The sequence below is a fragment of the Delphinapterus leucas genome, chromosome 20 (assembly GCF_059928025.1).
Source record: "Delphinapterus leucas isolate spDelLeu-1000000601 "Yukka" chromosome 20, BTC_Dleu_Yukka2, whole genome shotgun sequence".
NCBI classification, from domain to species: Eukaryota; Metazoa; Chordata; class Mammalia; order Artiodactyla; family Monodontidae; genus Delphinapterus; species Delphinapterus leucas.
The window spans coordinates 53,585,935-53,710,450 of NC_143148.1; the positions used below are offsets into that span (position 1 = coordinate 53,585,935).

The 124,516-nt window shown below is 43.2% G+C and overlaps 3 protein-coding genes across 12 annotated transcripts; 2 read left to right on the top strand and 1 right to left on the bottom strand.

Annotated features, from left to right (window-relative positions):
• Positions 1 to 57,973: 57,973 nt before the first annotated feature.
• Positions 57,974 to 104,997, bottom strand: CMC2 (C-X9-C motif containing 2). Of its 6 annotated transcripts, none has more exons than XM_022583115.3 (6): positions 103,807 to 104,138; positions 103,196 to 103,328; positions 102,483 to 102,572; positions 74,052 to 74,167; positions 69,937 to 70,008; positions 57,974 to 66,409 (listed from the first exon to the last, which is right to left on the bottom strand). In XM_022583115.3, exons 2-6 carry the CDS (start codon positions 103,200 to 103,202, stop codon positions 66,323 to 66,325), a joined length of 372 nt encoding a protein of 123 aa, XP_022438823.1. In that variant the 5' UTR covers positions 103,203 to 103,328; positions 103,807 to 104,138; the 3' UTR covers positions 57,974 to 66,322. The 6 variants fall into 6 exon arrangements, 3 of the variants coding, with proteins under 3 accessions (XP_022438823.1, XP_022438827.1, XP_022438826.1); XR_016391034.1 differs by having other exon boundaries at positions 66,363 to 66,409; positions 69,937 to 70,003; positions 103,807 to 104,997; XR_016391033.1 differs by lacking the exon at positions 69,937 to 70,008 and having other exon boundaries at positions 103,807 to 104,997.
• Positions 80,739 to 101,189, top strand: CENPN (centromere protein N). Of its 4 annotated transcripts, none has more exons than XM_022583108.3 (11): positions 80,739 to 80,821; positions 83,363 to 83,543; positions 84,799 to 84,844; positions 86,691 to 86,750; positions 87,051 to 87,127; positions 93,101 to 93,277; positions 95,069 to 95,170; positions 96,453 to 96,516; positions 98,042 to 98,154; positions 100,183 to 100,309; positions 100,572 to 101,189. In XM_022583108.3, the coding sequence occupies exons 1-11, from the start codon at positions 80,790 to 80,792 to the stop codon at positions 100,652 to 100,654; spliced, it is 1,062 nt and encodes a 353-aa protein (XP_022438816.1). In that variant the 5' UTR covers positions 80,739 to 80,789; the 3' UTR covers positions 100,655 to 101,189. The 4 variants fall into 4 exon arrangements, with proteins under 4 accessions (XP_022438816.1, XP_022438820.1, XP_022438818.1 ...); XM_022583110.3 differs by having other exon boundaries at positions 80,790 to 80,991; positions 100,572 to 101,188; XM_089903336.1 differs by having other exon boundaries at positions 80,797 to 80,816.
• ATMIN (ATM interactor) lies at positions 104,292 to 120,027 on the top strand. Of its 2 annotated transcripts, XM_089903335.1 has the most exons (5): positions 104,293 to 104,611; positions 114,659 to 114,784; positions 115,366 to 115,565; positions 116,263 to 116,466; positions 116,998 to 120,027. In XM_089903335.1, exons 1-5 carry the CDS (start codon positions 104,582 to 104,584, stop codon positions 118,076 to 118,078), a joined length of 1,641 nt encoding a protein of 546 aa, XP_089759461.1. In that variant the 5' UTR covers positions 104,293 to 104,581; the 3' UTR covers positions 118,079 to 120,027. The 2 variants fall into 2 exon arrangements, with proteins under 2 accessions (XP_022438799.2, XP_089759461.1); XM_022583091.3 differs by having other exon boundaries at positions 104,292 to 104,611; positions 116,263 to 120,027.
• The last annotated feature ends 4,489 nt before the right edge of the window (positions 120,028 to 124,516 follow it).

Below are 124,516 nucleotides of genomic sequence, written 5' to 3' on the forward strand. Positions count from 1 at the left end.
CAAGTAGGGACAATGAAGATATGCAGAAGGAATGGCTTGGATAAAGGGGTGAGGACTGGCGTATACAAGGTACCCCCTTCCAATATGCCCACTTCCACCCAAAATATTTCAGTCTCTTGAACTAAAAATGTTTTGGGGAATTGTAACATGTAAAATGTGTTTCAATGCTTCTGTGAGCACCAGCTAACCTAAAGCATTGAGAAAGGGACAAACTGAAATCACAGCTTCCTGTGCTAAAACCGTTATCAGTGATATATTCTTCTCTCCCTACAGGTCATGAGTTGGGAGGAGGGTATCTTATTTCCTACCACAAGTTATTTCTGGGTGCAAGTTCAACTGTATGAAATATGCTCCCAAGTATACAATGCAAGAAATAATTCTCTTGAGATAGTTTCTAGGTATACAAATTCATTCCCTTGAGATATGTTTTGTTTTCCTAATTCTTTTTTTTTTGCATCACACGGGCCTCTCACTGTTGTGGCCTCTCCCGTTAAGGAGCACAGGCTCCGGACGCGCAGGCCCAGCGGCCATGGCTCACGGGCCCAGCCGCTCCGCGGCATGTGGGATCCTCCCGGACCGGGGCACGAACCCGTGTCCCCTGCATCGGCAGGCAGACTCTCAACCACTGCGCCACCAGGGAAGCCCTGTTTTCCTAATTCTTTACATACCATCAAGTCAAGTTGTTGTTTATTTTCAAACACAAGAGATCCCTTTATGATCATAAATTAGTCCCATTTCAGAGAGTGGTGGTTTTTTTTCAGGTTACACATTTTCATTAGATTTGCTTCAATACCAGCTATTAAGAGAAAATTCTATCCAGTCTGGTAATATTTCCAAGAAAGAAGGCAAATTGTCAAGTTTTAAGGAATAGTAATTTCCTCTCCTGATCGATTTCCAACTTCAGATAGCAAAGTCATTAAGAGACCACGTTCTGAAGTCAAAGCCTCTGGGCCCAAACCCCTCGTCTTCCACTTAACAAGCTCTCTGACCTTGACAAATTACTTTTTTCTCAGAGCCTCGGTTTCCCTAACAGTAAAATGGGAAAAAGTAATTGCAGCCACCTCTGGTTATGTAAGTGTTTGCACAGTACAGAAAAAGGGACTCAGATAGTTTTAACCGTCATTATTATTTCCCAGTGATCCCTTTCCTCCAAAGCTAAACAAGTCTACCTCTCTTTTTTTGAGCTAAAATATTCCCTTCATTCGACCTTTTGATGTGGCCACAAGTTCAAGACAGGACCTGCCGAGTAAGATCTTCCATGGCCCCTTCTCCCTCCTTCCTCCATCACTTGGACCCTGGAGGGATGAGAAACTCATCCAAGCTGGGGGAAGCAAAGGCATAAAGACCTGAAGCTTCACTGCCTATTAACCTCGCTGAAGTGCCATTTCCTTCCTTCCTTCCTTCCCTCCTCCCTTCCTTCCCTGTGCAGCATGCGGCATCTTAATTCCCCGACCAGGGATCAAACCGCACCCCCTGCCGTGGAAGCGCAGAGTCTTACCACTGGACCGCCAGGGCAGTCCACTGGGGACAAGGATGAGTGGGGACTAAATGAGATGAGGGGCTGCAGAGTTCTTTGCACAGCACCTGCCACCCTGCAAACCAAACAAACGACAGTTCTGCGTGTCCTGATCATTAGGACCCGTGTTCTCACACCCACTCGATGGTCACCTGCAAAGTCGCGTGCGTATTCACTAACAGCGGCACCAATTTGCAGTCAGTGCTTTCATCTGTCCGATTACCATCCAGCAGAATCTGCTGCTGTGGGCTTTCCCCACACACACGCACCCCCACCCCCCACCCAAGTAACACTGACATTGACATTCCTTTACTCATTACCATTCTCCTCTCCTGACTCATTGGTCAGGAACCACAAGTTCCCAGGCTGGTATGAATAAGGAACGGGCTTGGTGGGAGGATGGAGAGCTTGCCATCCCCCACCCCTTCTGGTTCACCTTCCTCCTCCCTGCTCTGCCACACCTGGTACTTCTTTCTTCACACAAATCACACTTTGTTGCAATTATCTCTTGAATTAAACACTTTCTCCACACTCTGTGAACTCCGTCAGAACATAGACTGGATCTTTCATCCCTGGATTTGCACTGTCTAGCTCCTAGGTTTCTTAAATGATTTAATGATATTATTTATTAAGGTCTGAGAATAAGCACCTCATTCAAAAGTACACCAGCACTGCGCGGGTTCAATCCCTGGTCGGGAAACTAAGATCCCACAAGCCACGCAGTGTGGCCAAAAAACCCCCACAAACAAACAAAAAACACCAGCACACATGCTATATAAATCTATATTTGTACTTATAAGCTTTTCCACAGACCATTACTCTAACCGGGTTTTTTCTCACTGAATCATTTCATTTGCCCAGCAGGATTCCCCCAAATCCTCTCTTTCCCAAAGTACAATGTGGCTGCTAGCATTCCATTATGTAAAACAAATATAGGGTGCTCCCTAGGATGCTTTAAGTCGTGTCCCCCAGTGGCCTGAAAGGGGCAACACCTCGCCCCATAACTGCTTCCTCTGGAAGAGACCTCACGGAAGGGAGGAATTGGTGCCATTCTCCAGGGAGCAGAAAACGAGGATCCAGGAGCATGTCTACACAGCCCGTTGGCTTTCTTTCCCAGATTTGCCTCCAAATGAGCATTTCTTAACTTCCTTAAGTGAGACCTCCCTACACCTTGTTATCCCATGTGGCCCACGTGTATTCAGACTAAAGAGAGGCACCAAGTGCCCGAGATCCTCCACATCCCTGAGGGAATCAAAGCCACAGGGCCATGTCACAGCCTGCCACACCCCCTTGCCCCCAGCTGTGCAGGGCAAGAATGCTGTTTCCAAAGCAACTGCAACATTGTGCTTTATCGATGCTGCAGGCAAACAGCTCCACGTGCACACATGCAAACACACAGTCACACACCAGTATGGGCACACTTAGGCAGGCACAACTAATGACATATGCACACACCCGGACACGGATCCCCTGTATTGTGGAAGCATATGTATCTTTTAATAAGAGACAGATATTTTATTTCTTACTCTGGCCAGAGAAGTTAGCTTTCCAAGGATATACTTAGTTGATTTCATATCTGTCCTTTAATATTTCTTACAAGTAGCCTGCAGGAAATTGAAACTCGATGCTTTGTACCTATTTGTAAGTGTCTGCTGATCCCATTAGTCCAACCTATCTCCCCTGTTAGCTGGGAAGGGCTGAGAAGGTAGGGATTATACCTGGCTGGAGATGTGGGCCCCTTTCTCCTAAGGCTTCAGTTTGTGCCCTCAAATGAGCAATCCATCACCCATGCTATTTCTTCCTCTTCTTCTCTTTCTGTCTTCTTCCCTAATGCTCTGCTCTTGTTGGAATTCCCCTCCCAGGAAAGTCGGAAAGCCGAATCCATCTCCACGTGTGAGATCCTGGCGGCTGAGTGTGAGTCTGGGGCAGAGCAAGGAGAACGATGTTGGACCTACAAAGTCTCAAATCTACATGGGGCAGGCCCAGGGGCCAAAAATGGGCTCTGAAGAGCTGGGTCTGCACCTGAGGTCAGGCAAGACAGAGCAGCGTGTCTGGGAGGAAGAGGTGGGCAACGGCCCAGCGCTGATGTGCAAGGCAACAGGCACCTTTGCAGAACTGGAAAAGGGCGCCCCCTTTGGGCTTGACATGGGAAGCTGTGCTGGATTTCAGCTCCCACCTACCCACCCACCCACTCCTGGTGGCCCTGGGCGAGGGTCAAACCTGTAAGAGTGGGGTCCACAGCCTCGCCCAAGGGCCAAGGCAGCCATGGTTCACACACACTCTCTCTCCACGATCTCTTTTCCACACACTCCACAATCAGATTCCTGAGACCAAACGTCCTCTCCACCTGAAGCATCAAAATTCTTTTTTTTTTTGCGTTATGCGGGCCTCTCACTGTTGTGGCCTCTCCCATTGCGGAGCACAGGCTCCAGACGCGCAGGCTCTGGACGCGCAGGCTCAGCGGCCCAGCCGCTCCACATGTGGGATCCTCCCGGACCGGGGCACGAACCCGCGTCCCCTGCATCGGCAGGCGGACTCCCAACCACTGCGCCACCAGGGAAGCCCCCAAAATTCTTAAAGAGAGCTCTGTTCTGTGCATGAAAAACCAACGAGCAAGTAGTACTTTTTTTTTTTTTTGCAGTACGCGGGCCTCTCACTGCTGTGGCCTCTCCCATTGCGGAGCACAGGCTCCAGATGCGCAGGCTCAGCGGCCATGGCTCACGGGACCAGCCGCTCCGCGGCATGTGGGATCTTCCCGGACCGGGGCGAACCCGTGTCCCCTGCATCGGCAGGCGGACTCTCAACCACTGCGCCACTAGGGAAGCCCAAGCAAGTAGTACTTTTGAGAGTCAGTGTGGTCAGGAGCCCAGGTTCCAAAGCAAGGAGCCCTGAGTTCTCACCCTGCCTGGCCATTGACCGTGAGACATGAGGCAAATTACTCAACCCGGCTGTGCGTTTTCCTCATCTCTACCCTGGGGAGCTAATAGTTCCTACTTCCCTGGGTGGTTATGAGGATGAAATGAGGGCACACATATCAAGCTCTTAGCACCTAACACGTAGTAAGCATTCAACAAATATCACGTACTATTACTTACCTGAATTAACTCCAAATTTAAATTTTCCAAAGTTACTGGTGGATTTGGTTACATATATATATAAAGTAATAGGCACTCTTTCCCTGTCTGCCCACCTTCAGCATATATGTTTTTTAAAATGTTTATTGGAGTATAGTTGCTTTACAATGTTGTGTTAGTTTCTACCGTACAGCAAAGTGAATCAGTTATATGTATACATATATCCCCTCTTTTTTGAATTTCCTTCCCATTTAGGTCACCACAGAGCATTGAGTAGAGTTCCCTGTGCTATGCAATAGGTTCTCATTAGTTATCTATTTTATACATAGTATCAACAGTGTATATATCAGCACATATTTTTTTAACATCTTTACTGGAGTATAATTGCTTTACACTGTTGTGTTAGTTTCTGCTGTATAACAAAGTGAATCAGCTACACGTATACATGTATCCCTATATCTCTTCCCTCTTGCATCTCCCTCCCACCCTCCCTATCCCACCCATCAGCACATATTTTTAAGGCACTCATTCTATGAGAAGTTTATGGTCAATATCCAGAAAGCGGGGCTTAGAGATGAGGCTGACCTTGAGCAGGGGCAGACGGGGGGCGGGGGGGGGATCAGTCCAGTTGGAGCTTTAACATAGGGTAATAAGTTTATCTATTAGAATGATGAACAAGTCTTGACTCTACAAAGATAAAAGTCTTGACTCTACAAAGTACAGATTCTACAAGTGAAAAGGTGACAAGCAATAAACTACAATTCCACTTTTAGAGGCTGCCAATGAAAACATTTTGAACCAAGAAATGGAAAAACCACTGAGTCAATGTTTTTCCCTGTTTCCTTATGTCTGGTGCTATTATGGAATTTGCTTATATGATACATGCACAGCATGCCTTAAGGCCACCATTAATGTCAACATCAACCATGCATATGGCATTTCTTCCTAAAACTGTCCCTGAATTTCCAAGTCTGGCTTAGGTGTTCCCATCTTTTCCTCTTACATCAGTAGATTAAATTGTTTGCTTATTTATATCCTCCACTAGACTCCAAGCTCCAGGATGGCAGGGCCATTGTTTTGTTTTGGCACTGTGCCCTTAACGCCTAGCACAGCCCCTGGCACCCAGTAGGCTTCAATATTCTTGTAAGTGAATGAATGATGCTGATAGAGGGGATGCGTCAGTGTTTTTGAGAGGACTGTGGATGCGTGTGGGCACTGAGTGGTGTGTATAAGAGGGGATTCTTGGCCCAGCTCCCAGCCAGATCCGGGCAACCAAACAAGTAATCATTTCCATTCAAAGACAAGGAAAAGAGGACTCTAGAATGTCATAAAGTGGAGGGGTGCATTCATTAATGGATCAAACAAACCAACGTGCAAAAGAAAAATTAACTTACAGACATTTCTGGAGTACATATCCACAAAGCTCAGAATGCATGTAGTGACACAAATCCCAGCTGTGAGTGTATGATTTGGACCAAGAAACTCTGCACACGCGCCTTGGCCAGAGCAGAGAGAGAAGTTAGCACAGGAAGACCAGACTGGACCCGCTGCAGGCAGGAGGGACGCCAGTGTGGATTTAAGCCCGGTGCCAACATTCATGGCTGCCCTTGGCTGCAGTCCAGCTGCGGGCCTGCATCTGATAGGGTGAGGGTTCCGAGCAGGGACGTGGCTGGAGGAGGGGTGCGGGAAAGGCCTGCAAAGGCTGCTGGGAAGCCCAAGTGCCCAGTGGAGGTGGGGGGAGGGGAGGCCAGGAAATAGGAGGAAGTTTAGACAGCATCGTTCCCTGGGGCACTGGCCGCTTCTAGGTCACAAGCAAGAACTGCTAGCAGAACAGAAACTTGGCTGAAAAAAAAAAATGTTTTTGAAGCTGCTGAGTGAACCTTGCCTCTTTAAGTGCAGCCAGTTCCCTTACTGTGATCTCAAAGTGGCAGTGGGCAACCTCTGCACTATCTTTGGAGCAGCATTCTCTAGGCCAGGCTACTGGACAGAACTGGGAGGTGGGTCACTGGGAGACTTCTTATGGGAGAACCTTTTGGAGGCAATCAGTCAGTCAACAAATGCCTGCCAGGCACCTCTGGTGTGTGGTGGGACCTAGGAATCTAAAGGGAGGTTTCAGATCCAGCTGGTGAGTTCAGACCTGAGGCAGATAACAAACAGTATAAGTGAAACCCAGCTGCCAACTGAGGCCACCCAGGGCATGCATCCTATCACATCCTAGATGCTCTTGCTTTTCTGAAAATATCCACACTCAGACCCTTCCTCGATTTCCTTTTAAAAGCAAAACCAAAGAAGTCTGTGTGCTTAGGGGAAATGGAAAGTTTAGGTGGGTGGAGCAAAGCAAAGAACTTAAAATTAAACACTGGATATCTTGTGCTTTAGATTCCTTTGCCTTCAGCAGTCACTTGACTCCACAAGGGAGCACCAGGCTGAGACAGGCCTCTGGTTCTCCTTCCTCCTTCCTCTTTCCATCTTTCTCTCTCACCTCCTCACTTCTTGATTACCCTTGGGAACTTCAAATGCCCTTCCTTCTATCTTGCAAAATGATGGACTCTTTCCAGTTTCCACTCCCCAACACATCTCCGGGTCCACTTTTTTTTTTTAGTAAATATTTTATTTGAACTAAATTAAACTTTAACTTTGTAGCCACCTGTATTCATTATCACTGAAATCTAGCAAACTCCCATTGAAACTTAAGTTGCCCGTAGAGAAGTTGTAACTGGAATGTTCAAGACAGTCTAAAGTTTTGAAAAAAAAATCATGCATCCCGTGGATGCCCCAAAACACGGCTCATCCACAACCCTCCTCTTTGTTGCCTCTTTCCATGCTGGGACTGTGGATTAGTCTAACCCCATATTCTCCTTCCTCTTTTCACTTGATCTCTCACCTATATATATGTCCATGAAGAACTTAACTGCAATGGAACTTTCAGGGTGGTTTTGTAGGAATTCTTTGGTTTGTCCATCAGCCTCCAAATGTCCCCAAAGAGTCATGCCCTCTGGTCCAAGCAAAGCCCACAGAAGTCGATTTAATGGAAATGGTTGCCCCTCTGTCATTTTGTGAAATTCCAATCAAAGCCAGAGCCAGGGTTGAGCTGACTCCAGGTAGTAAGTTAGGGAAGGTGTGACTTGCTTGGTGACGGCAGCAAACAGCCTCCGGGTCCACTTTTGAAAAAACATGTTTAGCTGAACCCGGCACTTGCCACGATCCTTTAGGCAGAAGTGGTTGGTTAATAACATCATTTCTCTTCTCACATCAGGATCAAGTATTATCTCTTCCCTGGTCTCCCAACCTCCAGACTCTCATCAATTCTAAATGAGACTTCCTAAAACATCACTTTTATCAGCTCACTTCTTAGCTGTTGAAAGCCAAAGTTCATCACCTTCTCCCAAATTTTCTTTTCTGTCCATGTTCCCAGTCTCATAAGCATCCATCCAAATGCCCAAGCCAGAGTACTGATATTTTCTACTCTCTCTCCCCATATCCAGTTGGCCACCAAAACCATTAGATTCTCAGGACTTCCCTGGTGGCACAGTGGTTAAGGCTCCATGCTCCCAATGCAGGGGGCCCGGGTTCAATCCCTGGTCAGGGAACTAGATCCCACATGCATGCCGCAACTAAGAGTTTGCATGCCACAACTAAGAAGCCAGCAAGCCTCAACTAAGACCCAGTGCAACCAAAAAAAAAAAAGATAAAACCATTAGATTCTCCCTCTGAAATGTTTCTTGATCAAGAATAATGGTCCAGATGGGTAGTTCAGTGGAAGGAAGGCAGATGCTATGACTAAGCCCTACTAGAAACACATGGGATGGGAAAAAGGAGGTTTCCCAAAAGAGGTATGATGGGCAAGTAAAACTCATGACAGCATCTCAGCAAGCAATCCAGGGGCTGTGATGCTCATGAGTCTTGAGAACTGGCTTCATAAAAGTGTATACAGAGAATCAAGCCACGATCAACAGAACCAGCCCCTCGGAGAGGGATTGGAAAGATCAGATTGGGGCGGGCGTTGGGGGAAGGAGGTATGTCCTAGAGAAAGAGATTGAGGCACAAGTCCATTATCAGAACTAGGGCAGCCATAACAAAGTACCAGACTGGGTGGCTTAAACAACAGAAATTTATCTTCTCACAGCTCTGGAGGCTGGAAGTCCAAAATCAAGGTGTAAGCAGGGTTGGCTTCTTTTGCAGTCTCTCTCCTTAGCTTGTAGATGGCCATCTTCTCCCCTAGTCTTCACATGGTCTTCCCTCTGTATGTGTTTGAGTCGTAATCTCCTTGTCTTATAAGGACACTAGTCATATTGGATTAGGATCCACCCTAATGGCCTCATCTTAACTTAATTACCTCTTTAAAGACCTATCTCCAAATACAGTCACATTCTGAAGTGCTGGGGGTTAGGACTTCAACATATAAATTTGGGGGTAGGGGGAACACAGTCAGCCCATAACAAGGGGCCACAGTCAGAACCAAACTGTCAACAGCAGGATGACTTGGTGATGAATCTGAGAGAAGTAGCCAGAGGCACTCAGGAGCCTCCTGTGGCCTCCAGCCAACTATGCTCCCCAGGCCCTTCTCATTTATGACACTTTTATTTTTTATTGACTGACTTCTGAGCTGGAGTTGGTTAGGGGCTTTGAAGCATCATCAATGATCAAAGCAGAATTAACTCAGTCACTGCAAAATGTATTCCATTCACAACTGAAGACTAAAAAAATCTTCCCTCGTCATCTAGAAAGCAGAAGGGCAGGTTTCTTTGGCCATGGTAGTGAGTTACCTGGAACTGAAGTCTTGGTTTTTATATCACAAAACTCCAAACACGGCCATGCTCTCATTGAAGGCTCTGAGAAAGAATCTGTTCCAGGCCTCTAGTCATCTTCAACCTGACATTTATACATGAACTGCATTTCCTATGGGATGTGGGTACATTTTATTGTGATTGATGGGATGCAAGAAGGTGCTTCACAAAGTGAGAGTGCCTAGGGCCTCTTGTGCACATGGAGATCTTAAAACGGCCAGCCTTTGCAGCCTGCGGCCCCCATGTCAAGAGAATTCTAGCCACAACTCCCTAGTTGTGGAGTTTTGCATTCGGTGGACTTCAAGGTCTCTATAAAACTCCCTGCCTGCAGACAGGGAGCCCCAATTCACCTTGCCCTTGAAGGCCTTTCACATGGATTTCCTGCCAAAATGCACCCCACTGGAGCAACCTCAAGATGGCCCTGACCTCCAGGGTGGCAGCCAGCAGCCCCGTAGGGGCAGAGGAAAGTGGGCAGTAACCGGGGTAAATGCCTCTGTCGGGAGCAGCCTGTGGCACCTAAAGTCACAGCTCCCATCCAGCCTCCTGGAAGGAGAGAAGGAGGGAGCCTGAGATACTGCATTCCCTTGTCACTCTCAGGGAAGCAATTCTTTAGGTCATCAGTCAAAAGCCTCCTTGGAAATAAGAAACGGGCCTGAACACCAGGTCGTTTAAAAAGATATTTACTGTGAAATGTAGAGGCAGTAGTGCCTTTCCAGAGTCGAGACAGACGCTCAGCATGAATTATGTCGGCTAAGTCTGGTGAAGCAGGCGGCAAGTACCTGGGTAGAAATGACATACGACCTCGAAACCATCACTACAAACAAAGGCCTGGGAGGAAAGAGCACACGTGTGGGGGGCAAGGACATTGGTCCCCAGGACTGTGGAAAGGGACCACAGGGAGCCCATGGCCCAGGGCAGATGCTAGTCCTGGTGGCACTCCCCAGAGGGTCTTCAGCCCTGGGTGAAGAGTGAGGCTAAACTCATTACAAGGCAAATGGAAGATGACAGCTGAAATGACTTGTTGTCTGAAATCTGCTTTGAAACACCCCCCCCAAAAAAAAAAAAAATATATATATATATATATATATATATATCAGGGGATGGATAGATAAAACAAGATATTGAGGGAATTCCCTGCCAGTCCAGTGGATAAGACTCCACGCTCCCAATGCAGGGGGCACAGATTTGATCCCTAGTCGGAGAACTAAGATCCTGCATGCCGCACAGTGCAGCCAAAAAAAAAAAAAAAAAGATATTGATAATGGCTGAAGCTGGGTGATGGATACTTGGGGGTTCATTATATTATTTTTTCTACTTTTGTATAGACTTGAAAATGTAAATATTGAAAACAATTTTTTGAAGAAAATAGGCCTTATCCTGCATTCATGAATCTATATTCATGGATATATATATCATACATGTATATTGTATGCGTGGACACACACACACCAGTATTGTGATTGTTACGTGTAAACTATACAGCATGCCAGGCACAAAGCATACCGTTCTATGTGCATTTTATCATTTAATTGTCATGCCAATCACATGAGGCAAGGGACTGAGTAAGTCATCCAAGGGCAAAGAACTAATAAATGCCAACTCCAGGTTTCAGGTCCAACTCTGTCTGACTCTAAAGCCTGGAACATCACCCGCCCTGCTATCCTTACCCAGCTAACCTATGCTCAACTGAGGGTAGGAAAAGCCTCACTGTACAATCACAAGGCCAACAGAAGCAAATGGCTTGTGCCAATGAGGAAAGGTCAAAGGAAGCCCAGCTGGCCTGACTGCTTCTAACTCCCCTTCCACGTCTCGCTTCAACATCACCCCACCGCTCACGTCCCTTTAGGCAAATCTGCGTGCACCTGACAGCACCCAAAGAGGGCCACCCACTGGCAGCTTCTGCACGAACTGCTGCTCAGCATTACGTGGCCACCCGCCCTCGGGCATCTGCAGTTGGCTGTGCAGCAGGACCCCGGAACTGAGTTCAGGGGCCAGAAATGGGGAGAAGGGGAATGGAGTTTCCAAGTGTAAACCCACTGTTATCTTTAAATGAAACTGGCCATGTTTGATTTTCTAAAGATAATTGGGTTCCACCAGAAGCAAACCTTGAGTTAACTTGAGTGCAAGTAGTTTCGGGGTAGTGTCAGTAGGGGAGGGGGGGACGAGTCAGGGAACGGAAGGCAGCCACTGAAGGGCTGTGTTACTAAGCAGGCAACCACCATGGGCAACGCGGGAGCTCATTTCCACTGGGAAAGTCTGGGAGACAACGTAGAACATGCATTGGAGTTTCCCACCTAACAGGCAAAGAAGCTGGGATAGTTGTTGCCCTCCAACTCCACCCACCACTGGCTGAATGCTGCTCCTGGCATCAGTAACTCCACCCACCAATGGCTGAATGCCGCTTCTGACATCAGTAAATGCGGCACACTTCTAGCACCTCTCTTGCGCCTGGGGCACCACTGACATTTTAGACTGGATGATTCTTTGTGAAGGAAGCTGCCCTGGGGCACTGTAAGATGTTCAGCAGCATTCTTGGTCTCTACCCACTAGAAAGACAGCAGCAGCTCCCCCACCCTAGCTGTGTCCACCAAACATGTCACCAGACGTTGCCAAGTGTTCCTGAGTGGGAGGATAGCAAAATCACCCCACTGTTGAGAACCACTGAATTATGGCAGCCAACCATCCAAGTTTGCCCAGGACTCTGACTTTAGCACTAAAAGGCCCATATTCTGGGACAGCCCTCAAGTCAGCTGCCCACCCAAAATACATTCCCTTTGAGGGCTAAGAGTAGCTCATGTGCCACTGAAAAGCCCTAAGTTTTTCCAGACACCCCAGTCCAGATCCAGAGTGTGCAGGGGACCTTGGGATGAAGCTACAGATAAGAAGCCCTTTGAGACATCCCACCCAAGGGGCCCAGGAGGTCTGAGCACCCACCCCACTAGACTGAGAGGTCCATGAGGGCAGAAGACCAAGTGTCTCCTTCCCCAGTGATACCCCAGTACCCAGCAGCACATGAAACATGATCAGTAAGTATTGTTGACCAAGCGGTGGATGGATGGTTGGATGGATGGATGGACGGCTGGAAGGATGGATGGATGGATGGATGGATGGACAGGTGGATGGATGGGTAGATGGATGGGTGGATGGATGGGTGGATGGATGGATGGATGGATGGGTGGGTGGATGGATGGGTAGATGGTTGGATGGATGGATGGATGAATGGATGGGTGGATGGATGATGGTTAGATGGGTGGATGATGGATAGATGGATGAACAGATGGCTAGATGAATAGGTGGATGGATGGGCAGATGGACAGACAGATGTATAACTGTAACTAAGGGACTACAATTAGGTTGTTCAATCTTTCAAAACTTCAGCATACTCCTACCCATCAAATGTGGATAGTAACACCGTCTGTGTAGAGCTGCTTGGAAAATTAAATGAGAAACTGAACTGCTGTGTGAGGCTTCCAGGATAATGCAGGCTTAATGCAGTGCCTAGCACATAGTAAATGCTGTCTCCCTTCTTCCTTTTCTGGGGTCCAGAGAACTAGTTAAATTTAATTAAATGATCTGAAACATGAGGAAAGGTAGGAGAGGCCTCCACAATGCCCACAACACAAGCAGGAGCAAGGAAGATTGCAAACACTCTTATCTTTGATTTTTATCTCGTGATCATAATTTCAAATTGTTCCTAATTCAGATAATGGATCCAGTAAATAAGATCTCACAGTGTCCTAACAAGTGCATTCTGTCTTGCCTGTCCTGGGGTCGGGGAACCCTTTATAACCAGCCCTCTATGCATTAGGATGACCCTGCTTCTGAGTCATTTGGTCCCTCTCATCACTCGGAGCACAAGGAGTTAATCCTCCCACCCACACTGCAGTGCAGAGAAAAAGAGAGCAGAAGGCAACAGCCCAGGCTTTACTCAGCATTTTGAACCTGGGGACTTTTGCCTTGGCTCAGCTAGGGGCCCCTGACCCTATGTCCTTCTCAAGTTCAGAAGCTGACCTTGGGCTGGAGACCTCTTTGAAGCCTATGTGGGGGGAAAAAAAAGGAAGGGGGTGGAGGAGAGAGGAGAGAGAAGAAAGAAGAAAGAGAGAGAGAGACAGAGACAGAGACAGAGAGAGACAGAGAGACAAAGAGAGAGGGATTTGTATGAATTGATCCCATGGCCATCACTAGGCTGCCAGCCACCCTCGAGCCTTCTCTGGTTCGTGGAACCCGCCCAGCTCCTTCCCGCCTCAGGCTTTCATGTCTGCTATTGCTCTGCCTGAAACTTACCTTCCGTGCCCAGCACAGAGCACATGAAACATGTCACCTCCTCAGGGGAGCCCTTTCTGACCTCCACTTGACCCCAGACTAGGGATGCCAAGTACTTTTCCATTGTAGCTTTTATTGTATTATAGTTTTAAATGTTTGTGGAATTATATGTTTGATGCCTGCCCTGAAAATTCCTATGTCGAAGCCCTAGCCCCCCGTGTGATAGTATCTGGAGATGGGGCCCTTGGGAGGTAATTGGGTTTAGATGAGGTCATGAGGATGGGATCCCCATGATGAGATTAGTGTCCTTATAACAAAAGGAAGAGACACCAGAGCTGGTTTTCTCGTGCACGCACTCTGCCACACGAAGACACAGTGAGAAGGCGGCTGTCTGCAAACCAGAAAGAGAGCTCTCGCCAGGAAATGAATCTTGATCTTGGACTTTCAGCCTCCAGAAATGTGAGAAATAAATGTCTGTTGTTTAAGTGCCCCAGTCTATGGTATTTTGTTAGGGCAGCCAGAGCTGATTTAGGACAATGTCTGTTGACCCCGACCAGACCAAATCTGTCTTATTGTTCCCTTCACTCCCAGGCCTCGCGGGAGACTTGATGGCACACCTGAACTGGATAAGCAGAGGAGGGTTTATTTATATAAAGGGGTGGGGGCTGTAACCCAGAACTTACCACCCCAGGCTTAAAGGGAGGAAAGGAGGGGACATTAGGGAAGCCACGGAAGGGAGAGCTGTGACCAGACAGGAAGCCAGAGGAGGAAGTGCCTGACCCCACCCTCCCTCTTTCTCACAATCTCCTGCCAGGACCCCCTGTTGGTCAAGCCCAACCAGAGGCCAGAGGGCAATGGAGCCCAATGCTGCCCATGTAGGTCAGCCTTCTGGGCCAGAGCAAGGTGGGGACAGGTGGAGAGTAGGTCTGAAGGGGCAAGTGGAGGCTACCTGGAGCATTCCCCTAGCACGCGGCACAGTTCTGAGCACAAGTGTGAAATCAATATTGTTGAATGAGTGACCATTCTGACCCTGAACCTTCTCTCCTGTGCCTGGAGTCTGCCTGTAAAGGCAGGTCTTAAGGATTTGGGGTACCTTCCTCCTTTGCTTTGAAGGGAAAAGCGCAGAGGTGATTCCCATACTCCAGTCTTGCGACCATGTGCCCTTTGACAATCAACACCATTTTGGTGAAAAACCACAAGAACTGCCACCTGCTCCAAAGCCATCTGGTTACTGTTCCCGATTTAGACAAAGACAGACATGTATACTTGGGTACCTGTCTCTGAGTCAAGGTATTCCATATGTCTGCTCCACATGAACGTCTTCTAAAAAGGCCAAACTCTCTCCTTGGAGAGATCTGATTTCTTCCCCTCCCCAACCACCCATTCAACTCAGCACATATTTATTTAAATACATTTCTCTATTCAGGGCATAGTGGGTGAGGGCCAATCTGCGATTAAGAGTATGGCAGCCATAGAAAATGCATTGCTCAGATCTCCAGCTGTAGGAACACAGTTGACTGACAGACCCAGCTGCCACCCATTGGGATGTACCATGTTCACGACGAGGCTACGCTTCTCTCAGGCTACACCACCCAGTGACTGAGCACAGCATGGTACAGTGCCAGCCCTTTTCCACAGGACATGGGACTCCTCTCAAGGGTGACTTTAGCTGGAGGACCCCTTATCAGCCTGGCCAAAATGTTCTTAGACCTGTACTGTGGTCTGAGGCTCTTCCTGCCTAATCCTCCCTCCTTCCCACTCTCCTTTCAAAGGTGTCAGATTTGGATCTAATCTGAAGGCTCGTCCTACCTCTTCCTGCTTCCTCTCCTTGTCACAACTTCACAGGCAAGCCCCCCAGTGAATCCTTTGCTTGTCTAATCCCATCTTAGCGTCTGCTTCTTGCAGACGCAATCCATCACATAAAGCCTGGCAGTTTGCCAAACTGAATAGACTGTTGATGCCTACAGGCAGGTGTTTGCTTGGGTTTGCGTGCCTGTCCATGCAAAGATGCTTTCATTTATTTTATTTATTTTTATGAAAGAGGATGATGTGGGCTGGGGACTAGGGAGAGCAGGCTGATAGAGGGAATGACATGAGTACTGTCTCTTTACCAAGTTTTAGCAGCTGGTTTGAGCCTGCATGGAAGAAGGGGAAATGGCCAAAAGTCGAAGGAGCTTCATTCAAGAAAGGCTGTTTGAGAAGCTGAGCATAAGTATGACCAAACGTGGGGAAAAGGACAGTCACACACACACAGTTGGCCACTGACCACCAGGCACTGGCAGAAATGGCTATATGCAGTGGGGTAGTGTTTTCATAGAAGATCGTATCAGTTAGCTATCGCTAACCTCAACATGCCCAAACATTATTTATTATCTTAAGATGACAGTAATTTCTTATCTCTCATGTGTCTACAAGTCAGGTTGAGTTTGGCTGATTTAGGCTAGGCTCCACTGAGGTTCCTTGGAAGCTGGGAAACATCCAGTGTGGCCGGAGCTCAGAGATCAGGGGAAGAAGCAAGTTAAAGGGCTAGACCATGCATGGCCCCAAAGGCCCCTGTAAGATGTTTGAGTTTTATCCCAAGAGGAGATGGAATCATTGAAAGGTCTTCAGTAGAGACATGACATAACCTGATCTGTGTTTTCTTCATTCTCAAGCACTTTGGAGAATGGGTTGGAGCTGTTAAGAGTAGAAACAAGAGGCCTATGAGGAGGCAATATCCGTGGTCCAGACAAACAAAATGGGGGCCTGGAGATGAAGTGAAAGGGACAGATCTCAGGGATGGCTTTTTATTTATTTTTATTTTTTGGCTGTGTTGGGTCTTCATTGCCGCGTGTGGGCTCTCTCTAGTTGCTGTGAGCAGGGATTACTGTTCGTTGTGGTGCGCAGGCTTGTCATTGTGGTGGCTTCTCTTGTTGCGGAGCACGGGCTCTAGGCACGTGGGCTTCAGTAGTTGTGGCATGCAGGTTCAGTAGTTGTGGCTCATGGGCTCTAGAGCGCAGACTCAGTAGTTGTGGTGCACGGGCTTAGTTGGTCTGCGGCATGTGGGATCTTCCTGGACCAGGGCTCGAACCCATGTCCCCTGCATTGGCAGGCAGATTCTTAACCACTGCACCACCAGGGAAGCCCCTGAGGGATGTTTGAGAAGTAAAACCAATAGAACTTGGTGGAAGATGAGGGAAGAAGATCAGGTTGGTGACCTCTTAACTCTGGACACTGCTTTCCATTGAGGACACTCTGATTTTTTTTTAATGACCCTTATCCAATAGCCCAAGGAAGTCATGGAAGATTGTCTTGGCAGCAAAGAGTGTAAAATAGACTCCAAGCTAAAATCCACCCAACACTGCCACAAACTTTCTCGTTCTACCAGCACAGTATGGGGTGAACTACATAGGACTGTGAAACAGAGACCTGGGTTCCGATTCCACCTCTGACCCTCATTACCTAGAGAACTTGCGTAACCTATTTTAACTTTGTTGAGCTTCAATTTCTACATCCATAAAATGGGAATTAAAATACCCACCTCTTGTGGTGGCTTTAACATGGGTTGATTCGATCAGATGATAGAACGAAAATCTTTACAAAGCCCTATATACAATGCTAGTTAATTTGGCACAATTATAAGGAAAATCATTCTCTTATGAGAGTACATTTATCTAGCACACTGGTTCCTGGCAATGGCTAGTTCTATATTTACTCATCCCCAAAAAGGGAAAATGCTCTTTGGGTCTTTGTTGTAATGTTACATACTTAAAATGTAGGGGACAAAACCTCCCTCTGTGACTTGACGATGAAGCCATTTCAAATGGAAGAGCACAAAGTATCCTATTTTGAGGACAGTTTTCTCCACTCAGAAAACCTGTCACCGATGACCTGTTGTCTTGTCTACAGTCCTCTTTGATAAATTACACAGGTGTTGAAGCCACAGGAGAGCAAATGTTCAATGCAAAATGGGATCAAAAGAGGCCAAGCGAGGAGCAGGGCTGGTCCCGAGCATAAGCCTGGTTTCAGGAGGGGGGCACTTCACTTACAGATGACTCAGAACGGTTAAGTAAAAAAGGGAAATTCATGGACATAAAACAGAAAAGACTGAGGCAGGGCTGGATATTGGGACTTGAACAACGTCAGCAGCTTCTCTCTGTCTTTTACTTCCGCCATGTTGGCTACAGCTTAGATAGACTTTGCCCTCATATCCTCCCAGTGGCAAGTCCAGCAGAAAAGAGAGAAATTCTCTTCTGAGTGACTCCTGGGCAAGTCCTGGGCTTCACTCTGATTGGGCCAACGTGAGTGTGACTCATAAGTTGGTGAGGCTCGAAGATGCCTCAAGCTATGATGGCCCGCTTCCCCACGCAAGTGCAGGAGACCTCAGTTTGAGGTGGCCCAGTGGATCTCCCTTTTATCACACTCCTAGGCAAGGACCTGCCTTCAGACTCCCAAACCTAGTGCCACGGCTCGTGTGCCATGCCGTGTGCCATGCCGTGTGCCGCTCTCTGCTTCCTGAGACTGCCACTTGCCAGGTATCTCAAATTATTCTAGAGTTAGAGGGACTAGTGTATTTGTGGTTTTCTTTTCCCAGCACCCATTCGCCCTTCTCATGATAATGACAACCTCAATTTTCCTTCAGAAAGACACATCTTTCTGATTCTCAATCCAGTGGCTTGGGAGAGGGGGACCTCTGCCACCTCCACCCCACTGCCCATTTCCTGGAATGAGCCCATGACACTGGTCTGACCAGTCATTGTAATATCTGCCCCAAGACTCAGTGATTAAGTCAAGGATGGGTATGAACTGAGTCAACCACGGGAGAGTCAGCCCAAGATCTCTCTTGGGATTATGGGACAAGAGTCTCCTTCTTTTCGCTGAGCCTGTTATGGGGTATTAGAGGACTGTCCTCAGCTCTTCACTCCCGCCTGTCATGTGACTTTGTAGTGTATGAATGGCTGGAGCTTGATTCTTCACCCTCCCCAGGTGACTGGTTTTGATCAAAGGGCCGTGGTCAGGAGCGCCCGTGTGCTTGTTCTAAGCCAAAGCCTTGAGAGGCATCAATATTTCCACTTGCACTCTTGGGCTCCCACCCTTGGCCATGAGGAGAATATTTCATGGATAGATGTGGATCCAGAGACAATATGGAGACATATGGAGTAGACCTGAGCCCAGGCAATCCCCAACCAGGAGCAGAGCTGTCTCAGCCAACCAGCAGAAAACTGTGAGCCAGAAAAATAGATGTATGTTGTAGAAAAGCCACTGAGTCTTTGGGTGTCTTTTTATGCAGCATTATTGTGGCAATAGCTGACTAAGATTCCTGTCAAGCTGGTAAGGTATAAACCTAGGGTTGTTAGTGGTCATTGCCCCCAGATAAGAGAAGAACCTACCTAAAAATGAAGCCAACAGAAAGAAAATGTCAAAAGATAGAAATGAACGGTGTTTGTATTTAAATTTAAATAACAAGTTCAAAAGTCAAATTAGTCCACTCCCAGACAATTCAGTTCATTAATTCAAAAACATTTCAAAGAAAGTTTTATTGAGCACCTATTATGTACCAGGCACGTTTTTGGGTGCTGGGAATAGAACAGTGCACAAAACAGACAAAAAAAACCCTGCCTTCTTGGAGCTTACATTCTACTGTAGCATATGTAGATAACAAACAAAGAAAATAATTAAAATAGGGACTTCCCTGGTGGCACAGTGCTTAAGAATCCACCTGCCAATGCAGGAGACACAGGTTCAATCCCTGGTCCGGGAAAGATCCCACATGCCACGGAACAACTAAGCCCGTGTGCCACAACTACTGCGCCTTCGCCCTAGAGCCCACGAGCCACAACTACTGAAGCCTACGCGCCTAGAGCCTGTGCTCCGCAACAAGAGAAGCCACCAGGATGAGAAGCCCGCGCACCACAATAAAGAGCAGCCCCCGCTCACCGCAACTAGAGAAAGCCCGCGCGCAGCAACGAAGACCCAATGCAGCCAAAAATAAATTAATCAATTAATTAAAAAATTAAAATATATATAGTATGTTAGAAAGTGATAAATGCTAAAGAGGAAAATATAAAGCTGAAAGGGGGAATATGAAATCTGATGGGAGGTGTCAGGATTTTAGAGAAGGTGACCAAGGAAGGTCTCACTGAGAAGGTAACATTTTAGAAAAGACCTGAGTGAGTCAGCCGTTCAGGCAAAGGGAAGAGAAAAGTCTCTGCTCCGAGGTGAGACTAAGCCTGGCATGATCAAGGAGCGTAAGGAGGACATTGAGGATGAAGCTGAAAGGAGGGCAGAGTAGCAGGGTATAAGGTTAGAGAGAGGATTGGGGTGAATAGTGCCTCCCCCTAAAATTCACATCCACCCAGAACCCCAGAATGTGACCATATTTGGAAATGTAGTCAGTTAAGATAGGCCATACTGGATTACGGTGGGCCCTAAATCCAATGACTGAGGTCCTTATGAGAAGAGAAGGGACACACAGGGAGATACACAGAGGGGAAGGCCACGTGAGGATGGAGGCAGAGATTAGAATAATGCAGCCACCAGCCAAGCAACACCAAGGATTGCTGGAACCACCAGAAGCTAGGAGAGATGCATGGGACCGTTCCTCCCTCAGAGCTTTCGGAGGGAGCTTGGCCCTGCTGACACCTTGATTTTGGACATCTGGCCTCCAGAACAGTGAGAGGATAAAATTCTATTGTTTTAAGCTACCCTGTTTGCGGCACTTTATCATAGCAGCTCTAGGACACTAATACAGAGAGTCAATGGAAGACACGTGTACTGGAAGATTTGGAACATGGGAGTTACATAGCCTGATTTACATGTGAACAGGGTTTCTCTGAGTGGAAATTACCTGCAGGGGAAACAAGGGCATAAGCATTTAGGAGGCCACTGCAAAAATCCAAGCAACAGACAGATAACGGTGACCCACAGAGAGTGCTGAGAATTTGACTCTGGACAGATCCAGAAAGTAAGCCAACAGGACTTGCTGCCAGTTGGATGTGGGATACAAGAGAAGGAGAGACATCAAGAACGTAGCCAGAGGGCTTCCCTGGTGGCGCAGTGGTTGAGAGTCCGCCTGCCGATGCAGGGGACACAGGTTCGTGCCCCGGTCCGGGAGGATCCCATGTGCCGCGGAGCGGCTGGGCCTGTGGGCCGTGGCCGCTGGGCCTGCGAGTCCGGAGCCTGTGCTCCGCAACGGGAGAGGCCACAACAGTGAGAGGCCCACGTACCGCAAAAAAAAAAAAAAAAAAAAGAACGAAGCCAGAGAAATAGAGACACAGATGTAGAGAACAAACATATGGACACCAAGGGGGGAAAGCGGGGGATGGCAAGGGGTGGGATGAATTGGGAGATTGAGATTGGGATCGACATATATACATTAATATGTATAAAACAGATAACTAATAAGAACCTGCTGTATAGCACAGGGAACCCCACTTCACTGTACAGTAGAAACTAACACACATTGCAAAACAACTATACCCCAATAAAAAATAAATTAATCAATTACTTTTTTAAAAAAAAGAATGAAGCCAGGGTTTTTGGCCTGAGTTATAGGAATGATGGCACTGCCATTAATCAAGGTGGGAAAATTATGTCAAAGCCAGAGTTGGTGTGTATGGGGGATACTGCGGCTCTGCTGGGACTTGTTACGTTTGAGAAACCTATTCGACGTCTACGTAGAGACAGTGTGAAGGCAGGTGGACATTCCAGAGTGGAGTTCAGGGGAGAGGTCCAGGCTGGGGATATAAATTTGGAAGTTATCAGCAGCACATGGATGGGCTTAGAACTGTGAAGCTGGATGAGATCACCTAGGAAGAGAGTATGGATAGAAAAGAGGCCCAAGGCCTGAGCTCTGGGGAACTTCAACCTTTAGAGAGCGAATGAGTGATGCACACTCAGCAAAGAAGACCGGCATCCAGAAATGGGAGGAGGATCTCAGGAGAGGAGCTTGCCCCAGAAACATGTCAAGGACAAGGGGATCAACCGTGTCAAATGTTAGTGATAGGGCACATCAGATAAGGGCCCAGAAAGTACAGGGTTTAGCCTCAAGGAGGTCACTGCAAACCTGCAGAAGGGCAGATTCCGTGAGTTGAGGTACAGAAACCTGACGAGGTGCGTTCAAGAATGAGTGGAACTGGGGACGGCAAGTATGGACAAGTCTTCACAGAATTCTTGAACCCATCAAGATTTTCTTTTGCCTTAAGCTTGTCAATTGCCTTCTGTTGCTCATAACCAAAAAAAAAAAAAAAAAAGAGTCCACTAAGGAAGGAGGAAAGCAGAAGGCAAAAGAAGGTATTGAATACCTCCTATGTGCCGGGAACTTCATACACATTATCTCATTTATTTTTAATTTTATATAATAACCTATAAAGTAGGTATTCTTTATCCCCATTTTACAGATAAGGAAACTGAGGCTCAGAGAAATTACCCACCCTTGCGTTCAAACTTGCATTCAAACCCAGATCTGACTCTCCTACAGCACAGCCACGGGGGGAAAATATTATTGAAGGGACCAGAGGGTGGTCACTGAGGCTCTACTTTTGCATTAATATATATGCCAGTGGCTCTCGAACTTCAGAACCACATGGAGGGCTTGTTAAAACACGGGTTGCCAGGCCTAGTTCAGCACTGGGCAAGAGAGAGGGGATAATTTGCATTTCTAACAAGTTCCAGTTGGTGCTAATGCTGCTCCAGGGACCACACTTTGAGAACCACCAATCTATACCATCACACTCCGTTGCTCAGGCTCAGGGTGCCCGAAGAGCCCCATTCAGAACTTAGATCTCTCAGTCCCACATATTTTCAGGCTACTAGAGGGGACCTCACAGCATTAGACTGTAATCCTTTGGCCCCTTCTTTTGAATCCCTCCTGAGACCTAGCAGTGGGCAGTCATAGGCACTTCATTTAAAATGTCTTGTGTTTAAAAAAAAGTCTTGTATTTAAAAAGACTCCCTGTATTTATCATCACATAGCCCATAATCATTTATAATCATGATTGTCAAATGAGACATGGAATTCCTTGAATTCCACTACTTCAGAAACAGTTTCTTTGGGAAATTTGATAGGTATATAATCTAGGGGGATTTCTTCCCAGTTCCTGCAGGCCAGGCTGCTACAGATAGGACTATCCTGAAATTCATGGACATTTCTTGAGATTTACAGCCTCTGTGAGATAATGCGGAGAACAATCCATTGGTGCCTTGCCCAAACCTTGCATGGGCCCCTTTGGGCTGAACAGCCCATCTCCCTGATGCTTTCTGCCCAGACCATAGTTCCCAGCCCTAGAATTTCGTGTCTGCTCCTCTTTGACCCTGCCTATCCTTGCCCAGCCACGGCATGGGGCTGGGTCCCTTTTGGGTGTCTGCATCAACAGGAGAGAATGCAGGGCTGAACAGCACATTGATCTCAGCGTCAGACACACTTGAATTCTATTCCACATTCAGCCAGGCAGTAGCTATGTTCCCCCAGGCAAATTACTTGACCTCCCTGAGCCTCAGTTTCTTCTTCTGCAAAAAAGAGACAAAAAGAGGGAAGTCCCTGGCAGTCCAACGGTTAGGACTTGGCACTTTCACGGCCGTGGCCAGGGGTTCAATCCCACAAGCTGTGCAGCGCTGCCAGAAGACAGAGAGAGAGACAAAAAGAAATATCTCACAGACTACTGCTGTTGATTATCAAAACTATTTAATAAATGCCCATAATAAAGGATGGTTATTAACAGTTATTTGTCTATTCATTTAGCAAGTATTTATTGAGCACATACTATGTCCCAAGCACTGCACTAGGAGCTGGGGATACAGCAGTGAAGAAAGCAAACAAAAATTTCTGCCCTCCTAGAGCTTAAAGTCTGGTGGGAGAAGTCAGACAATTAGTGAAAAATAATTAAAATTAAAATTATTATTATTATTATTACATGACATTAAAAGGAGCTAAGTTTGTTGGACGGCGGCCAGGGCCTGCTTTGGCAGGGAGTTTGCAATTTTCAAGAGGATGGTCCGGGAAAGGCCTCATGGAGACAATGCTCTTTGGGCAAAGACTTGAAGAAGATGAGGCCCTGAGATTGGGGCATTCTACATGGGTTTGAAGACTAGCCAAGAGGACACTGGGCCAGGGCAGAGTGCATGAAAGGAAAAGGATTAGCAATGGGGTCAGGGCGTAATTATGTGGTTTTTATTAATGGAAGTTACAAGCCAAAGGTAACTCACAGCTGCTCTGTCAGCTCACCTAGTGGCAGCTACCTAAATGACACTTTTTAAATAATTGCAGTATATTACACATGACACAACAACCCTTTGTAAGCACATTTGAGTAATCAGGTCTTTCCCTTTATTGCCAACTGTTATCAAAAGCGACTTCCACTAATACCAATAAAACCCCAATTCCCCAAAGGTGTAACTGGACCACGTGGGAAGGAGCAGCTGGATCTCTTGACTTGTTCCCAGAGGCCAGTCTTCCTTTCGGGATCTGTCCCAGCCACCGCCCTGCTGGCCGCTAGGGGGCGTTGCTCCCCACTTAACGCCCTCCTGGTCTTAACGAGGAATCATCGCGCTCCTTTAATGCCCCTGAGCACAGGAGTCAAGGCGTTTGCAAATACGAGGACAGAGAGCAAAGGGGAATGAAACACTGAGGACCTGTTGGAAATGTGATCACCTGGGGCCCTAGGCCAGCCCCAGAATCCAGCTCTCAGCCAGCCTCCCTGAGGTAGGCAGCTTGCAGGGTGTATGTGTTCATTGAACACATCTCTGTTAGGTGAATACCATGTGCCAGGCACTGTGCTAGGCAATGGGGATATATTTTTAATAAAAGAGGCATAGATCTTACATTTGACAAAGAAATCAATACATAATCCCAAAGTGGAATAAGCCATTGAAGGGAATGGAGAGGTGTGGTGATAGAGAACATCAGAGCTGGTGTAAGGTGGCCAGGGAAGACCTCTCTGAAGGGGTACCCTTTAATCTGAGACTTGAGGAGGAACGGCCTGCCTTGCAAAGATGGAACCAGGCAGGCGGAGAGGCTGTGTAAAGCCCTTGATGTGTTAGAAAACCAGAAAGAAGGCCAGAGGGGCTTCTCATTGGGCAAGGGCAGGGGACCAGGCTCTCTGACACAGCGTTTGGACTTCACCCAGGCTCGAAATGGAATCCTACTGAAGGCCTTTAAGCAGGGGGGTTCCTAAATGACCGCACCAAGATCTCCATCCCACACGCCCTTCAGTGCGGCTTGGACACGCCCCCTCTGAGAGGTGGGGTCCACCTTCCCACCACCACCCCTCCCCCCGGTCCGGGCAGGGGCTGGGACTGCTCTCCCTAACGCAGGGGGTGAGGCGGCGGGCTGTGTGATTCTGGAGGGCATGGGGTCCAAAGGATACAGCTCCTGCCTGCCTCCACCATTCTGGACGCCTGCTCTGGGGAAGCCAGCCATCAGGCTGTGAAGCCAACCCGAGGAGCCCAGGTTGAAAGCCCACGTGGACAGAACCACGTGGAGGGGAACTGAGGCCCCCAGACAATAGCCGACAACAACAGCTAGACAGATGAGTCAAGACGCCTTCAGAGGACTCCAGCTGCCAGCCCTGGAAAGCCGTTTGAATTCCTCCCCCACAGAATCCATCAATTCAAAAAATGCCTGTTTGACACCACTAAGTTGTGGAGAATGTATTACGCAGCATTAGGTAACCAAAACAAAGGTCTGTTAGAGCGTGAACTGGCTGGAGGCGTAAACACTTTACTAGACATTTCAATTCCTTTAAGTCTAGATGCAGAGAACAAGACCCTGAGATAAAGCAAAATGCGCTTTCTCCCCTGCCTGGGATAAAACTTTCTGGTCTGACGACGCCCCCTCACACTCAGTTGACTGACCTGCGGAAGAACCATTTCCTGTAGGTAGGAGCCACCTACCCACACGTGGGATGGGCGGGGCCTCGCGGTGAAGGACCACGTACAACAAACAACAGGATCACCCTGGTGGCCCTTCATGGCGCACGTGCCGCCTGGAATCATTTCCCGGCTTTAACTCGTGAGCATTTTCAGCTTATTCGTCCAAGGACATGTCCACCTTAATTTCATATTTGTAGCAAAGCATTTGTCAAAAGTAATTCTTTTTTCCATGATATGTAACTTTCCGTCCCTTCAGTGTTTTTGCTTCCTTTTAAATGTCTTTTGCTATTTTGCCTGCTTTTAGCATTTTAAAGACTTTTTTTTTTTAGCCATTTCATCCGAGTACCTCTATCTTAATTGGCTGAAAATCCTTGAAATGTTGAAATGTAGCTAGGCAAGAAAAATACAGCCAGGATAGAAGGCTGCCGCTGGCCTTCAAGGAGCAGCACCCAGGGTTCAATGTCTTGTCTTTGGGACATAAAATTCAAAACCCAGAATGCAAAATTCATTACTTGTGGTGATAAAACAAATGAGTCATTTTTTTCTTATATTATTACAAAATAAATACATGTTGATTGTAGAAATTTTAGAAAATACATAAGCCAAAAAACAAAGGAGGAGGAGAAGGGGAAGCAAAAGTGGGGGGGGGTGTTAGAAATAACCACTATCATTACCCAGAAAGTTATAATTTCTCATTAATACATCTTGGTAACCTATCAGGTCTTAATATGTTCATTTGGTGCCAAGCCAATCTCTTTCTTGTTTTTGTTCATTCAACTTCTGTACAAACATTTCTTAAGCACCTACTAGGCACCAGGCTCTGTATTAGGCAATGAAGCTACCGCAATGAACAGGCAATTATGATACAGTCTGATACCTGACACTGTGGGGAAAACAGAGGGCACAACAGGGATGCAGGGGAAGGCCCCCGACCCTGCCAGGTTGGGGGGCTCAAAGAGAGACATCTAACTGGACTTCAGAGATGGGTAGGAATTAGCTAGCAATGGGAATGCCAAAGGCATGGGGGCCAGGTTGGAGGGGAACTGCAGAGAGTGGCCCCCATACTGCAGGAACTGAAAGAGGATCTTATGGCCGGAGCCTGGATTGCAAGGAAGGGAAATCCGGACATACGACCGGGATAACGCACAAAGGTGAGATCATGAGGCCCTTTATCCTAAGAGAATGCAGACCATCTGTGGCCTGTGGTATGACTGGATTTGAAGAAGGGCAGTAGTGAAGGCAGGGAGACTAGTTAGGAGGACTCTTCACTTACCAGCCCTGGCTGGAGATGCTAGGTGTCCATGGAGAGAAGGGGAGAAGGGACAGATTGGAGAGACATTTAGGAGGCAGAATCATCAGGAATTGGTGAGTGACTGGATATGGGGGGTGAGGGGAAGAAGGATGTTGAAGGTGACACGTGGGTTTCCACATGGACACGTAGATATATTCGTGGTCTTAGTCACTAAGAGAGCAGATACCCGGCTTCCCTGGTGGCGCAGTGGTTGAGAATCTGCCTGCCAATACAGGGGACATGGGTTCGAGCCCTGGAGAATCTGCCTGCCAATACAGGGGACATGGGTTTGAGCCCTGGTCTGGGAGGATCCCACATGCCACGGAGCAACTGGGCCTGTGAGCCACAGCTACTGAGCCTGCGTGTCTGGAGCCTGTGCTCCGCAACAAGAGAGGCCGCAATAGTGAAAGGCCCGCGCACCGCGATGAAGGGTGGCCCCCGCTTGCCACAACTAGAGAAAGCCCTCGCACAGAAATGAAGACCCAACACAGCCATAAACAAATAAATTAATTAATTAAAAATAAAAAAAAAAGAGAGAGCAGATACCAAGAAATGGGATGAGGGAGATTTTGGACACATGGAGCTCCAGGTCTCTGTGGGATTCCAGCTGGAACTCAACAGTGGGGAGGTGAATGTAGTTTGTGTTTTTGTCATTCATGGCTGGTTTTCAGGTCCCCTGCATAGCATCTGTCCCTATCAAACTTTTCCATGTTGGTAATTAGCTGTTTCTCTGCTTGGATACTGGGTTTTGGACTCTTACCTAATTCTGAACCAAATGGTTACAGAGAAAAAGCTAAACAACTTATTGTTTTGTCCACAAAGTATCAACATTCAAAACAGACAAAAACTAAGAAGTGGATTCACGTAGGTGTTTGCACTTGTAGACCCTCCACCCACAGCATCTACCAACCCAAGGACATGTCCCTCTCCCCTTATTCAAGGGACCCATGGACCAAGGGACCCACATCACCAGGTCTGCAACCTGTTGGGGCTCAGAAAGTCACACTGCTTAGTGTCATTTAGGTTAGGCTGAGAATATCAGTCCATGAGGACAATCTCCGTATTCCACAGATGGCTGAAGACTCAGCTCCTGGTGGCTACAAGGCACCTTACAAAGAAGAAAGGAAGACTAAGGCAGTGAAAAGAGGCTGTCAGGACTCAGGAAATAGGCTCAGATGATTTGAGTGTTTACCGTCAGGGTAGTGGCACCTTCTTGTGCCAAAAAGCCGTCTTATGTCTGCTCCTTTGAATCTCCCCTCCACCCGTGTCTAGGAGAGATCCCCCATCAGGCTGAGCCCCACCTTTCTAGCCTTGACTGTCAAAGTGAACCAGAGGCAGACCCTCCATAACTCCTCGTGGGGTATCTGGACATTGCTGAACCGCCACAGCATGGGTTCAGGGTCACTTTACATCCACATCTTTGGCGTCTTGAATGCTACAGCCAAAAGCCTTTTAGGTGGCTCCTTTGCCCCATTTCAAGGTCTGCCTTCCTACCTCATTTCCCACTGCACCAGGAAGGGGGCATGGTCAGCTTCCTGAATGGATTTACATGATGCATGCCTTTGTGGCTTCAGGAAATGGACCAAAAAGCTTTCAGTCCATTAGTTTGTCCATTCATCCATCCACTTAATCCTACGTTCTGAGGATATGAGAGTAAGAGAAACAGACATGGCCCTTGCCCTCATGGAGGTTATGGTCTAGTGGTGGCAACAGCATTAATCCTGAGGCTCAAGGAGGCTGTTCCTATTCAGCAAGGCATCTGCCAAGGGAAACACAGAGAGTGTCTCCTGTATCTCTGGCCGTGTCCAGAGATCTGGAAAAAACCCAGATTCTTTGTCTCATGCTCCCCTCCCCGCAGGGCACAAGAGTCCCTATGTAAATCAGGCCCCATGATCATGCTACAGGATGCTCACATATCTCCAAGGAAGCTATGCAAGCTCAATCCTAATAACGACCTGGATAAGGAATTGGAAATAATCTCTCAGCTGCTTTAAGAAGTTGCCAAGGAGAATGTTTGATTACTTGAATATTCAACTAGTATAAAAACAAACCACTCCCTTGAATTTAAAGTCACATTTGCTCTCAGTGTGCCAAGGTATCCTAACCAGGTGAGATGCCACCTCACTTCATCTTTCTCAGTGTTGCTGCATCCCTGCTCTCCCAGGCAGTTACCCTTGCCTCCAGGAGAATGTGTTTAATTTTCAGCATTTTCATTTCTGCCACTAACTATTAAAATTCCACTAAAATTGAGAGCTCACAGCAAGAGAGCTCTCAGGATTGTGCCTCTTTATCCAAGACGCCCAGAACTGGGCCCATCGTGGTGGAAGATGAGGTGTTGACAAATGACAGCCACTCTCTGAAAGGAGAATGGACAGATGTATGGGTTATACTTCTTAGGGTTCTCCTATTTGCAAAAGAAATTGCTGAAGTAAAATCTTCTCATCAGAAGGGATTACAAAGGAAAAGACTGGCTGATAGACTTAAATATTTAAAAGTCCAAAATTTTAGAGAGATGTCACAGAATTAAAAAGAGAAGGGTTCAAGCAGAAAGAGAGATAACAAACTGCTATGGTCATACGATGGAATATGACTCAGCAATGAGAAGGCACACAACATGATTAATGGCAAACGTGGTATGCTAAGGGGGAGCTGTCAGGCTCAAAAGGCTACGTAGTGCATGTTTCCATTTATATGACGCTCTGGAAAAGGCAAAACTATACGTCAGAAAAATAGATGGGTGATCACCAGGGTCTGGGGCTGGGGAAAGAGGTTCACTACAAAGGCTCAGGAGGGGATATGGGAGGTTATGGAATTGTTGATTGTAGTGGCGATGACACCGCTGCGTGCATTTGTCAAACCCCTAGAAAGGGTGGATTTTCGCTATATACAAGTTGTAACTCAATTTCTAAAACTTTAACTATGAAAAAAACCAGACAGAGGAAAGTACTTAAGTTAAATATGTCAAACCCTGAAGTAATTCAGGTTTTTAGGGACACTTCAAGACCTAACAGATAGATAAAGAATATAAATAGATAACTTACATGGGCAAATACAACTGGTAAAAAAGCATATGGAAAAAATCCATACTATTACATTTTAATGCAGGCGAAAGCAACCTTGACATATCATTTTAAACCTGCCCAAGTTGGCAAAATTTCACAATATAAACAATATGTAATTCAGGCCAAGTTGGAGCGAAAGTAGGACCTCATTCATTAAGGGTGCCATTGTAAACCAAAATGGCCTCTTTGGAAAGCACTATTATAAAACGTTTCCAATCATTTCATTCCTGGAAACTTATACTAAAGAAATGATTCAGCAAAAGCAAAAAGCTATATGTCACAAATATGTTGATTACTTTCTCAGCTATTACAGAAAAATAACAACTAGAATCTATCTAAATGTCCGACACTAGAGAACTGCACTGTAAATTATGAACTATCCACTAAAAATGATATCTGGAATACTGAGAAGAACTTTAAAATGCTAATAATGTATAGCCTTGAGTAAAAAAAAAATAAGACACAAAACTGTATGTACAATGGTTTCTCACCGTAAGCAAGAACTAGATTTTATTCCCTGTAAACAAAACTATCCCATGTATTTCAAGATAGCAGGAGCCAAAAATATTTGGAAAACAAGTATACGGATTGTGTTGATTTCCATTTCTCTGCTTCTTTTTCTCCCTTACCAGCCGTGTAGGAAAGTCACAACTTTTAAACCTTGGTTCCTTCATTTTTTAAAATTATTTATTTATTTTTGGCTGCATTGCGTCTTCGTTGCTGTGTGCAGGCTTTCTCTAGTTGCGGCGAGCAGGGGCTACTCTTCACTGTGGTGTGCGTGTCTCTCATTGCAGTGGATTCTCCTGTTGCAGAGAAGCAGCCACTGTGCCACCAGGGAAGTACCCCTTCATTTTTTTTTTTTTTTTTTTTTTTTTGCTGTACGCGGGCCTATCACTGTTGTGGCCTCTCCCGTTGTGGAGCACAGGCTCCGGATGCACAGGCTCAGCGGCCATGGCTCATGGGCCCAGCCGCTCCGCGGCATGTGGGATCTTCCCAGACCAGGGCATGAACCCGTGTCCCCTGCATCAGCAGGCGGACTCCCAACCACTGCACCACCAGGGAAGCCCCCCCTTCATTTTTAAATCGAGGTAAAAAATGAGTGTAAAGCATTGGGTTGGCCAAAAAATTCTTTCAGGGGTTTTCTATAAAATGTTACGGAAAAACCCAAATGAACTTTTTGGCTAACCCAATTAAAAAAAAGAAAGAAAAGGAAAGAAAGAAAGGGGAAAAGAAAGAAGAGAAAAAGTAAGGGAAAACACTTTCTAAACTATAATGTACTATATACACAAAACATTGCAATTACTAGGAAATAGCAAAAAGTTAAGGGATGGTTCAACAGGAATTTGGAACACTAGTAAATAGCAGGGCTGATGACATAAGATTTTAAACGTCAGGGACTTTGTGTGTGTGTGTGTGTTGTGTGTGTGTGTGTGTTTATGAGCTGATTCTAAAGTGAACTTTTCTGGCAGAGTTTTTAAAATTGAAAGACAAGGGACTTCTCTGGTGGCGCAATGGTTAAGAACCTGCCTGCCAATAGAGGGGACGCAGGTTCGAGCCCTGGTCCGGGAAAGATCCCACATGCCATGGAGCAACTAAGCCCATATGCCACAACTACTGAGCCCACGTGCCTAGAGCCCATACTCTGCAACAAGAGAAGCCACCGCAATAAGAAGCCCGCGCCCCGCAACGAAGTGTAGACCCTGCTCACCGCGACTAGAGAAAGCCTGCTTGCAGCAACAAAGACCAAACGCAGCCAAAAACAAAACAAAGACAATATTTACAACCTAATTTATTCCCCAAGCTAACTTTCAGCAACTTGAAAAAAGTTTCTTTACTTTTCCATGTTTTGGGTAGTTCTTACACAATGGGACAATGCTCTCGATCAGTTAAACTGTCTGGATAAATCTGATTTAAGGATGTGTAGTACGTGAAGTCTGGAAGCAACAGTGAAGAAAAAATATAATTATCACAATGTCTTAAACACACATGTTATTGAACAAGTGAGTGAATGAATGATCGAATGAATAAATATGGACAAGGTCCAGGGAGGATTTTTTTAATCACAGTGGCAGGCTTGTGGATAACTGGGTGTCATGGACAGAACACAACTTCAGAAATTCCAGGTTAAGAGGTTAAGACAGTAATTGAAATTGCATCTCAAAATTTCCCAGTCCTGACATCTAACACAATGAGTAAAATAGTTAAACAAGCAAAGAACCAAAAAGTCATCAGTACTATTCAAAGAAGACAAAAGGGGTAAACCAGTGAAAGATCAATTATGGAAAGAAACAAAAAATTATGGAGCAAAGCAAAAAGTACAACACGGCATGGCTCTCAAGCCACCCTCATCGCCCAGAAGTTCTACCTGTAAATCAACAAAATCCAGGGAAGTTTTACTTAATCCCCCAATTCTTATCTCTTTCTCTTCTGATATAGAAATAGGGGAAAGGGCTACTGGGAAGAAATAGGGAGAGATCAGGAAACAACAGAGAAAAGTGAACAGATAGAAAGGAAGGCTCCAAACCTATATGCTGAATTTGAAAACAAAACACAGGATATCCCAGCCCCTGGAGAAATGGGTGTACACCCCCGCAACCCCGCCAGCTGAGTGTAGTGAACCTTGATCCAGGATGTTTGGCATAATTTAGAAGAGAGAATAGAGTCCAGGCAACAGACAGCATTTTTGCTTGGAGAGGAAACAATCTGGTTTCAGATAGGGTATGGAAAGAGTCAAGAAGTCATCCACGCTATATAATTGCAAATAGAAGGTCCAATCAGAGCTGCCCGAGCATAAGTAAAATGAAAAGAAATGTGATAGAAACTGTGCAGACTTACAGCAAAAAAGACAAGAAGAAAGGAAGAAAGGAAGGAAGGAAGGAGGAGAGAAGGAGGGAGGGGGGAGAGGGAAGGAGCGGGGGAGAGAGGGAGGAGGAGGGAGAAAGGGGGGAGAAGCAAAGGGGGGGAGAGGAAGGGACAGCAAATATAAAACAAAGAACTCAACCAAGAAGAAAGCACAACTCCAAAAAAAGAAGGAAATCCCTTACAACTACTTCGTACTATACAGCAACAAATAAGAACATGAATGTCAATAAAACAAGAGCTCCAGACAAGAAAATAAAACAACAGAGTGAGATGCTCTAAATAGAGACTGAAGAACTAAGGAAACAAATTGAGGACCAAAACAACAGCAATATTATGGAACTAAGAATAATTCAGGACAGCAAAGAAAGAATGGATCTTGTGCTAAAAACTGAATTACTGAAATAAAAAGCTGGCATTACAATTAAAATGACAAACATTTTTAAACTGTTAGAGAGAAACTAATAGATATGGAAGACAAAAAATATCCAACATATGGATATTTGATTCCTTAAATTAATAATCCAACAAAGATTAGAGAAGATGTACTTAAAGACCATACAGTGCAAATCATTTTCCTGAAATAAAGAGAGGAATGATTTTTTAGCTCTAAGAGCACAGTTATCCATTGCAGGAAAATTTTATTCAGAATGCTCAAATATATCCCGGTTAAACTGGAATTATATAGAACCAGAAAGAATCATTCCAACACCCAGGAACAAAAATAAATTACCTACAAGGAAGGAAAAAAATTCTAGCTATCCTCAAACAATTCCACAGGGACTTCCCTGGTGGTGCACTGGCTAAGAATCCGCCTGCCAATGCAGGGGACATGGGTTCGATCCCTGGTCCGGGAAGATTCCACACACCGTGGAGCAACAAAGCCCGTGCACCACAACTACTGAGCCTGCGCTCTAGAGCTCACATGCCACAAACTACAGAGCCCGTGCACCACAACTACTGAAGCCCACATACCCCAGAGCCCGCATGCCACAACTACTGAAGCCCGTGCTCCCTAGAGCCCGTGCTCCGCAACAAGAGAAGCTACCGCAGTGAGAAGCCCACACACCGCAACGAAGAGTAGACCCTACTTGCTGCAACCAGAGAAAGCCGGCGCAGCAACGAAGACCCAACACAGCCAAAAAAAAAAAAAAAAAGGATTAAAAAATCAATTCCACACCAGCACTCAATGCCAGACGACAATGGAATCATGTCTACAAAGTTCTAAATGAAAACCAGTGTATCTTGAGAAGGTTACACCCAGCCCATGTTGTTGTTCAAGCCATACAGGACCCATAAGTCATTTGTGAAACAATGACTTAAATAAATAATTGAGGAATGCAAAAGAAAAGAGCTGGTGATGAGCACTGAATCTATTTAAATATAGAATCAACAGTAAATATGTTTTACTATGGTTTCTATGGGAAATAAATTTAGATAACTGAATATGTAATATGTAAATACATATACTTACTGAATGTGAATGTTATAAGCCTGTAAAATTAAAAATAATCATAGTGTAACTTTTTAAAAAATCAGGAAACAAAAGAAGTGATAGGAAGAAATGCATAAATCTCAAGGCCCCCATCTTTCTTGGCAAGGATTACGTATACTAGCTAAAAACTAAAGCATGTAGCTTTCACAAATCTCCAACCACTTAATTCACGTTCCTTTTCCCTCTCTCTCTCTCTCTTCCTCCTTTCCTCCCTTCTTAAAGGAATATTTTATTCTATCTCTTGTGATAGACACATTTATTTAAAATTCAACAATTCTTTCCATTTCACTATAATTTCTTTTCTTGTATTGAATTTCAATAAAAGTAAATTATCAAATTGAATACTTTTTAATAAAATAGCATTTCATTTTAATAAAATACTTATATCTATCCTCTACTATATACATAATACGTAAAAATATGTGCATGTATACATTAAAATCTATCTGGAGCAGGATTCACTCTGTGTTCACCAAGGTTAATTCCAAGCGGTGGGATTTTGCCTTTTTTCATGTGTGAACTTTTCTGCACCCTTGATCTCTTTAAAATAAGCATGTTATCTGTTTAAAAAGACAACAGATTGGTTGTATTATTAAGTACCGATACCAGAAGTGTTAGAGGCAGAGAGGAAGGAGGGGGGATGTCGGGTGGACAGGGAGAGAACAGAGGAGAGAAAGTAGCGAGGGGGACCAGAAAGAGGAGAGGGCAGGAAGGAGGGATGAGAGAACGGGAACCGCAGGGGGCGCAGAGCGAGGAAGAGCAGAGAGTGCGGAGAAGTGGGGAAGGGAGGGGAGGGCGCAGAGGGGGGCGCTGGGGGCCAGCAGGAAGTGCTGCCTGGCCGCAAGCTGACCTACTTTTCTTGGGCCGATTTGTCTGCAGCCAAAGCTACTGTTGAGAGAGCCCGGTGCTCGGTGAGACTCGCAGGAAGCCAAGCCGGATGCCCACCACGGCCTCCTCCTCCCTATCCACAGAGGGCTGTCAGTTTCATCAACTCCAGCTTCCCCAGAAAAGCCGGAATCCCTTCGCAGACAGCGGGGCCAGGCTTCTTGGAGAGATCAGGGGGTTTCGTCTATAAACCCGAGTCCCCGCCATGGGATTTCCGGCCAGGAAGCAAATTTCCTTTTCCCTGGGGCAGGACTAGACCCCTGTGCTCTGGGACCCTCACCTGATGCTCCCTCTAGGGCCCACGCTTACACACACCACACACACACACACACACACACACACACACACTCCCTCCTGGTCCGGGCATCTGCTGGGACTTACTGACTGACAGGTTCAGGTTGTCAGCTCAGCTCTGCCACTTTCCGCCCAGTGTCCTTGGGCAAGTCACTTGCTGCCTTGGAGTTTCATCTTACTTGTTTTTTAGATGGAGAAAATGCCATGTACATCTCATGGTCGGGGTGAGGATTAAACAAAAATAATGTGTGTGATACTGCCCAGAGTGGCAGCAGGCACATGGTGGGTGCTCAATATAAATGCTGGTTTTATCCACTCGTGAGGAGGCTGCTTCCTAGGGGACACAGGTGATGGCTCCAGACGCTGGCCGATGCTGCTTTATCCACAGGTGGTCAGGAGTGATTTACGTCATCATAGTTACCTAAGCCCTGAGACATGAAGTAACGAACTGCTTGGGAAAATGCCTTCGTTCTAAAATATCTCATATGAAGTAGTTTGGCCCCATGCCCACCACCTAAAGAACGATCTTTTGGATTATTGGTACAAAAAAGTAATAAACACAAAGCAATCGCTGGGATACGATGGAGGGTGCCAGAGCTTTAGGTGAAATACCTCTCTTAGCCTCTCAGCAGCAACCACCAGGAGGAAAACTGATACTGAAATAAGCAGCGGAGCTGTGATTGGACATTTGTCATTTTGGGGTCATGGGGGGGTCCATGACCCCTTTTTATGGTTAATATTATCTTGATTTCTTCTAGGGAAATTACTTCGTCTGCACTGTACCATCTCGGGTGACTGAAAACCAAAGTCTCCTGCCGTCCCCAAGCCAAGGAGTGGGCCCACGACCCCACTGGCCAATTGGACTCTCCCTCCCCCAGGACTTGGAATCATGAAGGGAATGTGCAAGGACAGGAGAAAACAATCACACCAATAATAACAATAAAAATAACAACAGTGTTTTTTTTTCTTTCTAGTGGTGGTGCCCTATCTAGGTTATCATTGCTTCCACCGCCAGCACCACCCACAACCCATGAGCCTCATGTCTGTCCCTGTAAGCCCACCTCTCTCCAGAGCTCCAGACACAGCAACCCAGCTGACAGCTGGACAGCCACAACCTGATGTCCCAAGGGCACTGACATGCTTAAGGCTGAACACCTTGCCCTCCCCTCACCCCTAAACCTGCTCGTCTCCCGTGTTCCCTGTCTCAGTGCAGGCCACCACTGTTCACCCAGTTTCCCAATGGAGAAACCTGGAAATTATCCTAAGTCCTTCCTTTTTCAGCCCCCATCCATCCGGTCTCCAGGTATGCCAATTCTGCCTGCTAAAGAGCTTCTAAACCCATTCCTCTTTCATGGGCCTCAGTTCTTCTGGAAGATGGCAACAGCTTCTCTAGGAAGAGGCCTCCTGCCTCTGGGCCTTTCTCCTCCAACCCATCTTCCATGTTGTAGTGAGGGCGATCTTTCCGAAATCTTCCATCTGGTTATGTCAGGGGCTTGAAACGCTTCAATACTGGGCCCCTTGCTCCTCAGTAAAGCCCAGACTCCTTATCATGATAAACAAGGTCTTGTATCTCTTGGCACTCTGTGCCATGCTTGTCATCTCTCAACACTCCTACCCAAGCACTCTTCTCTAGCTTTACGAAATTCATCACAGATTCCAGGACATTCTTTGCTTTTTTGAGCCTCCAAGCTTTTGCATGTGTTATATTCCTCTGCTTAGAATGCCCTTCACCCTCTTCTCTACCTAGGAAACTCTTCCTTGTGCTTTGCGATGAGGCTCAAACATCCCCTATTGAGGGAAGCCTTCTCTGAGCCTCACAGGCAGAATCTATCACTCCTTCTTCTGAGTTCCCATTATTACACCTATACCCCAATTCTACTCTAGCACCTACTTTACCATATTGGATTTATCCTGCAAGTCACGTGTTCATCTGTCCCCTCCGACCAAGACACCACTTCAAAGAGTGGGATGAGTGAATGAGTACATTCTGAGTGGAGATGGGGAAAAGAGATAGTCTTAGGTTTGCTTTATTTCCCAGGCAGAACATGGGAAGCTGGTTTGAAATGGGCCTCTTTACATTTCTGAGAGCGAATAAGACCTAAGCCTGGACCTGCACGCAGCCATTCTGCCACTATGAGGTAAACACTGCCTGGGAATGGAACCCAAACAAAGAAGGAGTTAGTACCTGGAGTGAGACCAAGTTCCCATGGTGACATTTGAGCCCCTAGATGCAGCTGTGCCTGATGTCAGACATAACTCTTGAACTTTTCAGTTGTGTAAGCCATTCCCTCTGTTTGCCTAAGACATTTTGAACGTGGATTTTCCATCTATTGCAAGCAAAAGAATCCTGATATCATTAAAAGATGTTGAAATAATAATACTCCTTGAGAGAAAACCTTTGAAATCCACAGGTCATGCATCAAAATAGAAGTATGGGATCAACTTAAAGAGACAGAATGGCCCTGAAGCTGCAATACTTGACTGTAACCTAATTGAACAGACTTAGAGGGCATACCTTGTGCATAGACTCTTAAGTTACTGGACACAGAAAGTGTCCATGAGAAGGAGGGTTGGTCAGACACAGGTGCCTGGACAAAGGAGGGCTGTGGAGCAAGAGTTGGCAGTGGCCATCCAAGCACCATCTGGGTTAATAGGTATCAGGGTTTCCTTAGCAAGATTCCCTATCTAGCGCAGAGGCTCTGAACCTGGGGTCCCCGGGCTGGGCTTCCTGGAACTTAGTGACCCTCCTGAAATTGTATGTGCAGTTGTACATCTTTCAGAGAAGAGTGTCCATTGTTTCAGTCAGACTCTCAGAGGGGTTGATTATGTCAAGTAGGTTAAGATTTGCTAATGTAGCGAGTGAAAGGGTTTCAGGTATCCTAGTAGAGAAACTCTTCTTTAAAACCACCCAAATGCTTTTGTATACTTCAGTCTCATTCTCAGGACACTGCCCTGTGATAATCAGCTTTCCTGTGTGGCTTGCCTCCAGGAAGAGAATGCAGTGAGCAACTGAGGGGGGCACCTGGCTCCACCTGAGAGCTGTGTTACTAACTGCAAAGTAAGAAATGCGGACATTGGGAAAGGAGGGAATGCATTCTCCTAGGCAGCCCCAGGTGCAAGGGTAACAGAACCTGGGGATTAATAACTAGTATTTGCTGAGCCTATGTTCCAGATGCTTTCATATGTTACCTTATTTAATCATAGCAAACCAGGGAGAGGGAAATTATTATCCTCATTTTTATATGAGGACACCAAGGTTTATAGAAGTTTAAAATTTTCCTAAGGGTCACACAGCTGCCTTACTTCCAAGACCATGTGTTTTCATGCTGCCAACAATGACCACAAACCACATCCAAGGAACAGTAATCACGTGTTGGTCTGTGTGGTAACTTTGGTGATGGTGCTACTGTCTTGATTCCCCCTTCCACATGTTTCTAGCAGTGGACCCCACCTCCACCGCTGGCCACAGGTCTGTGAACCCAGGCACAGCTGACTGGGATATGTCCCTGGACAGAGAGATTGAGGGATGAAAACATGACCCACCTCAGGACCATCAGAGTTATTCCCTGGATTGTGTAAATGGGGAAAGCCCTTTGCCTCTTGGGTCTTGGAAAAAGAAAAAACTAATCTTCAAGAGGACAGAGTAAAGTCAATCAGAAACCAGAAGAGATGAGAGATGGACAGCAGGACTCCAGCAGTTCTAGGCCTCCAGGTCCAGCTCTAGAAGTTCTCCTTTGCATTCTGTAAACATCTCTCCTAAAAGCCTGGACAGATGGAGTCAGTCACTGGAAAGGCAATAACCATAAACTCCATAGCAACCTTTCACCACATTTATTCTTTGCGTCCAAACTCTACGGTCGGTGCTATTCTTTTTACCAAAAGGAGAGAAACAAGGAACAAAGTGGTTAAGCAAATTGCCCAGGGTCACACAGAGGCGAGTGGCAGGGCTCCAACTCAGTCTCCATGTCACACTGCTTTCCTTTAACATGATGGAAGTACGTGCCAATATCTGAGTCCTACCAGTGAAGAAGAGGAAGGTCATGCCTCAGTTTGGGCAGGGAGCTGGAAGTAGCTGAGATACCTGCAATGAGGAAGGTTTGCCCCAGAAGATTGACTCTTCCTCGCTTACCTAGAGAACCAATGTATTAGTCAGTAATGTATTCTGCTGTAACAAACTACTCCAAAAATCTCAGGGGCTTACAAAAACAAGGGATACTTCTTACACTCAAGTTCGCAGCTCTGCTCAGCTCTGACCCACATCTTCTCACTCCAGGACCCAGGCTGAAGGAACAGCCTGAATTTGGGATGTGATGATCTGATGGCAGAACACAGGAAGGCAAGAGGCCAAGCCAAACTATGCAAGATCGATGAAGGCTTCTGCTTGGACACTGCCTAGATCATGTCCACTCACATTCCACTGGCCAAAGCAAGTCACACGGCCAAGCCTATCGATACAGTCCACCCACTGGAATAACTCCAGGAAAAAATACATTCCACTCATTGGTATCATTCCTGGAAGTCACGTGGCAAAGGGTGTGGATGTATAATACCCTCACCAGGAGGAAGAAGATGGTTGCAAACAATAACGCAATCAGTTATACCAAGAAATGAGCGTGTGCGAGAGTAGTAGAAGACCTAACAAATCTACCTTTCATCACAGGGAGCCTTCCAGCAGGGCTGATGGGAGGAGACTCAAAGCTCCCAGACTTCTGGGAGTTGAGCAAAGACAGTCTCAGCTGCAGACAGTCCAGATTTCAGTGGCAGAAACAAAGAGTCTTGAGAGCTAAGCTTTTTTTTTTTCTTTAACATCTTTATTCGAGTATAACTGCTTTACAATGGTGTGTTAGTTTCTGCTTTATAAAAAAGTGAATCAGTTATACATATACATATGTTCCCATATCGCTTTCGACATCTGGAACCCAAACAGAGGGCTCACAAAAGGCCAGAACACAATGGTCCAAGGGATGCCTCATGAATGTGTCATAAGAATAATCATTGTCTCAAGGCATTGGGTTATGAGTAATTTCCCCTTCTGTTTTCTATTGCGTTATTATGCTACTTTCTTAATTGCTCATTTTTATACCCTTGCTGAAATCGAAAACAGCATGGGCAGCAGACGCAACTGCTTTTCAATGTCAAACCTCACGATGTTGAGGAAGGTTTGCACGTCAGATGACGCACCGGGGCTGAGTAATTTCAATCCTGTGGGACAAATGGTCCTGCCACCGACTGGAATGACTGACAAACAGAAAGGTGGCGATCAGGATAATCTTCTTCCTTGGGTTCTATATGTGTACAAACTAGGCTTCACTTCCAAAACCTACGTTCCAGGAATTTTCGACTTAGATGCCATCTAAGGTTGAAGAAAGAGAATGGCCACCTGTTCTGTATAAGTTGGAGATCATGGATTTCTTTCTGGTCCAAGAAGGGAGATTAGGCAATATGGGCTTACAAATGTCTTACCCAGCACTGAATCAGCCCTGTGATTTTATAAAAGTTAAATATGAGTTTGAGGGACTTCCGCGGCGGCACAGTGGTGAAGAATCCGCCTGCCAGCACAGGGGACATGGGTTTGATCCCTGGTCCGGGAAGATCCCCCATGCCACTGAGCAACAAAGCCCATGGGCCACAACTACTGAGCCTGCGCTCTAGAGCCCGTGAGCCACAACTACTGAAGCCCGAGCGCCCAGAGCCCATGCTCCGCGAGAAGAGAAGCCACTGCAATGAGAAGCCGGTGCACCGCAACGAAGAGTAGCCCCCGCTCGCCACAACTAGAGAAAGCCCGCGTGCAGCAACGAAGACCCGACGCAGCCAAAAATAAAAAAAAAATTTTTTTAATTATAAAAAAATTGAGTTTGAACCAATGTCAGCCCAATTTGATGTAACTTGCATGGCAACTTCAGCCATGTTCTTCTGAGTTATACAGACCTTTAAACCTTGCCCCTGCTGCTTGACAGTTCTGTGATTGTGGATAACTAATTTAATTTCTCTGTGCCTCAATTTTCTTCTTGAAAAATAGGATAATAATAGCATCTACCTCATTGGAATGTGTTTTTAGGATTAAACACACACACCTAAAGCTCCTAGCACTGTACCCGACATATATCAAGCAAATAACAAACTTTGGTTATAAGTACTAATATAACAGGGACAAAAATAATTGATATATGTGTGTTCATAGCTTTCCCCTTTCTTCTCCTATTGAAGACAGGCTGGCATTACTTGGTCAACATTTCCTCCTTCTGCCCCTTCTCCACACTCTCCTCTAAGACTCTTGGGTCTTATGCGGGAAATCTGGCTCATCAGTGGGAGAAGAACCAGAGAAATGGGGATGAGAATTTGTAATGGAAAAAAGCTAAACAGAACAAAACCAAAATCAAGCAAACAATTATGAAGAGAGGGACTTCCCTGGTGGTGCAGTGGTTAAGACTCCGTGCTCCCAATGCAGGGGGCCCGGGTTCAATTCCTGGTCAGGGAACTAGATCCCACGTGCATGCCACAACTAAGAGTTTGCATGCCACAACTAAGGAGCCCACATGCCACAACTAAGGAGCTGGCAAGCTGCAACTAAGACCTGGTGCAACCAAATAAAAATAAGTAAATAAATAAATATTTTTTTAGAAAGAAGAAGAAAGAGAGACAGAAAAACAGACAGAGGGAGAGAGGGAGGGACAGAGAGAGAGAGAAGGGAAGAATTGGTCCTGAACAATTAAGTGTATTTGTTAAAATTTTGAAAAGAGTGAAAAATAAGAAATAGGATGAGAGATTTTGGAGCTGTGAGAGAGGTGGTAACTGAGATCCACCAAGGAAAGGGACTGAATTAGTTACCTATTGCTGCATAATTAATTATCCCAAAATTTAGCCACTCAAAACAATAAAGATTTATCATCTCACCGTTACTATGGGTCAGGAATTTGGGAGAGGCTTAGCTGGGCTCTTCTAGCTCAAGGTCTCTAGTGAGGGTCCTGTTAAGATATCAGCCAGGGCTAAAGTCCTCTGAAGCCTTGATGGACTGGAAGGCCCTCTTTCGAGATAGCTCACTCATATGGCTGTGGGCGGGAGGCCTCAGTTCCTCGCCTAAAGGGCTCTCCCCAGGGCTGCCTGTGTGTCTTCACAACATGGCAGCTGGCTTCCCCAGAATGAGTGATCAGGGAGAGAGAGCAAGGAGGAAGCCACAAGGCCTTTTATGACCCAGCCTTGGAAATCACTCACCAGCACTCCCACCATAATCCAATCAACAGAAGTCAGTCACTAAGTCCAGCTCACACTGTTCCGCTGTTCAGTTACTGGCAAGCCACCTTGAACTAGTGCAGGTTTAGTTTTACGATATTAGTGTGGATCTGCGGGAAGCCCAGCCTCTGCAACTTGGTAGGACTCAACTTCCAAACTCTGCCTCAACTGCAAATCTTGTCACGATACCATTTTGGGTTTGTTAGGGAAGGTACAAATTAGGTCTTACCCTAGGGTATTGTTCTCAACTAGGGTGATTCTGCCCCTAGGGGACACTTGGTAATGTCTGGAGACATATTTGGTTGTCTCAAGGTGGTGGAGCATTCCTGGCATCTAGTGGGTGGAGTCTAGGGATGCCGCTCAGTATCCTACAATGCCCAGGACAGCTCCCAAAACAAAGAACTCTCTGGTCCGAAATGTCAGTAATACCAAGGTTGGGAACCCTGCGCTAAGACAGACTTTCCTCCTAAGGTGTGGCCTTTCTAGCATCTCAGCTGGATGCCAGTGTATTCACAAGCCATTAATGATATCTCTCCACTGTGGCAGGACCAAAAATCCAATGATCCCCAGCACTGCTCATCCTCTAGGACCTATATTCTTCTCTCAACCCTATGGCTGCCCTTCTCTGTGAGCCTCAGGTGGTCTTGTTTGCACATGTGTCTCTAGGCCACTAGAGACTCAAAGGGGACCCGCAGAGAGGGGGTCCTCCTGTACAGAGAGCCCTCTTCTGTAACATCCTGCCCCATGGATTCTACTTCTTCACTTGCCCTGAACTCTGCCTCCTTCAGTCAGTGGGACAGCTGTGCTCTGCTCAAATTCTAATTCTTTATGCCACAGCCAGAATATTGTCCCCAGACTGGGTGCTGGATGATTACAGGACTCAACTCTTGAGTTTCCCATCTCTCAGGGATCACGTTATTGCTCTACTTGTCGCCCACTGTCTGACAAAAGTTGCCCCGTGTATTTATAGTTGTTTGTGCGGGGAGGGTTAATCCACACCAGTTACTCCATCATGGCTAGAAACTCAAGTCCAGTGTGTTTACCTCGGCCTTTCTATTTCTACTTGAAGCCTTGTAGAAATTGATGAATCTGAAGAACTATGGTAACACGCCCACGCTGTAGGTGTTCCCAACCTGCCACTCACTGAAGATGTTTCTAGTTCAGATTCTCATTCAACAGACATGTCGTGAGTCCTCACTAAGGGCAAGGTTCTCTTGCAGAGGACAAATCAGTTTATCCTCGTAACAACCCTCAGAGGTATGCATCATTATCCCCATTATTTCACAAAATAAACTTGTGTTGGGAAGTGCAATTTTCTTAAGTTTTATGGGAGATAAAACAGATCCAGGGAGAGCACATTACTTCCCCAAGATCATATGGAAACATGTCAGCAACATGAATCAGGTCTATCTGATTCCAAGTCCAAAAGTCCTTTCCTTCCTTTCCAACTTCCACAGCTGTCTCTCTGGGATCTATCTACCACCTCTCAGAGGAGATCAAATGGCCTCAAAACGTGTTTTGAGTTTTTCTCTTCTCATACTCATCTGCTCTCTGACGATTTTATTCATACTTTTCCTTTCTGGCTAACCTGGATGTGATGCTGGGCCTCTTTGTCTAATTTGTCCTGGGACGTATCTGAGGCTGAACACCATCTGTCTCCCAGGGAGCCAGGAACTTACACTGTCAAGAACATGCTGTCCAACATTTACATCACACAACTTCATTTCCTCTGTTAAAATCTAGAAGAAGAAAAAAAAAACCAAAACTCTCAAATGTTAACTATGCAGTTATCCAACTTGGATAAGACAAAATTTAATGCTTTCTGTGGAGCACAAGTAAGTACTGACCTATGTATTCCTATTTTTATGAATCAGGAACCACTTTTTAGGTTGAAAATTAAAATCGTGTTATCTGTTTGCACTGTAAAATCACAACAAAGAGCAACCACATTGTAGTGGGTCAAATGTTGGCACCAAAAAAAAAAAGCTATATCTATGCCCTAACTCCCCAAACCTGCAAGTATGACCTTATTTGGGAAATTTGTCTTTGCAGATGTAATTCACCTAAAGATCTTGAGATAAGACCATCCTGAGTATCCAGGTGGCCCTAAATCCAGTGGCAAGTGTCCTTATAAGAAACAGAAGTGGAGAGACACAGAGACACAAGGAGGAGACTATGTGAAGGTGGAGGTAGGTATTGGAATGATGCCAACAGCCACCAGAAGCTGGAAGAGTCAAGGAACAGAATCCCCCCCCAGAGCCTTTGGAGGAAGCGCAGCCCTGCCAACATTTTTATTTCAGATTTCTGGACCCCAAATCTGTGAGAGAATAAATTCTGTTGTTTTAAGACACCTACTTTGCAGTAATTTGTTACAGCAGACATGGGAAACTAACACACGTTCTCAGAAAAGGACAACCACACTAAAGTCTTCAAGATCTTTTCCATTAATATTTTCTTTTCTTCTTGTTCATGGGTTTCCTCAATGGTTACGTTAACCCTTGTTACTACTACAAATGTTTATAGTACAAATAGGGGAAAAGCTTAAAATTGAGTAAATTAAGAAACAATTGCTATGTGCTTCCACAACCTATGTGGTACAGAGAGAATGCTTTTGGCGGCAAGACAAGTGGGAAGCCCAGACCAAAGTAGCTCAAACCTCAAGAACATTTACTGGCTCCCCTTCTGGAAAAGCAAAAGTGGGGCGGGCTTCAGAGCCAGCGTGATACCATCAACAGATTTAATCATCTCTCCACTCTGCCATATACAGTGCTGCTTACTTTTTAAGGCTGTTCCCCTCACTGTTGGCAAGCAGAGCTACATGCTTCCTCTTTGGGGTCCAGGAAGAGAGTCCAGAGACAGAGAGAGGCTTGCTGTAGCTCTCTCCTTAGAAAAGGTGCTTCCCTGAACACTTCAGCAGACCTTGCCAATTTTAATTGAACACAATTGGACCACATGCCCTTTTCTGAACCAACTGCTCGTAAGAGTGATGGGTCCTTAAACTAATGAGTCCATGCAACCCAAACCTAAGGGTGGGTCAGCTTCCCCGAGGCCCCAGTAGGATGCATGAAGGGAGGGTGGAGCCCTAAAGAAAATGGAGGTTCTGTCAGGAAGAACAGAGGGGAACACATGATGGGTGGGCACTGAATATAAATGATAATGCAACAATACTAATGTGCCCACTATCCCACCCACCTTACAATATAAAATACAGCCATGGCTGAAGATTCCTGCAGTCCCGTGAACAATTACACTCCCTTCTTCCTCCTTCAAGTTGCCTGCTAATTTAAATTTAGGGCTTATCATTCCCGTGTATTTCATTCTATTTTTATTATATACGCTTGTACGCCTAACCAATATGTTGCATTCTTTTGTGTGTTTTTAAACTTAATACAAATGGGATCATACTGTACACGCTATTCTGCAACTTGCTTTCATTGTTCATGATCCGATTAGCGAGACATGTCCACAGGCATATGTGAAGTTTCAGTTCACACATTTTCACAGATGCATTCCAACGTACGAACGTATTCATTCGTTCTCCTGCTCACCACTTAGGATGATGCTTTTTTTTTCTTTAACTGCTGCAAAGAAAGCTGCTGTGAACATGCTCATCAGCACAGGACTGTATATTCCTAGGGGAGTTTCCTTTGGGTATATGAGTAAGATTGGTATCATTGAGTCATAAAGTATGTTCATCTTTAGCTTTCTTTGTTCTCGGTAGAGGCTGTACCAAGTTATATCTCCACCAGCTGTGCGTGAAGATTCTGCCCCTCCACACTCTTGCCAACGACATGCCGAGTCCCACTTTGAAATGGGTTGGTCTTGTAAATCATCTTTAAATGGTCTGTCGCTCTTGCTAATCTCCAAACTCCCCATAGGCCAAGAATGTGTTTACTTCATTCACTCCCAGACACCAGACGACGCTCAGCACTTGTTAAGTTTCACGAGGGAGAGCTGGGCCAGATGCTGAGCTTTTTGAGTGCGGGGTCCTGGCCTCATTCTTCTTCTCTGTGTAAATCCTTTGCTGTGCTGTTAACAGTAAGGAGGGAAGGTGGGAGGGTACAGTCTGGTGAGTGGGAGAACCTTGCTGTGGCTCAACCAGCATGCACACGGGATCTGGAGGATGGGGAAAGGATGCCTTTACCTGTGCCCTCAGGTTGCCAATAAGTTTTATCAGGAGTCCTCCCCCCCCGCACCCCCACAGTGCTCAGGGTCACTTAGCCCCTCATTATGCCTCCTGGCCAGGGTCTCCCTCTGCCTCTGGCTCAGGCTCAGCCATTCAGGTCCATCGGGTTTACCCTTTGGTGGAGATGGGAGCAGGGAGGTGGGTGGGAGCACGTGGAGACGGGGATGAAGGAAGAGGAGGAAGGCAACCATCCTGGCAAAGACAAGTGTGCACCACACCCAAGACGTGCAACCAAATTTTTCTGTTCGTTCCAAATCCGTCTCCCCTGCCGTGGTTCTCAACCGGGGCAGCGGCGCCCTCTGGAGGCATATGGAAATGTGTGGTGGCATTTTTAGCTGTCTCCCTACTTGGGAATTTAGTGGGTCAGGGCCAGGGATGCTAAACGGCCTGCAATGAGCAGCACAGACCCACAGTGAGGAACTATCTGGCCTAAAATGCCCATAGCGATCTCGTTGCAAACTCTGCAGGCTCTGGGAGGCTGAGGACAAGTGTGTCCCCAACACCTGGCCCAGGGCCTGGCATAGCGGGAGCCCCATAAATACCTGCTAAGTGAAAGAAGGCATGTGTGAATGCAGTATTCTATGGCACCAGCCCACAGAACTCCAGTGCTTGCTACGAGTACACTTTGAAAACCAGGGTGTTAACTCATCAGTCAGAAACAGACAGGAATCTGAAGGGAAAATATCCTCCCTGTCAGGAAGTCAGTGAGATTTTCTTTCGATGTGGGGAAAAGATTTTGTTCTCTGTCCCTGGAAGCTATTGAATCCTGTCTCCTCTCCCATTTAGAAATGTGTTGGTTGGTAGGGGGGTGGGCGCAGGTGAAGAGATAGAGTCACAGAAAAAAAAAAAAAAGAATAAATGCTCAGACTTTACAAAGCAGCTAAAACCTTATGCATAGTAATCCACACCCCCGAACGCCACGCCAACTACAGTGACCACGAATGAACAGCGCAGGGCAAAATTTGCCAGGTTAGTTCCATGGGCTTTTGAGAGAAAGTTAAGGGAATTCCCAAGCCCATCTCATCAGAGAGAAGAGGGCAAGTGACTAAGAGCTGGGCTCAGACCTCAGCTGTGATGCCTAATAGCTGAGAATTACCAAACTTCTCCAAGCCTTATTATCCTCATCTATGAAATGGGGATAAGGATACTTATCCTATAGGGCAACATGAGGATTAAATGAGATCATGCAAGTAAAGCACAGTGTCTGGCACTTAAGAAACACATTGTTATTATTATTACCATCATCAACATCACCATCGTTATTAAGTATTTGAAAAGCAACCTCAGATGAATGGCCAGTAACAAAGCCACCGATCACCTGGGGGAACAGAAGAGATACTTCTCCGCTTATTTAACCCAAGCACTTAAGCAGACCAACAGAACTCTGTGCTCTTAAGAGACACAGACGAAGTAGTTTTATTCCGCCTCTAAGTCATTTCATCTCCTGCTGAACAACACAAGGTTGTGACTCATGTTAAATGATAATTGTGTTTCTCTATCTCTGTGATGATAAATATTTCACCTTTAGGTCTCTTTTGCCAAAAAAAATTAAGCCAACTTATTCTTCATTCAAACTTTACAAATTCATTGTTCTTCCCCCACCTTTTCCCCACCCCAGGCAACTGCCGGCATTTTGCTGTTCCAAGGAGTATATCTGTGGTTGATTCCAATAACTTCGAACATCGATAATAATGAAAACACTTGGCATCTGTTCTCTGTCGAAATGTGAAAGCTTCAGAGCAATATTTACAGAACCCACTTCCCCAACCACTGCTCTCAGATTTGATTAAGTAACAGTAAAACATGACATTCCAAATCAGTTACAAGCTGTTCTCGGGCTGTGTCGGGGCCAATCCTTTATATTTTCAAATTTATGAGTATGCCACTAGAGAAACATCACTTACCCAGCTGATCCAACAAATGCTCTCTCCTTTCACTCCCATGCAATACAGTTTGGTTTCTTGACTCAAATCCCAGTCAAAGCCCCCTTCCACACATATTGGAGACTGCTGGTGATATGGGGAATATTTCAATATTGGAAGTATATGAATTGGGGCATATTCATGAGTTAATCAATCTTTTGGTAAAGATGCTCTGGCATAAACAAATCAAGGTAGGAGCAGGAAACGATATTTTATATCAAACTCAAGTCCCTATTCAGAAAGCTGAGACAATTCTCCCCAGGAGAGCATGTGGGCAGGCGGCAACTTTCACACATCCAGTTACACAGCCACGGTATTTGATTTGAAGCGAACCCACATCATTAAATATTACTGTGTGTAGGAGGCTGAATAATGGCCCCCAAAGACATCGGGTCCTAATACCTGGAACCTATAAATGTGACCTTATATGGCAAAGGGGTCTTTGAGACGTGATTAAAGATCTTGAGATGGGGAGATTAGCCTGGATTATCTGGTGGGCCCTAAATGCCATCACAAGTATCCTTATAAGGAGGCAGAGGGAGATCAAACAAAGAAGATAAGAACCTGTGGCCACGGAGGTAGAGATTGGAGTGATGCAGCCACCAGCCAAGGAATGCCAGCAGCCACCAGAAGCTGATTTTCCCCTGGAGCCTTCAGTGGGAACACAGTCCTGCCGACACCATGACTTGGACACAATGAAACCGATTTTGGAATTCTGGCCTCCAAAACTAAGAAAATAAACTTCTGTTGTTTTAGACCACAGTGTCCATGGCATTTTGTGACAGAGGCCATAGCACGCTAATACACCATGCAAATAAAAGGCCAATAGTAAGAGAGTCAAGAATGTGGCACTGGAAAGAATTTAATCCAATCCCTCTGTTCCTGTTTTACAGATCAGGAGGCTCAACAGAGAGGGGGCCAAGTACCATGACAAAAACCACACATAGTGGGAGGCAGAGCTAAAACCAGGTCTTCTGAGTCTCACAGCTCTTTCTTACGAAGGGAGGTCAAGCCTTCGGCCTGCATGGGTACCCTCCTAATTTTCTCAGAATGTTTCCAGCGCTGTACAATACTGTCCAATATGGTAGCCACTGGCTACATGTGGCTGTTTAAGTTTAAATTAATTAAAAGTAAATGAAATTTAAAATTCAGTCCCTCAATCACACAAGCCACACTTCAACGGTCCTACACTCACACGTGGCTACAGGCTACTGAGTTGCACAGCACAGATATTACATAAATATTTCCATTATTATAGGAAATTCTACTGGACAATGCTGGGCCGACACACGGAACACCCAGTGGACTACTCACTGAACTTATAAGCACCATGTCTGTTGGTTCATGCTATGTTCCCGACACCTTGTACACTGGCCTGCATGCCCTGGGGATCCCATAAGGATTTGAATGAAGGTGCAGAGTGACCCTAGGGGCTGTGACTGCTCATACCTTCTCCTTGCTGAGTAGGGCTTTCCTGCATGCTCTGAGGGACACTGCAATATGGGCCAAGGACCACATCCTGGGAAACTCCCTTGTCTGGGCCCAGGAGCAGCACAGGGAGGCCGAGTATAAGACAGTGGGGGCTAGACTCTCCTTCAGATTATCCCTAGACCCAGCTCATGCTCCAGGAGAGTCTACAGAGCATTCAGGGGCCACTCCCCGCTTGTTCTGATGCCTGTTGGGATGCCAAGAGATGTCTGACATACTCTCTCTAGAAAATATCAACGAATATTTGCATGGCCCTGCATAGTTCAAAAGCAATGCCAGAGTCTCCTTTGATCCACCCAACAACTGGTGAAGCAGAGAACTCCATTTTATAACTGAGAAAATTGGGGTTCTATGGCATAAGGAGAGATAACCTGCCAAAGATATGCAAGGAAGCCAAGATCCCAGTGAAAAATTCTGACTCTGAAACTTGCCTTTCACACCACCACCTCCTTCTTCCTTCTTCCCTGAACACACAGAGATATGTCCCAGGCCTTCTTGAGGATACAGGTGGGGTCTTGCTAACCTCTGTAGCCCGGGTGATATCTAGCAGTGCTCTCCTCAGTTAATCAAATGGTCCTCAAGCCTGTTTTTCACATATCACTCTCTTCCGCTGGGGAAAGTTGAGAAGACAAATCAAGTCCAAAGGAAAATGAGACAAATATATGGAACTGCACTTCTGAGTGGTCAACTCCAAAAACAACAGTACAAATTCACTTCAGAGGAGTGAATTCCTTACACTGACACAGGAAGTTATGTATCACAATTGAGATGGGGTTATAAAGACAGACAAGAGGCATCTGTCTCCATAAGGCCGTGTGCTTGAGTTTCTAGTTTTCTAACACATACATACAAGCTAGGATTCTATGGATACTCACAGTATTCCAAGATCACCACGTGTGAAATGTGATCATTTGATCCTCACCACAATTCTGTGAGGTAGGTGCTATAACAGTCTCATTTCACAGTTGAAGAAACCGAGGTTCAGAGAATTTAAATTTGCACTCCATCACTGCAGCTCAGAGGCGACAGAGCTGGGATTTGAATATAGGTCTGTCTGGTTCCAAACTCCTGATCGTGGCAGTGTTCTGGCTCTCAACAAAGTCTGAAATAGACATTTTGGGTTTATGGGAATTTGTCATGGAAAATAAGGCCCTGGGGGGGGGAAAAAGCCTTCAAAATAGTTATGAGTAGGTTTCTGTGTGGGCACATATATATCATATTTTGAACACATTTCTATTCCACTCCTAGCATTTCCACAGTCAACATCTTTTTTGAAAGGCTGCCCTTTGTCTTCAGCAGAAAAACCCAGAACCCTTCAGAGTCAAAAAATTCAAAATAAATCTTAAGTATTTAGGAAAAAAAGAACCAACAGTACTGACTCCCTTCCTCAGAAAAATATGTATTTATGACAAATCATATTTCTAGATGAAATTGCTTCTTGACTCTAAACATCTAGGGCTCTTAAAAAATTTTTTTTATTACGGAAATTTTCAAGCATTCATTAAAGAAGAGAGAAAAGTATAATACACCCTTATGAATCTACCATTCAATTTCAACAGTTATACATTCATGGCCAGTCCTGTTTCATCTAATAACCCCACACTCACTTTGTTTGCTGGTATTTTAAAGTAAATCCCAAACATCTTATCACTCCCCCTATGAATAAAACCATAATGCATATTTAACTGACAAAGACACCTTTTTAAACGTAATCACAATGTCACTATCACACTTAACAAAATTAGAGCAATCTCTTAACATCATCTGAAACCCAATCATACTCAAATTTCTCCAACTGTCCCCCAAAATGTCTGTTTTTCAGTTGGCTTGTTCCCATCAGAAGCCAAACATGATTCATACATTTGGTTCTTATGTTTCTTAAGTTTCTTAATCTTACACCACTCCCAAAAGTGCACTCAAAATGGATTAAAACCTTAAACATAAGACCTGAAACTGTAAAGCTCCTAGGGAAAAAAAAAATAAGAAAAAACCTTGGCACTGGTCTTGGCAACAGTTTTTTGCATATGGCACCGAAAGGATAAGCAGCAAAAGCAAAAATAAACAAGTGGGACTACATCGAACTACAAATCTCTGCACAGCAAAAGAAACAATCAACAAAATGAAAAGGCAATCAGAATGGAAAAAAACATTTGCAAACCATATATCTGATAAGAAGTTAATATCCACAATACATAAGAAACTCCTACAACTCAAGAGCTAAAAAAACAACCAACTTAAAAATGGGCAAAGGAAATGAATAGGCATTTTTCCAAAGAAGACATATGGATGGCCAACAAGTACCTGAAAAGATGCTCAACATTAGTAATCACCAGAGAAATGCAAATCAAAAAAACCACAGTATGATAACACCTCACATCTGTAAGAATGGCATCAAAAAGACAGGAGATAATAAGTGTTGGTGAGGATGTGGAGAAAAGGGAGCCCTTGTGCACTGTTGGGATATTGGCAAATATGAATCCTCCATGTACAGGGCAAACATTCCAGAGAAAAATAGCCAGGTCTAAAGCTCTCTATACAGAATGTTCCACTTTCTCAGTCCTCTACCCTACAGTGTTGAGTACAAAGCAAATACTCTGAGAATTTCATAATGGCTTTGCTCCAGAGTTAAGTAAGATTTTGCTGTCATATTCAATATGACAATCTCTCACGTTAACACTTCCTCAATATAATATATCACCAATAGGAATGTTCTCAAAAACCTCAATACAAAAGCCATTTCAGGAAAGTGCTTAAAAATGCTTAAAAATTAACTGCAGAAAAAGGACAAAGCCAGAGAAGTAGTGACAAGAGTGGAGGAAAGGGAGTTCCCTGGTGGCACAGTGGTTAAGAATCCACCTGCTAATGCAGGGGACACAGGTTCGAGCCCTGGTCTGGGAAGATCCCACATGCTGCAAAGCAACTAAGCCCGTGCGCCACAACTACCGAGCCTGTGCTCTAGAACCCGCAAACCAGAACCACAGAGCCCGCATTGCCACAACTACTGAAGCCCACAGGCCTAGAGCCCGTGCTCTGCAACAAAGAGAAGCCACCGCAATGAGAAGCCCACGCACCGCAACGAAGAGTAGCCCCCATTCCCTAGTGGCTCAGTGGTTGAGAGTCTGCCAGCCGATGCAGGGGACATGGGTTCGTGCCCCGGTCCGGGAAGATCCCACATGCCACGTAGCAGCTAGACCCGTGAGCCATGGCCGCTGAGCCTGCGCATCTGGAGCCTGTGCTCCGCAATGGGAGAGGCCACAACAGTGAGAGGCCCGCGTACCGCAAAAAAGAAAAAAAGAACACTTGCTCCCTAACAACTCCTCTCTTTGCCATGCTCTTCTCATCTCCCCTTTCCTTCCAACCCCTTTCACTCTCCACTCACCCCCTAGGAATGAGAAATTATTCCTTTAACTGTTTAAAATACAACCATTCCCAGTGAGCAAGTTAAATTTTATGATCATCTGAACACCTTCCTACTAAAATGCTATTTTGATATACTAGAGCACATATTTCAAATGAGTTTTTTAAGGTACAGTTGAGCTCACAATAAAGTAAAGAAAATCCTTGAGGGTTGAAAGCACTGTTAAACCAGAAAGGTACGAGCATCAGGAGGTGCTGTGCATCCTGGACCAGTTCCAGTAACCTAGAAATACGTTTTCATTCACACACTGAAAAAAAATGGAAGACACTGGGTCTGTATGAGGAGTGGTGTAGGAAGTAAGAATACCACATAGTGCCAGGACCACCAAAGGGTACCCCCTCTAAGAAAAGGAAACTAGAAAACATCCACTCACCAGCATAGGGAGACAAGAGTAAAGCCAAGGCTCATCTTGGGCTCTGAGCAGAAAAAAAATTTTCACCTACAATTCATAACCTTGAGCCTTCCCTCACCAAAACGTGAGCAATTTTCATTACTCAAGTGATCCAGGAATTCCCAACCAGCAAAATTAGCATAAAAGGTGGCTCTGAGTCAGTAATACCTCTGTGGTGCCTAGTAGAGGCAAATATAGTAGAGATATACCCTCAAGTTACACTGTACGAAGTCCAATTAAATAAACCCTGCTAAAGATATGCTAACAATAAAGGAATTAAAAACACACAAGGAAACAATCAACCATGAGGAAGAGACAGCAAACAAACAGAAGTATTAGATAGATATCAAAAACTTCAAATAATAGAACTATTGGATAAAAACTATTAAAAAGGAAACTATCTTTAAAAAAATAAAGAATTGAAAACATATGAAATAGCTTTGTGAAAAAAGAATGGGTAAGTTTTGAAAATGTACCAAATAGAACTTCTACAAAGGGAAAATCAGTCATTGAAATAAAAAACTTGATGGGTTGTTTAAATAAGCGAAGGAGGGCTTCCCTGGTGGCTCAGTGGTTAAGAATCCTCCTGCCAATGCAGGGGACATGGGTTTGAGCCCTGGTCCAGGAAGATCCCACTTACTGCAAAGCAACGAAGCCCGTGCGCCACAACTACTGAGCCTGCGCTCTGGAGTCCGCGAGCCACAACTACTGAAGCCCACAAGCCACAACTAGTGAAGCCCATGCACCTAGAGCCCATGCTCCACAACAAGAGAAGCCACTGCAATGAGAAGCCCGCACACTGCAAGGAAGAGTAGCCCCCGCTTGTCGCAACTAGAGAAAGCCTGCATGCAGCAATGAAGACCCAACGCAGCCAAAAATAATAAATAAATAAATTTAATAGATAAATAAGCGAAGGAGACAAAGCAGAAGAGCTAACTAATAAACTGGAAAATAGATTTGAGAAAATTACCAAGAAGGCAGCACAGAGGTAAAGTGATAGAAAATGTGAAAAAGTTCAAGAGAAATAGAAAAGGGAATAAAAAGGCCATATATATATATATATATATATATATATACACACATACATACATACATAGATATACATATGTAATAGGGGCTCTAGAAGTAGAAAATAATGAGAATGGAGGAAACAAAGAAATGGCTGCTGAGAATTTTCAAATAAAGGCAAGAATCCTCATATTCAGGAATCAGACAAATTCTCAAGCAAGATTTTAAAAATCTACATTAAGACAAATCATAACGAAATTGCAGAGCACTGAAGACAAAGGGACCTTAAAACTAAAGAAGGACTTTCCTGGTGGCACAGTGGATGAGAATCCACCTTCCAATGCAGGGGACACGGGTTGGATCCCTAGTCCAGGAAGATCCCACATGCCATGGAGAAACTAAGCCCGTGCTCCTGAGCCTGCACTCTAGAGCCCGTGAGCCACAACTACTGAAGCCCGCGTGCCTAGAGCCTGTGCTCCGCAACAAGAGAAGCCACCACAATGAGAAGCCCTCACACTGCAACAAAAAAGTAGCCCCCACTCACCACAACTAGAGAAAGCCCACGCAGAGCAACAAATACCCAACGCAGCCCAAAAATAAAAATAAAAAAATAATGATGCCTTCTGGTATTTGGGGGAAAAAAAAAGAAAAACTAAAGAAAAAAGAAGAGTTGCTTCAAAGAAGCAACAATTAGACTGAGTACGCAACAATAAGCCAGAAGACAATAAGAAAATTTCTTCAAAATGATGAGAGAAAATGATAACCTAGAACTCTATACCCAGCCAAAAGATAATACAAGTTGAGGACAAAATTAAGCCATTCTCAGACAAACCCCGAAAAAGTTTATAACTAGTAGACCTTGACTAAAAGAACTTCTAAGGTTTGTTTTTTAGGAATAAAGTAATTAAACCTAGAAGGAGTGGGATACAGGATGGAATGATGAGCAACCTATGGCAAACCTAAACACATACTGAAGTTGAAAAACAAAACAATCACTACTCTAAGGGATAAAAAATAGAGACGTCTCCAAATAGAAAAACAATAAGGTGTAAATAGGAGTTTAAATTAAGTACACTCTACTCAGGAGATACTGATTAACTCTAGCCTTTATGAATCAAGTGTGCATGATGGGAGATTCTGGAAAGATGGTTGTAGCTGTGGAAGCAAATTTTTGGATCTCTCCAAATCCCCCCCACACACACAGACACACACACATAGACACACACAGAGACACACACACACACACATACACACACACAGAGGAACCAGATAAGTAAACCAAGACAAAGGCCATGGACAACACTTACAACAAAACTAGATTAAAAAGCCAACCTGCAAAGCACAAGCGAGGACAAATCCTCAGGAACCACAAGCGCTGTGATGCATGAACATCTACTATGTGCAAAGAGGCACACAGGAGCAACTGGGCATTTGAAGCACGCAACACAGTCAACAGACCTTCACGGCGAAGACTGGCAAGCCAATCTGAGACCAGGGCTTCCCTGGTGGTACCGTGGTTGAGAACCCTCCTGCCAGTGCAGGGGACACGGGTTCAAGCCCTGGTCCAAGAAGATCCCACAGGCCGTGGAGCAACTAAGATGGAGTTTTGCCTACTTCAACAGTGGGTGAGTTAAAAGAGGCCCGTGGGCGGTGTGAAAAGGGCTGGAGCGGTTTAGCCCTTGTGAACTCTCAAAACCCACCCTCCAGGGTTCCCTTCTAGGACAAGATCCCACCCTGGGGAGAAAACACAGGAAGCAGAATAAACGCTGAGCAGGATACGACAACAGAGGTAAGGAAAAGTGAATGCCCAGAAAAAAATGGAAGAGTAAAAGCCAAGGAATCTCAGAAAACATAGTATTTGTTTAATACTATGCAAAACCAATAAGACTTCACACTGTCAGAAAAATCATCCGAATCAAGACTCCTTCTACAAGTTCAGAAACTATAAGGGTGCAAACTGTTATCATCATGCAAAAACCCAGGGAATATTGTTCTCATGAGACCTTCCTGAGGAATCTGCTGGAGAACAAGCTTCAGACAACCAAAATGACTACAGACATATTAACATAAGACTAGCAGTGAGCATTAAATATATACTTATATATAATAAAGTACATTAAAAAGGAAAGAGTGTAGTATGTAATGGCAGAAAAGTATTTACTACAAGGTATTAAAATAACCCTACTTAACTACTGAGGGGGATGAAGAAACTTCAGGAACAAATCCCAAAGCCACTCTGCAGAGCTGGGTATATGTTCCTGACACAATTAGGAAGCTGCCTAGCCAAAAAAAAAAGGGTGGGCGGGGGGAACCGCAGCAACAATGGCTGGCCCTCTGACTGCTCCCTGTGTGCTAGAATCCATACCAGCTAAATGGACACCTGATGTGCTGCTTCTCCCGCACCTTAAGTCAACTTTAAACTCAAGTCTCACTGGTGAATGGATACTAATTCGTATCTGAAAGCCTGACTGTAAGAGAATCCGAGAAAATGCAGCACTGAGCTTTCCCTTCTCAGTAGTTTGGGGAGGCATGTGGAACTGAGGTGGAGAAAGTCCGTCCACAACATGTACCACAGGAAGAACTTCCTTAACAACAGACAGGTGTTTTCCAAAAACCTACTACAAACACGTTCTCCGTGAAATGTTAGGATTTAGTGTCAGTAACAAGAGAAACCTGGTGTTTCTATTAAACATTGTACTAGATGCCCTAAGTGCAATTAAAAATAAAAAGTCTGAGCACTGAAAGGAAGAAGCAATACTGTAAACATTCACAAGTGACATGATTGTCTATATGGAAATATCTAAGATAAACTATAAACTACAGCAAGCTTTCTAGATATAAGATCACTATAAAGAAATCAATTCCATACCTATATACCTCTAACAATAAGATCAAATATGTAATTTTTAAAGTACCACTTAGGAACAAATTTAGCAAAAGATTCATGAGATGGTTATTTAAAAATCATAAAAATTTATTTAAAAACATAAAAGAACTGAGTAAATTGAGAAATATACTATGTTCATAGACAGAAAAACTTAATATCATTAAGATGTATTAATTATATGTCTATAACCATTTGAGGTGTAATTTAGAAACTCCTAGTAAAGTTGAAGATGCATACCTTACAGCTCAACAATCGAAATCCCAGGTTATACCCAAGAGATTCTCTCACAGATTGCACAAGAAGACATGTAAGAATGCCAATTAAAGCATTGTTTATAGTAGCAAAAACTTGGTGTCTCAATGATCATCAACAGGAAAATGCATAAACAAACAGTGGTACAGTTATACAATGGAATACTATATAACAATTAAAATGAGTAAAGAGCTTCATTTATCAACATAATATTTTGTGAAAAAAGCCAGCTTCAGGGGGGCTTCCCTGGTGGCGCAGTTGTTGAGAGTCCGCCTGCCGATGCAGGGGACATGGGTTTGATCCCTGGTCTGGGAAGATACCACATGCCATGGAGCAGCTAAGCCCATGTGCCACAACTACTCAGCCTATGCTCTAGAGCTTGTGAGCCACAACTACTGAAGCCCGCAGGCCTGGAGCACGCGCTCTGCAACAAGAGAAGCCACCGCAATGAGAAGCCCACGCACAGCAACGCTCGCCACAACTACAGAAAACCTGTGTGCAGCAATGAAGACCCAACACAGCCAAAAATAAATAAATAAATAAAATATATTTATTTTTTTAAAAAGCCAGCTACAGAAGGCTACATACATCATGATGACTTCTAATTAAAATGTTTAGACATGCAAAATAATATAGTTTATGGATACTTAACCTATAAATGAGAAGTATAAAATCATACATGGGAATGAAATATAGCAAAGTCAAAATAGTTACCTCTGATAGAGAAAGGGAATGGGATCGAGGTGAGACACATACCCAGGCAGCTTCACCCACATTTGTAATGTACTATTTCTTAAAAAAAAAAAAAGAAAACAGAAAAAACATCACAACCCTGAAACATATATGGCAAAATATTAAAATTAATAAAGCTAGATGGTGGGTACCTGGGTGTTCATACAGCGTCTGTATTTTTCAGTAAATCTGAAATATTTACTTTACAAAAAGAATGGCAACATTCACGCAGGGATGTGGCACTCTCCTCTGGCTCTTGTGTCAGAGGGGGTCCACACGGAGCCAACTTCTTTGATGAGTGAGAGCAGCTCAGCCATATCGCTCTCACTCCCTGTCTACCATCAGTCTCGTTTTCAGCCTCCTGTCTGCCCATGTGACCAGCTGCCAGTGAGGTCAGACTTGAGCTTAGAGGAAGGAAACTACCAGCCTCCAGCCTAGGCCACCAGCCTCCAGTCTACGCCACCTGCTCCATCTCTAATACCACAGAGGAGGCAGGAGACTGGTAATAATAAAGCATCCCTCTGCTTTCCCTTTCACTCACATGTGTCTTTCAGTGACCTCACTGGGGGAAGCAGGCATGCCTGTGGATGAAGGCAGGATTTGGCCTATCTGAACCCCTGGACCTCATTTAAAGGGCACCAATTTCCATCTCAGGGCAGGGTGGAAAAGGCAGCTCACTTGGGACTTGGGGACTTGTTCTTTTGCTAAGACTGAATAATCTCAGGTGTGTCCACCTGGCAGTCCAATGACATCACTGGGGTTCGCCCAAACTCTTTCTCAGGAAACTAAGTCTGTGCTTTGAGCTAAAAACCCCATGGAGATTAACCTGATTTTAAACTCCATTTATGAAGGGCCAGTAGAAGCTCAACTTTCTCTCCTCAGTCTTAAGTAGAACTGTGTAGTGCTCCTTGCAATAAAGCATTAATAAATTTGTTGTGACCAGAACATTAGGGCTGACAGTGTTCTGCAAAATTAGATTTCCCTGGAAAACACCGGCTTGAGCTCTTCAAGAGATGGTCCTTTATGACCCATAGGCACTGGACACTAGGTAAACCTGTCACTTCACTCTGCAGCCCACAGAAACCCGACAGTGTCTTCCAGCGCCCTTGAAAGGAAAGCCAACTCTGTACCAGGACTTAGGTGGTCTTTCATAACACAAGCCCTCACCTGGACTATGTTCAGCTTGTTCATCACTGCATCACCAGCACCCAGCACAGTGCCAGGTGTTTGAAAACGGCAACAGAACATAGGACCTCTGACCCTCCCTACCCCTCTCTCCCTCCAGCCTCTTAGGCTTCTACTACAAGTGGCAACTGAAAAACAAATTTAAAAGCCAGAAATCCCTAGGAGGAAAGTGCTCTTTCTCTAGCAGCCTGGTCCCCTCTTCTGCCACATACCAAGCATTTCACCGTGACCCGCCCCACCCCTCTGCCATGGCCCTGCCCAAATGGGACCACCCCAAGTGATCTGGTACATTCTACCAAGGTGCAGGGGAAATGTTTCTATTACTCCAGTTTGAATGCACTTATAAAGAATAACAATATTGAGTGAGCCCTACTTTGTACCAGCTAATTTGCTAAGACCTTTACATACATTATCTCAACTAATCCCCACAGTAACCCTATGTGATAAGTAATGATATTATTCCTCAATTACAGATCTGGAATGTGAGGCTTAAAAATTTTTAAGTAACTAAACTTGGGTTCAATTAGTTTAACCATAACCATTCTTCACCCAACCACCAGACAGATCTTTGTAAGATCCCAATTCCTTGCTGTGGCTCCCCAGGCCCTGCCCACCTTCCTCTTCTTACCTCTGTCCCCTCTCTCCCTCACCCACTGTGCACCAGCTCCACAGCCTTTTCTCCTTCACAAACTCCCTTCCTAGAAGGAGCTAGAAAAGTAGAAAGGGCTGATATGGCCAAGGCCTTGAGTGTGCACATTACTGTACTGGGATTAGGACAAGCTGGAATATTCAGAGTAGGACATGAAAAGCAGAGTGTAGGGTTTCCCTGGCAGTACAGTAAGTCCCCTCCATACCAACCTTCAAGTTGCAAACTTTCAAAGATGTGAACGTGCGTTTGCATGTCCAATCACGTAAGTTAGTTCACGTGTCTGGCATACATTATCACGTGTGTGCATCCTCTACAAGCGGTTGTGCTTTTGTGTACTTTCCTGTACAGTACTGTATAGAGTACAGTAGCACAGTGTCTTTATTTCTTGCCTCTTCCCTCGATGCCAGCCCCTGGATGCCAGCTGTTGTACTCGACTACTGTACTTTTCAAGGTACTGCACTGTAAGATTAAACATGTTGTTTATTTTTAGTGTTTGTTTGTTTTCTATGTATTATTTGTGGAAAGTATTATAAACCTATTACAGTACAGTACCATATAGCCGACTGTGTTAGCTGGGTACCTAGGCTAACTCTGCTGGGCTTAACAAACAAATTGGACTTACTAACATGCTCTCGGAACAGAACTCATTCATATGTAGGGGACTTATTGTACTGGGAGAGTTAGTTGTCTAGAGGAGGCCAGACCAGAGCAGGGAAAGGAGTTCTGAGCGGTACTTTGTAACCCCCAATTTAGCCTCCATCCTCCAGGGATACGATATAGTCCTGTTAGTAAAGGTGGCGTCTTACAGCAGTCAGAAAGAGATGCAAAGGTAGGAAGCTAAGACCTAGATGGGATGGAACTTTAAAGGGAAAATGACACAAAACAACAAAAACATCCGGGCCAAATTTCCCTGACAGTCATAGCTTTTTTTATTGCAAAACAAAATTATCTCCTACTGATTACTTAGTGCTTAGTAGGCCTGAGGTAAGCAACGCAGTAAACTAGTCCGACAACCTCATTTTAAAAGTAAGAGTTGGGGCTTCCCTGGTGGCGCAGTGGTTTAGAGTCCGCCTGCCGATGCAGGGGACACGGGTTTGTGCCCCAGTCTGGGAGGATCCCACAGGCCGCGGAGCGGCTAGGCCCGTGAGCCGTGGCCGCTGAGCCTGCGCATCTGGAGCCTGTGCTCCGCAATGGGAGAGGCCACAACAGTGAGAGGCCCGTGTACCGCAAAAAAAAAAAAAATTAAAAAAATAAGAGTTGAAATCCAGACTGAACAACCTGTGAGAAGTCACACAGCCAGGTGACAACTCAGAAACAGCCTGCGCCCATTTTTGAAGGTCCCCAAAGTCCTTGAGATGGCTACCAAGGTAATGTGATTATGGAGAGGAGGGTTGAGGACAGGAGGCATCTCAGCTCCTGAATTCTGCTGCTGGGGCCCTCAGGGCAGAGGCAGGTCTCATTTCCTTCCTAAACCACCTGGCATATGGTTATTCGCTCCTCTACAAAATGACACGCCCTGGAGACTCTCTGAACTCCAGGAGTCCTGGACCACAGCTGCCCTGTCACAAAAGTCACATCACAACACTCTCGCTTTAGCGTTCACCTCAGTTACAGGAACTGTCAACTGACCAAACGCTGGAAGTGAGAAAGGTGACAATCAGGGGGCAATCAAATGACTTGCAGTCCCTTCTGTGCATCAGTGGAGTGCCCTACGGGGCGGGTGCCAGCTGATACCAGCTCAGGAGAGACCCCTGTGCGCACCTCTTCCCAACACCACCTTCAGTGAGGTCAGCTTGGTACCTTAAAATCTGCCATGGCAGGAGTATTTACACTATGGGAAACGGAAAAAGCTGCAAAGGAGTTGTTCCATTCTGTTTTTTGTTTTTTTTTCTGAGAGCCAGTTATTAAACATTTACCAGCTTATCATTGGTAACTGGTGACCATGTTAGTGTGTCTGAGCTTTTGGTGCTCAGAAAGCAGAAACAGAACCTCCTAATTCTTTGGAGAAGAAACAGCACTGCGTCCTGCACAAATAGGTATTTATTGCTCTCTGAAAGGAATACTTAACATTTCCTACAATGCTTCAAGTTTTCAGAGTTTCTAATTTGCCTTCTGGAAAAAAAACATATCACTGTCAGCATGAACCCTGAATCTCATCCAATTTTGCATCCTCAAAGACTTGACTCCATAAATGTATCCCTCTCTCTTTTCTGGCATTCTTTCAACACATACCCATTCCCAAGTGTCACTCACCACTTCTTTTGATTTTGTAAAAGACTGTCTCGGGCTTCCCTGGTGGCTCAGTGGTTAAGAATCCGCCTGCCAATGCAGGAGACACGGGTTCGAACCCTGGTCCAGGAGGATCCCAAGTGCCGCGGAGCAACTAAGCCCGTGCGCCGCAACTACTGAGCCCACGTGTCACAACTACTGAGCCCGTGTGCCACAACTACTGAAGCCCACGCCTCTAGAGCCCTGCTCTGCAACAAGAGAAGCCACTGCAATGAGAAGCCCACGCACTGCAACGAAGCATAGCCCCCGCTCACCGCAACTAGAGAAAACCCATGCACAGCAACGAAGACCCAACGCAGCCAAAAGTAAATTAATTAATTAATTAAATTAAAAAAGAAAAAAAAAAGAAGACTGTCTCTCAACTCTCCACTGCCCTTCCCTTCAGAGCCAAACCTTTTCAAAGGTGCTTGAATCCTCCAGCTCCACCCAGACTTCCACCCACTTCTCCACACCCCACACCACACCATTCTAAGGTCACACATGACAGAGGAACCAAATCAACTGGTTCCTCAGTCCTTACTCTGACCCAGTGAAACTCCCTCCTCCGTAACTACCTGGCAATCTGAGGCACCCTTCCCTGTGGTTTGCCTTCTACCTCTATGCCTGCTCCTTCTCTGTACACAGGGCTCCTTCTCCTGTCCTGAAATATCCATGTAAGTGCATAAGACCCACCAACTGTCAACTACAGTTTCCTCTCGGGAGTCAAGTAATATAGGGGTATAAAGGGTTTCAAATTTTTACTCTGTAAGACATAAATTGTTTGAATGTTCCATAAAAAATGAACTTATACAATTGTTTTTTAAGTTAAGTGACCCTAAAGTTTCATTCTGGTCTATAAACCACCACTCACAGTCCACTGTCAACATGGGCCCATGGGCATTAGCTGCCACCTGCATGCTGCCCTCTCTCAAATCTGCTCTAGTCCTGGTGACTCTAACAAGCTCCAGGTTTGAACACTCAAAAGTCTAAAAGCCATCTCCATCCGGATCTTCCCCACACACTGCAAACTCAACACTTCACCACACCTCTGCTGTACTCCCTCCAGCTCAGGGCAGGGACCATCAGCATGAAAACACAAATCAAAAGCCTGCGGCTGGGCTTCCCTGGTGGTGCAGTGGTTGAGAGTCTGCCTGCCGATGCAGGGGACACCGGTTCGTGCCCTGGTCCGGGAAGATCCCACATGCCGCGGGAAGATCCTGAGCCTGCGCGTCTGGAGCCTGTGCTCCGCAATGGGAGAGGCCACAACAGTGAGAGGCCTGCGTACCGCAAAAAAAAAAAAAAAAAAAAAAAGCCTGCGACCTCCTGGACTCTTCTTAAACCCTCCACCTAGTCAGTCATGCTGACTCTAGGTCCAAATTCCCCCTCAAATCTAGTCCCTCCTCTATTTTTTTTTTTTTAGAAGATGTTGGGGGTAGGAGTTTATTAATTAATTTATTTATTTTTGCTGTGTTGGGTCTTCGTTTCTGTGCGAGGGCTTTCTCTAGTTGTGGCAAGCGGGGTCCACTCTTCATCGCGGTGCGCAGGCCTCTCACTATGGCGGCCTCTCTTGTTGCGGAGCACAGGCTCCAGATGCGCAGGCTCAGTAGTTGTGGCTCACAGGCCCAGTTGCTCCACGGCATGTGGGATCCTCCCAGACCAGGGCTTGAACCCGTGTCCCCTGCATTAGCAGGCAGATTCTCAACCACTGCGCCACCACGGAAGCCCTCTAGTCCCTCTTCTTGATCCCCAAGCCACTTCTTTAACTCAGGCCCTAATTTCTCATTTACATTGGGGCAAAACCCAAATTGGTCTCCCTGGGTATAATCTCCCATCTCTTCCAATTTATCCCCCAAACCATAACCAGAAAAATATTATTAAAATACAAATTGAAACACATCATCCTTCCAACTAAGGCCCCTCCACAAATCCCTAGTCACCATTTCTACTTCCCCAACTGGTTATCATAGCACTGAAGATAAAATTGCAACAGAATTCAAAGCTGTTTGGGATCTTTTTCCACCAGTAGTTCTCATATTCCAGTCAGGCTAAACAACCTTAAGTTCCTGAGAAAGTTCCATTTTCACTGTTTGCCAAAGGTCACCTTTGCTAAGGAGCCTTCTTGGAATGGCTCCTTCCTCCTGAAGGCTGGGCATGGATGCCCGATGTTTTCCATGACACCTACCTAATCATGGTACTTACTACACTACTGTAATAGTCAACTTGTCAGTTTACTACAAGCTTCTGAAGACAAAATGTCTCACTTCTGTACCTGTTCTGCCTGACACTTGGGGGAGGGCTGACTGAATAAATATTCATAAATCTCAGTCTTGAAAGGGACCTCAGAATTAATTCTGCTTCTTCCTCCATGCCTTTATCGAATGTCTGTTACCCTGGGTAACCCCCTTGCTAAATGAATGTCCAGCCTCTTGAACACCTCTTGTGATGGGGAAATCACTACCAAACACTGATGCCCAACAAGGCCTCCTGCTGCACATGAAGGCACAGTTCACTACAAAGAGCTCATGGCTCACAGTCTGCTGACACGTCATCCAACAGGAAGTTCAAGGCCCTGCTGTGGCCATGGCTGGAAGCTGGCTTCCAGACTGTCACAGGTCTCAGAAACACCCGGCGAAAGGAACACTGGCAGGATAGCTGCTAGAAATGAGACTGGGAAGAAGGGCCTTGTGCCCAGCAAAGAGGAGGCACACGTGCCTAAGGTTGATGCCCACGAGACAACTGGCACCCAGGGTGGGCACCTTCAACCAAACGGAGAAGCTAAGTCTGCTCAGACTTAAATCCTAGCCAGACACAATTTTACCAATGCTAAACATTTAACCTTTTGGAAAAGAGCTCTTTAAAAACAATAAAGTTGGAAGACTTTCATAGAGTTAACACAGCTGGGATTTCCCCAAGCTCTGTCTGCCCTAGCTGTGCCTTCAACGTTTAGGCTCCAGAACTGCCACACTGCAAAGAGAGAAGTCTAACGGCACCATTTTGCCCTAATTCCAAGAGAGTCTAAGAGAACAGAGAAAATATGATTAGAATCAATGATTTTATTGAGGGAGATAAGTTACTCAAATGTCAACGGGCTGTAGGCAAAGGGAACAAACACGTTAGAAGTCTCAGGTGCGGTGGAAGAGTAGAGAGAGTACTAACAGCTCTGCCCAACCAACATTCCGGATCCAGGGCTTCCACACTTCTCCAAGGCTCAATTTCTCATGGGTCACTTTCCATTCAAAGGATTCTGAAGACCAAATGCAACGGGATTCCTTCAACTACCACCCAAGAGTCTTTGGGTCTTCTCTCAGCCAAGGCATCCAATGAAAGTATGATCTATTTTTCAGATTCCTCTGGAGGATTAAAAAGTCTCTTTCGCATTGCATTGCCACGCTCCCTGCTCTTGTTCCTCTTTTCCATGTACTAGAAAATAAAAGGAAGGGGGGGAGAAGAGAGACAATAGATTACGTCATCATTTACATACGTTAAATATTTAGATATATTTGCAAAATAAAAATAACATTTTTACTGACAAAATTTCTACACGGCTCTTATTTCACTGAATCTGAGATTGGAAACAGTGACCTTAGAGGCCATTTAGTAAAATTTCATTCAATACAGTACAGCAACTAACTCCTAATAGGTGCAGAAATATTTGCTGAGTTAATTTCCTCCCAAAATGTGAATTCAATAAATATTTAGGATGGATGAGTCCTGTCCCTGTTCTCCAGAAGCTCACAATCTAGCGTGTCATCTAACCTCTACTTGAACACTTCTTAATCAGGAGGCTCCCTACCCTGAGAGGCAGCCTGTTTAACTGCTGGACACTTCTACTTGTTCCAGAGCTTCTCGTGTTGAACCAAGTGTTTCCCTGTAAATTCTCCTACTTCCCTCTATTTCTCCTTGCCTGCTACAATCTTCCAAATATCTGATTACAGGTAACCCACTCACTATCTCTTTTACAGGCTGAACGCTGCTGGTTTCTACAACTGTTCCACAGAACATAGCTTCTGCCTTCTAAAGTCTTATCTGTAAAGTGCCTTTTATACAACACTTTAATATGAATAACCCCTTATAAAAAAATACCACACCAGAATTAAATACTCTAGTGCTCTAAACAAAGTCCGGCAGATATGGACTACAGTGGGCCTTCTAGTTCTTATGACCTAAACACACCACATTTCTATAAATATTGCCAAAAGAGTAACTGGCTGGTAGTAACCATATTATCCTAATGGTTCATATGGAAACTTATAGTCAGCTGAACTTCCTAGGATTTTTTCATCATGAATAGTCATCAAACCCAATTCTCCCCAAATCTTATGTTTCTGTAATCGGTTGGATCTAAATGTAGTTTTCACCTTGGAGGATTTTAGCCTAGTATTCTGATCTGGCCAGCAGGTTATAACTAACAGGAAACCCAGAGCCTGGCACTAGAAAAAGTACTTGTTTAAAGCAGAGAAACTTGAATGTAAGTGGTTTCATACGTGTATATTTACATGCTTATAATATATACACCAATAAAGACATATTTTAAAGGTGCAGAGTGGAAAAAAAGGAAAAGCAAATTCAAGTTGAAAAAACTGAGTATATGTGAATAATTGGACATCAAAATCTTTCAGCTGTCAGAGATATGGAAAGAAGCCACAGGAGCAAAAGATTAGTGACAGAGCACTAACCAGGGACTCTGGCTGCCCTCCCCTGAGTCCTGAGATTAACACCTTGGAGTTACTTCATCTTCTGGGCCAGTAAGCTCAAATGTAAGGAGTTGGGCTAGATAATCTTTAAGAAGTTTTCTAGGTCTAAAGTTTTGACTAAAGAGTTCTAACATATCTTCTGGAATAGTAGCAGTTTTCAAACTTTTTTTTTCCTCATCAAAGGGCCATTTCAAATAACAGATGAAACACCAGGTCCCTTTAACCAAAACATTCCTTTTATCCGTCATACATTAATTTTCTTCATAAGACTGTCGGTGGGGAGAGGGGAAGGGCGTTTCATTGCTTTAAAAGGTTAAAAAAAAAAAAAACGTTGTAGAACATGGAGGGATACCTGCTCTGAGAAAAATATTTGATATCCCTCTTTAATCATATGAAGCCTCCAACAATCAGGTTCAAAGGAGGGTATAATGGGTAAGTCTTCAGAAGACAATACTCTGTAGCAGGCCAATAAAATAAGTCATAAAGCAAATTAAAACAGAGTCTATATTAAAATACATGTTACGGTATCTCCAAAGGGAGTCAACATGGCCCCTGAATAAAAGAAGAAAAAAAAAGGATAACTATAATGTTATTCACAAAACACCACCAAACAACGCAGATAGCATGGAAGGTCAATTAGCCAAAAACCAAACCAAACAAAACAAGTAAGAGAGACAAAAGAGGATGCTGCAAAAGTAGTATTAGCGATTATTTCAATAAAAAGAACAAAAGCAGCAACAAAGCAGCAAAGAGAGCATCAGAAAGAACTGGCCGGACCTTTCTTCTAGTTAAAGCTTCAAAGAATGAAGTACTTAAATGACACATGAAGGAAATGGTAGGAGGAGAGCATTAGAAGCAGTAAATGGGAAACTGGGAAGCATTAAAAGCAGAGAGGAAATAAATGAGCACAGGTTCGGAGAATTGAAGGATGAAAGAACAGACAGAAAAACATCTATAAATCAGGTAATGAAGCAATATAAAAAACTACATAGAGGACTTAGAAAGCAGTCAAGGAGAAAACCTGACATTTATATGAAAACAGACTCAGACAAAATAAAAAAAATATCTACAGATTCTTCTACCAAATAGGAAAAAAAAAATTTCATATGAGGATCTAATCACCAAACCAATGGCAAAATCACTGAAATGTAAGGGAAAAAAAAAATCTAAACTTAGGAAAAAAGCTATCTTATACAACTGAAAGCATGTAAGAAACAAACAGCTATACCAAATAAAACACTATGGGTTTTATTTTTCCATAATCTTACTAAAACAGGAACACAGCCCTAGGTTTAGTTTCCATATAAACTACCATTTACATATGATGAAAAAACTCTTTTCAAAAACCAGTTTAAAACACTTATACCCATTTGTTCACACAAAGAAAATTATCAGAACTCCAGGAAGTTTTTCAAACAGGAAAGATGCTGTAAAGGGATTCCAGGAAGGGCGGGGTGGCGGGGGGAGAGCCCCAAAGTGGAAAACACAAAAACTGATTCATAGATGCTGAATGGCTTCAAATATCATATCTAATACCTTTCAATATGAGGCTCATAGGGGAAAAAACGTTCAAGAGTACAGAAAACGCAAATTGGAGAGCAGATTTTTAGTAGGTATATATTTTTAAAGGTTCTGGACCTAAAATATCTGATGAACAAAACAGAAATGGAATTAAATTTCTTTTCAAAGATTTAAAATGCACTCTGTTCAGTTTGCAGTACCTGCAAAAAGACAATAAACTTTGGCCATTTGCCCAAGTCCAAGTCATAGCCTAAAACTCTATTCAGGAAACGAGTCTTTCCAAACAAGTCAAACTAGATCCCTACGGGTTGTACATACTATAATTATAAAGAAATTCAAAATTTTAAAGCTGCAGAGCCTAAGTCTAGCCTCCTCGTGTTATACAAGGAAACTGAGGCCCAGAGAGTTTTAGTTACCTGCTATAGCTAAACACTGACTGACAAGTCTTTCTGCTGAACAGCTTCAATGTCCTAAACCTTAAAAATCCATCCAAAGGAGTTACAGTGACTATTATAAGATAGTTGTTTTCATTTATGTACATGCAAAAGAAAATCAGCAATGTCCCCAAACTGTCCCCAGAAGACAGTTTCATTTCTCCTCTTGGTTTTAGGGGAAGACATACATATAAAGTCAACTTTTGGTGTTATACAAAAATTTGCAAAAAACTTAATATTGTTCCAAGATGTTCTTTTCTATTGTTCAACTATTTCCATCCTTTAACATTTTCCTTACCTCATTCTTCAAGCATTTTCTCATCTCCCGATCAAGATCATTGCAATGACCAAAAAATTTCAGAATGCTGTGCTAAAAGAAGAAAAGGTGTAAAATATTTCATCCCATAATATGCTAAGGTCTCTGGCACACAGAATTGAAACACTTATTCCTACAGAAATGGGTTTAATGGGTCACCTTGTCAATAGGCAAACAGTTAATAGTTAAGCAAATAGTTAAGTCACAAGTATTCTGGCATTCCTACAAAAGAGGAATAAATGCTCTATAGGTAGAAATGAAAAATAAAAAGACTTTTCTTTGATAAAAGAGAAGACTATTAACCTGCCAAAACCTCATAATGACCGAGTGAAAAGCATTTTATTACCTAATACCCTTTCTTTAAGGGCATGTTATCCATCCTCTATTATAGAGCGATGTCAAAGTGCAGTATAGCCATATTGACACGACCAGTAACTTCCTTCACCAGCAAACACTCCTGTCCCATAGAAGAGTTACTTATGGAAAGCTTGGTGCCAAAGCCATTCTCTCATTTGCCTCCATTCAAAATGTCATCAAAATAAATTAGAAACACATAACACTATTATTAGACGGCCTGTAAGGGCCACATAACCAAGCCAGTAATTCACAATATAGGAAAATCAATGTCTGAATTCAAAGTCTGCTTTGTTTGAAAAGCAAAAATAAAAATCTTCTAGTGGTTTCAAGTCCTGTGACTATTATCATGGCAAAAAGTATATATGCTCCAAAGCAGATAAAGACTGACATCAAGAACCTGAATTTTAGTAGGGCCATAATTACTGTGTTTGCACGTCACGATTTTTATGGGTAGGTCGGACAGCATGGTGATCTCCTATAATGACATGCCATAAATGCTGAACTTGTAACAGTAAGCACATCTTTTCCTTTTCTTTCTAATTAAGACTTTCATGGAAACCAGACAACACATAATTAGTAATAGTCATGCTACTTCTTTTTTCCCTGTTTCTTCACCACTTTAAATGTACTTTTCTGGTCCACATTGAATAAATGGTCAGAGTTTTTCTGGCAAGCATTTAAGATCTCCTACTGATTACCTAATTACCTTTTCAGGATAAATATTTCCTGTGTATAAACTACCTCCTTGACAACAAACAGGGACAATGCTTTTTCACACACCTTCTGGCCAAAGAGAAATACCAGAAAGGGTTAAACTTTTAGAATGTAAGGCAATATTTCATAGTTTAGTTTATATTTATTCATATCATCCCATACACATACATCTTATTTTAAAAATTCAAGACAAAAACTAATTTATATTTTCACTTTCACCTCAACATTAGCCCAAATGAGAATTATACTCTTGTGACATTATGTGAAAAACAAACCCAAAACACCCCAGTGGAGTTGGTAAAAGAAATGCCCATGGACTGCACTTCTCTTGTATACACGTGCATAAGCCTCCAGTGCCTGGTGTCTGTTTATAGAGAACAAACTGGTAGAGCAACTGATTGAATAAGTGAATCAATTAGTCAGTGTCTGGAAGACAGTGTCCCAGGCACTAGGGACACAACAGTGAGCAAGGTGGACCTGGGCCCTACTCTCATAGCTCAGAGTCAGAGGAAAGAGACAAATCGTGAAGTGATTGCTATAAAGCAGCGGTTCTCAAAGTGTAGTCCCCAGAGCTACCCAAGACCTTTCCAGGGGAAGGTAAAATCTATCTTCCTAATAATTGAAGATCTTATTTGCTTTGCTCACTTTCATTCTCTCACAGTGGATTTTTCCAGAGTCTACATGAAGTGTAATATCACCACAGATTGAGTGCAGAGACAGATATGAGAATCCAGCTGTATTCTATTAAACTAAACATTAAAGAGAACTGCAAAAATGCAAAAGCAATGTCACTCTTCCCACCGTTTTTTTGTTTTGGAAAATAAGGTCTTTTTTATGAAAAATAACTATTAACATTGTAATGGGTTTATTATTATAATTTTTAAATAAATTAGTATTTTTCAATTTCTCACTTTTAATTTCTAATTCACTAAATATTGGTAGATATAGTCCACATAAACAAAAGTTCTTTGGGGTCCTCAGTAACTTTTAAGAGTGTGCAGGAGTCCTGAGACCAAAAAAGTGTAAGAGTAACTGCCATAACGTAGGAAATCTATTATGTACAGTATTACTGGAGTACAGAGAATCCGGGTCAGGAAAGAAAAGGAAGAGGAAATGACAAATTAAGCAGAATAAAGCCTGGAGGATGATAAAACCTGATCAAGCAAATGAGAAGTTGAGACAGTGAGGAAGGCTCTAAGTTAAGCATAGGAAAAAAGCAAGTAAAAAGGCTTAGAAGACAAAAACATGCTCCAGTACAACTGCAGACAAGAACACGCAGGAAGGATGAGGGGCGCGAGGGCGGGGGGTGGGGTGTGTAGTCAAGCCCAAGAGTAAGTAGGGGCCAGTACATGAAGGCCTCGAAACACAAAGAAATTTTAGAGTTTATTCTACAGGCAAAGGGAGCCATTAAGGGGAACAGTGATTAAACTTACGTCTGAGAGAGCACTCCAGATAGAGCATGGAAAGTGAATTGGGACAGAAAAGAGGACAAAACAGTCATGGGACCAGGTGGCCCCAGTAAGATAATGTTGGAATCAACTGATGTTAAGAACAGACATATAAATCAGTGGAACAGACTAGAGAGCCCAGAAGTACACCCATTCACATATGGTCAGCTGATTTTTGACAAAGGCACCAAGGTAATTTAGTGGGGAAAGGACAGTCTCTTCAACAAATGGTGCTGGAATAACTGGGTATCCACAGGGAGAGAAATAAACCTTGACTCATACCTCACACCATACACAAAAATTAACTTGAATCACAGACCTAAATTTTAAAAGCTAAAACTATAAAACTTCTAGAAGAAAAAATAGGAGAAAATCTTTGTGACCAGGAAATATACAAAGATCCTTAGAACACAAAAAACATAAACAATAAAAGAAAAAACTGGTAAATTAGACTTCATCAAACTTACAAACGGCCCTTTGTAACACATCTTTAAGAAAATAAAAAAGGATGCCACAGACTGGGAGAAAATATTCACAATACACTTATGAGACACAGGACTTGTATGCCAAATGATAAAAAGAATTCTTACAACTCAATAACAAGACAAAACAACCCAATTTTAAAATATGGGCAAAAGACGTTATATGAATGGCCAATAAGTACATGAAAATATGCTTAAAGTCATCAGCCCCCAGGGAAACACAATTTAAAACCAAATAACATACTATGACACATCCATAGAATGGCTAAAGTTAAAAAGACTTACAATATCAATTCTTATTAGTTATCTATTTTATACATATTAGTGAATATATGTCAATCCCACAGTATCAATTCTTAATCTAGATGTATGGCACAAATAGTTTACCGAAAAGCATATTGTCATCAACAACATTCTTTGAACCAGTATAAATACCTGACTTCACAGGTCATCGGCATTCCTTACTACCTTACTTTTAGTCTTAAAATTTTACTCATTTAAATAATACTATTATTGGAATCTGATATATCTACAGTTTATGAATAACATGAAGGAAATAATGCATCATGCAAAGTTAAAGAAAAACACAAATGCTCCTTATAACTGTCTCATACAGCAAATACATGAAAAAAGCTAAATAGTTGACATTGGGAAAAATATCAGATTAATTTAACGCATTCCAAAAATGGGCTTATTTTCTATTTTGGTTTTAACCATGGAATTTTATTTCCATTCCACTAACAACTAAGTAAACCTGTCAAATTAGGCCAGTCATAATTTAAATCTAGTTAACATATAATTATAAAAAATGTTTCAACTTCCTTTAAACACAGAACTGTAGAAGTCAAGGAACATGGAACAGGGATTCTAATTACTATATATCATTTCAGAAGCTCCCTAATAAACTACCATGCTTGATTTCTACTCATCATAAAGGGAAATGGTTTCTAAAAAGATCACAAGCATCAATCTTTACTAAGCTAAGACCCATAACTAAGACATTATCATTTCCTTCCATTAATGGAGATAACGTTTTACATCGGTGTGCTGTACCTAGGTTTCATTTTTGCTTTATGGTCATTTTCTGAACTCTTACATTTTTGTGACATTCCTTAAGCAAGTTAATCAAGACGTTGCATTCTTCAGTATGCAAGTGTGGAGATAAGTCAGGATGCATCTTTAGGAGAAGGAGATGGAGCACAGCAGAGCAACCTGTGGATACAAGAGTGTCTTGAATATGTGTGACTGTACTTGTTAATGCGACCTAAAAGTATTTTCAGTAAGAACCTGCAGTGACTTTTATCAGAAAAGAATGCTGACCTTAGGCAAATTATTAAACTTTAGCCTCAGCTTCCTTATCCAATGACTTAACAGATTTGGCAGGTTATCAGGAGTGTTTAGAGAATATGCAGGTTCAGAAAAAAGCAGACTCCTCAAGAGACCCAATCCTGGAAATAGGTGCTCAAGCAGAAACAGCTTGCCTATATTAATAAGTGTGCCTTCAATTACTTTTCCCACATTCCTGAAATTGATTACAACTTATTTTGTTCCGATGAAATTCTACCAATGATGAGAACTGGCCTATTAATCCTTTTTACATGTATAAGGGTTAAAGGGCCATTAGTCAGTCTCACATCAGTGTGAATTAATGTAGACTGTTTTCTTCCTAACTAACATCTGGCTGAGAAAATCTAACTAAACCATGAAGAGAAACAAGAAGCAGATGTGAAAATTTTTTTCTCAAATTTAGCATATATACTCATAAAATGCAATTATTACAATGAAAACAAGAACCTAAAATCCCTGAAATTAAGTTTAATTGCTTCATTTCACAAAGAAGAAAATTAGCAGCCAAAGTCTAAGATAAAACGTCATTTTCAGGTTTTGCTATATTTATGCAGCACTATTCACCTATTCTTTTCTTAAACCTATTCTTTTTAACTCAGAAAAGATTACTACACATCCACCAGAATAGCTATAATCACAAAATCAGACGATACCAAGCACCGGTTAGGATGTAGAGGAAAGGGACCTTACTCATTGCACCTAGGAACGCTAAATAGTACAGACACTTTGGAAAACAATTTGGCAGTTTCTAAAGAAGTTAAACACAAACTTAACATATGACCTGGAAACTGCACTCCTAAGACCACACCCAAGAGAAATGAAAACATATATCCCCACAAAGACGTATATGTGAATGTTCATAGCATTATTAAAAATAGTCAATATTGGAAACAATCCAAATGTCTAATAATCAAGTAATGGATAAACAAATCAGTATATCTATACAATGGGATACTACTACCTAGCAATTAAAAAGAATGAACTTATACATGTGCCAACATGGAGGAACCTCAAAAGCACTAAATTAAATGAAATAAGCCATATTCAAAACACTGGAATGTGTGAGTCCATTTATATGCAATGTCTAAAAAAGGCAAATTTGTAGAAACAAAAAGCTGATCAACGCCTAGGCCCAAAGGTGAGAGTGGGGATTAATATGCAAATGGCACAAAGAAAACTTTGGGGGACGAAAATGTTCTAAAATAGGATTGTGGTAATGGCTGCACAACTGTAGAAGCTTACTAAAATCACTGAATTCACTTAGAGTGAGCGAATTCTATGGTATGTAAATTATACCTTAATAAAGCTGTCAAAAAAAGTTCCAAGAAATTCAAACTGCCCATCAACGTCCCACTCCCGACAAATAAAATCCTTAAAAATGACTAAACAAATAATTGCAGAGAATTATAATATACCTATTTCAGATTTCAAGTGATAAAAATATCAGAAGATCACCGTTCCACTGAGTAACTACTAAACACACACACACACACACACACACACCACAGCTAAAGATCACAAATCAGGCCGCTGTGCCAAGTAAGTATTTGAGTATTTGAAATGGAAACTGGAAATGCAGCCAAGTTCAAGTTCTGTTTGCCTGTCACTGATGACAAAGTCTTTTCAATGATATAAAAATTTTGCCTCAGAAAAATGAGGTCTCATACAGTCCAGCAATTTAAGTCATCTAATATACCAGTATTATATACCTACACTTATGTATATATTAGTTATCCTACTTCTGCCTTGCTTATTTTTTCTGAAGGGAGATGTACACTGGTTTAGTCACCTAGAAAATGCCGTTAACATTTTATTCTGTAAATATATTTGACAAAATATTCTTGCATATTTCTATCACCCAGCCCTCAAATGTGTGCTTTTTACAGTTCAGAAACAAGCTTCTGATGTACTGAAATGACCTCTCTCATTGGTAAGGTAAAACTTAAGAACACATTTGGCTGCTGAGATAAATACACACATGCACCTTGTATATAAGCGTAAATGTATATCATGGTACATATTTTTCCTCCCTCCACAAAAGTTTACTTCAAACATGTACGTTACTGTAGACCCAGTCATGGTGCCAATGAAATGTCTTCCTGTCTACCTACTTATCCTAGGTGATTGTGTCAAACAAGAAAATGGTTTCATATAGTTTCCTTTTCCTAGTCTTCTTGGTGAAAGCTGTGACTTAACCTAAAGCTCTAAACACTTACCTATCCCTTATCTAACAAATTCCTTGCTTTATCAATCATTCCCCTCTTGCCTCCACCCTATCTTTTTAGTTAGATATTCTCTTCTTCCCCTTTCCTTCTATCTACTGGCTTTGGCTAACTGTTGGTGTATATGCAGATGCACTGCTGTACTCTTGGGTGTAATATACAAAACATAACTCTAAAACAATGGCATTGTTCTTAGAGCACATTTAAATGAGTGCTGACACCCTCCAGTATTCATCTTTAAAAGCTTATTCTATTAACACTATTGTAACTCAAAGTAACGTTTTATGAATTGAATAAAAGCTAAATATATATTGCATATGCTTATTTTTAAAATTTCATCAAAGCCATAAGAATATATCCACGTTATTAGAGTAGAAAATAATTTCTTGAACACTTAACCACCTGCAGGCGCAAGTCTTATAATCCTCCCAATAACCGGAGGAAGTAGGTACCTTTTTAAGTTCAGTTGAACCATAAGAAAGAGCTTTTTTGTAGGTCAAAATACGCATTACTCATATTTTCATAGCAAAACTAAGCCCCAGGTCACACAGTAAGTGACAGAGTTACTACCCAACGTAATCTCCCACCGTGACAGATTTTTCCCGCATTCAAAATAGGAAAGACATGCCTTCCCAGCAGTTTGTGAATGAAATAAATTCAGATAGAAAAAAACTATTTCCCAAAGAACCTCTGGTTAGCTACAACTTCAACAGGGACTAATTCTAGGCCTAGGTTCAAAGAAGTCAATGTAATATTATCCTATATTATTAGAAATAGAGGATCTGTCTACATCAAGAAAAAGAAAAGTATTGTGTTTGTCCTGATCAGCCATGTCCAGAATACTGACAATCTGAGTACCCCCGGGAGGAATGCTCAGGATGGAGATGGCTCTGACACTAGGTTTAAACAGGAAGCCATTCATGAAATTGGGAATATTTACTAACTTAGGGAAACCCACAACAGAGGAGACAGATAAAAAGAACAGCCTGGTTAAGTATGACAAGTAATGGATTTGAAGGTAGAAGATGTGGGTCTGAAGGCAAAGGCTGTGGACACAGCTATTCACAAGTTATATCACTTTGGCTAACTTAATCTGAGACCTAAGTCTCTTCTTCCATAAAATGGAATTAGCTCTTGACCTATATCATGAGGTTTAAAATAACATATGTGAGAGTATCTGAAATAGTGAAGAGTGAGTGCGACAAAGGTAAAGTATTATTAGTATATCTGAAATGCCCTGTCACCTGATGGGAAAGGCTGAACTGAACTGACTCTGAGATATGTCCAAGGACAGGACTGGAAACCAAAGTGTGTCAGTTACAGAGGCAGTTGTCATCTTCCTGGAGCTGTCCAACAATGAAACAGGCTGCTGTGTGAACTTCTCATTTATCTGTCCTAATGTGCCCAAGAGACTGGCTAAGTTAATTAAGGATGTTACAGAGTATATTCTTACGTTGCATCCTTACCTTTCTTCTCAAATCTAAGTTCACAATTAAATTTAAGCCATTGCCAAAAATAAAATCTGCCCTCAAGGGATAAACGCTTGTTACTACTGATAACACAGAAAACAATCTCAAAAGGCAGCACCAAGGTAATTATGGACATCAGCCGCACTATTGAAGCAAAGGTGAAGGGAGTGTTCATTGGTGACAAGACTTTGTGTACGGGTATTTGCAGTGAGAAAGACAGGGATACGTTCCATTCAAACTGTTAGTACTTAGTTAAACACAAAACTTCAGTCCCACTTTTACACTGGCATTTTGAAACCATCAGAACGGTTTGCTTGTCACAGCTACAACTCTTCCTTCCCCATGCCAATCCCATCCACCTCCTCAGGTATGCACACACTGATACCACAACAGTCCACTTAAACTCTTAAAAATGTTCATCTGTGACAATTTGATATTTTGATAACTGGCTAATAGGCCCCTGCAAAGCAACTGTAACTTTTACTTGGAGGTAAGCTGGGAGGGTTTAAGCAGTAGGGTGCCCTCACTAAAGATATAAAAACTATAGTCTTATTTTATTCACTGCTTCACCTTATTCTACCAAGACCCTGAGGTAAAATTTTTCTAACGAGTATTCTATGATAGTCAGAAGACTTCAACCACCAGGTGGCACAATTTTAGAAAATAAAAAAACCAAGAGTAAGAAATACATTAACTAGTGAAGAAAAGGGAGGAAGCATTCTAATAACACATTTCAGCAGAACTATGATCACAAGGGGGAAACCCTATATTTTAATGCCACTTAGGCTTTCTTTAGAAAGATTTTGCTATTGTGTGGCCCCACCAGAAAGAAATTTACACTACAGTTATAATTTCTAACGTCATTTTAAAACAAGCCCAGAAAAGCTCTTGTTCAGAGTCTGAAGAATCTGTTCTCCAGGAAAAATGATAAAATAAGAGTTAATGCTTTCTAAAAGATATTTTTTTTAAAGTCTAATTTCAGAAAGCACCGGAATTAGTTAAGTGAGTGTTTCTCTACTTCAAACTGCACCATATTCAGTAGAGGTAGCAGACATAGCAGGGGACTCCCTACCCTACCCACTTTTACTTATCACAGCTGCAAAGTCACCAAATCTAAACAGATGCTTTTGAGTGACAAGTGCTCCCAGAGTATAGACCATGCCCCACTGCTACTGAGAGCAACCCACATAATTTCTTAAGGAATGGGCCCAGGTGCAGCTTTCCCTGAACTAATATTTACCAGCACTTACTTGCTGCTGAGCACTCTGTCAGATCACTTGAATTTCAGAGGAAAAAAAATTAGTCCATGAACTTCAACGAACACACAGGCTAGTGAGGGAAGGGACATTCCCCTAAATGCACATAGTAAATGTCCAATAAATGTTTACTGAACGTTGAATATAGGATTACCATGGGTTTGAGAATTGATTCAGACATCGACATAGTTATTTTTTTAAAAAGGTGGGAAATGAGGGTCACTTTAAATCAACCAAACAAGTGCAGAAGCCTGTGTGGATAGAAAAGGAGACACAAGGGGTGTCACAACAGAATTCCTTTGCCAGCGCAAACTTCTTTTACGCATTTACGTCTTCAAATGAAGGCTTCCAGAACTCGGATTTACTGAAGACTCTTCATAAACCACTTACTGTGAAACGCCAAGCTCAGTAATCTTGAAACCCAATAAACGAGATTTGAATGTCACTTTCCTTTAAAAGCGTACTGAGGGTGATCTCACTGGATTCTCGCAACGCAAGACGGATTCGTGGGAACTTTCTCTGAAGCTGAGATGCGCCCTAACAGGCTCCCACCTACCACAAGCAAATCCTAAACGCCTGGATACCCAGTAACAGTAATCATCACACAACGTACTGAGCGCTCACCGCGTCAGACACGGTGCTCAGGGCTTCCCTTCTCACAACCGAGGCGCTGGGTTATACCCACTTCACAGGCGAGGAGGCTGACGCTCGGGGTGAGGAGGAGCTCGCCCAAGGTCACAGGCTCGAGAGCGGCGGCGGGGCCGATTCCCGCAGGCAGTGAAGGTCTACACCGAAGCCGGCTCTCAACTACCAGCGCGCGTCCCAGAGAATGCCCGAGGGCGGGGAGCTCAGGACGACTCCAACGCCCCGGCAACACCCAGCGCAGTGGTCCCAACCCCCCAGGCGGGCGCGAAGTCCCGGCAGGATGGCACACAGCGGGGCGCGCGAGTTTGGGACCTGAGGGGGGACAGGTGAGTGTCCCGCGGCCTCCCCTCACACCTCGGCCACGAAGAGAGCGCTCCTCGGAACGGCCCGGACCCCCGAGACTCACCCGACTGGCGGCCACACCCGGAGAGCGGAAGCGGTATTCACCGGCGAAGACTCTGCACCCAAAAGCCGGCGGCCAGGGCGCCGGAACCCGAACAGCTCCGGGTGGCGAAGGTTCCGCGCCCTCCACGCCTGACCCCGCGAGGCCAGCCCCCACCGCTCGCCGCCCGATGCGCATGCGCCATCCGGCCTGGACAGGCCCATTTTCTGGCGCTGTAGGGGGAGAGCGAGCGAGTCCGCGAAGGCGCGGTAGAGCCTGAACTTTAAGTCGAACCGACGAGCCAGACTTCGTGGCTGGGATTAAAGCATTCAAACAATATTCTCTGCTAAGAAGAGTGAGGCGGGGACTCGGAGAGTTTCACTTCCGTCGCTCTCCCCACACGGTCCCCTGTGCCGAGGGTACAGTCCAAAGTTTTGGCTCCGCCGGGCGGGGCTCCAGGGCGGCGGGAACTGCAATTGGTGGCTTTGAAGGTGCAGCAGGCGGGAACAGCTGATGAGGAGAGAGCCGGCCGGCGATGTGGTACGGTAAGAGGACCCCTGGCGGCATGGCATCGGGCCCCCGAGCGTGGCGGAAGCCTTGAAGAAGCCACGTCCCACGCCTCTGAGGCGACTCTTTCGCGACTGCCGCAAGTCCCAAGGTGTGGGATTGGCCCTTGCTCTCGGGCCGGAGGCTGGGGACTACAGTTGAGGCTGAGGTGAGGAGGGCGATGACGCTGGGCCGTGACGTCACATCCGCCCGTGGTGGGGCGGGGCCTCACGTAGGGCCTGCGTCACGCTGGAGCCGTGCCGAGCTGTCACCGGCTAAACTATCCCAGCCCTGGGTTGCTGCTTTCCCCAGAGTTGAGTGTTCTTGTTTTTGGTTAACCTTGGCGTCCGTCCTTTTTAGTCTTTGCAGCCTCTCGCATTACTCCTGCTGCTCCTTGTGGCAGCTCTTAGGCTGTGCAGATTTCCAGGAAAGTTACTTAAAAGGGACCTTTTTTGTCATGCGTTCATTCAGCTGTTATATCTCGAGCACCAAGCCAAGCACTGTGCTAAGCGCTCAGATGTAGAAAGAAGTTAGCTAATCACAGGGAATCAGAAGAGTTTATTCAAGGGTTTTCCAACTTTATTGATGAGATTCTGTGGACTCTTTCTACCAGAATTCTTTAGAATGGCATTCCCAAAGTTTAGCGGGAATTAAGACTCTTAGTCTTAAAATGCAAAAATCTCAAGCCCTTCTCGGTCCCCCACCCCACCCCCAGTTTAAATCGTTGGAGCCCAGGAATCTGCATTTTAACAACCACCATCTCCAGTGTTTTTGATGGGAGACGTTGGCTTGATATTGTCACCGACTGTTGGACCCTAATCCTTCCCAGGTTGTTTACCTCCTCAGACACGGCTGCTTCAGGAGAGTCTCTAAGACTTCATTCCACAAGTATTTCCACTAGACAGTTCTTGGGCTGACACTGTTCTAGATTCTAGGAATGCAGCTATGAATAAGACAAACATAGTTCCTGCCCTAGTGAAGCTTAATCAAATATTTAATGCAATAAAGCAATAAGCAGGATAATTTCAGATAGTTCTGTAAAGACAAGGTGGGGAAATAACTAGATTGGGTGGTCAGGGTAAGTCTCTCTGTGAAGAAGCATGGCTGAGACCTGAATTACAAGAGTCATGTGAATATGTGCAGAAGAACCTTCTAAGCAGGGGTCACCGCAGATGCAATGGCCCTTAGCTGAAGGGATCCTCTTGTAATAGAGAAACTAGAAGGGCAGTGTAGCTGGAGCTCAGAAAGCCAAGGAGAGAGTGGTAGATGACAGGAAGGCAGGAACCAGACAACGCAGGGCCTTGTGGACCATGGTGAGGATTTCAGTCCTGACATTAAGGCAGGTGGGTCCTGCATATGGACAAGGAAATGAGTCAGGCTCAATTTTCATGATCCTCATGCTGCTCCCACATTCTTAATTCAATTATTTTTCTCTCTAAAGAACTAATCATTCCTCTTTATTTTTAACTATTGTTTTTAGTATCTTTTCAAAGTATTGGGTTGGCCAAAAAGTTCGTGCGAGTTTTGCCATAAGATGTTACAGAAAAACCCGCACGAACTTTTTGGGCAACGCAATATATTCAACTAACCATATATTTTCAGAAGTGGGTGATGGTAATAAAATGTATGCCGTGTTCAACACTTAAATGGTAGAAATACGTCGCAGCCAGGATTCTTTTAGGGGAATCTCCTCTATTTGCCCTTGGAAATCCCATAGTCGTGGTGGAAGCAGGTGAGATTGACAGACTTCTGCCTCTAGTCATAAACGCAGCCCTTCATGATCTCTGACCTCACCTCCTCCTCTGTGCCTTTTCACTCACCACTCTGACCTCTCTGGAGGCCTCCTTCTCCCTGTCCCTTGAAGACCCCGAGGCTTTTGCACTTGCTGTTCCATCTGCCTGGAAAGCTTCTCCACCAGCTAGCCCCATGGCTCACTCTCCCTCCCCCAAGGATTGGCTCAAATGTCACCTTCTCTCTGAGGCCTGCTCTCCATCCCCACCACCCATTGCCAGCCTGCTCCACTTTCACTGCTTCCTAACACCGCTCCGTTTTCTCCTCAGCACTTATCACTTTTAACATTTTTTGTGATTTTCCTGTTGCCTGTCTCTCCCAACTAGAAAGGACGCTCCATATTGGCAGGGATTTTTGTCTTTTTGGTTAAAGCTGTATCTATCCCCAGTGCCTAGAAAAGTGCCTGGCACACACAGGTGCTCAATAATTTGATACATGAATCAGTAAATGAGTGAATGATTCACATGTCATTGCCATCAAAAGATCAAAACACTCTAGCCAGGAAAGGAGGGAGAGCACTAATTTTTAAAAACTCTAAAACATATTTAAATGTACACTTAAGGAGAAAATAGTTTAATCCTCCTGTTGGAACACTGTTCGCAGAGCGCCTGAAAAATGGTAAACATTTGGGTACTTGACCTACAAATCAAAATTCTGGCTAAAAATATCATGCTGAAAATTCACTAAGTTACACTTTTGTGTTTGGTTAATACTTTATCGTGCTGTTTTTGGTTTTGTCTTTACGAAAGTGCCAAAGAGATGGATGAAACTGTTTCCGAGTTTTTCAGGAGGACCATCTTGAAAATCCCATTGACTGAAATGATGACAATACTAAAAACCTGGAATTTTTTGTCTGAAAATCAACTGCAGACTGTAAACTTCCGGCAAAGAAAGGAATCTCTTGTTCAGGACTTGGTTCTGCTTTGTGAGGTAACAGTGTTCAAAATGATTAACCTTGAACATGATGCTACCCTTTGGTTTTTTTCTTTCCTTTCTTTAGTCCGAAAGAGATGTAAGGTAGCTGCTAGGCTGTGAAGTTAGGAGGGCTACGTACCACGATAGCGGAAAAGGAACTAATTTTTTTTTTAATTTACTTTTGTCTGCGTTGGGTCTTCGTTGCTGTGCGCGGGCTTTCTCTAGTTGCGGCGAGCGAGGGCTACCCTTCATTGCGGTGCACAGGCTTCTCAGTGCGGTGGCTTCTCTTGTTGCGGAGCACGGACTCTAGAACGCAGGCTCAGTGGTTGTGGCGCACGGGCTTAGTTGCTCCACGGCATGTGGGATCCTCCCGGACCAGGGCTCGAACCCGTGTCCCCTGCATTGGCAGGTGGATTCTTAACCACTGCGCCACCAGGAAAGCTCCTCCTCATTCATTTTTAAATAAATATACTTTATGACCCAGCAATTCCACTTTGAAATTTACATATATGGAAAACATAATTTTAAAAAGGAGGTATATGTAATATCATAATTGATAAACATTTATATACCTAGTTATAGATATGTAAATATCTATATATAAAGATGTTAACTAGCATTGTTTACACACAAAAAATTGGAAACAACTATACTTAGGAGATTAGATAAATAATATGTCCACATAAAATATTCCTTAACCATTAAAAAGAATAAACTAGATCTTTCTGTGTAACACTGAAAGAAACTATATAATATGCAAACATATAAATGTGTGTGTATAGAGCAGTGGTTCTCAGCTGGGATGATTTTGTCTCCCAGAGGACACAATGTCTGGAGATGTTTTTGGGTGTCAAAACTGTGGGATTGGGGTGCTGCTGGCTTCCAGTGGGTAGAGGCCAGGAATGTTCCTTTACATCCTAGGACAGCTTCTACAACACAGATTTATCTGACTCAAAATGTCACTAGCACCTGGTTGAGAAAACCTGGGATAGAGGAAATCTAGACGGATACCATAGATTAAAAAAAAAAAAAAAAAGTTAAAAGTGATAAATGAGGATTAGATCGGGGGAGAACAGTTGTGAGAACCTGTAATGAGACACGAATCAGAAGGTGTATGTGTTACTTAACAGAAGAGCATAGATGGGAGACAGGTTGTCAGTAAGGTACTGAGAGGGCCCTCATCTGCTCTAAGCAATCCTAAAATGTGCTGTAGATGGGGTAGAACCACACCTATCACCACGATTACTAAAAATGGTATATTCTCTTTCAGGAGAATCGTGCAAGTCTCAATGATGCAGCCCTTTTGGACATCATTTGTAAGTTTTGGTGATTTGTATTTACGCTTAACCAGTCCAGTTTCATCAGAGAGGCAGTTTTGTATGTAACGGCTCAGATTCTAGAGTCAAGTTGACCTGGTTTCATATTTCAGCTCTGTCACTTACCAGTCTTGTGTCCTTTGCCAAGTCACACGACCTTTTTTTAAGCCTCAGACTTTTCCTAAGTAAAATGGACATAATAACAGCTTCTACTTCACAGGATTGTTATGAGGGTTAAATAAGACAAGACTTGAAAAGCCCTTAGCACAGTAACTGGCATACAATAAGCACAGTTAGTGGTTGTTAGGCTTTGTATTATTATTAACAGAATTTGAAAGCACATGTCTGCGAATGTGTTCTAATTACAGTGCAGCCTGTAAGGAACGTAAGGATTAACAGTGACCGTACTTGCACATAGAGTGGTCATGGGGGCACTAAGTGGGAGAGGCACACATGGCTCTGGGGTCTGCATGTGCAACTAGAAGGAAATTGGGCCCCCGGCTAAGATAGGAGACACTAGAGGTGGACCAAGGTTGTCACAAATATCATGGATTAGTCTAGCATGTGTTCTATTTGAGGAAATATCTGCATTTGTATTTAAGTCCTTGCCATTTATCATGAACTTCTACACGGTGTTTAAAAGAATCACTAACGACAAAAAGTTTTTAATCTCCATTATTACGACAGCAACCTTATTCAAAGATCATTTAGCAGGCCATCTGAACTCTGAAACAGAGAACCAAGGAAGAAAATACCGGAAAGAAACAAAACCCTTTGGATGCTATCTTTCAGGGCAGGCATCACATTATACCTGATTACACCTGTTTTGGACAGAACTGGATAATCAAGAATTGTCAGGCCATCGCCATAAATGGGGTGGGATGGGGAGACAAGGATGCCAAGGCACCAAAAAAAGAAAAAACAAAAGACACAGGACAAGAAAAGTACTAAGACAAAGGCACAGCAGGTTGGTGCCCTTGAGTATTGGGGCCAACAGCCCCTCTTATGGGGTGCAGAGCACCTTGGTCCTAGGTCCAAAGACACAGGGATGCAGACCGAGGTCAGCGCAGGGATAGAGTAAAGCCAGGATGACAATGTGTTGCGACTGAACTCAGTAACTTCCTAGGCCCATTTTTACTCCAAGATACTCTTAAGTTTGTAACTCCTAGAGGGTGTCTTCTATATCATACATTCATTCATTCATTCATCAAATATATGTTTAATGCCAGCCAGTGGCTAGATGCTGGGACTACAGCAGTGAACAAGACTCAGTCCAATATCCCACAGGTACAAGCAGTGTAAAAATGAACATCTAAATGTATGCTGTAATGTCAGGTAATGGTAAGTACTATGATGGAAACTAAAGCAGGGCGGGATGGGGGGTCGATTTTGGTAGGGTGTTCAGGGTAGGCCATTCTACACTGTGGCATTTTAGTAGAGACCAGAATGAGATGTGCAACGAGCTAGGAGAAGAGTGCTCCAGACTAAGGAAAGCCGATAGAAACACCAGTTCCAGGAGCACATCATCCCTGGCTTGCCGCATAGATGCAGCAGTCTGTGGAGTAGACCTGTGTGGACAGAATAAATGGTCTAAGAATAAATGCTAAATCTCTACTATGTTGAGTAATTCTTTATGACTTGTTTTATTTGTCTGGAGTAAATTTAATCCATTTAAAATTTATATTTTGAATAAAGATCTGTATAACTTAATTTGTAAATTACTGTTAATTTTCTCCACTTTCACATTATTAAAAATATGTATTTATAAGTTGAAAGTTCTCTGATATGATAGTTACTCGAAAGTTCTCTTGATATGATAGTAATAAGCTCTTCCTCCCTGTCTCAGATACTCAATTTCATCGGCATCAGAAAGTTTGGGATGTTTTTCAGATGAGTAAAGGACCAGGTAATGTTTTCCATTTTTAACTGAACACTTGTATTTGATGTTTTGGCAATTTAAAAATGAGTAGCAGTTTGTTCCTCTTAAGTCTCTTTTCTTTCCAAATGCGGTGATTATTACTCATGTATAGAAAAATGAGAAATATATCTGGTGATGCTCTGTCAGGGGTACCAGCAGCGTTTGTGTGATTTGATCATTACTGCTCTTTGAGGTTACACCAAATGCTTATCTTCAGGATCTTTGTAAATGTATTGAAGACACTGTAGCTCCCTTGATTCTTCTTGATTTTTCTTTTCATTTTGACAGGTGAAGACACTGACCTTTTTGATATGGAACAATTCAAAAGTTCATTCAAGAAAATTCTTAAGAGAGCATTAAAAAATGTAAGAATAAAATTTATCTGAATTTCCATAAAATTCAATTTCATGGCATCTGTGCACTTAAAATTCGCTACTACATTCTTTTTTTCAATTTGTAAGAATTTCAGTTAGTAATATTCCATACTGTTCTATTCCATATCAAAGACAAACTCTACTCGGTGTAAAAACTTTCCTCTCCCCTTACCTCTCAATTCAGGGGCACTGCTTGTTTCTCAAGAGCAGCACTGCCCAGTAGGACTGTACAACGATGGAACTGTTCTAGATCAGCACCGTCCAAGACCCAGCTAGCAGCCACATGTGGCTGGTGTGACTGAGAAACTAAAATGTTCGTCGTGTTTAACTGTAATGAATTTTAGTTAAATGGCCCTAGGTGGCTCGTGGTCACAACGTTAGGGTAGCTCGAGAGCACAGAAGAGTCCTCAGCTGCCAGTCCGTTTCCACAGGTACCACCTCAACATCTTATCCTAGGTTGAGATGATTGCTTTTTTTTTTTTTTTTTTATATTGGAGTATAGTTGATTAGCAGTGATGTGTTACAGGCATACAGGAAAGTGATTCAGTTATACCCATACAAGTATCCATTCTTTTTCAAATTCTTTTCCCATTTAGGTTATTACAGACTGTTGAGCCAAGTTCCCTGTGATATGCAGTAGGTCCTGAGGTGGTCACTTTTTAACAGCCTCCCCTCCTTCATTCCCTTTCCACCTTACTCTGCCTTAGTCCTTGCATATAAAGACATGCCAAACCCTGTCCCATTCGCTGTGCACTGCCCGTCCTCTCTGGCATAGTGGTGTTCCCTCTTCTCTGATAAACTCCTTGACCTGCCTCTCCATCCCCTTACCTCATCCTGTCTCTAACTGGTCCTGCTTTCTACTTACCCACCTGTCACTGAACATATTCCCTCATCTCCTTTCTTATAATGACCCTCTGTGTGTGCTGTGAATCCATCTCCTATGTCCTCATCCAACATACCTGCTTTATTTTCCTCTGTTCTCTTGCATCCTTAATCTCTTGCCTCTTCTGATTCCTACTCTACTGCTTATAAGTGTGCTCAGGTCTCAGTAAAAGTACATCCTTTCCCTAGGCTCATCCTCAAGCTCTGTTCTTTCTGCCACAAGACTCTTGGAGGGAAATATTTCTTCTTGCTCCGGATGTGTCCCACACGTGGAAGCAATCTCACTGGCCCCTCCTCACCACCCCCTTCACTTTCCTCCAGCAGGAGCAGGGCCTTAGCCTGAGTGAGAGCAGCTGCCTGCAGGCAGCACCTACTCTGGTCTGTTCCTCCAGGACCGGCTCTGCCCCTGCAGGGAGACCACTCAGAGCGGTCCTGCCAGTTACCATGTAGGCTGCTCTGCCTGCTTCTGGATTTGGTATCAGGAGGGCCACTTGCCTGGAGCAAACTCCCCATTCCTTTAATCGCTGTATTTTTTAAAACATTTCAATAACCCTTAAGACAAGTCAACCCGGCCCCTATCCCCAATTACTCTCCTTTGTCAAAAATGTCCTGTTTCTCCAGATGAATCTTAGAAACATTTTCTCAGGTTTACAGAACAAAACAAAATCTTCAGCCATTTGAGTAGGGGTGCATTTATTTATTTTTTGACTGTGCCACACGGCTTATAGAATCTTAGCGGCCTGACCAGCGACTGAACCCAGGACCTCAGCAGTGAGAGCGCAGAGTCCTAACCACTGGACCACCAGGGAATTCCCTGCATTTAATTTATAAATTAATTCAAAGAAAATTGTGAACCAAGAGAAGGTATGTCTCCTTTTTTTTTTAATTCTGTGAATAAGCAAGCACTTTTTTTTACCTTGCTCCTAAGTTCTTATTTTGGATTATATTATTTGAAAACTCTTCTTACCATGAAATTATGAACTTTGCAGACATTACAGGAGAGTCCTGTCTGGACTGTGGCTGTGGCACATGCACCTGCTTTTTTTTTTTAAACAAAGAGCCTCATTACCACATGACCCCTGGCCAGCCCTCCACAAGTGTTGTGGATATGTGGTTTGGACCCTTTTGGAAGCAGCCTTCTTGTGAAGCTGAACATGACTGGCTAACTCATCTTGAGAAACACTCGTATCTCTCTCTCTCTCTCTCTCTGGTCCAGTTCAGAGTTTATCTGCATCTTCCCTCCCAGCACCTTCTCACTTGATGGTCTTTCCTGTCCCTGTTTTAGGCACCAGGAACTTCTGTTCTTTTAACCCCAGGCCACTGCCCTCACCAGGCATGGAGAAAAGAGTCTGAAACACTCACATTTCCTCCCACTTTGATGCCCATGTATTTCAGTTGTTAGATTTCTCTTTTCTTATCACTACCAAAAGCTTTTGCCTCCTGAATGAATTTCAGGCACACTAGCGGGGGAGGCTGGGGGGACAAAGGAGCTTTTTTACTGATCATATCTGTCCTGCTTGAAAGGCCAGCTAGAGAGTGACGTGCTTTGTATACTGCAGGTTTTAGATGAGGATAAGCAGGTAAAGGCCGTGTGTCTTCTCTGTCTCCCCGTCTCTCTACTCCGAGCTGGCCCACGTGTCCTCAGCCCTTTCCTCAGCTGACTGAGGACTCCCGGCTTATCTTCACCCTCCTCCACATAACTTAACTAGTGGCTGGATAACTCCGCTTTCCCAAAGGCTGATGATGGTGACGTCATGACAAATAGCACCTCCTGGTGCCCAGGAGTGAAGAGTGACTCACCTGCTGCTCTAGGACAGGCACCTTAACCCTTTTGTGCCAAGGACCCTTTGGCTATTAGTGAAGCTTATGGACCACTTCTCAGAAGAGTGTATTTAAATGCTATAAAATAAAATCCATAGACTCACAGGGGAAACAAATGGTATTAAAAATACAGTTAAGGTATTAAAATGGCAAATTGTGATAAGTAATGCATGTGCTTCTTTATTAACACAATAAATAATCTCATGATGGGTCTAAAAGCAACTAGTTTCAAAGTACTAATAGGTGTAAATGATATTTTTGAGGCATGTGCAACAATTATAATATGATAAGAGTATTTGGGATTTCTATGGACAACAAAGTAACGGGTCTTAAAATTCCACTGTTTTGATGCCTACTTTCCAGTTGAAGGAGATGCTAAATTTCAGTTAGAAATTAGTACAAATAAAGATGAAATTTTTCCCCGATCAAGTCCACAGATGCCCTGAATTCTAACCATGGACTTCAGGTAAAGAACTCCTGCCCTGAACCAATGGGGGAGAGAAGCTGATATGAAAGGACACAGGGAGCCTAACTGCGGAGTGATGGGTGGAGAGTGAGTGAGTGAGTGTGTGTGTGTGTGCATGTGTGTGTGTGTGTGAGAGAGAGAGAGAGAGAGATTAACTGCACATCATACCAGGTAAAACTCTTCAAAATACAAAGTTCTTGGAAAAACTTACAAAGAAGAGACAAACTAAAAACTGCTTCAATCGTAAGGTAGCACATTTTTTGTCCCTTTCTATGCCTGTATCATGTAGTATAATAATGATGGTCTGTGTTAAGTATGTTAATGTGTTAAATATGTGGTGATTCTTTGTATTGTAAGCTTCATTTGATTCTGACGCCAAACATACGTATGTTCAGTAGCTTGTGGGCCTTGGCCAGTTACTGACAGTTGATGGCTAGTGGAGGATACCCTGGCCAAGAGAACAGTCCCAGTTTCGCCAAACCATTTAGGACCCTTGGCCACACTCGTTTATGTCATCTTAAATTTTTTTCTTTTTAAATTTTTTGCCTGTTCCACATGGCATGTAGGATCTTAGTTCCCTGACCAGGGATCAAACCCGCGCCCCCCACATTGGAAGCACGGAGTTTTAACCACTGGACCACCAGGGAAGTCCCTTGGCTGCACTCGTTTAAGCTTGAGCAATATTAATCTGAGCTCTCCTCTGTGAAACGCTTTATCCCAGGTATTGCAGGAGGATATCCATTGAGGTAGTTTCTTGGGAAAATAATAAATATCTATATTTGGGCCCTGCCTCTACAAGTATCTGAGTATCTTCTTTACTTTAAGAATGTGAGATGGAGCATCGGCCAGCCGGACCAGGATTACACTGACTCTGTGGACGCCCTTTCCTCTTAGCCTACTGATTTTTAACCTTTTTTTGGACTATAGACCCTTATGAACATTTTGATAAGTCGCACAGCACCTCTCTAGAAAAGCACACCTTTAGACATGTCCATCCAATGGTGCATCCAATTCAGGAGGTCACAGACCTCTTTAAGTCCCTTCATGAGCCCTCACTTAAGTTATCCTCATTCTAGACTAGAGACTACCTGACTCCGTTGAATGCTACCAATTTTCTCCTAGCGAAAATGTGCCCTCCGTACACTACACTCAATGTTGACTTTACACACTTATTTTCTTTTGTAATGTGATGCAAAGAGGCTATTCAGAATAAGATCCTGTCCTCTTCCATTCAAGCTGGCAGAGGTCCACTGCATGCCTGTTGGGGCCGAGGGTTGTGCTGTTCATCTAGGGGAAGGTCAGACTGCTCTGTACCCTCCATGCCCCTTGTCTTGGGTTCCTTGTCTGATACACTGAGGAAATTTGGGGAAGCAACCAGATAAAGAGTGGGCAGAGTCAAAATACAGTCGGCCCTCCATATACATGGGTTCAACATCCATGGATTCAACCAACCACAAATTGAAAATATTCGGGAAAAAAAATTCTAGAAAGTTCCAAAAAGCAAAACTTGAATTTGCTTTGGGTCAGCAACTGTTTACATAGCATTCATGTTGTACTTATGATTATTTACATAGCATTTACTTTCTATTAGGTATTATAAGTAACATGGAAATGATTTAAAGTATGTGGGAGAATCTCACAGGTTATTTGCAATTACTACACCATTTTATATGAGACTTGAGCATCCTCGGATTTTGGTATCCTGAGAGGGGTATCTGAGAGGGTTCCTGGAACCAATCATCCAGAATCCTTAGGGACAACTGTGACTGCCTTCTTTGCTAATGTCAGCAGCCATGTGATCACCAGGAATAAGATACAAGAGGGAGGAAATAAAGAGATGTGGGCAGGGGATTCCCTGGTGGTCCAGTGGTTAGAATTCCACGCTCTCACTGCCAAGGGCCCGGGTTCAATCCCTGGTCAGGGAACTAAGATCCCACAAGCTGCACAGCACAGCCAGGAAAAAAAAAAAAAAAAACCAGGGATGTGGGCAAGCCAAGTGTGCCTGTCTCAAGTATCTCCAGGGTCTGAGCTGCAAGGGGGGCTAATAATCTAGGAGTGAGCTATTAATTCCATAGAAACTGGCAATCATATTTAAAAGTTTAGAAAGGTCTATATTTTATCCATGAAATGGAAACCATGTAGAATTTCTTATATTCTCGCTATGTAACTTTGCTTTGGGGTAATTTTTAGCACCTGAGCTAAATGCGTAAAAGCATTAGGATTAGTATTTTTTTAAGCCCATTGCTACATAGAAATCTTACTATTAAACTTTACAGTGCATGCTAGGTCTGTGTTCAATGCTAAAAATGCTTCCTTATAAGATATCTCATTTGTGAGGCTGCTTTGCTTCATAAACTCTTACAGTTTTTCAGGACAAAGCCCAAGAAATATTTGAAAATTTCTGATGTCATATCCTGCTTGTAGGATTTAAAATTTTTTCCTTCCAAAAGACTTTGCAAGGCACGAATGTATCTTTACAAAACGACCACAAAATACTTTCCCAAAGATTTCCCAAAACACTGTAATGAAGAGTAGGAGAGGGACTTCCCTGATGGTCCAGGGGTTAAAACTCCATGCTTCCACTGCAGGGGGCATGGCTTCAATCCCTGGCTGGGGAACTAAGATCCTGCATGCCTCACAGCATGGCCAAAAAATAAAGTAGGAGAAAAGACTGCCAGACCTCAGCCAGTGTGCAAGATTATAATAACATCCTTCACCCCTAAGAAGCACCTGTTGTTGGTGCCACATGAGACTTTAATTAGGAAACTTACATCTTTTGTTTTTTTTTAAATAAGGTGACAGTCAGCTTCAGAGATGCTGAGGAGAATGCAGTATGGATTCGAATTGCCTGGGGAACACAGTATAGAAAGCCAAACCAGTACAAACCTGCTTACGTGGTGTATTATTCCCAAACACCATATGCCTTCACTTCTTCCTCCCAACTGAAAAGCAATCTACCCCTTCTGGGTCAGGTATGGAACCAATTACTATAAGCTATAATGCTGTATTATCCTTATCTCAGGTCCGTGTAGGTTTAAACTGCTCAATATCATTTGATATAAAATGCGACCTGTAGGGGGACTTCCCTGGCGGTCCAGTGGTTAAGTCTCCGCGCTTCCACTGCATGGGGCACAGGTTCAGTCCGTGGTCAGGGAACTAAGATCCAGTATGCTGCACGGCGCAGCCAAAAAAGAAAATACCACCTGTAATTCTTTATCTCCTAAAATAAGAAGCAGAAAACGTTATTATTCTACAAGTGAGGACAGCATAAGCGTTGGTTTAGAACTCTTCATTACTGTCTTATAATTGAGAAGTAGTACACAATCAAGGTAAAAATCCAACCAACATAGAAGTCTCTGAACAGTCTTTTAAGACTCCATACCCTTCTGCGCAATCCCATTCACCCAAAATAACTGCTTTTAACAGTTCTGCTATTTCCTTTCAGAAGATGTTTTATTACAAAAACCACACTGGTACATAGGGTCTGTAATTTGCTTTTTCTAACTTAACAGAACATTTCAATGAGGTTACATATGAATGTACCTCACTACTTTTTCATGACCTCATCGTTTACTTATTAATGAGCATTATTTTCATTTGTAACCATTTTCCCCACATTGCGTACACAAGAAGCGTGCTTTAACAGCAGATGGTCCTCTGGTCAGAGCCTGCTTCTGTTTATGGTTCTGCCTTTGGTGTCACAGGCTTCCTAGCATCTTCCCCCAAATAAGCCATCCCTAAATTAGCCTGGCAACTGCTGCTGCTTCCACCGTCTTAACATTCACAACTACAATGGTGCTTCAGTTGGTTCCAGAGCTGATTGTAGATAAGCAGCTCTGCCATCCTGGCTGCATCATCTCTAGTGCCAAGTAGAACACCAAGTCCTCCAGGCAGGCGGACTTGTCATTTAAATTCCTTTGGTGTCTACTGAAATGGCAGAAAGATTGCTACTGCTGCTCACTTCTATTTCTTTCTAACACTTAAGTCTCCTTTACATTTGGAGTCTCTTCCTCCATAATAAATGGTGGTTTTCCATCCACTGACAGCCAGGTGAGTCCACCCTGTCCCACCTAGTTTAAACATCACCCCAAAAACTAATGTTCTTTTCTAATGTGTATCTTAAGGCAAACTTATTTCTACCCTCTAGTTCCAGGTAAATACCTTATTCTATTAATTCTGTTTCAGTCTTCCAACTTGTTTCCCCAGACGATGGGAAGCTTTTATAAGTTGCATTTAATTTGCACTTTTTTCTTCAAAATTTGTCCTAGAGCGTACATACATATTTGCATTTTTGTATGGCAGTATCGTAGTATTAATGACTAGTAATCAAAAACGGTAACATTTGAGTATTCACTGTTTATTCTTAACTCTGAATTTCATTTATTATAATTCCTAACTTTAAACAGGATCACTTTGGGATTTCCCTGGCAGTCCAGTGGTTAAGAGTTGTGCTTCCACTGCAGGGGGCACGGATTTGATCCCTGGCTGGGGAACTAAGATCCCACATGCTGCTTGGTGCGGCCAAGAATTAAAAAATAAAATTTTTTTTAATAAAAAAAATAAACAGGATCACTTTTCTAAAAATGGTATTACAAAAGACCTTACATTTGTGAGAATCTTAATGCCATTAGCCCCTGTTTTTGTTTTTCAAGCTGAGTAACAGGCCATGAGATTTAATTGTTCTGGATTTTTTCCTGAACAAGTATTGTAAATACAGAGATAGACACAGTAATGCTAATAGTCTTGCTAATTTTCACTTCAAGGCACTGACAGTTGCTAGCAAACACCATCAGATTGTGAAAATGGACCTCAGAAGCCGGTATCTGGACTCTCTTAAGGCTATTGTTTTTAAACAGTATAATCAGGTGAGCCCATCAGTGACTCTATTTAAAGTGAAGTCTCCATTTTCTCTTTCACACATAATTTAGAAGCTGAGCAGGTGGGAAAGTCTACCTCCAGCGATAGGAGATCACGTCAGATATCCCTGAAGTGCAGAAAGTTTTCAGTTAATATGAAAGGAAACAATATAATTTCTCTCTCATCTTTTTATAGTTGCGTTGTATTTTATACTGCCCATTAGTCATTGGGGTCTATGTTATAGGTCCCCGTTTCCAAATCATCTATTCCAATCAGAATTTATTTTCTCTTCAGAGTAACTCGACACTGTCTTTTGAAGCTGATTATATTATTCTGTTCTGCAAGAGAGAAGCAGAATTTTTTGTCCCATCAGTCAAGCAGGTGATACAGGAGTTGGAAGTAAAGGAGAAGGCATTGGTTTATTAAGTCCCACAATTTATTTGTCAAAATTATTTGAACACATTGTTCCCCTTTGATGATAAGAACGGATCTGGCCTTGCTCCCAGGCTCAGGGGTGGTTTTTTTTGTTTTTTTTTTTCCTCTGCATGGCATCTGTGTGCTCAGATGTTCACATTCCTATAGGATTGTTAAGGCTCTGTGTATATCTTTGAGCCCTTAGGTATGTTATACTTATGTATTTTCATCTGTTCTAAGTAGAAAGAAGTGATGGCTCTCTGCAAGCTACTCTTTAAGGAAAAAATCTAACGTTAAGAAGTTAGATAATGATTTTCTCCCACAGCAGCCCCTCCCTCTTACCTACCACCCTCCTACCAAATTGCTATCAATGGTTCTCCTATGACAGTTGCATTTCTAGGAAAATTCATATTGTCAAACACTTAATTATAAAAGCAATGGCTTCAGTGGGGAAAGTAAGCGAAGGGGTCTGAGAGGTTCAGACTTACAATAGGAAAGTTATTTTTCGATAAGGAATCTCAGCAAATTTTTTACAGTTATAAAGACATATATATAAAGCTGAAACATCACGTTGTAAATGCTGCCTCTGATTCCTCTAGCTTTTGCATTCACCAGCTATACTTCTTCCAGATCCATTTTTTACGTTAACAAGGTACAGAGCTCCTCAAATAAAGCAGCCATGTTGCTGGCATTCTCTGCCAACATCGCTCTAGGAGAAATGCTCAACTCAGTCTGCAAATGGCCTCAAATCTTTGTGTTGGGAAAAACTAAAGATAAGATTTGCCATATTTTTGTGCATTAAAAGCAATTAATATCTATACTTCAAGGTGATAAAATTAGGAAAACATTCACTTTTTTCTTTTTTCTTTTTCCTAGACCTTTGAAACTCACAACTCTACTACACCTCTACAAGAAAGAAGCCTTGGGCTAGATATAAATAGTATGTGTGTTTTAAGATAAAAACTGAAATTTGCAAGGACATTCCTTTTCAGATTTCTGTCACCCAGGAAAACATTTATGTACCAGGATGTGATTCAAAAGTATTTACTGTTTTCAGAAAATTGAAAATTACATTTCTGTTGAAGTGGGGAAGCTAAGCTACCATAATCTCTTTTAGAATTTACTAGACTGGCATCTAATAATAATCAGAACAAAAACAAAAATTAACTAACAGTTGTTGAGCATTTCTTCTGTGCCAGGCACCATACTAAGGTGTTTATATGAGTCATTTCCTATTTCTTCACAGCAGTCCCATGAACAAGCTCTTTTCATCAGGAAACTGGGTTTCAGAGAGGTTTAGTAACTTGTGAGGCAAAATCACATAGCTAGGAATCGGCAAAGCCAGGAGTGAAATCCGAATCTGAGTCTGGAGCCCAGGCTCTTAATGCTTCCTGAGTACTTTATTGCATCTCACAGGTATTGCATTATTTACAAATTGAAGGTCTGTGGCAACCCTGCGTTGAGCAAATCTCTCAGCGCCATTTTTCCAACAGCATTTGCTCATTTCACGTCTCTGTGTCACATTTCCATAATTCTCACAATATTTCAAACTTTTTCATTATTATTATATTTGTTACGGTGATCTGTGATCAGTGATCTTTGATGTTACTACTGCAAAAAGATTACAACTCCCTGAGGGCTCAGATGATGGTTAGCATTTTTTAGCAATAAAGTACTTTTTAAATAAGGTATGTACATTGTCCTTTTAGACATAATAGTGTTGCACACTTAATAGACTGCAGTACAATATAAACATAACTTTTATATGCACTGGGAAACCAAAAAATTCATGTGACTCACTTTATTGCAGTGGTATAGAACTGCACCCGCTTATCTCTGAGGTGTGCCTGTAATCAGAATTGTTACCCTGTTGCTACTCACAGGTGACATGAGTCCTTTCCTAGAAAACCCAGGAGAATATAGTATGAAACTACTAATGTAGATCAGAAAGTTCAGAAAAGTGATGGGGTACAATATAGATTTATAAAAATGAAAATGTTCCTCTCTCTTGGCAGTGATTTGGCAGTAAAATGAAATGGTACAGCCATTATGAACTAAACATATTTATGACTTTCCAATGGCATAGGAACTGCTATTGATGTCATGTTAAGTAAAGAAAGCAGGATACAAAATTGTGTGTATTTTATAATCCCAGTTTAAAAAATACATATCTTTTTATTCACTGAAAAAAGGGTTAGACAAATAGATTAAAATGTTAACAGTACTTATCTCTGTGTGGTGGAATTATGGGTGATTTTTATTTTCTCTTACCAGCCTATACTTTCCAGCTTTTCAACAATAAGAAATTATTACAATCGAGAAGAAACAGTAAACATTATTTTTAAGTTATGCAAGCAAGTTGAAAGGTTAGGAATGAAAGGATGATACTTTATGGATGAAATATATATTATTATAATAATATTAAATATATAACAGCTGTTTGTCTTGAAATCTTCCATCTGTAGTGGATTCAAGGATCATTCATGAAAACAAAACAGAAAAAGAGAGGGTCCAGAGAGTGACTCAAGAAATTTTTGGAGACTATCCACAACCAAGACTAGAATTTGCACAATATAAGGTAGGACACTGCTATAAACTAACTACAACTTATCAAGATTTTTTAAAAAGAACTAAAACTAAGTGGAAAACAGATCTAAGAAACTGTCTCTTATTCATTTGTCACTTTAATGTTGTATAAGAAGTTTATGAGTTAAAATAGACTTCTTTATCATATTTAGTAAGTTCCTCTGTTGCAAAGGAGACCTTTGGAAATTTTGAATTTGCCTTTTCATTTCACCTTTCATATTAATTCAGTTATGTATAACCAGCTGTGATCTGTATTTTTGAGAAAAAAAAAAAAAGGTAGGTTATACCTTTCTAGCCCACCCACACCTAGAACAATGCTTGCACATGGTCAGTGCTCATAAATACTTATTAAATAAAAGAGTGAATAAATAAGTCATTACAAAGCCCAGTTGGCATCACGTGGAGAAAACCCAGCAGCCTGCAAACCTGGCTCATTACAGAAGCTTGCCCACCAGGAAAGCCAGGTGCGGGGCAAGCCCATGGCCACCATTAGAAGAATTCAAGGCTTATATCATGATCACGCTAATCTAATACTCATGCTCATACTCGTAACACCCTCCTCCCCTCAGACCTTCCAATAAAATTCTTTCTGCTTAGAAGGAACCTTCTGCAGCTACGAACCACACTTTAACTCTACCATTGATCTGCTCACTCAGGCCCACTGCCTGTTTGGTTTGATTTGTTTTTAGTGGGAAAAGTTGACTGACACCTTTCAAGTTATGCTCCCTGAATGGCAGGTTTCAACCCGTTTCTTTTAAACAGCTCACACTCTTAAGAAAGTCATTCTCAAAGTGTGGTCCCTGGACCAGCAGAATCAGCCTCAGCTGGGAATACGGGTAAGAAAGGCAGGTTCTTGGCCCCATTCTAGTCCTACTGGATTGCGGACTCTGGAGGTGGGTCCCAGACAGTTCACAAGCCCTCTAGCCGATTCTGCACAGAGAACCACTGATCTAGGATACATAAGATTTAGTCCACAAAACTTCTCTTTATACGCATCTTAGAATGGGTCTATTCTATAAGTCAAGGCATACATTTTTTCATACCTGCTACTAATTTTTCCCTACGTTTTCTATTTTGAAAAATGTCAAACCTTCAGAAAACATGCAAGAATATTACAATGAGCATTCATTTCCCCTTTGTTTCAAAATTTACCAATGGTTAACATTTTGCCACATCTGCTTTCTTTCTCTTTCTTTATTCTGAACCATTTGAATTAACTGCAGACATTACTCACCCTCTAAATATTTCAGCATTCTGTCTCTAAATTTTAAGGATCATTTTAAGTTAAAAAAAATAAAATGAAGTTAGAATCTAAGAGCCAAGTACCTACTGAAGTAACAGTACTTATATATTTGATGATATGAAGGAACTGTTATTAATTTTTTTAGGTGTAGTAATGTTATGGGGGTGAAGTTTTGAAAAAGAGTCCTTTTTAGGACTCTTTTAGATACATTGGAATATTTGCAGGTGGGATACTATGGTGTCTTGGATTTGCTTGGAAATAATCCAGTGGGGGTGGGCAGTAGGGAACGGAAGGCAGGGTAATAGATGGAACAAGACAAGTCATTGTTTCAGCTGGGTGATATGCACATGGGGACTCATTACACTGTGCTCCTCGCTTTTGTATGTTTTCTAAATCTTCTATAATAAGAAGTTAAACTGCGGTAGTGACTCAAAACACAAGACATTTTTACATCGAAATGACAGATTACAAAAAACTGCTCATTTTCCATTAAGAATGCAAACCTAATGCTCAGGTAAAGGGCATCTGAGGGCGGAACTGACATGCAAGGTCTCCTGTGTGTCAGGCACTGTGCACGCTTGGCCTTTTGCATGCGATATTGTTGGATATACTGGTTGCCCTCAATGTTTGCAATTAGCAAATTAAATGGTTCCCACCCCCATTAGTCCCTGTGTTTCTTGATAACAAGAATTAGTGAAATACATAATCCTATTTCTTTATATTTTGCCATTGCAACTGATATATTTAATCGTCACTTAAAAATATATCTGTTGACAGCTTGAAACAAAATTCAAAAGTGACCTAAATGGGGGCATCCTGGCTGAGAGAGAAGAACCCCTCCGGTGCCTAGTTAAGTTCTCTAGCCCCCATCTTCTGGAAGCACTGAAATCCTTAGCACCAGCCGGTAAGTAGTCAGGACACTTCATCAGCCAGAAGAATTAACAACATACTACATTCGACCCTCTCTTTGCTGACTAATTGCCCCTGAGCTTTCTCATGGCTCTAGTCTGCTATCCCATCATGCCCTGTTTTGCATATTCTGCTTCACTTAATGGGGGTCCATGATCCACCCTCTAATCTCGGTCATTTTTAAACTGACTCAAATCGTTGTCCCTGTGATTATTTTCATTTTCTTTTCTTTTCTTTTTTTTTTTTTTTAATTTCAGGTATTGCAGATGCACCACTTTCTCCATTGCTCACTTGCATACCCAATAAGGGAATGAATTATTTTAAAATTAGAGATAAATAATATGTATGTGGTTTTGTAAGCACAGCATCCTTGACTGTATTGCATATGCATTTTTTAATGAGTAGCTGGATAGCTTCTATCTGCAAACTTGTTTTAGAGATTAATCCTTGATGTTGATGATTTAGAAATGTTCAGTATAATTCTTGGGACTGATTCTTTCCTCCTCCTGCAAAGCATAGCAGTTGTGGGACTTTAAGATGTGACAGGATGTCATTTCTCTCACTCCTGTCTCTCCTCAATCCTGGAGAGGTTTGGTTCCAGTTGCTGGTTTCCAGGGATTTTCTCTTAAGCCTTGGATCACAGAAAGAAGCAACAAGAAACTATACCCAGCCCGAAACTTTCCAGAAGAACCATAAAATTGGTCCATTCAAAAGGTAGAATTGGGCCCATTAAGTTATTATTGCAGGAGGTAGCCTATCAGTTGATTCAGCTATATAAAATAATGATTTCATTGTAAATATGGTACTTCTCGTCTATTTTATCATACATATGGCATTCGAACTGACAGATAATATACAGGTTTGTGAATAAAGATATTTAAAAATGGGTGTATTGGTCACTTGTGGTGAAAATCCTTCAGTGATCATCACTAAATTGCATGTCCTTTTACAATAACACTTTAAAATCTACTCCCTATCTTGATCCACAAAGGATTTGGGGTTATAACAACATATGTTACAATTATGATAAAATTAAAAGGTGAGGGGCTTCCCTGGCGGCGCAGTGGTTAAGAATCCAACTGCCAATTCAGGGGACACGGGTTCGAGCCCTGGTCCAGGAAGATCCCACATGCCGCGCAGCAACTAAGCCCGTGCGCCACAACTACTGAGCCTGCGCTCTAGAGCCCGCGAGCCACAGCGACTGAGTCCACGTGCTGCAACTACTGAAGCCACGTGCCTAGACCCTGTGCTCTGCAACAAGAGAAGCCACCACAATGAGAAGCCCGCGCAACACAACGAAGACCAAACACAGCCAAAAATAAATTAATTAATTTTTAACAAAAAATTAAAAGGTGAGGAAATCTGGGCAAATGAAGGACAGAAAAAGAATAGCAGGACAAAATAAAACTAGAGGTAAGATTACCACGTAAGAACATACAAGTGCCTCCTCAACTGCTAGAATAAAAGGGAAAATTTGGATGGCGTTAGCCAGTGGCCAAAGCAGAGGAGAAAAACACCAATTTAAATGAGATATTTAAAAACTAGTATATCAGTTACTTCTGATGAAAATCAAAAAGAGGCTTAATATACAGATATAAACACAATCAGAAGGGGCTAAACAATGCTTTATACCAATATAATGTATTGGTATTGTGTATACCAATACCAATAGGTATTTTATGTGAAATATATTAGTTTAGATTTAATTAGCAAATGGCTTAGACACTTCAGTTATCTCAGAGTGAGGCACTGAGTCTGTAGGGGCTTAATAACGCTAATTTTTTTTGTAGACCACAGTCATGGTTTAGAGCATCTGTTCCTATGTGCACACATATGGTAGGCACTTCTACTCAGTGCCTGAATGCCCATATTAGGTCTGTACAGAGGCCCTGCAGGTTCCTGGGATGGTTTCCCATAGGCTCACAGCCCTTTCTGGTGCTTTGCAAGGATGTGCAATGAGAGCCTGAACAAGAAAGCCACTATTCATATTGGGTTGGCCAGAGAGAGTCCCTTTGCGTTTTTCTGTAACATCTTACAGAAAAACCCAAAGGGACTTTCTGGCCAACCCAGTATTACCCAGCCTAGAGTGGAATCACTTGAGCCTGCACCCTGCAGCCCTCCCAGACAGAGGCTTCTGCTTCAGGAAATGAGATACAGGGAGTGCTTACCTGGTATGTGCTTGACGGTCCAGAGACACATACGCCATTCAGATGCAGTCGTGGGATCAGATGGAGCAGTAAATGCAGATCCAAGGATCTCTAGGCCAAAGGAATTTTTTTTTTTTTTTTTTTTAGGCCAAAGGAATTTAATGCACATTAGGTAGGGTCTCCAAAAATGAAAAAGAGCTCATGTTTACTGAGCACTTACTATGTGGCAGGCGCTGTGCCAAGTATTTTATACGCTTTGTCTTATTTTCATAATAATCCTATAAGGCAGGTGGCATTACTAGTCTCACTCTATTGATGTGAATACCAAAGCTTAGTACTAGCTAGTAAGTGACTGAGCCCACATTAACCCCAGGCAGTTGGCCTCCAGAGCCTGCCCTCTTGGACACTGTGCTGGAAGAAACAATAGCCTGTGGATGCTATCTCTCACACAGATGTGGAGGGTTTTGGGCCCACAGTACTTTTTAATTCAGAATTCGTTACTGTGAAGCAGAATAGTACCCTTCTCAAAGATGTCCACATCCTGATCCCTGGAATATGTAAATCTGTTACTTTACAAAACAAAAGGACTTTGCAGATGGGGAGGTTATCCCGGATGTCCTGGATGGACCCAGTGTGATCACAAGGGTCCTCAAAAGTGGAAGAGGAATAGAAGAGAGCAGAGGGAGACCTGACTACTGAAGAAATCAGAGTGATGTGAAGAAGCCTCAACTCACCATTCATTAATGACTTCGAGAAGCTGGAAAAGGCAAGTAAACAGATTCTTCCACAGAGCCTCGAAGAAATGCAGCCATGCCAACACCTTGATCTTCACCTAGTAGGCTCATTTCAGACTTCTGACCTCCAGAACTGTAAGATAACAAATCTGTGTTGTTTCAGGCCACCAGGTTTGTGGTAATTTGTTATTGCAGCAATAGAAAACAAATAGAGCTGCTAATATATAAAAGCTGGGAGTTTTCACATAAAAATCTTGAAAAATAAATCCGGCGATACCAAAGACGAGTAGTAGCCGCTGCCCCCTTTAAACAAAGGATGTAACTCCCATTCCGCTGCAGTCCTCACCCCTCCCTTTTGACTACACCTGGCCTCCTACACTCATTTAAATGACCTATCTGGTGGTCCCTCTTCCGACTTAGGATTTGGAATCCTCCTCTGAGCTACACTGTCTCCCAAACAGTAATCAAATTTCAGCAGTTAAAATACAGGCAAGTAAATCTACCCTCCCTAAAATGATTAACTCTGTCAATTATAACAATTCTTTTGTTTGTATAATGTGACCTCGGGCTAGTTACTTCTCTTCAAATATGGGAAAACTTACAATACGTACCTGCTAGGTCTGTTTCGAGGACAAAATGAGATAATGAAAAGTGCATTCCCAGTGTCTAGTAAACAGAGATAGTTGTAACTCACATACTCTCGCCTCTCCTCCTGTTGAACACTTGGGTTATTTCCAATCTTTGGGAAGTAAAGTTCCTGAACGCATTGCTTTTTCTTCTATCCAATTGTGGCCCGAGGTAAGATTTCTAGGAAGGCGAACAATGGATCAGCGGGACCAATACGTCCTACCTGTCCCCAGGAACCCCTGCGAAGTTTTGTAACCCGCCCGCCTCATCTGGTGGCGGGTCCTGGCAGACGCGCCCTCCGCTCCCCGCACGCGACGCCGCGGCCGCCCGGGCCCGCCGGATGCTAATGAGCCGAGAGGCCCCGCCCCCTTCCGGAAGTCGCTGCGGCGGGAGGCGGGGCGTCCTAGCTGTCCGGGCTGAGGTGCGGGAGCCATGGCGGCCTATGAGGCGACTGTGGCGGCGGCGGCGGCGGCGGCGGCGGCGGCGGCGGGGCCCACGGCTCTGGCCTTGGGCGCCGCGGCCGTCCCGGCCGCCGCGAGGGGAGCCGCTGCCGCCTCCGGCCCGTGGGATCCCCCCGGGCGGCTGAGGGGCAGCCGGCCGCGACCCACGGCAGCGAGGCAGCAGCCTGCGGGTGCGGCGCCGCCGGCCCGGGAGCTCATCCAGCCGTCGGTGAGCGAGCTGTCCCGGGCCGTGCGGACCAACATCCTGTGCACGGTGCGCGGCTGCGGCAAGATCCTGCCCAACAGTCCCGCGCTCAACATGCACCTGGTCAAGAGCCACCGCCTGCAGGTGAGCCCGCCGCGGACGGCGCCTCCCGGGGCCTGACGCGACCGAGCGCCTGAAGTGGGCGCTCGGGGCCGAGGGCGGCCAGAGGCGCGGACGGTAAGGCGCCGAGGTCCGGCCGGCGTCGGCGGGGGCTTCCGAGGCCCTAAAGGGCCAGACCGGGGAGGGGGTCCGGGCGGGGAGAGTGGGACCTAGGAGGCAGGAAGGCGCAGCGGTAGGAAAACCCTGTGTCATGCCACTGCGCTGTCGGGCTCGGGCCGGCCCGACCACCGGCCTCGCACTTGGCGTCGCGGGCATTTCTCACGTTCGTCTCGTGAGCTCTCACGGCACCTTCGTTCTACTGCAGAGAAACCGATGACGCACCTGCGTAGTGCTGGGCTTTAAACCCGGGCTCGGGTCGAAGCCGGTGCCGTTTGCACCGCACCCACACTGCCTCCTCCTCCGGGCCAGTTGTTAGCAGGGAGCTGCAGCTTTGGCAACATGTTCCACAGTGTTGGTAAACATCACCTTTGCCCAGGGATGAGACCTAAGGGAAGTTTCTCCCGTGAATCTTGTTTAAGAGGGGACACGGTATATAATAATAGGACAGTAATCTGAACGTCCCTTCCACCTTACGTAAAATGGGGCGACTTTCAGGCTTCAGTGCACATCTGCGGAAAGCTTCTTAAAAATCCAGATGTCCAGCCCCATCCCAGACCTATTAAATCATGATTTCTCAGTCATTACAATAGGAAGTTTACTTGCACCACTTCTTCAAGTCTTTCTAGGCCAACAGGGGCATAATTCCAAAGCACGTTACTGAAAGGAGTTTTGCGAGTATGTAGCTTTCGGTGGTCTGAATTGATTCAGGAGTAAGTTTAAATTACCTCGCCTCTTGCATGTCCCGTCTGCCCTTCAGGTAAAACTTCCTCAGAAACGTTTTTAGAATCAGGTTTCTGATAAGAATTTAACAGCAGAAAGTTTGAGGTGATGGTCTCTAGTAGGGCAGATGTGATGCCCACGAAGGGCAGCCCCCTTCTAGCACCAGCTGGATACAGAGGCAACAACGTCCTGAAGTGACGATTAGGGAGGCCCGATCGGGAGAGGTACATGGAGGTACGCTGAGGAAGACCTTGCCGGTGGGGCTGCAGTTTCCCTGCAAGTTCTGCGTTTCTTCCACAACACAAGTGAAGTAATTCTGGGAATGGTCTTCGTTCTCCTGTTTTCTCCTCCATCCCGAATTTTAATTAAACACTTCCTTTTCTTAACCATATTTTATCTTGAGTGGATGAACTGTATATTTGCAGGAATTCTTCAGCCTAATCCCTGGGTTCTCTTCAGCTCATGTATAACAGCCATCATCCACCTTCAGTATCCTCCCCTCACTGGTAGACAACTAAGCAGACGTTACATCTCTGAGCACAGAGGAAGCTGCCAGTCTGACCACGACTCTCTTTGTGTTGGCCTGAACATCACTCTCGCAAGCACTTTTTAACAGTTTACATTGTTCTTTTCTATGGAATTGCTGTCAGGGGCTGTGTCTCTCTCCAGACTTTGTGAAGCATCTGTTAAGCGCAGAGATACCATTTACTTGTCAGGACTAGTATACAATGGGTTTGGTAGTATGCAGTAGGTTTATTTCTAATAATGTTTTTAAAATACGTAAAGTTCAGGAATTCTGAAGCTACCAATCCGAAGCATATAATAGGCCTAAGAAGGAGGAATATGTTTGAGGCAACTGTAAATTTTAACAGTCAAACTTTACTTGGACCTTAGCACGGCAGAGTATCAGCATCCCCCCTTGCTTAGAACCTGTGTGAAGCCATTCTTCCAGTTTTAGTCATTTTTTCAGAGTTCTCTTGTCTGCAGACAGCACAGTGCGCTCAAGATTGCTTCCTGAACGGCAAATCTTGAACAACCGAAAAATGGACTCTCCTGAGTTTCCTTCCTGGGTCACTAGAGAGACCTGTTTCAGCAGGAATTAAAGAAACCTCACCCTGAACCATCGTTGTTTCTTCCATGTCAAACAGGCTCACTTTCCTGCCTTGTTCCGTCTTTCTAACCATGCAGCCCCTGAACATCTGCTGTCTTGGTGGAAAGGGGGTTCTTTTTTTTTAATGAAGGTAGCCTATGTGACAAAATAGCCATATCTGTATAGTGTTGCCCCAGTGTGGTGAATGTGTCCGCACATTTGGGAGCCAAGTAGTAGGCTCTTGAGTTCAAACATCATGCTTGACCCTTGATGTTCTCAAAGTATTGGGAGGAGGGAGGAGGAAGAAGGAGGCCTAATAAGGAAAAGAGCTGACTGAGAGCTCCCTGTGGCTTTGAAGGTGGGCTGCGTTTGGACCAGAGGCTCCACTAGCAGTCCAGTGTGCTCCTACGGGCCCTGAAGCGTGAGTGTATCTGCTTGGCAGATCTGCGTCGTATTCAATGGCAATTTTTCCCTTTGTTCTCTTGGTTACGGCTACTTACATAATTCTAGTTTCTGTCCTAGTTGTTGTGTTTTTTTTCTCCTAGATTATGATAATATATATATTTTTTAATTATTTATTTTTGGCTGCTTTGGGTCTTCGTTGCTGCACACAGGCTTTCTCTAGTTGCGGCGAGCGGGGGCTACTCTTCATTGCAATGCACGGGCTTCTCACTGCGGTGGCTTCTCTTATTGCTGAGCACGGGCTCTAGGCGCGCAGGCTTCAGTAGTTGTGGCTCGTGGGCTCAGTAATCGTGGCTCGTGAGCCCTAGAGCACAGGCTCAGTAGTTGTGTCTTGCAGGCTCTAGAGTGCAGGCTCAGTAGTTGTGGCTCACGGGCTTAGTTGCTCTGTGGCACGTGGGATCTTCCTGGACCAGGGCTCGAACCCATGTCCCCTGCATTGGCAGGCAGATTCTTAACCACTGCACCACCAGGGAAGACCCTATGATAATATTTTATTCCCATCCCCATTATTTGTTGTAAGGTTCTTATTTATTTCTAGTCTTCAGAAGATATCCTGCCCTCAATCAAATACTCCCTTCTTAATGATTAACAAATCCTTCTGAAGGATGATGAATAAAAGTGGAGATAGAGTTGTAAGGTGTAAGGTACATGATACCTTTTGGTTTTATGTGGGTTCTTCAGATATATGTCTATATTCCGTATCCTGTAAGTAAATCTGGAAATATCCTACTCCAGCCTTGCCTACAAGGGGATCCATGGAGAAATGAAAGCTGGTGATTCAGGGAAAAGAAGAGTAGGAGTAAATGGGCATTTCTTGGTTCTTTTATCCCTCACGTTTGAAAATAGTGAAGGGGACAGGGGCCCCCTTAAAGAACCTCTTATCCAGCAACACATATTTTTAAAACATGGCTTAGTGGATTTTGTGTTATGTTCAGTCCAGGGGTTTGCTTTTAATGATTTGCCAGGAATTTTTTTTTTTTTTTTTGAGGAAAGACAATGTTCCAAGTTGCTCTATGGATCATAGTGTACAAAGACTTCTAATTTTAAATTTACAATAAGACAACAACAAAGCAAACTACTTTTCTTCTTGGATGTTTTTCTGCAAAGGCAGAGAGATGCTAGAGTAGCTATAATGCCTTTTCTTCTTTTTTTTTTTTTTTCCCAATTTGTGCCACAGTTCTTACACTCCTTTCCTTTTATCCTCGCTTCATCGGGGTCCTTCCTCTTGCTTTGCTTTTCTTCTCTTTGTTTACTTTTGTCCATCTTGTTTTTCAGTTATTTCCTCTCATAGGTTCTTTTTCAAATTCTTTTACTTAAAATGTTTTATAAACAGGTACCCAAAAGGTACAGAAAGCATGAAGTATTTTTTTCAGTTATGCACACAAAAGGCACAGTTAAAAAATATGTCTGCTAAGTTTTATTCTAGAATGTATATAGCACTTCAGAACAAAAACATCACTTTCTTACTTCAGTTCATGTCTTATTGTGCCATTACCATTTCTTATTACCCCATTCTCATCTCAGAGCTTATTTTCTAAGGACAAGAATGGGAAGAAGGTCAGGAACTGGGGAAGAGAGGTGGTGATGGGGAGGACTGAGGAGTTGGCCCTCAGAAAGCAGGAAAGCGAACGGCGTCGGGTTGTTTCCACACCTGTAATGACAGCAACAAGGAGATGTTGTTGATGTCCAATATGACTGCCTTTAGTGTCTCATCCTGGTGTGTGATACAGTTTTGACTTAGATGGCCACTTAAACATATTCAGTATAATGCCCCAAGTTTTTACTGAACATTTACTTTTTTTAAAACATTCCCAAGTGCAACAAAGTTATAAATATATTCCTCCTTTTGAAAAGGTTTGGGGAATTTTAAGTAATTCCGTTAGATACAACAGAGAAATGACGGAAAAGAAGCATAGTTTGAAGCTATATAGTACAGGACTTTGGACGTCCCAGTGGCTAGAGGAATTTGGACTTGGGGAGTGTTGGGGTGCCATTGAAAATGTTTGAGTGAGGTAATGTCACGATCAGAGGTATATTTTAGAAAGGTGAATGTGGCAAAGTGTGAATGAAAAAGAAATTGAAGGTCTAGAAATTAGTTAAGAGGTTAGTGACAAAGTCCAAACAGAGAGTCAGGAATACTTGAACTAATGATGGTAGCAGTGAGAAAGGAAACGCGAGGAGGTGGTAGGAGACATTTTTAAAGCATAACTGCCAAAACTTGGAAGCACCCAAGATGTCCTTCAGCAGGTGAATGGATAAATGAACGATGGCACATCCAGACAGGGGAATATTAGTCAGCACTAAAAAGAAATGAGCTATCAAGCCATGAAAAGACATGGAGGACCCTTACATGCATATTACCAAGTGAAAGAAGCCAATATGAAAAGGCTACATACTGTATGATTCCAGCTAAATGATATTCTGGAAAAAGCAAAACTACAGAGACAGTAAAAAGATTAGTGGTTACCAGGGCTTAAGGGGAAAGGTGTCATGAATAGGTGGAGCACAGAGGATTTTTAGGAAAGTGAATATACTCTGTATGATATTATAACGATGGATAGCTGTCATTATACATTTGGCAAAACCCATAGAATGTGCGGCACGAATAGTGAACTCTAATAAAATCTATGGACTTGGGTGATAATGACGTGTCAGTGTAGTTTCATCAATTGTAACAAATGTACCACTCTGGTGAGGAATGTTAATAGTGGAACAGGCTGTATTGGGGTTGGGGGGGCGGGGGCGCTACAGTGTATGGGAACTCTCTGTACTTTGCGCTCAATTTTGCTGTGAATCTAATAAAATTTCTCTTAAAAAATAAAGTTTATTAATATTTTAAAAAGTGAAGTGAACAGGTACATTGAGAACATGATAGGGAGTTTGAAAAGGGATAATAAAAGGATTGCTAAGCAAATTGAAGATGTATTAGAAGTAAGCATGGGGACTTCCCTGGTGGTCCAGTGGGTAAGACTCCATGCTCCCAATGCAGGGGGCCCGGGGTTCGATCCCACATGCATGCCGCGACTAAGACCCGGTGCAGCCAAAATAAATAAAAAAATTTTTTTAATTGTCCTAGCCTTAAAAAAAAAAAAGAATTTTAAAGTTTTCTTAATATTCTCTCCGTATTTGATTTTTTCTTGCAGATAACATTAGAAGGAAAATAATATGAGTTTAAAAGTATTTCATTTAAAAAAAGATGAACTGGTAAATGGGATGAGTTTGGTGATTGAGAGACAGTGTTGGTTGTCATTAAAGCTAGCAGAGGCCAGTGTTTCAATAAAAGCGGCATTTCAATCAGACTTTCACAAGGACAGTATTTTTTTTTTTTTTGAGATGAATCCATGGATTTTTCTTTCTTTTTTTAATTGAAGTATAGTTGATTTACAATGTTGTGTTAATTTCTGCTGTACAGCAGAGTGATTCAGTTATATATACTTTTTATATATATATTATTTTCCATTATGGTTTATCACAGGATATTAAATATAGTTCCCTGTGCTATACAGTAGGACATTGTTGTCACTCCATTCTCTATATAATAGTTTGCATCTGCTAACCCCAAACTCCTAATTCGTCCCTCCCCTACCCACCCTCCCCTTGGCAACCACAAGTCTGTTCTCTATGTCTGTGAGTCCATGTCTATTTCATAGATAAATTCATTTGTGTCATATTTTAGATTCTACATGTAAGTGATATCATATGGTATTTGTCTTTCTCTTTCTCACTTCACTTAGTATGATAACCTGTAGTTGCATCCATGTTGCTGCAAATGGCCTTATTTTGTTCTTTTTTATGGCTGAGTAGTAGTCCACTGTGTGTGTGTGTACACACACACACCCCCCACATCTTTATGCATTCATCTGTCAGTGGACATTTAGATTGTTTCCATGTCTTGGCTATTGTGAACAGTGCTGCTGTGAACACAGGGGTGCGTGTATCTTTTGGAATTATAGTTTTGTCTGGATATATGCCCATGAGTGGGATTGCTGGATCATATGGCAACTCTATTTTTAGCTTTTTTAGGAACCTCCATACTGTTTTCCACTGTGGCCGCACCAACTTACATTCCCACCAACAGTGTAGGAGGGTTCCCTTTTCTCCACACCCCCTCCAGCATTTGTTATTTGTAGACTTTGGTGATGGCCGTGCTGACTGGTGTGAGGTGGTACCTCATTGTAGTTTTGATTTGTATTTCTGTAATAATTAGCAATGTTGAGCATATTTTCATGTGCCTGTTGGCCATCTGTCTTCTTTGGAGAAATGTCTGTTTAGTTCTTCTGCCCATTTTTCGATTGGATTGTTTTTGTTGTTGTTGAGTTGAATGAGCTGTTTGTATGTTTTGGAGATTAAGCCCTTGTCAGTTGCATCATTTGCAAATATTTTCTCCCATTCCATAGGTTGTCTTTTTGTTTTGTTTATGGTTTCCTTTGCTGTGCAAAAGCTTGTAAGGTTGATTAGGTCCCATTTGTTTATTTTTGCTTTTATTTCTGTTGCCACAAGGACAGTATTTAATGTAAAGTACTAGTTTAGATTAGCTTATTGGCCTTAAGTTGGTTGGCAGAAAGCAAAAGAAGCAACAAAAATCTCCACAGCCGATAACTAATAGCTGTAATAATTAATTGAGTGATTATATGATAAGCACTGTTCTAAGTCTCTTAAATTATTCACTAAATCCTCACAACAACCCTGAGGTAGATCGTACTATCATGCCTACTTCACAAATAAGGAAACCAAGACAGTTAAGTTTTTCAAGGTCACAGGAAAGGAGCAATGTAGAGAATTCCATATTCCAGAACCCATGGGTTTAACCACTGCACCATGGTTCTTAAGCTAGGCTACACACTGGGATCATCAGGGGAGATTTTTAAACCAAATACCAAACCAAATACCAAACCCACCCCAAACTAATTATATCATTACCTGGGACTGGGACCAGGCACCGGTATTTTTTTTTTAATGCCTCAAGTGATTTTCCACAGGCCGCTAGATTTGAGAGCTGCTGCCCTACACTGGACTGCCTTTCTAAAAGTGCTCTGCCTTTAGTGTGCAGTCTAAAGCATGAAAACAGTACCAAGAGGTGTATAAATTAGTTTCTGCCCTTAAAAAATTTAGTTAAGGAGGCAGGAATTGTAGAAGGAAACGATAGTTTACAAGTTAAGTTAGCTGCTACCTTGGAATTCAGACAAGGAATAGAGCTGGGTGGTGAGCAGAACAAGAAAGTGCTATTTATTGAGAATGTGAGCGGGCTCCATGGCAGTCCAGTACTAGATAATCCTGAGAGTTAACTATTCTCTCTGTTTTTGAAATGAGTAAACTGGCTCAGAGATTAAATAACCTGTCTAAAGTCATGTGCCTAATCAGTGGTGGAAATGGCTCACAGGCCTGTCCATGCCGTGCCCTCTTCCCACCGTTGCATTCTGCCTGAACGGAGACAGTCATCCGAGAGTGGCTATAGAAGGTGGAAATGGAAGTGGGAAGAGTGTTTAGGCTGAGCAGGGGAGTGTATGAAAAGGGAACAGAAAAAGATATGGTCATAATGGTAGATTGGAGGCATAATGAGGAGATGGGATTTTATTTTATTTATTTATTTATTTATTTATAAATTGTCTTTCTTTCTTTCTTTTTGGCTGCGTTGGGTCTTTTGTTGCTGCGCGCAGGCTTTCTCTAGCTGCAGCGAGCAGGGGCCACCCTACATTGTGGTGCACGGGCTTCTCATTGCGGTGGCTTCTCTCGTTGTGGAGCACAGGCTTTAGGCACGCAGGCTTCAGTAGTTGTGGCATGCAGGCTCAGTAGTTGTGGCTCGCGGGCTCCAGAGCACAGACTCAGGAGCTGTGGCACACAGGCTTAGTTGCTCCACGGCACGTGGGATCCTCCCAGACCAGGGCTCGAACCCGCGTCCCCTGCCTTGGCAGGTAGACTCCTAACCACTGCACCACTAGGGAAGTCCCGGGATTTTATTTTATATGCCTTTTTTAAAAAAATAGTATTTGGTGATATATACAAATAATTTTTTGGAATGTCAAATTTGTTCTGACATTAGAAGAGGAAGGAAAATTATTTAGGAAACGATTTAAATAATCCAAATGAATATGAATATCTAGACAGTGTAGTGCAATAGGATTATAAAAAGATGGACCAAGGTAGAAGACATGGAGGAATAACTGACTACATTTGATATCATTGAGAGATAAATTACGTTGTTGAAAAATGAAACAAGAATAGCTTCTTTTCCCCTCTACATGAGTGGACAGAGACTCAGCAAGATCAGCATGTTCCTCTTGAGATCCAGTAGGAAAGCAAACAGAGGGAGTCCTAGCCGCACGGTTATTTGTTTCTTCTCTAGATGCACACTGATGGAAGCAGAGGAGGTGGGCGTGTTCCAAAAGTAGTGAATCCTTTCCCATCACAGCACCTAAGGACTAAAACGTCTAGGTGCTACAGCGGTAGCTGAGGCCTGAGCACGTGTCCAGTTGTTTCCATCCGTAGTGGGGAGGTCCTTCCCCACCCCAAACCCCCATCCACACACCTTCCTCTCGGGCCAGCTGGGGGTTGCCAGATAAGAATTATACTGGAGGTCATAGATTTCTCACTCCTGAGGTATGTGGGCTCATCAAGGGCAACAAGACAGCAGTTTAAGCTAAATTAACTCACCAATTATTTTAAAATTCCCAGCCAAAAAGTCAATCACATACTTAATAAGAAAGGATTACTAGGATGAGTTAATATATATAAAGTGCTTCGAACAGTGCCTGCCACGGTAGTAAAAGCTATGTTAGCACTGGCCATTATAATGATTACTGAATTTCAAACAGAGCATGGTGCCCATATTCACGCTACTGTATAAAAGTTGTGTTAACTAGCTTTAGCTACTTTAGGGGGCATTGTGGTGATCAGAGAAAGTCACAGTTCTCTTTATCAGGAAGACTAGATCATAGTCAGGTTTTTTTCAGAGACTCACACTAATTCAGTGGGGTTGGGATAAAAAAGAAAGGAAGACTTAAGGATGATACCAGGTCTTGAGCCTGAGAAACTATAAATATACCACTTAACGATTAGAGAAGCTGGCTTGAAGGGCAGAGATTTTTAAGTCTAGAAGGAGTGCTAAAGGAATGGATAGAAGATTTTTAAACAATATAGTTGGTTTTTGTTTATTTTGTTTTGAAAAATTTTAACAGATTCATTGAGCTATAGTTTACACATGATATAATTTACGCATTTTAAGTTAATAATTCAGTTACTTTTTAGTAGATTTACAGTTGTGCAACCATCACTACAATCCCAAATTTTAGAACATTTTCATCACCCTAAAAAGATCCCTTGTGCACATCTTTACTTATTCCTTGTTATCACTCCCAGCTCGTTCTGTTGGGGTTTTTTTGTTGTTGTTTTTTGTTTTTTGCGGTACGCGGGCCTCTCACTGTTGTGGCCTCTCCTGTTGCGGAGCACAGGCTCCGGACACGCAGGCTCAGCGTCCATAGCTCACGGGCCCAGCCACTCCACGGCATGTGGGATCTTCCCGGACCGGGGCATGAACCCGTGTCCCCTGCATCGGCAGGCGGACTCTCAACCACTGCGCCACCAGGGAAGCCCATCTGTTAGTTTTTTTAAGATAATTATTTAAAGTAATTTTTCTTTTGCAGGATGGCATAGTGAATCCAACAATAAGAAAAGATTTGAAAACTGTACCAAAATTCTACTGTTGTCCAATTGAAGGATGCCCTAGAGGCCCTGACAGACCATTTTCTCAATTTTCTCTCGTAAAACAGGTATTTAACTTGTCTTTAAGTATACTTCTCTGAGGAGGAAATGCAGATGTCATAAACCTCATGTATTCTAATTACTTACCAATCATAACTAGAGAATTGAGCAGAAAGCTGCTTCTAAGGACAGCCACCCAAGTCTCCTACTTGGGGAAAAAATGAGTAGGGTGTAAGTGAAGGAGACATGGCTTGTTCTGGAGGGGAAGTTGTCCAGAAGTGGATTTGGAAAGAAAAGAAGACCAAGTCAGCAAAGTATGATAAACTGTACTTCCAGATCTCTTGTGTGAATCTGCATGCTTTCAAGGTCAGAGGAGCAAAAGCACAAAGGAAATGTTCTCCCAAGGGATTAAGAAACTGCAGGGAAAAGAATAATTTCAGAAGCAGCTATCTTAAAGAGGAGGGAGGGACCCAGCCAGTGGGGAAAGAGATGATTCTGGACTGGAAGAGTTGCCTGCTTTTACATTCTTTTGATTTGCACTGCTATATTGTATCATGTAAAATCATTATTAATTTGGGTATGTTGATGGTTTTTGAAATGTTTTGAGCAGTTGCAGTTTTTCATTTTAGTCCTTTTGTGTTCTTCCTAGCACTTTATGAAAATGCATGCTGAAAAGAAGCATAAATGTAGTAAGTGCAGCAATTCGTATGGCACTGAGTGGGACTTGAAAAGACATGCAGAGGATTGTGGTAAGACCTTCCAGTGCACATGTGGCTGTCCCTATGCCAGCAGGACTGCGTTACAGTCCCACATCTACCGAACTGGCCATGAGATCCCTGCAGAACACAGGTAAAGGGGAAAAAATGGTGGCCCAAAAGCCAATAGCTGTGGGAAGATTTCCAAATGAAACTTCCTGTAGAGCCATTAGTGTGGGGAGAAAGGAGGAATGGCGGAGAAAAGATGTGACATGAAGAAGGGAACTTTTGGAAATGGCAGCAGTACTAGCAAATGATCCACATCTACTTGATCCAACTGTTCTTCCTTATTCTTTCACCAGCTTCTTTTGAGAATCGCTTAATTATTCCCAACTGAAAATCTATTGGGTTTTCAATTCTTCAAAAACTTCCAGCGTTTTCTGTTAGAGGGATGCTAGATTATTGAAGAATTTTTTATCATGAAACTGTGCTTCATTTGAAAGGTCATATTTATAATTGGACTAAGAGCTTCCTACTTTAGAAATGATAATAGTTGCGTTATATAATCTGTTAGCTTCCTGATGCTTACGGATCTAAGTTGAGTTCTGGTACTTAGCACTTTACTCAAAAAAAGGTGTGCTTCCCTGTTTGCATGTTTCTGAACTTCTACCTACCATATATTGATAATAGGCCGAGTTACAAAAGAAGGGATTTCTCTTCGCTGGGTTAAATCTGACCTCTGCTGTAGATGTGGGAAATAGAATTTGTAAGTGAAGATACAGTGCCAGGGTTGATGAAGAAAACTGCAGTTTAAAATTGTTTTCCTCTTTTTACTCTGTCATTGTTTTCAGGGATCCACCTAGTAAGAAAAGGAAAATGGAAAACTGCCTGCACAACCAGAAGTTGTCCAGTAAGACTGTTGAATCACTGAGCAACCAATCAACCCCAAGACCAGATGCTCAAGAACTAGAAACTTCAGAAATAAAGCTAGTGGCTTCGTTTGAAGATTCTTGCAGCTCTAATGCCAGAAAGCAGGCTCTTCCAACACCTCCAAGGTATCCTCAGAAGTTGCTTTTACCAAAACCCAAAGTGGCTTTGGTTAAACTCCCCGTTATGCAGCTTTCTCCTGTGCCTGTCTTTGTGCCTACAGCCGACTCCTCAGCCCAGCCTGTGGTGTTGGGTGTCGATCATCAGGGCTGTACCCACGGTGCTGTGCACTTACTGCCCTTGTCCGTCGGAACCCTGATCCTCGGCCTAGATTCGGAGGCTTGCTCTCTCAAGGAGAGCCTCCCTCTTTCAAAAATTGTAAATCCTGTTGCTGTTGAGCCAGTTAGCACAGGTGTTCAAGTGAACTTGGGTAAAAGTCCATCTAACCCTTTACAAGAACTAGGGAACACATGTCAGAAGAACAGCATTTCTTCAATCAATGTACAGACAGAACTGTCTTATACCACACCACACTTTATACCGTCTGTAGAGTGGGCTAGCCCTGATTCCTCTGTGTCATCTTGTTCTCAAACTGATTTAACATTTGGTTCTCAAGTTTCCCTTCCCATCAGTGTTCATACTCAAACTTTTTTGCCCAGTTCTAAGGTAACCTCATCTATAGCGGCTCAGACTGATGTGTTTATAGATGCCAGTTTCCAGTCAGGTGGGATCTCCAGAGAAACTCAGACCAGTGGAATGCAAAGTCCAACCGATGATCGAGTACAGATGGACCAAGCTGTAATGTGTGGAGACATTTTTGAGAGTGTCCATTCGTCATATGGTGTTTCTACAGACAGTATTATAAGCAGCAGCTTAGTAGCAGAGACTGTGACTCATGGTTTGTTACCTCAGAACCACCCTAAAACTTTAAATCAAGATATTGAGAAATCTGCACCAATTATAAACTTCAGTGCACAGAATAATAGTATACTTTCTTCACAGAATATGACAGATAATCAGACCCAAACCATAGATTTATTAAGTGATATAGAAAACATCTTGTCAAGTAATCTGCCTGGTCAGACACTGGACAATCGTAGTCTTTTGTCTGACACAAATACTGGACCTGACACCCAGCTCCCATCTGGCCCAACCCAGAATCCTGCAATTGATTTTGATATTGAAGAGTTCTTTTCGGCCTCAAATATCCAGACTCAAACCGAAGAGAGTGAGCTTAGCACCATGACCACGGAGCCAGTCTTGGAATCTCTGGACATAGAGACCCAAACTGACTTCTTACTTGCAGATGCCCGTGCCCAGTCCTACAGTTGTAGGGGAAATTCTAACTTCTTAGCCCTTGAAATGTTTGACACGCAGACACAGACGGACTTGAACTTCTTTTTAGACAGTAGCCCTCATCTGCCTCTGGGAAGTATTCTGAAACACTCCAGCTTTTCCATGAGTACTGATTCATCTGACACAGAGACCCAAACTGAAGGAATCTCCACTGCTAAAAACCTACCTGCTCTAGAAAGCAAAGTTCAGTTGAACAGTGCAGAAACACAGACCATGAATTCTGGCTTTGAAACTTTGGGGAGCTTATTCTTCACCAGCAATGAAACTCAAACAGCAATGGATGACTTTCTTCTGGCCGATTTGGCCTGGAACACGATGGAATCTCAATTCAGCTCTGTTGAAACCCAGACATGTGCAGAACTACACCCAGTCTCCAACTTCTGAAAGTGGAATCCACATGGGGGATGGCATTTACAGTTGGTTCCCTTCTGGATTTAGAAGGTGGAGAACGGGGACAACAGTGTTAACTCTATTGAATGTACTTGATACAGTTACTTCGATTATCTGAGGTTCTTTGCCCTTTGTACTGTAAACATGAAATTTGTGTAAAAATGTGTGAGTGTATTATAAAGTATAAGATGTTGATCTAACAAGAATTGTTTTTGTGTTGCCTACATTTGCCCTTTCAGTGTAGTCTTCCCTTCTTAAAAAAAAAAAAATGTATTTCACATCTTTAAAACCCATCTAGCCATTCACCTGAAGCCAAGCTCAGCAGGACTAGGGTACAAACTTTTCAAACCTTCAAAACACTTTAGTCAAAGTATGACTTACTTAAATTGCACCTAAAGTACTTTTGCCAGTGCTTGTTAGAAATTCCTGTGTCCCAATAATGTCTAAAGAAGTCTGACGCTGTACCATCAGATTTAAACACCAACAGCTTCATCTGCTTTGACATCTTACTCTCCCCTGATTTGAAGACACAAAGGAAACTACACTTGTCTTTAGCTTTTGAGACAATTTTCATATAGTCAATGCCATCCCTCCTCTACGTGAACTCTTACTGATACCAACGTTAAGTGTATAGTACTTTCCTCACAAGACGTGTTGCTGTAAAATTATTGCTTAAAGAAGTAGCGGCAAGCACTTAGTGTAAATAGTGATCCTTTCAGTCTAAGTGACAGTAAGTCACCCCAACTATGGAAACGCTGGGCTGTGAAATCATGCCTGTTAGCCCAGACTGGAGTGTGTCCTACGAGCATCTCTCCTACTCTCTACAGAAGGCCAGGACGGTGCTCCAGAGCTGCTCCTCAAAGCTCACCCACCAGCTGAGTCTCAGTTTTTCTCTCTAAATGTTTAAAGAAAAATAACATAAGGAGAAAAGGACATTCCCCCCTAAATTTCAACAGTTTGCATAAGCTTGATAGGGCAAGAGTGCAATCAGCAGCTATTCTAAAGTGAATCTTGTTTTCATCCACCTCTCATTTTTTCCTTAAATGAGGAAACACATTGGTCTAGCAAGGATAGTATTTGTGCCTTGAGAATAGCAATTATAGAACAGATCCATCTAAAGTATAGTGTTCTGCATTTTGTTGCTTTGTTTGTTTAGAGAGGGTAATACCAAACAGTCTTCAAAGAAAATGAGGTGAAGACCAAGTGCTTCAATAATCAAGAACATCTGTGTTTTGAGATGGGTGTGTGGTTAAGTATGCTTTTGGAGTTTTCTGTATTTAGGAGATTCTGAGTTCTTGATTGTTGGCCAACTTTCGGGCAAGTAAAAATCAGTGCAGTCTGTAAATTTTTCTGAGTTTACCCAGAAAAATGCTCTGTTCTTTCTGTGGCACATGCTTATGCTGCTGAAGGCTAAATCCTCAAAATAAAACCTAAGGAGGGGACTAAGAATTCATTAAAGTAACTCAGTGGTGTTGCTACTAATTCCTATCCTGTAGAAGAATTATTGGTAGTGGATAAATAACATATCCTGAGTAGATGAACTCAGTCTGATAGATAAAAGTTTGCTTTGGTCACAGTTGCCTATGAATATGGGTTTCAAAACAAACATAAAGCCTTAACTTAGAATTTCATTATGTTTTAGAATCATCACTGCCTTAATGTGCAAACATCTATTTAAGTTCTCCTAATAAGGAGAAATGCATGTTTGTTTATGGCTTTTTGTAAATATATATGCAGCGATCTATGGCTTTAAAAAAATTCTGTGTTTCTGTGACAGTGTTTGTTAATCCAGCCAATAGAGTTATTTGCAGAAAAGTGGAGCATGTAATAGTTCTTCATGTACAAGTAAGAACTGTTTCCCCCCAAAACCTTAGTTACCTGAATTGTTCTAAGATTATTTGTAAAATCTGAAACTCAGTGATTAAAGAGAAGTGAGAATTCTACCTTTTGTGTGAATTCTTCAGCATACTCATAATGTGACTTCGTTGCCTTAAGTTTTCACAAACTCATCATCGTCTGAAAGTCACACGATGAAATGACTGTGCCTAGTTATTTCCATTACTGTCTTACCTTTGTTCATGAAAATATGCTAACAATTTTCCTAGTAGAAAATGAAAAGACATTCCATTACCAAAACTTCTGGTTTTTTTGGGCCGCGCCATGCAGCTTGTGGGATCTTACTTCCCTGACCAGGGATTGAACCTGGGCCCTCAGCAGTGAGAGCACAGAGTCCTAACCACTGGACTGCCAGGGAATTCCCAAAGCTGCTGTTTTGATGTAAAGTTTTTATTTTGATAAAAACTGCCCTATGATTTAAGTTTTGGGAAAATTTTTTCAAAGGAAATTTGAAAAAATAATTTCAAAGGAAATTACTCTGATTCATTTTTCATCCAAATGTCACCATTTCATGATGGGGTGTCTTTTATCTTTGTAAGTAATATGGTTCTGGCTTAAGAGCAAAAATAAGAGGGTAGGACTATGACTAGTTCTTTGCTCATACTCAGTCACTAATTGCAGGAAAGCCCAATCAGTGTGTTTGATTCCCTTTAGATAAAGGGAAATAAAAGTAGAAAAATTTTATAGACTTAGCTGAAAGATGCAGAGTAAGGTTTGCAGCTACTTTTTTTTTTTTTTTTGGCTGCGTTGGGTCTTCGTTGTTGCTAGCCGACTTTCTCTAGTTGCGGAGAGCGGGGGTTTCTGATTGCGGTGGCTTCTCTTGTTGCGGAGCACGGGCTCTGGGCACGTGGGCTTCAGTATTTGTGGTTTGCGGGCTCTAGAGCGCAGGCTCAATAGTTGTGGCGCACGGGCTTAGCTGCTCCACGGCACGTGGGATCTTCCCAGATCAGGGCTCGAACCCGTGTCCCCTGCATTGGCAGGCGGATTCTTAACCACTGCGCCACCAGGGAAGTCCCAGTTTGCAGCTACTTTTGATTGGAAGAAAATGTATCAGTGACAGGGTAGTTGTGAAGTTGAGTTGTTTAATGACAGGATGATATTTTCATGTAATCCTTTATAGTCTGAATTTTAGAGTGCTTATCTTATTCCCAGTCCAAACTTATTATCTAATTAATATTGACTCTGAAGAGTACTTTCTATCGTGTATACTTAAAGAAATGCTTCTCAGACTTGTTTTCGGAAGGCTCTTTAATAAAGAGTAGGAGGAACATGTAACTTTGGGGCATTTAGGAATGAAGCCTTTGAAGTCTCAAGTATTATGCAGTTTTATTTTCCTTATATCTCAATATATGTGTGTGTTCTCACCTGAAGTGTGTTAAAGTGCCACAGATTAGATTCGACACTAGGAGAGGACACGTCAGTCTGTTGGCTTAAATGGCATGAATTTAATCTAGTTTTTTCAGCAAGATGTCAGCTAGTCTAATGTTCTTATAGTCAAGAAGATAGTCGACTAAATACCATTGTTTTGCAATGCTTAAATCCAAAGGGTTCTCTCAGTTGTGTGAAATGTATTTATTAACAGACACACTGATACACTAGTTTACATATCGAGAGAAGCAGGCTAAAGAGCAAATGGAAAGGCCTCTCAGGTTGTTGGTGTCCTCAAATTAACACATTTGGGCACTGTAATTTGAAAGTATGCATGTTTGAAAGGAGCAAGTGTCAAAGTACGTGAATGAATAAGAGCATTGTCTATAATACTGAAACTGAAAGAGGGCTAGTATTCATTCAGTTCTTTCAACTTCAGAAAAAATCTAAATTTATATATTGCCTTACTAATAACTAACAAAATAAACACATTTGTAACTTTGTTCTAAATCCACAAAATCAGGAATAGTGAAGGTTGTCATAGGAGAAACTTGTGGTCAAGGCCCTTCCATTAACTTTTGGTTCTTTACCATCAAGCAAGTTAGTATTACAGGTCATAAAGGCTACAAAAAAGAAACAACAAAATTAAATAATATTCTTTTTTAGTTTATCAGTGAAATAGTCAAATATTTCAGAAAATAAAAAATTGTTTAAAAAAATATATCTCCATGGTGACTTTGTTATTCTCAAAAATATGTATGTTACCTATGTGAACAAAAACTTTTTTTTTTTTTTTTTTGGCCTAAAGGAGTGAGCTGATTAGCATATTATGTGTCAATAAGACCTTGTTCCAAGTTTGGTATCTTCTTATTGCTTTTGCTTGCAGCTTTTTACTCTTTGCTTTCTGGTGATCTAGTGCTTTTTCCATGTCCTGGGTGAAATATTTGGTTTTATGATTGCATCTCAAACATTGTTGCTGCTTAGGACTGAATTTGAAACTGATCCCACTCCTACTTTATCTTCCTTTTCCTGTGCTGTAACGAGAAATTTAGTGACTTCAGAAATCGTAGCTCGTGCTGCAATAAAAATTTGGCAGGAGTCAGTGCATCTGAATTAACTTAATCACAAAAGGGGATATCTAACCTTAAAATGCTCTTCAAAGACTCTTCCCTATTTAAAAAGTGAGCCTTCAAAAATTAAGATTTTTATAGTATGCTTTTTGAGAAACCATCCAAACTTTGGCAAACTATGCTTTAGGAACTGTTTATATTATCTTAGTTCAGTTCGTGGTAATAGTTTTTGTTTAGCTATACTTGAGAGTCTAGTACTTGTTAATGAATTGTAAGCTGGTATCAGTTTTTTTTTCTTTTTCTTTTGGTAAGATGTGGTGTATTTTAAAACCATTTAAATCCCATTTCTCTAATGAGATGTGTGTCTAAGGAGTAAGCCTTCAGATTTCAAGTTCTCTCATTAGCTGCCACATGGTATGTCCCTGACAGCCCATTTTCCTGGAATTACATTAGAAAAGTCAGTCATGAGGATTTGGGTGAATAGCCATGAAACTAAACCTTCACAGAGTCATGAACAGTATCAGGACCAGTGGTTTTTATCTCAAATTAATTAGATTTCTACTTTTCTTCACATACAGAGCTTAAAGCGAATGAAATTGCTGAGAGTTCTTTCACATTTACAGACTTAGTGAATAGTCCTAACCCTCCTGTGGTGCTGGAAATAAGACTAGTTTTATGCTATGTTTTCAAGTTAGCAGTCTTCAAGTTTTAATAAGCGAGAAATTGTTTCATTTTAAAAGATACAAAGGGAAGAAAGGCTTGTAGTTTGAGCTAAATGGGAGAAGAAAGCCATTTTCATATGTGTGTGTGTATATATATATATATGTGTGTGTATATATATATATATATATATATACACATACACACACACACACACACACATACATGAAGTATAGATTTTCCAGCGGTTACTGAGGAGGGTCATACGTAGTGTTGGTTGCCTCTCAATATTCACAGTGGTTTAGCACAAGCAGTGAAGTTGAGGAGAGTACTGGTTAAAAAAGTAGAGAATTCTGAATGATGCCATTAAATGTAAATAAATGAACTTAACATCTTAGAATTTTCTTGAAAACCTTGCCAAAACAATAATGTACATTCTCCTAAAAGAAGGATAAGAGAATGCCAACAGCTCTTCCTGGCGCTGGCTAAATGAGCCCTACTGTTACTCTGAGAGAGACTGTCTCAGAGAAAAGCAGGCCCGGAGTCGCTTCCTTCAGGAGGGAAACCGGGCAGGTGCCCCCAGAAGGCCCTGAAGGACTAGGACAAAACTGAGAGCACCTGTGCTTTCCAGGATGAAGCAGGCAGGACATCTCCCACATTTCCTTTGCCTCTGTGCCAGGGCTTCTGCTTGCTCTGTAAGTAAAGTTGTCAGGGAAGCAGCAAACAGAGGCATTCTAGATAACTAATTCTAGTATTCTAGATAACTAATTCCCTAAAGCACTGGTCCTCACCTGGGCCGGTTTTGCCCTTGTGGCACTTGGCAGTGTCTGAAGGCATTCTTGATTGTCACAACTGGGAGGGGACTATTGGCATCTAGTGGGTAGAGGACAGAGATGCTGCTCAATATCCCTCTGTGCACAAAACAGCCCCACCACAAAGAATTATCCAGCTCCTAAATGCCAACAGTGAAGGTTGAAAAGCCCTGCCCGAGGCATAGGGCCAGTTGGTGGAGTGGAATTGTAAGCATTGCTATGGATGCAATATCAGCTGAGCATTGGAACATTAAAGAAGTATGTGTGTTCACAAAAATAAACTCATAATGGATTAGAGACCTAAATGTAAGACCGGACACTATAAAACTCTTAGAGGAAAACATAGGAAGAACACTCTTTGACATAAATCACAGCAAGATCTTTTTTGATCCACCTCTTAGAGTAATGGAAATAAAAACAAAAATGGGACCTAATGAAACTTAAAAGCTTTTGCAAAGCAAAGGAAACCATAAACAAGATGAAAAGACAACCCTCAGAATGGGAGAAAATATTTGCAAATGAATCAAAGGACAAAGGATTAATCTCCAAAATATATAAACAGCTTGCAGCTCAATATTAAAAAAACAAACAACCCAATCCAAAAATGGGCAGAAGACCTAAATAGA

Coding starts and splice junctions, on each gene's coding strand:
- CENPN (XM_022583108.3), top strand. CDS start 80,790: ATGAGGAGAGAGCCGGCCGGCGATGTGGTACG. Junction 83,544..84,798: donor ACTTGGTTCTGCTTTGTGAG/GTAACAGTGTTC, acceptor ATTCTCTTTCAG/GAGAATCGTGCAAGTCTCAA. Junction 93,278..95,068: donor ATCTACCCCTTCTGGGTCAG/GTATGGAACCAA, acceptor TTTCACTTCAAG/GCACTGACAGTTGCTAGCAA.
- CMC2 (XM_022583115.3), bottom strand. Junction 74,168..102,482: donor GACCGTCAAGCACATACCAG/GTAAGCACTCCC, acceptor TTGTATCCACAG/GTTGCTCTGCTGTGCTCCAT. Junction 66,410..69,936: donor GAAAATGCTTGAAGAATGAG/GTAAGGAAAATG, acceptor TTTATTTTCTAG/TACATGGAAAAGAGGAACAA.
- ATMIN (XM_022583091.3), top strand. CDS start 104,582: ATGCACCTGGTCAAGAGCCACCGCCTGCAG. Junction 104,612..114,658: donor TCAAGAGCCACCGCCTGCAG/GTGAGCCCGCCG, acceptor TTTCTTTTGCAG/GATGGCATAGTGAATCCAAC. Junction 114,785..115,365: donor AATTTTCTCTCGTAAAACAG/GTATTTAACTTG, acceptor TGTTCTTCCTAG/CACTTTATGAAAATGCATGC.